Here is a 144,179-nt window from a genome sequence, read left to right on the forward strand (position 1 = left end):
AGCTAGAAAATGTAATGATAGTTTGAGAATCTGTTAGGCTATATACAGTAATATAGAGAGCAACTTATACCTGTTTGTGGCATGCGTAGCTAATGAGAGATATACAGTATTGAGTCAACAGTGTGTTCGTTCATGTCGCTTGATGTGACGCAGTTGCAAAAAAAAAGAACCGAAATGGAGCAACATTTCTATTTGCCTCATTATACATGACATGACATCCTAACATTACATGGTGTCCGAAGTCAACGTGACAACATGGCAAAGTTTTTTCTCCAACTGAAAGCTTTGACTTCAGTCATCCCGAGCTCTGGCCTGAATGGAAGCAGCGTTTCCACAGATTCCGAATAGCCACGAAGCTGGACAAAGAGTCTGGAGAAGTTCAAGTTTGTACGCTTTTATATTCTCTCGGGAAGGAGGCAGAACACATCGTCAGTACATTTGTGTATGCAGCGGATGGCATCGAGAATAGGTACGACATAATTTTAGAAAAGTTGAACAATTACTTTGTGCCTAAAGTCAACGTGATACATGAACGGGCAAGATTTCATCAGCATGTCCAAAAGCAAGGTGAAAGCGTGGAAGAATTTATTCATAGCTTACATGAACTGGCTGAAACATGCGCATTTTGGGAAGCTAAAGATTACAAATGATGTCTGACTTGTCGCTTGAGAGAGCATGTAGGCACGCATGGAAATCGGAACAGATAAAAAGTCATGTTTCCAACTATTTACTAGCTCTTCATTGAATGAAGTCGTACAGAGAAAGCACAGTGCATCATTTCGACCAAAAGGATCGTTCAAGCCAGAGAGCAGAGAGAGAAAATGGACACAGAGAACAAATAGCCAGGAAAACACACAATTAAATTACCCAATTGAGGGAAAATGCATGCGTTGTGGCAAACAACATCCAAAGAGCGTCAACTGCCCAGCGTGTCGAAAGTGCGGTAAGAGAGGCAGTAAAGGACTCAAGTGACGCATGGTCCATAACCTTGAGGATTCAAGATACGGACGTGGAGTATAAGATAGACACTGGTGCAGACATTAGTGTTATGTCGGAACAAACCTATAAAGCTCTCAACACAAGGCCTAACTTAATGTTCGTGAATGCAGCGCTGGATTGTCCAGGAAGGACATTAATAAGTTCAGGAAGATTTGAGACAAGCACGCACCACAAGGGAAAGAAGTACTGCTTTACTGTTTTTGTCATAACAGGTCAGTCTGTTAATAATTTGCTGAGTAAAGAAGTTTCTGCTACCCTGGGGTTAGTTCAAAGGATTGACGACGTGAGTTCATCCGGTGAGTCGGTTGGACTTTTGGGAACCGCTCCTGTGAAAATCAAGCTGAAAGCAGATGCAGTCCCATATGCCATTACGACAGCCAGGAGAGTGTCGGTTCCCTTACTTTCTAAGATGAAAGCTGAACTAGACAGAATGGTGAAGTGTGGCGTGATTGAAGAAATTAAAGAGCCTACTGAATGGTGTTCACCGATGGTGCCTGTGCCTAGGAAGAATGGGCAGGTGAGAATATGTGTAGGTCTAAATCGTTTAAATCAAGCAGTCGAACATGAAAGTTATATTCTACCAACCCTTGATGATATACTTCCCAAGTTGTCAGGTTCAACAATGTTTTCACTACTAGATGCAGCGAGCGGATTTTGGCAAATTCCTCTGGAGAAGGAGAGTGCTAAATTCACGACATTAATAACACCGTTTGGGGAGGTATTTCTTTCATAGACTTCCTTTTGGAATCTCCAGCGCACCATATATATTTCAAAGAGAGATGAACAACCTCTTAAAATACCATGACGGTACAGCAGCATACATCGATGACATAATCATCTATGGGGAAACACTAGAGATTCACGATTGTCATTTAAAGAGGGTCTTGAAGACACTTTCTGATGCGAGGTTGATGACAAATGTCTGTTGAGGTGAAAGCAGATACAATTTCTGGGTCATATCATTGATGCTCGTGGAGTCAGACCAGATGAGAAAAAGGTGGTGGCCATACTGAATATTCAACCTCCACAGAATGTGACAGAAGTAAAGAGGATTTTGGGAATGGTTCATTATCTAGGTCGATACCTACCTGGCTTGGCTGAAATAACCCGCCCACTTAATGATCTCCTTAAAGCCAGTACAGTTTGGACATGGAGTAATGACCAAACCAACCATTTTTAGTGCAGACGCTAGCAATTATGGACTAGGAGGAGTCCTTTTCCAGCAGCATGATGGATGTTTGAGACCTGTAGCTTACTGTTCGCGTACCTTAACCAACACCGAAACCAAATACGCACAGATTGAAAAATAATGTCTCAGCGTGGTGTGGGCTTGTGAGAGATTTTTCAAGTACTTGTACGGTCTGGACAGTTTTATAATTCACACGGATCATAAACAGTAGATTCCGCTCATCAACAGCAAGGAAATGGACATGGTTCCTTTGAGATTCCAGCGACTCTTGATTCAACTGATGAGGTTCAATGCTAAAGCTGAATATGTGCCAGGGAAATCACTGGTTGTAGCTGATGCTCTTTCTAGACATTCATCTTCAACACCACATCTGGATTCAGTGGAGCTTATGAATGACATTACGGCCTTGGAGGAGTCCACTAGAGCTGCATGGCCAATGTCATGTTCACGATTGAATGAGGCTGAGTTGAAAGCAAAGACTGATCCTGAGTTGCAAGTGGTGATAAAGTACATTAGACAGGGATGGCCAAAGTATCATTCACAAGTTCCAGAGCACATCAAGCCTTAGTTCGCTGTGAAGGACATGTTGTCTGTGTGTGATGATCTTCTGATTTACAGTGACAGGATCGTTGTTCCAAGTTTTATGAGAGCTGAGGTCACATGGGGTCACATGGGGATCATCAAGTGTAGAGAGCGTGCAAAACAAAGTGTTTGGTGGCCTGGGATTAGCAAGGAGATCCAGGTATCTATAGAGAACTGTGCTTTCTGCACAGCAAAATCTCCAGTGCTAATTTAACACTCTGAGTGTGAACACATATAAACACTGAAGCAGTGTTAAAAGTAACACTGAAGCAGAGTTGAAGTTAATGAGATAATTAAGAAATTAATTGTGTCATGATTGACCATTATTGAAGACACCTGATGTTAACAAGCAGAATCACCAAACGAGAAAATCACAATTTGTGTGTCACCATTATAGTGATCAGTGTTTGCTTTAGTTTTATCTTAACTAGCACACAAGCGTATATATATCCAGTCTTCCTACCTCCTGTTCCATGACAGTTTTTGACATCCCTCCTCCACCCCAACTCCTCACTTCTAATCTATTTATCCCAAATTAGGGATAGGGGGAGTTATTTGGGTTCGGGCTATGCTCTGGTCCTGGACCCCTCCTCCAGGACAGCACGCCAAAATATGCCTACTATTCGCTTTCAGATTAGATGTAAGGGTGAACTCGTGAATTAAAGAGATTGATCATCAAACATGCACAGTTGTGAGGGGTTGAAATTAACAGAGCTAAAATATTTAATTACTTTCATTTCCAAAGCTGCTGCAGTAATTCAATTAAGGCTTCAGTATTTTTAGGAAACTTTTTTTTCCCCAGCAGCATCAGAAAATAAGGTAAAACATTTTTATAAAGCATATTCTTTTTCAAGCTGTTCCCTGTAGGTAATAATGATCAAGGCTGATCGACATCTGTTCTCTGTCTGTTTCATGCAATTGCACAAACAACTTCAAACAGCAAGCTTCAATCAGACCAACTGAACAATCATGAATGATCTTACTGGTTTTTGAGATTTTGATGAATCAGTTCTGTCTTCCTCCAGTGTCTTAAATGCAGTAACTGTAACAAAGAAATGTTGAAACAACAGAGCTTGAAATATTGTATAGAAATCTGAATATCTGATCCAAATGCTTTAGTTAATACTTTTAAGTTTATAGTTGTAATCTTTACCAGTTTTTCGACTTTTCTTGCAGATGCAGCACATCACGACTGCAGCTACAATCAACAGAGATCCAGCAGCAGAAATCAACACTGTCAGAGAAACTGAGGCTGGAGGATGAGAAGGAGACAGTCATTACAGTTACTGAATGTGTACATAAATACATATATCAATGCTGATATACCTGGGTGTGTGTGACAGAGTTCAGTAATGTCCAGATGTGTGGTCTGGTTTCTGATGGGATTGTTGATCACACAGCTGTAGCTGTTTTTCTCCTGATATTCCACCTCCAGAGGAAGAGAGAGACTGATGCTGAGATCAGACACACTGATGCTGGACAATAAACTGTTTCCTTTGTACCAGGAGAGAGTCACATGACTCACATTCACCACTGAACACAACAATGAACAATTCTGCTGTGATGAAGATGATGATGATGAAAGATTTTGTGAATAATCTCTGGTAATGTTTGGAGTGGGTAGAGGACCTGTTTAGACAAAATAATTAGTTAAGTGTTAGTTTATTAATAAATAAATAAATAAATAAATAAACCACTGTTATTTTTAACAGAAAAGCATATGGGCTGCTGCATGCATGGTTTGGCAAAGCAGAATACGAGCAAAGAGTGCTTACTTTCTAAACACTAAAAAGCTGACATCTCAGTTCATCGCAATCTCACAAAGCTGTTATAACACAATGAATATACATGCACAATTAATCTTTTATTATGTCAACACTTTCTGTATTAAACTGAGAAGATTCGTGAGCATGCACATTTTAGCACTAGCCAAAAACTTCCTTTTGAAAAAGTGGATTCTAACTTAAACACCTCTGAGTGCCCATTGCTTTCCAGAAATCAACAGATGTGTCTGTGATTGGCTACATAGCTCAATGCTGCAAACACGTTATTAACAGAAACTCGGCCAATGCTTGTGCCTGTAAATCTTTTTTATTTTATATTAGTTACTCCTGTTGCTTTTGTGCAATTGATGAATAGCAATTGTTTATTTGTGTGTAGATATTTCTATTTTGCAAATCATTTTGCAGGTCTCTACTTTCATTATAAGCTCTTAACCATAATCTTAATTTCTTGGGGGAAAAGGAATCATATTTTTACTTGTAAGCAACTTATTGCACAAGTGCTGTTGATTCATTTAAATTTATAATAAAATGTGTTATGAACTGAGAAATCAAAATTCCCTTGATCATCAGACATAGAAGTCAGTATACTATGAAAATTTCCTGTAAGTGTCATCTCAAAACTTTCTCATTAGTTTAAAAACAACTTATATTAAAGGGGTCACATGACGTTGCTAAAAAGAACAGTATATTGTGTTTTTGGTTTAATGCATGTGTTTATGCGGTTTAAGAAAAAAGAAAAAAACATTATTTTCCAAAGCTCATTGTTCTGAAAAGCGAGGTGTGCTCTGATTGGCCAGCTATCCAGCGCGTTGTGATTGGCCGAATTCCTCAAGTGTGTGACGGAAATGTTACGCCCCTTATAAAGTTAGAAAGTTGGAACTGCCTCATTTTACAGAAACAGCTTTTGTGCACAGCCTTCCCAGGATCTAGAAACAGTCCTACATAAAATATGCAGCACACATCTGAATACCTGAGTTGAACTGTTCTGGAACAGTGTTGTAAATACAACTTAACCACTGATTTCTAGTTGTGACGTCTTTTGGAAGATCAAACAAAGTAGTTTTGCTTTCACAATGAATCACACACACCGTCTCAACAACATGATGGTGTCGGCAACAGCGAGAATAAAAGTTATGCCTTCTTTCTTTGCATGAACATCTGGGCGGCGTAACGCAAATCTTCCGACATAGGAATGTAGAGATGTGGGGGCGAGTTTGAACGAGACGTTTTAGGAGGGTGGCTGACTCTTAACTTTTATAAAGAATATCTCGTTGGATTTGAGACTTTAGTCTTTGCAACTTTATAGAGATTCCTTTTGCACCAAGAGCTTGTAACACTCCCAAGAGAAAGAAACAATTTGAAACCGTATAATATGACCCCTTTAATGACTATCTCCTCAGGTTTTATGACACAATAGTATGCCTAAACACTCGGGAGAAGAAGATTAGTGCCTGTCTTAATTTTTTTTTCAAATGTAGAAGGTAAATGATGAGAGAGGCAAACTCAGGTCTATGCAGAAACCAAATGATCAAGATTTCTCAGAATACAGGATGCTGTGCAGTGCCTAGTTGTGGAAAAACATATTTTTTTATCGCCTTCCTTCTGATCCCAGCGATAGCAGTGGGTGATGAGGGGGTCAAAACAGAACTGAAAATATCATATTACTTTAAAATTTTGATGTTTTTGATATAAACATCTTGATAACATTATGGACCTCTGAGAACAGTCCAAAATAATATACTATTAATGAATTAATTATTAAGAAAACAAGAATATGTGAATTTCATTTCTACTCACCATAGACAGAAACATTGAATGTTTTTGATGACCATTTTGCACCAATTATCTGTAGTTGATAATCTCCAGCGTGTTCAGTTGTGATGTTTGTGATGGTCAGAGATCCAGTTTGTTGATCCACCTTCAGTCTGTTTCTGAATCTCCCGTCAGGACCATCAAATGTGGAAAAGGTTTTCTTATGTTTGTTGATTTTAGCTATGAGAATACGTCCAGCTCCAAATTTCCAGAGTATATTGTCGTCTTCTTGTATTTCAGTAACATCCATGGGTAAAAGGACAGAATTTCCCTCTATCACTGACACTGACTGTATTTCATCTGTCAGAGCAACAAAAACACCTTCAGGACAAACAAAACAGGTTTTAGACAGGTCAAGGCTCCGGACGGTCTGCAAAGCATGAAATCGACTGCAGTTTGAATCAATTTTGACCAATGAATTTGTGTTATTCATGATAATTTTAAGAGTTAGCTGGGCTTGATTTCCATGTGTCTGGTTTGGCTTGAATGGGTTGAGATATGAAAGTGGCTCAATGCAGAAGTCACTTTCCTGTGTTTTTGTTTTTGTTTGTTTTGTTTTTTTTTTCATTATAGACATTACTTTTAACAATGTAATACTTTTCATGACTTTTCCAGGCATTATTACAATTTAAATTACAATTTAAAAAAATAATAATAAAATAAAAGATCTCACAATATCTTAGTTGTCTGATTTGATCTGAAATAAAAGCAAAGTGAAAACAGTCTAATCTGACAGGTAGCAGTACTGCAACATGTTAAAAAAGCATGAATAACTTACTGATCAGACTCCACCAGCACAACCAGAACAAAACAAACATGTGAAACATTTCTTCAGTTGTTCAGTGTCTGATCTAATAAGACCATCTGCTGAAAACAGTCCTCCCACAACTGGTTTTGAACCCCCTACTTCACTTGCACTTTCTCTGTGTGTATGTTACACAGTTACATATAAATGGTCTTCTGTCCTGTAGACTACTTCTAGACCTGAACTCTTCCTGTCAGTGAGAAACAGTCTTGATCTTTATCATTTAACTTTGATAATGTCTGAAAGGTATAGTTGTCTGATTATATTAATTATTACTCATATTAATAGAAGAGTGGTATATTATGTCAGTTTCCTTGAGTTACATGGTGACATGGATCTTACTGACTTTAAAATTGTGTTATAATTAAAAACACTTACCTATATATCAGTTATTGTGTATATGGAACAATAAAACAAGAAACTTTGCTTTTTTTTTTTTTTACTGAGGTGTTATTCTAGCAGCTGATACTGACTCATACTGAAACCCCCTGTGCTTGTTTTTCTTCTCGTACGTGGCCGTTGGTTAGATTTGTGCTTAGTTTGCAGGTGAAAAGTTTTTTTTTCTTTTTTTTTCAGTTCTGCTGCTATTAACTTTAGAGTTTGATTTCCTCTTTAGATAAAACTGCTTTAGAATAAAATAAAGTAATAAATCAGTCAATCAAAAAGGATGTATGAAAGTCAAACAAGATTCATTTACATTACATTTATTCATTTGTCAGGAAAACATAACACGAAAAGTTCCCTTATACAAGTCTTCACTTTATTTTTATTTATTTTTATTATTGTTTTTTTTAGATGTTCATGGATAAGAGTTTTCAGTTGTTTCTCAAAACTTGAGAGATGAAAAACATTCTGACAAGGGCTGCCTTGACACGTCAAGACATGCTGCTGCTTTCTGAATTACTTGCAGAGGTAAAAAGAGGACCACTGAAGAAAGAAGAGAAAGAGAAAGATTTGAGTTTTCTAAATGAAATTGGCAGAGGGGTCAGTGATGTGATGGAAGGTAGATGTAGATTAAAAGAGATAATGAAACTATCGAGACATGCAAGGGTTTTAACAAGATGTTATCTGTGATAAAATTGCATGTAAAGATGAGGTCAAGCTGTACCTGATTTATGAATAAGTGTGGTGTTGAGCCGCTGAAGGTCAAAGAGGCTTGAAGAGAGTGGAAATGATCAGGATGTGACCTCACAAGGTGGATGTTGAAGCTGCCAAACAATGTAGATGACTATAGGATAGCCATCCTCAGGGATTAAAGATAGCAACATATAGTAGAAAGTTACCCAGTTGACCTGGGGGCAAATGCAATTTAGAGTTTTAGAGTGTGTGGCTGTAGCAGCAAAACTGGCATTAAGCAAAACACCTATGCGCTCTTGCCGAGCCCACTGACAAATCACTTTTGCCTGAGTTTGGAGAGTGGTCAGGAAGTTTTAAATAGTCTTACAGCCACTGTCCATGCCTTTCTAATAAGCACAGCAAAGCTAATAGCATGCAAAAGATCTGAAATCGAAACTAATGTGGTACACTTAAATGCAGATTAACAGGTTGCAAGAAGTATTTTTGTGGATTATAATTACAGCTAATGGCCAACAGTATCATGTAATTTCAATGCAGTTACCATTTTTTAAATGTAAATTTGTAAACAATTAATTATTACATTTAATGTAATAAATATCTACAAGTAACGCCCTTTATTAGGTTTTGTCAACTCAAAACTAATTCTGTAACCCTTGGTTCAGCCATCACCATGGTACAAGCCCCCCGTGATAATAACAAAGGAGAACTGCAGACATCATCTGTGGAATCAGAGAAAAGAAATAGCTGGGAATATATTGTAATTAATTCAAGTCAAATGATCGCACATCTACAAAACCAATGCCAACAACTTTAGTTAATAATCATCATCTTATACTTTATTACTGTAAACAGTAATTTATATTATGTGGGTGGACATTACAATAATAATTCACTACAGGTGTCTAGGGAGAATATATTGTGACACGTGTCCTGAGCTCTCATCAGCGTCACCCTGGAAACTGAGCAGACACACCTCCACCTGTGGCACCTGTGGCACCTGTGGCACATGGCCTCCCAGTAAGGGGAACCGAACGTGAGCTGGCCGCGCTCCGTCTCGCCACTGCCCCACGAACTCACTACCTGACCCCCACATACAGGCAACGCAACTATTACCCAGGATGACAGTGCACGATGACGTAACGATGTATTTACAGATGTTCGAGACCGTGGCAACGCGGGAGGCCCCCGGAACAAAGCACCTCCTACGAGGACTTACGGAAGGAGATCCTGGGCCGGATGGGGCTATCTCCAATCAGCGCTGCCCAACTTTTGAACGTAAACGGCTGCCCGTTCCTTGCCCTTCTGGACTCCGGCAGTGCTGTCAGCCTGGTCAAAACATCGGTCCTAACCCCGTGGGCCGAAGCCAAAACAAAGCTGTCCATCACCTGTGTGCACGGCGACGCCCGAGAAGTGCCTGCGTAGCGGGTTACCATTGCTGTGCCAACCACGGGAGATCCAGTGATGAGACCACATCCTGGTGCTGGTTCCCACAGCTGCCTGCAAACACTTAGCCACTTGGCAGGGGCCCTACACCAGTCAGTTTCTGGATGTGTTCTTCCCCCCAGTCTGGGCAGACCCACGTCTTGGAGCATGAAGTCCGCACACCACCGGGGACCATCGTCCAACAGCGGCCCTACCGTGTCACGGAGGCTCGACGACATGCCATCGAGGAAGAGGTACAGGAGATGCTGAGGTTAGGGGTAATTGAACCATAACGCAGCCCATGGTCCAGCCCCATCGTCATAGTTCCAAAGCCCGATGGCACCCTCCGCTTCTGTAACAACTTCTGCCACCTGAAAGAAGTCTCTGAATTTTACTTCTACCCAATGCCCCATGTCGATGTGTTGTTGGACCGTTTGGGAAGGGCCTGGTTCATCTCAACCCTCAACCTCACCAAGGGCTACTGGCAGGTCCCCTTAACGGAACAGGCCAAACCGAAGACGGCCTTCTCTACCCCAAGTGGCACCGGCCACGTTCCAATGGTTGATAGACGTCCTCCTCCAGCCGCATCAAGCGTATGTGGCGGCCTACCTCGACGACGTTGTCATTCTTTTGGAGACTTGGGAGGACCATCTGGACTGGCTGCGGAGGGTGCTGACGGAACTACGCCGGGCTGGCCTGACCGCCAACCCCCTGGAAGTGTCATCTGGTCCTCACCGAAGCGAAGTACCTGGGGTACCAGGTGGGTCACGTCCTCATTAAACCACAAGAGAAGAAGGTGGCAGCTATCCTATCCCACCTCCAAGATGCAGGTACGGGCCTTTTTTGGGTTCCGGGGTTCCACGGGATAAAGGCAGCCCTCACGATGGAGCCGGTCCTCCAAGCCCCCGATTTCAACCGCCCCTTCCTGCTTCAGATGGACGCATCCGACACCGGGTGATATTCATAAGCTGAAAGCTGACCCCTGCGGAACAACGATACGCCACGGTGGACAGGGAAGCGTTGGCTGTCAAGTGGGCAGTCCTGGAGCTCAGGTATTACCTCCTCTGCCGCCACTTCACCCTCATAACTGACCACGCTCCCCTAGAGTGGATAGCCCGGGCCAAGGAGACGCCGCCACCTGGGGGGAACTGTGGGCAGACGCTGCTGCTGCCACTGCCTCGGGGGAACTGTGGGCGCACGGCGTCGCTGCCTCTGGAGCTCTCTGAGAGGCCACCGCCACCTTGGGGAATCGTGAACAGCCACCGCCACCTCGGGGGACTCATGAGTGGCCACTGCTGTCGCTTTGTGGAAGCTGAAAGCAAACCCCTCCGCCTCAGAGGGAACATCCTGGGTAGGCTTCCCAATACTGATAGCCGAGTCACTCACCTGCAAAACCAGGTTGATATAGTGCTCCGGAGTCTCCTTCGGGGTGCCAGAATGGCAAAAGGGACCTCAAGGCCTCGGCTAGGCCTCCTCAGAAGCACACCATAAGGCAGGTCCTCTCCGTAGCCGACAACTGAGCCACCCCCACAAAGTCCCTGGCGTAAACCTTGATGGCCCGATCTCCCTGGTGGACATCGAGAAACCTCCCTGCTGGACTGATGTTTGCTGGCTGTATTCTGTCACGGCGCGGTAGGACGCGCAGAGGAAGAAACAGGGTCTGGGTCCAAATGCAGGGAAATTATCTTTTAATTATAAACAGGAACAAAAAGGCCAACACGGCAAAAACAAAACAGAAACAAAACACCGGGAACAAGAGTGGATGCAGCCGACACGAAGACACAAAATCAGCAACCACAGCATACACAAACAATGAATAATACAGCCAGACAGAGTGGTGTGTGAGACGAGAATATATAGTCCATGACAATTAGCAACAGCTGTGTGTGTGTGTGTGATTGAGCAAGAGAGAAACACAGGTGTAGCAACTTGCATCAAAGGGGAAGCATGAAAATGGTGTGTGTGATGAATGTGATGTTTTTAAAACAGTTGAGCATGTGCTTTTTACATGTATAGTGAATATTAAAGATCAGTGTAAGAGTCTTTTCAGCAATACTGTATAAAGAACAGGCCAGTGAGCGTTGTGGACCTTCTGGGGAAGGGTTTGAGTGAAAGTCAAATATATAAGGTGGTTTGAACATTTTTAGAGCTTACATATTCATCACCTATGTGCGCAAGATAAACAGTAGATGGCGCCCAGCAAACAGGGGGCAAACGTCCACTTAGGTCCGCAGTACGTCCGCTTTATAATGGTCATGGACGGACATCGAGGACGTCCGTATTTGGTCTTCTTTTTGACATTCGCTGGAGGACGTTCGGAGGACATTCGTCCGAGACTGTGAACGTCCCTGTTTCCTCCCTCATCTGCCATTTCCATTCCAACACTTGAAAAATCCAGTCCTTTATCTTCAGACCTGACCAGTGTTGGGCAGTATAGTTACATGTAACTAAATTGAGTAATTTAATTGCAAAATAAATGTAGCTGTAATCTGTTACAGTTGCTGAAAAAAAGTGTAATTAAATTACAGTTACTTATGAAAATATTAATGATTACAAAGGGAGTTACATTTTAATATTTTCTCACATATACATATTTAAAATATGAGACACCAATGTTTCAGGAGTTGACACAGAATATGACACATGCTTATTCAATGACTGTTTTATTTCCTATTTTGGTTTATGTATATAATTATTTTTTTTTTTTAGATTAACTGCCTTTTTTTCCAAGGCATTGTTAGATGCCAGTGTTTCCTGTCATAGCTATGCAAAGATGGCAGACCCTGCCTGCTTTAAATGATTCAAAATAATCGAATTTTGAAAACAATATAAATATTACATTTTAAATAAGGTAATTTGTAATCTGTAATTTATTACATTTCCAAAGTAACCTTCCCAACACTGGACCTGAAACCTTGCAACTCAGACAAAGAGAGTTGACAAACTAAAATATAATCCCATATTGGATTTTAAAGGGTTTCATTCCCTAAAGCAAAATCTAAAAAAAAAAAAAAAAAAAAAAAAAAAAATGCAAAATGAAGAAAGAAAGAAAAAAGGAAAGAAGGAAAGAAAGAAAGATATATATATATATATATATATATATATATATATATATATATATATATATATATATATATACATTTTTTATTTATTTATTTATTTATTTTTTTTGATTTGCAGATTGATATTATTACTTTTTTTTACTGTATAGATATGAATACTTTGTCAAATAAAGTTAATGTTAAATTAATAATTTTCATTTCTGGAAAAAGAAAATAGTAACTTCTGTAATGAAAAATGTCATTAAATCAGGAGTCTGTTTTCAGCATTTAAACATCAAAATCATGATACCTTTCAATAATATAATTGAACATATGATACAATCAGGTTTATGCATTAATGAAGAAAATAAGGTTACATCCCAGGAGTTTTACAAGAATGAGTGATGGATGCATGAAGGAAAACATGAAGAAAAAAAGTGGAAAATAACACAGGTAAGAGAAATAAATGATTTATTTTCATTTACGTATTAAACTATTGGTTAGCCAACAAGAAAAATTATTTAGGAAATATATTATTTTAGTTATTGTATTTAAGACTGCTAACTCAGTGTAGAACGTTTCTGTACATAAATGTAGGCACTGTGGCAGTAGTAATGCAATATTTAGAAAATGTACTCTTGATACTCAAGTACTTTTAAAAACAAATACTTCAGTACTTTTACGTAGACATGACTGTAGTACTTTTACTTTTACTTGAGTAAAATTTAGCAAGGGGTATCTGTACTTTTACTCAAGTAATGGGGCTGTATACTCTGTCCGCCTCTGATAAAATCATAACACTACTGAATGTGTTCATTTTGTTGTTTAAGGTTAGAAGACAATGGGAAGAATTGCCATCGACTAACCACAGCTGACACCCAGAGACAAGCGGACACACCATCCACCAAAACACATACACACACAGACACACACACACACACACACACACATGAAAAGAGTACTGCAATTTTACGATTGTTCAGTTAAAATAAACGTATTCTACTTCATACATTATTCTACTTTGATTAGCCTAAAAGTACAAAAATGACATTCAGAGGATATAAAGCATAAGTCCCCTAAACGTCCCGAATGTCTGCTGCACGTCCTGTGAACGTCCCCGTGAATGTCCGGGGGACTTCTTCGCGAACGTCCGTTCGACGTAAAGCGGACCCTACACGTTGACGTCCGGGGGACGTTCGCAGAGGCCATTTAGGGGACGTCCTGGGGACCTTTTTTGCTGGGCGTAATGTGAACGGCCATTGAACAGAAAAAAAGAAAAAGAAGCAGCATTTTCTCCATTTATTTTATAAAATCAACATACTTTTTATTATTATTATTTTAGTTTTGAAAATGAAAAATCTATTAATTTGCCTGTCGATTTTGTCCTACTATGGTAAGACATTTAAATGTTAAATCCTTTCCCACCTATAATTACTTTATATTCAATTTTTTATGTTTTTTGTATTTTGTATTCGCTGCATGTTTTGATTAAATTTGTAGATATTTATTTGCTATAATGGTATAGGCCAATGATGCGTGTCGCACTTACAAATGTTAGTTTCAGTTTCATTCTCGTCACACGGAAACTAGTAAAAATATCGAAAATGGGGTCCCGGTTGGTGCTCAGGTCAAGTGAATTTTGTAATATTATTGCATTTTTAACTGCGTCACGTTTTATAATGCCAAAAGGAGAAAACTTCCGTTGTCTTTAGTCTTGAGAAGCTTGCTCTTAGGACTGGTTGCATGTAGCACACCACTGTAACAGCTAAACACTTCACAAAACCTGGATACAAATGCCAAAGAATGCTAAAACACTGGGTCAGGGCAGATTATAGTTTTTTAGAGAACCGTATTTCGTTAGACCGGATCTCCACGTCAGATAATATTACGATCCAGCCCGGGATGCCAGATCCCGTCAGAAAATATCAGTTTGTTGAGTAACATATCAACTAGCCAGCAGTGCTGTTAATATGCAATCCCTGTAAACAGAAAGTCTTGTCTGGTATCCAGAAATGCCCAAAACAAGTGTTTAACAATCTTCTGTCAGTCACAGAGAAAAGCCAGAGAAGAGCAGAAGCAGGAGACGAAGTGATGATGGTTAAAAGTGATTAAATAGTGATAAATGAAGAAGTAAATAACAATTAATAACAAATCATATGACTATCTAATTATTATAAAATTAGCATGTGAATAAATTATTATAAATTACAAAAAAAGAAAAAGAAAATAAAAACACAATACACACAATTTGCACTTGTGGATCTAATTTATAAATTGCGTTGTTGGCAGAGGTAGCGGTGATACAGTCCAAATAAATCCCTCAAGAATTTTTAATTTGATTGATTTTATGAAACATTTAGCTATTCTACTAACTTATCATAATACAAATATTTAGACTACATTATAAGTCATCTAGAGTTAATTTGGTACCCATATCCTACTTTATAATGATGGTCATCACAGGCAAATCCATATTCTCATATATGTGGATAATGATGATGATGATGATAATGGTAATAATAAACATATTTTTTTCAGAGGAAGTTAAACTATTTTCACGTAGGCTATTGTACATGCACTTTTTTGTACATGTACATTTGTAAAGAAGAGAAACATTGTTTGGAAATTATCAATGACCCTAGTAATGAGGGTCTTATGGTTCTTTGTTTCTAAGCTTTACAGCAAATTTTGAGGAAGTGATGAGCAAGGTTTCTGCGGCCTTCACCAAATTTACATTTACATTAAGTAATTTAGCAGACACTTTTATCCAAAGCGACTTACAAATGAGGACAATGGAAGCAATCAAAAACAACGAAAAGAGCAATGATATATAAGTGCTATAACAAGTCTCAGTTAGGTTAACACAGTACACGTAGCATGGGCTTTTAAATAATATAATAAATAAAAAGAAAACATAGAATAGAAATAGAATAGAGCAAGCTAGTGTTAGAGTTTTTGTAAATATAATTGTATAATAAATGAAAGGAAAATAGATAGAATACAAAAATTTATTTATTTATTTATTTATTTTGTCCTATTATGCCAATACCACATATTTCCCTTTTAGAAAAGTTATAAATTAAAGGCAAAACAGAAGAATGTAAAAGGCTGTTGGCTCATAACAATACCTCAATAAATCAATAGCTGAAACCATTAAAAAGCACAACACAATTGATACAATTCTGTGCTTAGATGAACAGTTACAATCTAAGCATAACTTTGTGCAGACTGATGTTATTAAAACAGTGTTGATCTTTTATAAACAATTTGATTATAAGCACATTAATTATGTTAGAATATGCCCTGATGGTGTGATCTCTGTATGCAGTCATGCCCACAAATATTGGCACCCTTGGCAAATATGATCAAAAAAGGCTGTGAAAATTCATCTGCATTGTTAATCCTTTTGATGTTTTATTTGAAAAATTCACAAGAATGTATCCTTTAATTGGATAATAAGAATTTAAAACGGAGGGGAAATATCATTATGAAATTAATGTTTTTCTCAAATACTCATTGGACACAATTATTGGCACCCCTAGAAATTCTTATGAGTAAAATATCTCTGAAGTATATTCCCATTCATATTCACAATTTTGAGCACTCCAGCATGATTATAAACATGAAATTATCCAGCCATTGCTTCCTGTTTCACATAAATATAAAGTGGAGGGAAAACAAAGCCCAAATGCCCTTAATCATCCATCACAATCAGAAAAACCAAAGAATATATTTCTGATGTGCAGCAAAAGATGATTGAGTGGCTTTAAGAAAAGAGCTAGAGCAGTGACAATTCCCATTTCCACCATCAGGACAATAATTAAGAATTTCCAATCAACAGAAAATGTTAGAAAACTGCCTGGAAGAGGTTGTGTGTCTATATCGTCCTAATGCATGGTGAGGAGGTCAGTTTGAGTGGCTAAAGACTCTCCAAGGATCACAGCTGGAGAATTGCAGAAAATAGTTGAGTTTCTGGTTCAGAAAACCTTTAAAAAAACTGTCAAACAGAACCTACATCAACACATGTTGTTCGGGAGGGTTTCAAGAAAAATTCTCCTAGCTCATCCAAAAACAAACTAAAGCATATTCAGTTATCAGACACGACTGGAACTTCAAATGGGACTGGCTTCTATGACCAGATGAAACTAAAAATGAGCTTTTTAGCAGTAAACACTCAAGATGGGTTTGGTGAAAACAGGGATAAAAAGTACCCCATGTGTACAATGAAATATACAGCTGTATTTTTGATGTTGTGGGCCTATATTTCTGCTGGAGGTCCTGGACATCTTGTTTAGATACATGGCATCATGGATTCTATCAAATACCAACAGATAAAAAATCAAAAAGTGACTGACTCTGTTAGAAATCTTATAATGGACCATGTTTGGATCATTCAACCGTACAATAATCCAAACACAAACCTCAAAAACAACACCGAAATGGATCACTGAGCTCAAAACCAAGCTTCTGCTATAGCCATTCCAGTCCTCTGACCTGAACCCTACAGAAAATGAGAGGAGTAAACTGAAGAGGAGAAAGCTGGGAATCTGAAGGGTCTGGAGTGATTCTGGATGAATGAATGGTCTCTGATCTCTTGTCAGGTGTTCTCTAACCTCATCAGGCATTATAGGAGACAGTTTTGAGCTGTTTAAACTGGCAAATGGAGGTTTAAAAAATAATTCAATAAAAGGGTGTCCTTAATTGTGGCCAATGTGTATTAGAGAAAAACATTTATTTCATAATGATATTTCCCCCCATTTTAAATTCTTATTATCCAATGAAAGGATACATTTTTGTGAAATTTTCAAATAAAACATCAAAAGGATTAACAATGCAGATTAATTTTCACAGCCTTATTTGATCATATTTGCCAAGGATGCCAATATTTGTGGGCATGACTGTAGGTGATTGTTGTTGTATTTCTAATAAAACAAACAACAAACAAACACAAATCTTCATTAAACTAAAACTGAATGAAGTGTGAATTGTGCAGTCCACCTTTATCACACGATTGTAGCCTGTGGCTGATGGCCTACAAGTGAGATCTGTCCATCTTGACTGCTCTTAATTCACTCCTCTGCAGATGACTGCTCTCAGCTTTTCAAATCAGACTTTTGATTGACTGGCTGATATTTATCATTCTGTCCTTTCTTAAGTCCCGCCCCTTTGAAACTTCTGTTTTGAAGTGTGTGAAGTGTGTGTATAACACACACCAGTAGCACTGGAGAGTGGCCTGCAAAGGAACATCTCATTGGTTTTACTGAACGAGTGTGTAATTAGTGTAATATTCATCATGAAGACAAGAAAATAGTTGGTTGCATGAATTCAAAAATGTATGTATAGAGAAAGAGGATCAAATATGAATCAGTGTGTTGAATGATGTGTGTTATAGAAATATATATTAAAATATTTATTTATGTAGAAAAAATATTTCACTGCATTTTTATTTTGTGTTTTTGTTTGGCTTATGATTGTCTGTTAATTTCTTCTTCAGGTTCATCTGGAGTTGTTGCAGATGATAGGTCAACATTTCTGACGGAAGGAGATTCAGTCACTCTAAACACTGGTGTTAAAATAAACCAACAAGATGTCGTCTTATGGTATTTTAATAACTCTCGCATTGCTGTAATCGCTGGAGATCTGAGTTTTATCTGTACTGATGTTCAGTGTAAGAATGGCACCGAGAGATTCAGAAACAGACTGAAGCTGGATCATCAGACTGGATCTCTGACCATCATGAACATCACAAACACAGACTCTGGACTTTATATGCTACAGTTCAGCAGCGGCAGCCGCAATACAACATTCTATAGATTTGCTGATATTGGTGAGTCATTTAATAAATGTTAATAGGGAGATAATACATGTTTTAAGTACATCATTTATATGTTTTTCCACTTACCTGTATATTCACATAAATAATTAAGTTTTAACAGTTAGTTTTGCAGTTGTGCTCTGAAACAATGACAGTGTCTCATCGTATAATATCTGCTGTCAGCTTCTCTTAGATGAGTATTTAATGTAAAATCAGTATGTAAAATGTGTTTTGTAAGTGTAAAACTTGGATAAATGTTGTTTGTCAGATTCAAAGTCAAGAAAGATTTGTACATTTGCATTCATGTTTAAAGTTCTCTCAGGTTATGCAGGTTTTTTTCATCAGCAGAGATCCTCCAGCAGATTTTGGTTTGTGTTTCAGATGTTCCTGCTGCTCGACGAGATGAAATGAAGACCAAGTCTGTAGTGGAGGGAGAACCTGTCACTTTACATCCTGGTGTAACAAAAACCCCAAATGTTGTGATGACGTGGTATTGTAATGAGACTCTCATCGCCGAAATCACGGGAGATCAGAGTAAGATCTGTTCAGATGTTCAGTGTAAAGAGAGATTCAGAGACAGACTGAAGCTGGATCATCAGACTGGATCTCTGACCATCACAAACACCAGAAACACAGACTCTGGAGAATATAAACTACAGATCAGGAGCAGTAGATTCACCAACATCCCTATCACCAGTTTGAAGAGCTTCATCATTTCTATCACTGGTATAATTCACAGTATACACAGTACAATTCTATGCATTTCAATGCTTTTTAAAACACATTTCCATGTTTTATATCAATCCTAGAGAGCTTTGACCCAATAGCAGCTTTTCCATTGATGGGCCAGTGCTAGCCAGTGCTTAAAACGGCCCGGGCGGGGCTAATAGCCCCAATGCAGGACTTTTACTTGTATCAGAGTATTTTTACAGTGTGGTATTAGTGCTTTATACATTATTAGGTAAAGGATTTTAATACTTCGTCCACAACAATATTTAATGAGGTTATGAGCTTATAATATAGCAGTGTTTATTTGGGTAATCCAGAATCATAAATCCAGCCATGCAAAGGTCAAAATCCAGGTAATCAGTCCAAAACAAGAAACATAAACCAGGGAACACGAAAAGCAGGGTGACATTAAACAAGGACTCCATGACAATGACAGAAACAAACCGGGTATATATAGACAGGTGCAAACAATAAAAGAGGGAACAGCTGAGTGCAATTAACAGGTGTGCAATTGACAGTGATGAGTCCAGACAAAGGCTTGTGTGAAATGCAGTTCCTGTAGTGGGGTGACTATATGGGGAAGTGAGACCTCTAGCGGACACCCAGGGATACATAAACCAGACACTGTGACAGAAATAGTGATATATGAAGAAAAAAATAACAATTAATATAACAATTTCACTGCATTTTTTTGTTATGTTTTTGTTTGGTTTATGATTGTCTGTTAATTTCTTCTTCAGGTTCATCTGGAGTTGTTGCAGATGATAGGTCAACATTTCTGACGGAAGGAGATTCAGTCACTCTAAACACTGGTGTTAAAATAAACCAACAAGATGTCGTCTTATGGTATTTTAATAACTCTCGCATTGCTGTAATCGCTGGAGATCTGAGTTTTATCTGTACTGATGTTCAGTGTAAGAATGGCACCGAGAGATTCAGAAACAGACTGAAGCTGGATCATCAGACTGGATCTCTGACCATCATGAACATCACAAACACAGACTCTGGACTTTATATGCTACAGTTCAGCAGCGGCAGCCGCAATACAACATTCTATAGATTTGCTGATATTGGTGAGTCATTTAATAAATGTTAATAGGGAGATAATACATGTTTTAAGTACATCATTTATATGTTTTTCCACTTACCTGTATATTCTCATAAATAATTAAGATTTAACAGTTAGTTTTGCAGTTGTGCTCTGAAACAATGACAGTGTCTCATCATATAATATCTGCTGTCAGCTTCTCTTAGATGAGTATTTAATTTAAAATCAGTATGTAAAATGTGTTTTGTAAGTGTAAAACTTGGATAAATGTTGTTTGTCAGATTCAAAGTCAAGAAAGTTTTGTACAATTGCATTCATGTTTAAAGTCTCTCAGGTTATGCAGGTTTTTTCATCAGCAGAGATCCTCCAGCAGATTTTGGTTTGTGTTTCAGATGTTCCTGCTGCTCGACGAGATGAAATGAAGACCAAGTCTGTAGTGGAGGGGGAATCTTTCACTTTACATCCTGGTGTAACAAAAACCCCAAATGTCGTGATGACGTGGTATTGTAATGAGACTCTCATCGCCGAAATCACTGGAGATCAGAGTAAGATCTGTTCAGATGTTGAGTGTAAAGAGAGATTCAGAGACAGACTGAAGCTGGATCAGACTGGATCTCTGACCATCACAAACACCAGAACCACAGACTCTGGTGAATATAAACTACAGATCAGGAGCAGCAGATTCTCCACCATCCCTATCACCAGTTTGAAGAGCTTCAGAATTTATATCACTGGTACACATAATTCTATGCATTTCAGAGCTTTTTCAAATACATTTCCATGTTTTATATCAATCCAAGAGAGCTTTGACCTAATAGCAGCTTTTCCATTATTGGGCCAGTGCTAGCCAGTGCTTAAAACGGCCCAGGCGGGGCTAATAGCCTCGGACCTGTAGCACCGAGGCCAAAACAGCGTTGCGTTTCCTCCATCGGGCCAGGCTGCACATCACTAAAACCCACCCTTTATACACCTCTCAGGAACAACGTCATACAACTCCATTACACCAACAAAGATAAGTTATCAGAAAACTAATAAGAAATAAGTCACTGGAACTAACATGATCACAAATCGAACATGATAAAATATGCCATTTGTTTGCATGCTTTGTTAAATATTTAAATCCAAAAGCATCAATGTTTTACTATAATAAGTCATACATTGATCATGATCAATTAATTTATCATAATTGAAAATGTCATACATAAATATAGTGGTATGAACATAGCCTGCTTATTCAGTCGATTCTGTTTCTGTCTATTTGTAGTCTCAGTAGCCTATGTACATCACATTTAGAAATAATTATAATTTCTATATATTTATGCAAGCTCCCGAACAAAAATAAATTATTATTTTATTTTCATGACATAGGCTACGCCAAGCTAAGCTCTCCAGACGAGACTATGACAGATAAAATATGTTTTATAGGTGTTATAATAGGTTTATATAGGTGTTATAGCAGTTATCTTTCTGAAATGATCTACGGTGCTGACGCTCTTCAGACGCGGAGAAACTCTACCTTTAGTTCATAAACACTCCTCTAGCCCCAGCCCTCGAAGTCCTCGACCCCGAGGACAAAGTCTCTTAATCTGACTGGGGTCTCCTCTGCCTCCTTGGACACCCCCTGGGGAGTGTGTTTGCTTGGCTTTCCGGTAATGATTCCTCTGAGCCCTGTAAACAATCACCCTAAGGGGCGTTGGACAGCGATGTCACCTGCTGGCCGCTACTAGCCATATCAGCTGAGCCGATAACCCTCTCTGACCCCCTTGGATTCCCAGCGTTTTGTGACAGAAGTACTGTGCTGCCCTGCTGTGTTGCACCGCCCTGGTAAGTAGCCAGCCTATCTCGATGCAGTACCCCTTTGCGCCCCCTAGGAGGCAACTGTACACGATACACAACCTCCCCCAGTTTTTCCAATACTGAGCATGGTCCCACCCAGTGGTTGTCCAGTTTCGGGCACCTCCCTTTTTTCCTCACTGGGTTGTAAACCCAAACTAGCTGCCCCACCCCAAAAACGCGACCCCCGGGCATGCAAGTCATAAGCCTTTTTTTGCCGCATACTTTTACTCATATATAAGTCACTAAATGACCTAGGACCGAAATATATTGCAGATATGATCACTGAATATAAGCCTAACTGACCACTCAGATCACCAGGATTGAGTCAGTTAGAAATACCACAAAACAAGGGGAGTCCGCCTTTAGTTACTATGCCGCCCGCAGTTGGAATCAGCTTCAAGAAGTGATCAGATGTGCTAAAACACTAGTCTTTTAAATCTAGACTTAACACCCATCTGTTTAGCTGTGACTTTATTGAATGAGCTTTATTGAATGAGCATTGTGCAATGTCCGAACTTGATTGCACTATATTTTCACTTTTTTTTCTTTTTTTTATGTAAAATCATTTTCTAACTGTTTTAAATTTATTTTAAATAAGTAAATTTTTAAATAATTGTACAAGTTTTAAAATTGCTTGCTTTATTCTCGTTATTATTTTTCTTCATTATTATTTTACTTTATTTTATGTAAAGCACTTTAAATTACCATTGTGTACGAAATGTGCCTTGATCACTATGGATACTCTGGGGAGCCCCAAACCTACTAAACATGCCCTCTACCAAGGCGTTGGCAACAGTCTCAGACTCCTGGTCAAGCGGCACAAAGGCCTCAGGACATTTTGTAAAGTAATCCATAGCAGTCAAAACAAAGCAATTCCCCATCTTGGTGATAGGAAATGGCCCCATGATGTACACCCCATCCCGCTGCATCGGCTCCTCCAGTGGAAACTGCTGTAGCTAGGCCCTAAACTGACCCTGAGGCCCTTTCTGTGCAGTACAAAGATCACAGCGCCTTGCAGAAGTTCTCCACATCCCCCCTCAGCCATCCTCAGTAGAAGGCCTGACGTAGACGTCGAAGTGTCTTTGTCACCCCAAAATGGCCTGATCCAGCAGAGCCATGCATGACCTTTAACACTGCTTCTTGCATGTCCCGAGGCACCACGACCTGCCATCTCTTTTGCATTACCATGCCGATGCCCATCACGATGTGTTACAGTGAACTCATAACTCTGCAGTTCCTCCAGCCAACAAGCCACCTGGCCTCTCTGGTTCCTTAAACGTCATCAGCCACTGCAAGGAGGCATGGTCAGAGCGTATGGTGAAATGCAGATCACACAGGTAGTACTAAAAATGGCAGCCAACAGCTCTTGCCGTGTGACACAATATCTCCTTTTAGATTTGCTGAGCATCTTGCTGAAATGGGACACTACTCTCTCTCCATCTGGCCATGCCTGGGATAAGACTGCTCCTATTCCGACCCCACTTGCGTCCGTGTCCAAAACGAAGGGCAGTTGGGGGTCAGGAGGTGCCAGGATGGGTGCACGCACCAGGGCTTGTTTCAGAGTACTGAAAGCATTTTGACAGCTCTCCGTCTAGACAAAGCACTGATCCTTCTTCATGAACTTATATAAAGGAGCAGCGATACAGGAAAAACCCAGCACAAATTTCCTGTAATAGGATGCCAAACCCAGGAAGCTTTTTAACTCCCTTTGGCTCACTGGAACAGGCCACTCCTGTAAGGCACTCACTTTGTCCTCCACAGTGCCGATCCCTTCACTGCCTATCCGTTGCCCCAAGAAGGTCACCTCTCTGCCCAACAGTCTGCATTTATCGGGATGTAACTTCAGACCTGCCCATCTGATCTTCTCCATCACTGCCCTCAATGCTGTGATAGGGGAAGTCGTGGCCTAATGGTTAGAGGGTTGGACTCCTAATCGAAGGGTTGTGAGTTCTAGTCTCGGGCCAGACGGAATTGTGGGTGGGGGTAGTGCATGAACAGCTCTCTCTCCACCTTCAATACCATGACTTAGGTGCCCTTGAGCAAGGCATCGAACCCCCAACTGCTCCCCGGGCGCCGCAGCATAAATGGCTGCCCACTGCTCCGGGTGTGTGCTCACAGTGTATGTGTGTGTGTTCACTGCTCTGTGTGTGTGCATTTCGGATGGGTTAAATGCAGAGCACAAATTCTGAGTATGGGTCACCATACTTGGCTGAATGTCACTTCACTTTCACTTTCACTTTCACTTTAGCTGATTGGAATGAGCTTCCATGTGCCAGGATATCATCCAAAATTACTAGACACTGGTGCCGTGGAATGCCCTCCAGTACCCTCTCTATTAAGCATTCAAATGTGGCTGGTGCATTGCAAAGACTGAAATAGAGGACTTTAAAATGCAACAGACCTCTACCCATGCAGAAAGCCATCTTTGGTTGAGCTTCTGGCATTAGCGGCACCTGCCAGTACCCACACCTGTACCAGTACCCAAGTCTAATGATGAAATCCAACTAGAGCCACGCGGGGAAGAGGGTATGAGTCTCTCCGTGTCACTGCGTTGAGGATCCGGTAATCAACCAACAAACCCCCCCCCCCCCCCCCTTTTTTCCAGGACCATGACTACTGGTGATGCCCAGGGGCTCTCAGAAGCTTCTATTATGCCAGCGCGCTGCATCTTCACCAACACCTGCTCTGCTGCCTCCTGCCATCCTAAGAGCATGCGTCTCGGTCACTGACGTATGGGTGCCGCGCCCCCTGTGTTGATATTGTGTTGTACCAGGGAAGTTTGACCCAGATCCCCTTCATCACAGACAAAACAGTCATGGAACTCCAGTAACAGCTCCCACAACTGTTCTTGTTGTTGCATGTCCAACTCGCTGGCGCTTCTCTCCATTATTTCTCGCAGCACTCCCATTGTTTCACCGTCTCTCCCAGAAGCAGACCCAGGCCATGTGTGTAGTAACAGGGGCTCCTGCAGGGATGCACTGGGTGGCACTGTGCAGCACGGGTCATCCTTGTCATCTAGGTGACATGCCCAAAACCCAACCGCAAGTCCATCAGTGTGACAAACTCCTGGTGGCCTCATTTTTACCACATGTCGATTGCCAAAACTCAACATGGCCTTGGACAGGTCTAACTGACAGCCATGATCCCTCAAAAAATCCAATCCCAGGATAAAGCTGTCCTGCACATTAGCCACCCACACTGGATGCTGCATGTTCATGCCCCCGCAGTCAGTGTTAACAGACCCTTCCCTCTCATTGGTGCCAGCTCACCGGTTACTTTGTGTAGCTGAACTGCTCTGTCTTCCAGCTGTGTTCCATCTGGCACCACATCAGGACGAACCACAGTAACTGTAGACCCTGTGTCAACTAGGGCGTTGCATTCAATGCCATCAATGCAAATAGGGATATGGCAAAAATCTGATATGGCTGCTCTGCCCACCACAACCACCCCATGTTCTTTAGTTCCATTATTCATTGTGGGACAGTCTGTCTGTTCTGGTGACGAGCGGGACATGGGCCTGGGGGTCTGCAGCGTCCCGCCTACTGCGCCTCCTTCCTGTTTCCTGAATTCTTAGTCAGTGTAGGGCATTCCTTAACCAGATGTCCCGGCTGACCACAATCCCAGCAAAGACGGGTCTGTGTCTGCTGCCTGGGTGGAGGCGACGCCAACCCCCAAATCATCTCTGTAATCTCATTCAGCCACTCAGGTTTTGGAGATCCTATATCACCCCCTCCAGCTGCCCTGATGGTGGGGGAGAGGCCAATTGCTGACCCTTGCATTGCTGCTTCAACTGCCGTTTCTCTCTCCAGTGCCAACTCCAAGGCCTCTGCCAAATCACGTGGGCATGCAACCTGTGTATGTTTGCGCAGCTCTGCTGGAGAAAGAGCTCTAATGAACTGATCGAGGGCCAGTTTGCTCTGCACTGGTGGAATATGTGCATAATGCAGTTCCTGTAGTGGGGTGACTATATGGGGAAGTGAGACCTCTAGCGGACACCCAGGGATACATAAACCAGACACTGTGACAGAAATAGTGATATATGAAGAAAAAAATAACAATTAATATAACAATTTCACTGCATTTTTCTGTTATTTTTTTGTTTGGTTTATGATTGTCTGTTAATTTCTTCTTCAGGTTCATCTGGAGTTGTTGCAGATGATAGGTCAACATTTCTGACGGAAGGAGATTCAGTCACTCTAAACACTGGTGTTAAAATAAACCAACAAGATGTCGTCTTATGGTATTTTAATAACTCTCGCATTGCTGTAATCGCTGGAGATCTGAGTTTTATCTGTACTGATGTTCAGTGTAAGAATGGCACCGAGAGATTCAGAAACAGACTGAAGCTGGATCATCAGACTGGATCTCTGACCATCATGAACATCACAAACACAGACTCTGGACTTTATATGCTACAGTTCAGCAGCGGCAGCAGCAATACAACATTCTATACATTTGCTGATATTGGTGAGTCATTTAATAAATGTTAATAGGGAGATTATATATGTTTTAAGTACATCATTTATATGTTTTTCCACTTACCTGTATATTCTCATAAATAATTAAGATTTAACAGTTAGTTTTGCAGTTGTGCTCTGAAACAATGACAGTGTCTCATCATATAATAAACTTGGATAAATGTTGTTTGTCAGATTCAAAGTCAAGAAAGATTTGTACAATTGCATTCATGTTTAAAGTTCTCTCAGGTTATGCAGGTTTTTTTCATCAGCAGAGATCCTCCAGCAGATGTTGGTTTGTGTTTCAGATGTTCCTGCTGCTCGACGAGATGAAAAGAAGACCAAGTCTGTAGTGGAGGGGGAATCTGTCACTTTACATCCTGGTGTAACAACAACCCCAAATGTCGTGATGACGTGGTATTGTAATGAGACTCTCATCGCCGAAATCACGGGAGATCAGAGTAAGATCTGTTCAGATGTTCAGTGTAAAGAGAGATTCAGAGACAGACTGAAGCTGGATCATCAGACTGGATCTCTGACCATCACAAACACCAGAAACACAGACTCTGGAGAATATAAACTACAGATCAGGAGCAGTAGATTCACCAACATCCCTATCACCAGTTTGAAGAGCTTCATCATTTCTATCACTGGTATAATTCACAGTATACACAGTACAATTCTATGCATTTCAATGCTTTTTAAAACACATTTCCATGTTTTATATCAATCCTAGAGAGCTTTGACCCAATAGCAGCTTTTCCATTGATGGGCCAGTGCTAGCCAGTGCTTAAAACGGCCCGGGCGGGGCTAATAGCCCCAATGCAGGACTTTTACTTGTATCAGAGTATTTTTACAGTGTGGTATTAGTGCTTTATACATTATTAGGTAAAGGATTTTAATACTTCGTCCACAACAATATTTAATGAGGTTATGAGCTTATAATATAGCAGTGTTTATTTGGGTAATCCAGAATCATAAATCCAGCCATGCAAAGGTCAAAATCCAGGTAATCAGTCCAAAACAAGAAACATAAACCAGGGAACACGAAAAGCAGGGTGACATTAAACAAGGACTCCATGACAATGACAGAAACAAACCGGGTATATATAGACAGGTGCAAACAATAAAAGAGGGAACAGCTGAGTGCAATTAACAGGTGTGCAATTGACAGTGATGAGTCCAGACAAAGGCTTGTGTGAAATGCAGTTCCTCTAGTGGGGTGACTATATGGGGAAGTGAGACCTCTAGCGGACACCCAGGGATACATAAACCAGACACTGTGACAGAAATAGTGATATATGAAGGAAAAAATAACAATTAATATAACAATTTCACTGCATTTTTTTGTTATGTTTTTGTTTGGTTTATGATTGTCTGTTAATTTCTTCTTCAGGTTCATCTGGAGTTGTTGCAGATGATAGGTCAACATTTCTGACGGAAGGAGATTCAGTCACTCTAAACACTGGTGTTAAAATAAACCAACAAGATGTCGTCTTATGGTATTTTAATAACTCTCGCATTGCTGTAATCGCTGGAGATCTGAGTTTTATCTGTACTGATGTTCAGTGTAAGAATGGCACCGAGAGATTCAGAAACAGACTGAAGCTGGATCATCAGACTGGATCTCTGACCATCATGAACATCACAAACACAGACTCTGGACTTTATATGCTACAGTTCAGCAGCGGCAGCAGCAATACAACATTCTATAGATTTGCTGATATTGGTGAGTCATTTAATAAATGTTAATAGGGAGATAATACATGTTTTAAGTACATCATTTATATGTTTTTCCACTTACCTGTATATTCACATAAATAATTAAGATTTAACAGTTAGTTTTGCAGTTGTGCTCTGAAACAATGACAGTGTCTCATCATATAATATCTGCTGTCAGCTTCTCTTAGATGAGTATTTAATTTAAAATCAGTATGTAAAATGTGTTTTGTAAGTGTAAAACTTGGATAAATGTTGTTTGTCAGATTCAAAGTCAAGAAAGTTTTGTACAATTGCATTCATGTTTAAAGTTCTCTCAGGTTATGCAGGTTTTTTCATCAGCAGAGATCCTCCAGCAGATTTTGGTTTGTGTTTCAGATGTTCCTGCTGCTCGACGAGATGAAATGAAGACCAAGTCTGTAGTGGAGGGGGAATCTTTCACTTTACATCCTGGTGTAACAAAAACCCCAAATGTCGTGATGACGTGGTATTGTAATGAGACTCTCATCGCCGAAATCACGGGAGATCAGAGTAAGATCTGTTCAGATGTTCAGTGTAAAGAGAGATTCAGAGACAGACTGAAGCTGGATCAGACTGGATCTCTGACCATCACAAACACCAGAACCACAGACTCTGGTGAATATAAACTACAGATCAGGAGCAGTAGATTCACCAACATCCCTATCACCAGTTTGAAGAGCTTCAGAATTTATATCACTGGTACACATAATTCTATGCATTTCAGAGCTTTTTCAAATACATTTCCATGTTTTATATCAATCCAAGAGAGCTTTGACCTAATAGCAGCTTTTCCATTATTGGGCCAGTGCTAGCCAGTGCTTAAAACGGGCCAGGCGGGGCTAATAGCCTCGGACCTGTAGCACCGAGGCCAAAACAGCGTTGCGTTTCCTCCATCGGGCCAGGCTGCACATCACTAAAACCCACCCTTTATACACCTCTCAGGAACAACGTCATACAACTCCATTACACCAACAAAGATAAGTTATCAGAAAACTAATAAGAAATAAGTCACTGGAACTAACATGATCACAAAACGAACATGATAAAATATGCCATTTGTTTGCATGCTTTGTTAAATATTTAAATCCAAAAGCATCAATGTTTTACTATAATAAGTCATACATTGATCATGATCAATTAATTTATCATAATTGAAAATGTCATACATAAATATAGTGGTATGAACATAGCCTGCTTATTCAGTCGATTCTGTTTCTGTCTATTTGTAGTCTCAGTAGCCTATGTACATCACATTTAGAAATAATTATAATTTCTATATATTTATACAAGCTCCCGAAACAAAAATAAATTATTATTTTATTTTCATGACATAGGCTACGCCGAGCTAAGCTCTCCAGACGAGACTATGACAGATAAAATATGTTTTATAGGTGTTATAATAGGTTTATATAGGTGTTATAGCAGTTATCTTTCTGAAATGATCTACGGTGCTGACGCTCTTCAGACGCGGAGAAACTCTACCTTTAGTTCATAAACACTCCTCTAGCCCCAGCCCTCGAAGTCCTCGACCCCGAGGACAAAGTCTCTTAATCTGACTGGGGTCTCCTCTGCCTCCTTGGACACCCCCTGGGGAGTGTGTTTGCTTGGCTTTCCGGTAATGATTCCTCTGAGCCCTGTAAACAATCACCCTAAGGGGCGTTGGACAGCGATGTCACCTGCTGGCCGCTACTAGCCATATCAGCTGAGCCGATAACCCTCTCTGACCCCCTTGGATTCCCAGCGTTTTGTGACAGAAGTACTGTGCTGCCCTGCTGTGTTGCACCGCCCTGGTAAGTAGCCAGCCTATCTCGATGCAGTACCCCTTTGCGCCCCCTAGGAGGCAACTGTACACGATACACAACCTCCCCCAGTTTTTCCAATACTGAGCATGGTCCCACCCAGTGGTTGTCCAGTTTCGGGCACCTCCCTTTTTTCCTCACTGGGTTGTAAACCCAAACTAGCTGCCCCACCCCAAAAATGCAAGTCATAAGCCTTTTTTTGCCGCATACTTTTACTCGTATATAAGTCACTAAATGACCTAGGACCGAAATATATTGCAGATATGATCACTGAATATAAGCCTAACTGACCACTCAGATCACCAGGATTGAGTCAGTTAGAAATACCACAAAACAAGGGGAGTCCGCCTTTAGTTACTATGCCGCCCGCAGTTGGAATCAGCTTCAAGAAGTGATCAGATGTGCTAAAACACTAGTCTTTTAAATCTAGACTTAACACCCATCTGTTTAGCTGTGACTTTATTGAATGAGCTTTATTGAATGAGCATTGTGCAATGTCCGAACTGATTGCACTATATTTTCACTTTTTTTTCTTTTTTTTATGTAAAATCATTTTCTAACTGTTTTAAATTTATTTTAAATAAGTAAATTTTTAAATAATTGTACAAGTTTTAAAATTGCTTGCTTTATTCTCGTTATTATTTTTCTTCATTATTATTTTACTTTATTTTATGTAAAGCACTTTAAATTACCATTGTGTACGAAATGTGCCTTGATCACTATGGATACTCTGGGGAGCCCCAAACCTACTAAACATGCCCTCTACCAAGGCGTTGGCAACAGTCTCAGACTCCTGGTCAAGCGGCACAAAGGCCTCAGGACATTTTGTAAAGTAATCCATAGCAGTCAAAACAAAGCAATTCCCCATCTTGGTGATAGGAAATGGCCCCATGATGTACACCCCATCCCGCTGCATCGGCTCCTCCAGTGGAAACTGCTGTAGCTAGGCCCTAAACTGACCCTGAGGCCCTTTCTGTGCAGTACAAAGATCACAGCGCCTTGCAGAAGTTCTCCACATCCCCCCTCAGCCATCCTCAGTAGAAGGCCTGACGTAGACGTCGAAGTGTCTTTGTCACCCCAAAATGGCCTGATCCAGCAGAGCCATGCATGACCTTTAACACTGCTTCTTGCATGTCCCGAGGCACCACGACCTGCCATCTCTTTTGCATTACCATGCCGATGCCCATCACGATGTGTTACAGTGAACTCATAACTCTGCAGTTCCTCCAGCCAACAAGCCACCTGGCCTCTCTGGTTCCTTAAACGTCATCAGCCACTGCAAGGAGGCATGGTCAGAGCGTATGGTGAAATGCAGATCACACAGGTAGTACTAAAAATGGCAGCCAACAGCTCTTGCCGTGTGACACAATATCTCCTTTTAGATTTGCTGAGCATCTTGCTGAAATGGGACACTACTCTCTCTCCATCTGGCCATGCCTGGGATAAGACTGCTCCTATTCCAACCCCACTTGCGTCCGTGTCCAAAACGAAGGGCAGTTGGGGGTCAGGAGGTGCCAGGATGGGTGCACGCACCAGGGCTTGTTTCAGAGTACTGAAAGCATTTTGACAGCTCTCCGTCTAGACAAAGCACTGATCCTTCTTCATGAACTTATATAAAGGAGCAGCGATACAGGAAAAACCCAGCACAAATTTCCTGTAATAGGATGCCAAACCCAGGAAGCTTTTTAACTCCCTTTGGCTCACTGGAACAGGCCACTCCTGTAAGGCACTCACTTTGTCCTCCACAGTGCCGATCCCTTCACTGCCTATCCGTTGCCCCAAGAAGGTCACCTCTCTGCCCAACAGTCTGCATTTATCGGGATGTAACTTCAGACCTGCCCATCTGATCTTCTCCATCACTGCCCTCAATGCTGTGATAGCTGATTGGAATGAGCTTCCATGTGCCAGGATATCATCCAAAATTACTAGACACTGGTGCCGTGGAATGCCCTCCAGTACCCTCTCTATTAAGCATTCAAATGTGGCTGGTGCATTGCAAAGACTGAAATAGAGGACTTTAAAATGCAACAGACCTCTACCCATGCAGAAAGCCATCTTTGGTTGAGCTTCTGGCATTAGCGGCACCTGCCAGTACCCACACCTGTACCAGTACCCAAGTCTAATGATGAAATCCAACTAGAGCCACGCGGGGAAGAGGGTATGAGTCTCTCCGTGTCACTGCGTTGAGGATCCGGTAATCAACCAACAAACCCCCCCCCCCCCCTTTTTTCCAGGACCATGACTACTGGTGATGCCCAGGGGCTCTCAGAAGCTTCTATTATGCCAGCGCGCTGCATCTACACCAACACCTGCTCTGCTGCCTCCTGCCATCCTAAGAGCATGCGTCTCGGTCACTGACGTATGGGTGCCGCGCCCCCTGTGTTGATATTGTGTTGTACCAGGGAAGTTTGACCCAGATCCCCTTCATCACAGACAAAACAGTCATGGAACTCCAGTAACAGCTCCCACAACTGTTCTTGTTGTTGCATGTCCAACTCGCTGGCGCTTCTCTGCATTATTTCTCGCAGCACTCCCATTGTTTCACCGTCTCTCCCAGAAGCAGACCCAGGCCATGTGTGTAGTAACAGGGGCTCCTGCAGGGATGCACTGGGTGGCACTGTGCAGCACGGGTCATCCTTGTCATCTAGGTGACATGCCCAAAACCCAACCGCAAGTCCATCAGTGTGACAAACTCCTGGTGGCCTCATTTTTACCACATGTCGATTGCCAAAACTCAACATGGCCTTGGACAGGTCTAACTGACAGCCATGATCCCTCAAAAAATCCAATCCCAGGATAAAGCTGTCCTGCACATTAGCCACCCACACTGGATGCTGCATGTTCATGCCCCCGCAGTCAGTGTTAACAGACCCTTCCCTCTCATTGGTGCCAGCTCACCGGTTACTTTGTGTAGCTGAACTGCTCTGTCTTCCAGCTGTGTTCCATCTGGCACCACATCAGGACGAACCACAGTAACTGTAGACCCTGTGTCAACTAGGGCGTTGCATTCAATGCCATCAATGCAAATAGGGATATGGCAAAAATCTGATATGGCTGCTCTGCCCACCACAACCACCCCATGTTCTTTAGTTCCATTATTCATTGTGGGACAGTCTGTCTGTTCTGGTGACGAGCGGGACATGGGCCTGGGGGTCTGCAGCGTCCCGCCTACTGCGCCTCCTTCCTGTTTCCTGAATTCTTAGTCAGTGTAGGGCATTCCTTAACCAGATGTCCCGGCTGACCACAATCCCAGCAAAGACGGGTCTGTGTCTGCTGCCTGGGTGGAGGCGACGCCAACCCCCAAATCATCTCTGTAATCTCATTCAGCCACTCAGGTTTTGGAGATCCTATATCACCCCCTCCAGCTGCCCTGATGGTGGGGGAGAGGCCAATTGCTGACCCTTGCATTGCTGCTTCAACTGCCGTTTCTCTCTCCAGTGCCAACTCCAAGGCCTCTGCCAAATCACGTGGGCGTGCAACCTGTGTATGTTTGCGCAGCTCTGCTGGAGAAAGAGCTCTAATGAACTGATCGAGGGCCAGTTTGCTCTGCACTGGTGGAATATGTGCATAATGCAGTTCCTGTAGTGGGGTGACTATATGGGGAAGTGAGACCTCTAGCGGACACCCAGGGATACATAAACCAGACACTGTGACAGAAATAGTGATATATGAAGAAAAAAATAACAATTAATATAACAATTTCACTGCATTTTTCTGTTATTTTTTTGTTTGGCTTATGATTGTCTGTTAATTTCTTCTTCAGGTTCATCTGGAGTTGTTGCAGATGATAGGTCAACATTTCTGACGGAAGGAGATTCAGTCACTCTAAACACTGGTGTTAAAATAAACCAACAAGATGTCGTCTTATGGTATTTTAATAACTCTCGCATTGCTGTAATCGCTGGAGATCTGAGTTTTATCTGTACTGATGTTCAGTGTAAGAATGGCACCGAGAGATTCAGAAACAGACTGAAGCTGGATCATCAGACTGGATCTCTGACCATCATGAACATCACAAACACAGACTCTGGACTTTATATGCTACAGTTCAGCAGCGGCAGCAGCAATACAACATTCTATAGATTTGCTGATATTGGTGAGTCATTTAATAAATGTTAATAGGGAGATTATATATGTTTTAAGTACATCATTTATATGTTTTTCCACTTACCTGTATATTCACATAAATAATTAAGATTTAACAGTTAGTTTTGCAGTTGTGCTCTGAAACAATGACAGTGTCTCATCATATAATAAACTTGGATAAATGTTGTTTGTCAGATTCAAAGTCAAGAAAGATTTGTACAATTGCATTCATGTTTAAAGTTCTCTCAGGTTATGCAGGTTTTTTTCATCAGCAGAGATCCTCCAGCAGATGTTGGTTTGTGTTTCAGATGTTCCTGCTGCTCGACGAGATGAAATGAAGACCAAGTCTGTAGTGGAGGGGGAATCTGTCACTTTACATCCTGGTGTAACAAAAACCCCAAATGTTGTGATGACGTGGTATTGTAATGAGATTCTCATCGCCGAAATCACTGGAGATCAGAGTAAGATCTGTTCAGATGTTCAGTGTAAAGAGAGATTCAGAGACAGACTGAAGCTGGATCATCAGACTGGATCTCTGACCATCACAAACACCAGAACCAAAGACTCTGGAGAATATAAACTACAGATCAGGAGCAGCAGATTCACCAACATCCCTATCACCAGTTTGAAGAGCTTCAGCATTTCTATCACTGGTATAATTCACAGTATACACAGTACAATTCTATGCATTTCAATGCTTTTTAAAACACATTTCCATGTTTTATATCAATCCAAGGGAGCTTTGACCCAATAGCAGCTTTTCCATTGATGGGCCAGTGCTAGCCAGTGCTTAAAACGGCCCGGGCGGGGCTAATAGCCCCAATGCAGGACTTTTACTTGTATCAGAGTATTTTTACAGTGTGGTATTAGTGCTTTATACATTATTAGGTAAAGGATTTTAATACTTCGTCCACAACACAGCAGCTGGATGTCTGGAGCTCTCACTTGCATTTAAATATTGTCTTGTTAGAAATGATTTGCTTGTGTGGTGTATTTACATCTACCTTCAGAGCAGTGTACCAGCAAGACAGGAATCAGCCTAAACTACAGAAATAATTAGGCTATTGATATAATTCTGATTGTCGATTACACCATCTAGGGACTTGCACCCTAAAAATATATTACAAGCCACCGGCTTTTAGGTACTCAAAGTACACAATTTCGTTGTCAGTGAGTAACTGGACAGAGTCATGGGTTCTAAAAAAGAAAAAAAAAAAAAAAAACACTTTACTCAAGCAACTGCAAATACATTATACAAATCACCCCACAATGGAGCATTATACAAAATAATCAATTGCAACTGGACAAGAATTGGAGAAAAAAAGATAAGGAAAACAATAAAAAAAAAAAACTAAAAGATCAAGAAACAGCAACAGTAAATCACAACAACAACAACAACAACAAAATCAAAATAACACATACATTCCAAACACCTTCACTAACACAACCATACAGGGCTGAAGGACAGATACTTCGGGCACCCCTGGCTTGAAGTGACCTCCAAAGAAAGCAAAACAAACTCATTCAATACTCACACCACACTACATATGGTTTCATTAACAAGATTCAGGAGGAGCACATTAGATACTTAGCCTAATTAGCACAGGTGGAGCCACTTAAGATAATCAACCCTAGGGTATAAATACAGCTGACTTAGCCTACCTGTCTCCATTGACAGTTTATCAGTATCCTGGTTCGCTCTGTCTGTCATCTTATCAAAGACCCAATTTTCTTTCCAACGACTATACCGGGGATTTTTCAGATCTGCTGCTTTTGCTGATACCCATGATCATTCCTACCTCGACAAACACGGCCGTTGAGCACCATTAAGCGTCATCGCGACAGCTGCTCTTCTCGCCAAGTCACACGTTGTGGCCAATAGACTGTGCAAAGCCCCGAGCTCGCCTCGCTCGACAACAAGACTGTCCCACCCAAGACTGGGCTCTCCTCGACCGCTGGATCGCAGAAGCAGCAGGCATTCAACCAGCCTGGGCCACACCCCAGTTCTCACCGCAGTTTGAGGCTGCGTCCACTAGCGGCGCAGACCGCAAGTCGTAAATCAGTACTTTTTTAGGTGAATACGCTAAATGCAGGTTTCGTGGCAAAAGTTTGTTAAATGAGGTTATGACGTAGTTCTGTCGGATGACGATGCCATTTTTAACCACAAATTTTAACCATTTTTTCCAGAGTCATCATCCACACTGAAATCTCCAAAGACATTACGTTTGCCTTACCGTGCATGTTTAAACCTCAATGAGATTATACAGACATAAGTTTCATGCAATTATTCTGGCAGGACCAATTTATTTAGGAACATATTTCACCATTTACTATCTACTTATCAATTTATCTAAAACACAACTACCCTCGTGTTTTGCCATGAGAGCAAGTGTGAGTAAAATTTCTGTTGTCTTTTTAGGACCGTAATCATGGGCGTAGGTTTGGTCTCAGCTTTGGTGGGGACACCCTGAGACCCCCCCCAACCCCCCCCCCCCCCCCCAGAATATCACAATACAGAAGTTAATCTACTTCATCTCATTATATTGTATCCTGACCCCGATATCCCATCCTGTATACTGTCCCTAAAGAGCTAGTATAACTGTATAATCTCAAAAATGCACTCTCAAAAAATAAAAATAAAAACCTGAGACTGTGTAATGCTGAACAACCAAACGTTTTATTAACATAAATTATTATGTACATTAGTATTTACACTAACAAAAAATACTCTGCCACAAGGAAACAAATCTAAATAAATAAATATAATAACCATTTTTCTATTATAAACACTATTTACCCTCCAGTACACTCACGTTTATGTTGACTGCAAGATTCCAAGTTAAGGTACAGGCTTATTGACATTCAGTTACTTGCTAACGTAGCATTCTATCATCCTGGGTAACACATACTATCACCAGTTAATACTATTTTCCACAGTAGAATAAAAACTGAATATAAAAATGTTTTTACTGGCCTTTGTATGTGGCACAGAGACAGCCCTGGTAACTTACCGTCGGCAGTCGTCACACACACACACACACACACACACACACACCACCACCACCCGCTCGCTGCTAGTGCAAGCACAAAAGTAGTCCTGGCCTGCGCGTGTAGCCTGTCAGATATCCCGCCACCAATCAAATTACAGCGTTTCTTGTACTATCGTCGTGGCCGTTAGAATCGATCCAAATAGCAGTGCAAAGATACAAATAGCAGTTCAAAGGAGCTTGCTAAATATTGGTGGGGACAAATTTGTCATCTCAAAATATTGATAGGGACTAGTACCTAGCGTCCCCCCTTAAACCTACGCCCATGACCGTAATATGAAAAGCATGCAAGAAACCGCTTGAAAGTGAATAGCACATAACCGCAATTAACGTTACTGCTATAATCATGTCTATTGGTATAATGTTTTACAAGACTAAACATGCTTCATCGTTTTCAAAAGCCTCTGTTTCCACAGTCCATACTACAACGTGAAAACAGTGTTCAAATGTATCCGCTCTGGAGGCTGTTTAAAAAGGCCAGAAGGCCAAAACAAGAGGAAATATGCTTTTCCAACAGGAACGTACTAATGCAGACAAGCCTTGAGGAATCATCAAATCAGGCAACCAATTGCTAAGCTGGCAACACAGTAGGCTACGCGTTCATTTTTTAGCTTTCCCCATCAAATGTTACTAACCCTTCTACTCTTCCCGCAGCCAACATCTACAGCAGCCGAAGCAAGCTCCGCAGGTGGCCCAAGTAGCTATCTCTCCTCCTCTTCTCATGCTCCCCTTTACTTGTCTGTTTTCCGTATCTCCCCACTGTCGCTGCAGTGTCTGCTCCCGCAGGAGCCTTTTCTGTATCTCCCCGCTGCCGCAGCAGTGTCTGCTCCCGCATGAGCCTTTTCTAAATCTCCCGGCTGCCGCAGCAGTGTCTGCTCCCGCAGGAGCCTTTTCTAAATCTCCCGGCTGCCGCAGCAGTGTCTGCTCCCGCAGGAGCCTTTTCTGTATCTCCCCGCTGCCGCAGCAGTGTCTGCTCCCGCATGAGCCTTTTCTGTATCTCCCGGCTGCCGCAGCAGTGTCTGCTCCCGCAGGAGCCTTTTCTGTATCTCCCGGCTGCCGCAGCAGTGTCTGCTCCCGCAGGAGCCTTTTCTGTATCTCCCCGCTGCCGCAGCAGTGTCTGCTCCCGCATGAGCCTTTTCTAAATCTCCCGGCTGCCGCAGCAGTGTCTGCTCCCGCAGAAGCCTTTTCTGTATCTCTCCGGTGCCGCAGCAGTGTCTGCTCCCGCAGAAGCCTTTTCTGTATCTCCCCACTGCCGCTGCAGTGTCTGCTCCCGCAGAAGCCTTTTCTGTATCTCCCCACTGCCGCTGCAGTGTCTGCTCCCGCAGAAGCCTTTTCTGTATCTCCCCACTGCCGCTGCAGTGTCTGCTCCCGCAGAAGCCTTTTCTGTATCTCTCTGGTGCCGCAGCAGTGTCTGCTCCTGCAGAAGCCTTTTCTGTATCTCCTTGCTGCCGCAGCAGTGTCTGCTCCTGCAGAAGCCTTTTCTGTATCTCCCCGCTGCCGCAGCAGTGTCTGTTCCCGCATGAGCCTTTTCTAAATCTCCCTGCTGCCGCAGCAGTGACTGCTCCCGCTGGAGCCTTTTCTGTATCTTTTCTGTATCTCCCCGCTAATAAAAAATAAAATAAAATAAAAATAAATAAATACATAAATAAAATAATAATAATAATAATAATAATAATAATAATAATAATCAATTTTTCTGATTTTCATTACGTTAAGCCATTTCACTGAAATAAGTTGATCAGTTTTCCCCAATAGGCAACGTGAATTTGAACAAGGGTTCATGATCAGCTTCGATGACCCATATTCTCAGTTTTGCATTAGCCATTGGAGCGGCTACTTGGATAATTCTGGGGTCAGAAATTCCTAATCAATCTTTCAGCTCTGCATAACTCGCCGTTTTGAAACATAATCACCTCAAAGAGAGGAGAGAGGATGAAAAAAAAATTTTTTTTTCATCATTCCATGGGTCTTGGTTTTCTTCTGGCAAAAGTCGACATCACCTCCACTTCAAAGTTATGCCTATTCATCCTAGGTGGTGGTGATAGTATAAAGTATCGACGATAGTCAAGACGATATTAGGCTCATTCTCCTATTAATGTATTCATTATAATTAGTAGGTGCCCTACTATAATTCGGCTATCAAACTGCTCCGTTATTCCATTTCAGCACTGCATTTCACGCTTGCCCCGTGCTCGCAAGGATGATTTGAGCCTGTAGGCGTTGAAGAAGTCTCAATCCACAAACAGGCGTACATCGTCTGCAGATACAAGGTATTTCATTGCACTTTAACAGGTAATCTGATATATGCAATATTTTAAACGAGCTCTCACTAACTGAGTTTAATGCCACAGTTACGTTAGAATGCATCTCATTCTTGTTTCTGTGGTGGTGCGTCGGTCTCATCATGAGTCGCGGTCCAGAGCACGTACGACCAACACTTCAGTTCAACTGAACTTTACTCCAAATATATGAACTTACCTGTTTTGAATACTTTATATTTAACGCGTTCGTTTACATCCATATTAGGGTTAAATTGTGGGACTTTAAATGAAATCTACTATTGTTTTTCACCGTTGACTGATTTTGCAAAACCTTTAGACTGATAACTTCCGTGCGCAGATGCAGCACATTTGTCATAGGACAAACGAGATGACAGTAGTGCCCAACTACATGAACTAGCGGTTTTAAATATAGTAATTTCATATTTAACGTCAGTTTATCAATGAATCAGAAAGTATATATTTTTTTAGACTATCAGTGATTCGATAGGTTCTCTTTCATTCACCTGCATGGTTTAAAATGGCAAATACTCATGCCATGACAAGAACAGAGTCTTTCTCTTACTCCACCCAAGCACGATTACATAGTCAATACGTATCATCGATCAAGATGATGATTTGACAATGACCATATCGCTGATTCATGGCACTTATTTGGGGTACACTGGCACAGGAAATTCGATTTATTTTTCGTACGCTTAATTTTCGAATACAATGACTGCACCAAGGTTTTCTGACTTGTTATCGGAAGCAGCTCATTGGATTTGTTAAACAATTATGCAAGTAATCATCATAGCATTTACCCTCTTAGACAACCAAATTGTTCTTAGTATTTAACTCCCTGTCAGGCACTGCAAGAGTACTACTGGTTGAGCCAACCGTTGCCTTTTCTGTTCTACTACCAGCAAAGTTTACTCATATGACGTCGCGAGTATTAAACTCCTATCAGATGCTGCAAGAGCTTTCCCGGTTAAGCAATCTTGGCCTTTCTGTCTTACATCAGTGAGGCTACCCGTTCGATGCAGTGAGTATTGAGCTCCCATCGGATGTCGGTGAAAGCCTCCTGGCTGACTTTTTCCTTCTCCAATCCAACCATACTAGTCCATCTTCGAATACATCCTCCTTAGAAATTCTCAGATGCAATTCTCCCATGAACCTCTATTTTAAACGAAAAAAAAAAAAAAAAAACTTTCACTGTCTGACCAACTATTGGCCATTCAACTTTACCTTTCCGTCTTACGTTCGGAGAAGCTTTCCCGTTTGATGTCGTGAGTATTTACCTCCCATCAGACATCGTTGAGAGCCTCCCGTCTAGACAACATTACTTTTTCCTTTTTACGGTCAGTGAGGCTTACCCATTCGACTCTGTGAGTATTGAGCTCCCGTCAGATGTCAGTGAGAGTCTCCCGGCTAGACAACTTTTTTCATCCTATGGTCAAAAGGCTTACCCATCCGATGCTGTCAGTATTGAGCTCCCATGGGATGCTGGCGCAAGCCTTAAGGCCACACACCCTTACCTTTTCCTCCTAAGGTCAGCGAGGCTTACCATATCAGTCCCCACCAGATCTCAAAGCTATTGTGGGGGGGTCCTTAGTCTGGCAGCTGTCCATTCCGCTATTGCTGGGTACTCTAGGTTCGGGCCATTCCCAAGCTCGGAGCCCTTCCCGGACAGCACGCCAAATATGCATTATAATACTTCAGCTAATTATATGTAAGTGTGAACTTGTGAAACCGGTGAAATACACCACTCTTAAGTGAACCTCCCTGTCCCACTACCACAGCCCTAGAGCACCCGCGTAAGTGACCCTCAGCTCCTGCATGGAAATACAAAAGTAAACAAACAATACTATAACCAACGTCACTGTCAACATAATACAAAACAAGAATTAATTTAGTCAAGATGGAACAGTCAGCTGGACTTTCCGCACCCAAAACCCAGCATCCCCAGTAATAACAAAATAAGTCAAACTATTCAATAAATTAATAAAAGGAAAAACACCAATAACAAAACGGAAAACCAAAAAAAAAATAAAATAAATAAAGGAACTAGAAAACAATCAAATTCACCATTGTATTAAGCAAACAGACACAAACCAAGTTGACTAGAAACAAAAGGAAAGAAAACACAATCATAAAATCAAGGGCAAGACAACAGCGCTGACCAGGCTGTTTGTTGCTAATGCCAGATATTACGGCATGTGATGCCCAGCCAAGGATGACGATTTCCCTTACGTAGATGATCTGCAGCTGGTGTACAACCGCCACTAGCGGTAACGCCACAGAACGCTGATTAAACAACCGGCCAACCCCAAAATAGCTGCTCATCAAGTAGTTCAACTGATTCGCCTGCTACCAGCCTTTTCTCCTGCAGCACGTCGAGCCGGAATGACAACAAACCAATAGGGCAGATGTTACAACCGATCGCATCAACCAACTGGCACAGCCCATTTAAATACGCACTTCCTAATTTGATATAACCAATGGGTGATCTCTACGTCACCCACACACTACATGTGCAATTAATGCAGACTTAACCATGAGGTTTTGTTTAGTTTCATTTAGCACACCACTGTTATGCTAAACACTTCACACAACCTGGATGCAAATGCCAAAGAATGCTCTTGAGGCTCCATTGTCACCTCAGTTATCTTTCTAAAGTTATCAAAATCTGTCTCAAAACTCTAGGCAGAGCTTCTCTCCCTACACATCTGTCTGATCTTTTCTCTCATTTCCTGTGAGAGAGCACTTCTTAATATACATATTGAGCTGGTGCAGATGATCTGTCAGTGTTTGTGATGGAGGGAGACACAGTCACTCTAAACACTGATGTTAAATCAAACCTAAAATTACCCTTTTTTTTTATTACCCTTGCATCGCTCCAATCAGTGGAGATCTCAGTCATATCAGTATAGATGTTCAGTGTAATAATAAAGGTACTGAGAGATCCAGAGACCGACTGAAAACAAATCATCAGACTGGATCTTTCACCATCATGAACACAGACTCTGGAGTTTATAAAGCCCCTTTCACACTGCACGTCGGACCCGCAATATTTCCGGAACATTGCCGGGTCGCCTTCTGTGTGAAAGCAACCACGCCCGGAATTGATTACCGAATTGAACCCGGGTCGGGGACCTAGTAACATTGCGGGGTTCGACCCGGGACGAGCACTGTGTGAACAAAAGCCAGATCTAATTCCGTGTCGAAGTGATGACGCGTGTTATCGCGCAACTCTTTTACCGGCTGTTTTGAAGGAAGATCAACATTCGCGACGAAAACATATCCCAGACAGCAAGCAGTTACGGCCCAGGCCTGGCCCACATCTGGCCCACATGGATTTCATGCGGGCCAGATGTGGGCCGGATCTGGGCCAACACTATGTTGCTGTCTGGGATGTGCAAACTGTAATGACGCAGAGATCAGTTAGTTCCTCACTTTCCGCGCTGACGCCGAGATCGTTTGCTTGCTTCAGTGAAAGTATAACGTGCCTAGCATTGTCGACTCATACATTACACGTCACACGCTGATGTCACGTGTCGTTACGGGATCTTCAAGGGTTGTGTGTGAAAGCACGCACATATACCGGGTCATCACTGGCAGTGTGAAAGTGCCAAATCTAGCGACCAGGGAACAATTGCAGGAACACTTTACCCCTGTATTTGCCGGAATGGCAGTGTGAAAGGGGCTCATGTGATAATCAAAAGCAGCAGCAGCGATTCAAAAATCTTCAGAGCTGCTGTTCATGGTGAGTCATTTAATAAATGTTAATAGGGAGATTATACAGATGATATAGATATGATATAGATCATTTATTTAAAACACCTTTATTGTTAATTTGGAATTTGTAGATTTATTTGTGGATTAAGTTGTTCGTTTTAACATTTAATTTTAATGCAGAGGAATCTGGAATCATGGAATCTGCATGCATCTTAGGAAATATGGTAACAATTTAGCTTGTCTCAATTTTGTCATCAAATGCAACTCAACACTTCATTGGTGTGAATGGAAAAAAATGTGGCAAAATATACTTAAAAAAAAAGCCAGTGTAAGTGAATTGGTAATGAAGTAGCTTTGGATTAAAGTCTGCCAGATGAATAAAAATGCAAATGAAAACATGTAAATTATGTAGGAGATTCAAACAGTACAACTAAAAATAAAATACTTTTCTTGGAGTATTTGAATGGGTAATATTCATGAGTTGTATGATGTTCATTTAGTTGTTCAAAATCATCTACGAGGCACATGTATGTTTGTGTTTTTGTCTCATATCAGCAGTGATTTATACTTAACATTCTTTTTTTCTTTTTCAGGTTTTTTTAGTGTTGATACAGATAGAGGATCAATGTCAGTGATGGAGGGAGATTCAGTCACTCTACCGACTGGCATTAAAACAAATCAACCAGAAATGATTAAATGGTATTTTAATGGCTTTCAAATAGCTGAAATCACTGGAGATCAGAGTTATACCTGTACAGATGTTCAGTGTAAAGATGGTGATGAGAGATTCAGAAACAGACTGAAGCTGGATCATCAAACTGGATCTCTGACCATCACAAACATCACAAACACAGACTCTGGACTTTATCATTTACAGATCACCAGCAGAAGAGGCAAAATCAGTACAAGGATCTTCAATGTTGCTGTATCTGGTGAGTCATTATGTATAAAAACTAATTTTGTTAATGTTTTCAGTGATGTTTTTTCAGAGGTGTTTTTTCTCTTTATCTGTAATTCACAAAGTATATAATCATGTTTTATGCAAGTGTATTTACTATTAAATTGGAATTTTTCAATTTAAACTAGCCTATACATTTAGTTAAGTTTGATTTCAAAGTTGAGTTTTTATTAATTCATGGTTTTATTTAAAATGTGTGTTGCTTGATGATGATAAAAAACAAAACAAAAAAAAACACAATAAGCAGTGCCTACTGTAGCTCATATCATTACAATCATTAGATTACTGGCACAAGTTTTATAAATGTTAACCATCTTTAATATGTATATGTGGGTTTTTATTTATGTATTTATTCATCCTTCCTCCTGTCAAGTATTCCCTGTTTTGTGTTTTGATCATTTTAAATGTGACAGCCCTGACTGTCATGTATCGGGTTGCACGATGCATAAGATTATTAATTACATGTATGTTGTTTAATTAAGTTTAGCTTATAATTAACATTTTTCTTCTTCTTCAGGTTTTCTTGGTGTTGGTGCAGATGGATTATCAGTGTCTGTGATGGAGGAAGATTCAGTCACTCTACACTCTTATGTTAAAACAAACCAACAGCAGTTTATTAAATGGTTTACTATTTATGGCACTCGCATCGCTATAATCACTGGAGATCAGAGTGAGATCTGTACAGATGATGAGTGTCCTGAGAGATTCAAAGACAGACTGAAGCTGGATCATCAGACTGGATCTCTGACCATCACAGACACCAGAACCACAGACTCTGGACTTTATCAACTAGAGATCAGCGGCAGCACCAGTGAAATTATATTAGGTGTTGTAGTACATAGTGAGTCAATAGATTTTAAAGCAAATCTTGTACAATTAAAACATTTTACATCAATAATGTGTTTAGTGATAGTCTTGTTATGGAGAAGATGCTAGTTTTTCATCGTACAATCTCTGATCACCTTTTCAGAGGATTTGATTCAAACAAACAATGCAAAATGTGTTCATAAGCACAAAATGTCATCAGATGTTGCTTGCCAGAAAGCACATGAAAACCAGTTTCATATTCACAGATTAACATGTGGATCTACAACCAACTGTTGGTTTGTGTTTCAGGTGTTTCTGCTGCTGAACGAGATGAAATAAAGAGAAAGTCAGTGAAGGAGGGAGAATCTGTCACTTTATACACTGGAGAAATAAAAAACCCAAATGATTTAAAGACGTGGTATTTTAATGAGACTCGCATCGCTGAAATCACTGGAGATCAGAGTAAGATCTGTTCAGATGTTCAGTGTAAAGAGAGATTCAGAGACAGACTGAAGCTGGATCATCAGACTGGATCTCTGACCATCATGAACACCAGAACCACAGACTCTGGAGATTATACACTACAGATCAACCGCAGCAGATTCACCATCATGAGGAGCTTCAGTGTTTCAGTCAGCGGTGAGTATCTTTTATCATTGTAGCCTGAGCTGTGTGACTCAATGTTAAAATATAACAGATCATCTCTATCCCCTCAAATACGATACACATCAAGAGACACAAGAAAATATGTGCTGTTAACAAGTCTAATGTTTACAATGAAAAACTGCTTAATATTAGTCATTGTTCTAGACTCTAGAGAACTCTGTTGTTTGCAGTGATGTGATGTTATGTGATGCTGTTTTAACTTCTGTTCCTCAAAAACCCACCAGACAACCAACACCTAAACAACTGATGACCAAAGTAGAATGACATAAATTTCAGTCAGAAATATTGATAAATATTGGATGGATTATCAGTCGCTCACTAGTAGAAATGTCTTTCTTCAGCTGACCGAACAGGAATGTATGCTGCTGTTTCTGCTGTTCTGGTGTTTTTGGTTGCATCTGCTGGTTTAATTTACTCCTGGAAGTGCCATTCAAGAAGGAAATGTGAGTGTTACATACTACTGATCTAACAAGATGAAAATTTGAGATTTGTGTGGAAATAATCTTATATATATATATATATATATATATATATATATATATATATATATATATATATATATATATATATATTATTATTATTATTGTACACTAGTTAACCAGAGTAATGTGTGTTTAATTCGAGTTATTATTTTTCTAACAGACAACAAGGCGCAGCGAAGTCTTCAGGTGAGATACAATGTGAACTGAATCTTTCAAATCAGACTGAGCTGGCAAGCATTCCTCATGAATCATCACTAAACCAGACTGAGTCTGAGGCGGCCGGTGAGACATTAACATAACCCTGTTTTTATTTTGATATTTTCATTGAAAAGAAACAAGGAGAGGAGTTGGGAAACGAGAGGAGTGGATAAAGCTATCATTTCTCAAAGAGAAATAGTTTATTATAGATATATTATTATTATTATATCTTATTATATTACATATTTAGATTTCTAATACCAGTCATTAAACACTAAAGGTAACTATATCAACATGCAATATTGTTGACCGAAAGACAAGACTAAAATTAAGTTTTAATTTATTAAAATCCTGTTTTATTTTTTCCCCAAACATTTGAATGAGAAATATTATAAATCATTAAATTAGATTTTGAGCAAAGTAATCATGATGATCAGTTAAACCATGCAGCATGACTAAATGTCATGTTTTCTTTTACTAAAATTAGAAAACTAAAACTTAACCAAAAATAAAAAATACAAAAATAAGGGTGACTAAATACAATAAAAACTAAATGGACATTTGAGTAAATTAAAAATAGCTGACATTAATACACAGCAAAATCTCCAGTGTTAACTCTGAGTGTGGACACATATAAACACTGAAGCAGTGTTAAAAGTAACACTGAAGCAGAGTTGAAGTTCATGAGATAATTAAGAAGTTAATTGAGTTATGATTGAGCATTATTGAAGACACCTGATGTTAACAAGCAGAATCACCAAACGAGAAAATCACAATTTGTGTGTCACCATTATAGTGATCAGTGTTTGCTTTAGTTGGTATCTTGAACTTTCAGATGTTTACTTTAGTCTTTGTGTTGTTGTGGTAACAGAATTATAACATACAGACCAGAGCAAAGGCAATCATGTGTGTTATTGATTTTGGTTTGAACTAATTGTCATGTAGTGATCTGAATGCGTGAGTTCAGGTTTCATTAATGTATACGTAAATTAAGTGGAAAAAAAGATTGAAATTCAGCATTTTTTGGCATAATGTGACATGTAGTTAGTTCTACATAAAGAAAGAAGTCTTTAGTTTAGACACACAGACATCAAGAATCAGCGTGAGCATCACAACAACGGTGACCATCAAAAAAGCATGTTGTAGCCAATAAAAACTCATCCATGGCTCCCATCATGCATTGTGGCATGAATAAATTATGAGCTGAACTGTCTTTTCAACATTTTATTCTAACTATATTTTATTTTTGCTGTTTTTATGTGAACTTTTAGTATCTAGTTTTGTGATGTTCAGAGTAGATCTGTTTATCTGGATATGCTGTTTGTCACCGTTGTTGATATTCATACGCTGATTCTTGTTATCTGTGTGTGCCTAAAAGAAAGACTCTTTAATAAAAAAATAAAAAAAAAAATCAGAATCACTTGCAAGAGATGGCTACAAATTTCAGACGTTTTCATTGTGGAATCAAAGCTGTTACAATCAATAATGGAAGTTTTCTTTAGAGAAAACACTGTAAATTAGTTCAGTAACTCAGGTCAAACAACGATTACATTAAAACATAATCATCACCACCCGATGACTTTTGCTCTTGGCTTGCCAAACAAATTTTAAAAGTAAAAAGCAACAGTCCACACTCAGAGTGTTAAATTAACACTGGAGATTTTGCTATGTAAAAGCAGCTTTTAAACTGCAAGACATTTTGTCCATTTGTTTCATTAACTGACTGATTTTTTATAGTAATATAAAAATGTGCGATGCAAGTGCAAATACACTAATGAGTGTCAGTCAAACACACTGGTGCTGAATTGTGTCTGTACTACCGTTACTTGTGACCTTACGGTCATTATTAACCATATTAGCATATTGACAACACCAGAGAGAAACATCCCTGATGAAACACAGTGTGCTGTTTCTCCTAACATTCACGTTACACTAAACTGCCGTTTTTAGCAGGAATCTTTTTTTAAATTGAAAAATCACTTTGTATTTGTTTGTTTGTGGGGTCACAGATCTGTGGTTAAAGTAAAGTATCCTGCAAGTGTTGATCCATGAAGTATTACCATAGTGTCTTTAATCAAAACGGTGGAAACTTGATCTCAGGAACTGAACCTGTAGTACTGCAATAACTGAACCAGAACAAAATGCCAAATATATATATTATATAACTTCTATATTTGTATATTTTCACAACAAGTCTATTCACTGTAAGTAATTTTACTGATATAACACAAATATGCACTTTGTTATAATGTTCAGATGTTTGCTACTTCACCCTGAATGTCTTCATTTGTCAAATTATACTTTCTTTGTCAATTGTTTTTCTTTTTCCTTTGTTTAGCTAAAGTTTAGAAGAATAGCTAGATTAAGTAGGCAAAATTTATAATGCTTCTGTTTTTGTAAATGTTTTCAGAAATGTTATTTCAGTGGCACCCCTCACCAAAATTTGTATTGCAACCTCAGCAGAAAACCAAAACATGAAGAATTGAGAACATTTAGATTTTTTTTTCCCTTTTGGTTTTCTCTTGCATCATCCAAAGAAAATGTGCTTTAAAACACTGTATAACTGCTTTGACACAATGTGTATCGTATAAAGCACTACACAAATAAAGGTGACTTGACTTGAGCTCATAAAAGCATTAAAAGAAACTTGTAAGATCTTTGTATGTTCATGTAACAAGTGCCATTAAAACAGATCTGAGTTTCACAGAAGATTTGGTCTGGTTGTATTTTGGCATTTCATAATGTTGTTTAAACATTTAATTCATATATAAAGATTGGGTCTACATTATAACACCTAAATAATATATCTCACAAAAAGATTGTATTAAAAATAAAATGGAACCATTAGCATACTTCACTTTGAGACAAAATTTATATTTAACTAGATTAAAAAACTTGAAATTATGAGATAAAAGTCATTATTATAATGGAAAAACTTAACTTGTCATACATAAGGTAAAAAGGGTGTTGTTTTACATAACTATTTAGAAATTTTGATCAAAGTATGTTATAGACTTTTCATTAAGACCCTAAAAAGTCGTATCAAAGTCAGAAAATAGGCATCTGATGCCCCCTTTAATGGCATTTGGCAAACCCACTCCTATTGCATGACATTGGCAGGACAGCTGCAAGAATCGCCTCAAAAAACAGATCCTGATACTTGACATTGGCTTAGGACATCCCTAGAAGAAACTAAACTGATATTGATCTTTGGTAATGAACATCATTACCAGCAGAAAACATATGAAGCCATTAAAAAAATAATGGACTAGATTATAGATAATAGATTAATAAATTATAAAAGTATGAAAAATTATAACAACATTTAGGTTCTAGATGTGGGAATATATGTTCTTAATATATGTTCGATCACGCCCACCAGAGCAGCGATGACCAATCGGATCACAGCTTCAGCAGAATCACAACAGTGGACAGAGTCTGAGGAATGAAACATGATACTGAGATCAGAACGGCCGTCTATCCGAAGGCCGTCGGCCTGCTGATTCATCATCAAAGAAAAAGTGTCAGATTAAATGACGTTTACAGCAGTTAATCGGTTAATTTATGGTATCATTTTGAATAACTATTTATTCATTCATTCATTTTTAATAAGCCCTTTTTAACTGTCCTCTTATGTTGTTTTGAGAATGTAGAATGTAGGCCACTAATAAAGGGGCTCTGTAAATTTGTTTGTTGCAAATTAAAAGACAATGAAATTGAGATATTTATTTGTTGGGGTGATATTGCAGTCAGCTGACAACAAAGTTTCCCTTCTCAACAAGTTTCATATAAAATCTTTAAAAACAAATACCATTAACTATACTTTAATTTGCTTCAACAAAAAGGAAATTGAGCAAAAGTTGTGTGAGCGTGGATTAGTAATCTGGTCCCTTGGTATAAAGGAGAAAAATGTTTTTACAACAAACTGCGTTAATGCTTCGAAGCTTTTGACACAGTGCTCTCCTCGCCATCTGGTGGTCAATAAAAAATTTGGACACCAGCTGTATCATTCAGATTTTTTGTTCATTGGGATGTCATTGCAAGGTTTAATTGTCTATTTGATATGCATATGTGCCAGCAAAGCGGCATGTGTGTGTGGAGCGACACAGTTTCCCAAATGCATTTAGCCTTTTGCATTTAGCCTATATTTTGCAATAATATATATTTTTTTTCTCGCCAATGTGAGCTTTTGACAACAGAGGACGGCGTTTACAAACAGCACAAATGTTTGTGGTTAAAAAAGGACTTCTGTCTTTTTTTGGGCAGTGGTTGATCCCGCAAAGTGTTTTAATTTGTATTCAGTCACATACTTTCACGTCATTTTTTAATAGTAGTGCTATAATAAACAACGATACGCCACGTAAAGACACATACAGACATGCTGACTGATAAAAATATAACATTGCACTAAATGGATTGCGCTTTGTATTTGAGCCTTTGACATAAATAAATAAATAAATGTGTCTATGTTTGAGCCTAGCGTGACGTGTGATGTGAGGAAGTTTCGTTTTCACAGGTCACGTGACAGTCGAGCACAGAACACTGTTTTTCGAAGCACTAGTTTCAAAAACTCGAAACGTCGCGATGAGGTGATGCAGAAGGACTTTTTTATACAGTTGTTAGCGACTATTTTCTTTCTTTCTTTTTAACAAAATACGACATAAAGCTTCGACGCAGAGCTTGTGTTTTATTCACGCTGCAGATGTTGCTAATCTTGTTACTTTCACTTTGATTTCATCGACATTTCAATAGAATCCTCTTTTAATTTATTATTATTATTATTATTATTATTATTATTATTATTTCACAACGGGAAACAGATGAGGAACACAAGTACTTTTTTGTTGGGATGCATCTGCCTATTTTTCCTGCTTGGTAAGACATTTAGTATTTGTTACGGTCGCTTGTGATCACCGGGGAAAAACGGGATTCATTTCATGAAACTTAAACTCAGCTGTACTCTTCCATTGATTTATTTCTGTTTCATAAGTGCACAAATAGTTGTTTTAAATAGTTAAGGGTTTAGAATGTATTTATATAATTGTATATCGTTCTGACCGGTTCTAGCCTAACGATCCTGCAATCATTAGGCTCTGCAGTCCTGCAGAGAATCCTCTCCAATCCTAAATGATCACGTCTGAGGCTACTTTAAAGTTTTTTATTTATGTATTTATTTTTAATCAAAGCTTGAGCAGAACGCTGCAGGACTGTCGTTGGCCACTATGCCACGGCCAAAATGGCAACCTGGAAATAACAGTGGCCACCATTTTAATACGCTTTAACGACACGTAGACCGGAAGTATGAACGTAAACAATATGGAAAGGCATAGTTTTGTATTGTTCATTTGAGTATTATTTATTTGTTTGTTTGTAAAAAAGGTATTTTTGCACTATCGTTCACACACGTAAAGTTGGTTAATAACCCTCTATATAAAACCCTCTTATAAAAGTGCTGAAGGCCTGGTTTAAACAATTAATTAAAGGGGTCATGTGACGTTGCTAAAAAGAAAATCATTTTGTTTATTTGGTGTAATGCAATGTGTTTATGCGGTTTAAGAGCACCTACTTTTTCTGCTGAAAGGAGGTTTTGACCCGCTCTGAATTCAATGAATGATTGTGATTGTTGACTATCCAGGGGTGCATACACAGCAAAGGGAACTCAGCATTTACTTGATAAAATCAACATTCTTTGTATTATTTTAGTTGTGAAAATGAAGATTTTGTCCTACTAAGACATTTAAATGTTAAATGCTCTTCCATTTCCACCTATAATTACTTTATATTCAAAAAACACCTTTTGTACATGTACATTTGTAAAGAAGAAAATACCTTGTTTAGAAATCATCAATGACCCTAGTAATGAGGGTCTTATTGTTCTTCGTTTCAAAGCTTTACAGCAAATTTTGAGGAAGTGATCAGAAAGGTTTCTGATGCCTTCACCAAAGTAGTGTTTTTTTTTTGTGTTGTTTTGCCTATAATGCCAATATCATATATTTTACCTTTTAGAAAAGTTATCAAGCAACATACTTTTAAAGTCAAAAAAGAAGAATGTAAAAAGGCTGTTGGCTCATAATACCTCAATAAATCAATAGCTGAAATCATTAAATAACGCGACACAATTGATACAATTCTGTGCTTAGATGAACAGTTACAATCTAAGCATAACTTTGTGCAGACTGATGTTATTAAAACAGTGTTGATCTTTTCTAAATGTTTTGATTTTGTATATTTTATGCACATAAATTATGTTAGAATATGCCCTGATGGTGTGATCTCTATATAGTGTACAGTGATTGTTGTTGTATTTCTAATAAAACAAACAAACACACAAATCCTCATTAAACTAAAACTGAATGAAGTGTGAATTGTGCGGTCCACCTTTATCACACGATGCTCACTTGTAGCCTGTGGCTGATGGTCTACAAGTGAGATCTGTCCATCTTGTCTGCTCTTAATTCACTCCTCTGCAGATGACTGCTCTCAGCTTTTCAAATCAGACTTTTGATTGACTGGCTGATATTTCTTATTCTGTCCTTCTTTTAAGTCCCGCCCCTTTGAAAATTCTGTTTTGAAGTGTGTGAAGTCTGTGTATAATACACACCAGTAGCACTTGAGAGCAGACTGCAAAGGAACATCATTAGTTTTACTGAACGAGTGTGTAATTAGTGTAATATTCATCATGAAGACAAGAAAAGAGTTGTGTATAGAGAAAGGGGATAAAATATGAATCAGTGTGTGTTGAGTGTTGTGTGTTACATTATGAATACAGAAATATTTCTCATAATCTTTAGGTAGAAACATATTTCACTGCATTTTTCTGTTGTGTTTTTGTTTGGCTTATGATTGTTTGTTCATTTCTTCTTCAGGTTCATCTGGAGCTGGTGCAGATGAAGTGTCAGTGAATGAGGGAGATTCAGTCACTCTAAACACTGATGTTGAAACAAACCAACAAGAAGAGGTTGCATGGTATTTTAATAACACTCGCATCGCTAAAATCATTGGAGATCTCAGTTATATCTGCACTGATGTTCAGTGCATTGAAGGGACTGAGAGATTCAGAGACAGACTGAAGCTGGATCATCAGACTGGATCTCTGACCATCATGAACATCACAAACACAGACTCTGGAGATTATAGACTAGTGATCATCAGCAGCAGCAGCGGCAGTGAAAAGATCTTCAGAGTTGCTGTTAATGGTGAGTCATTTAATAAATGTTAATAAGGAGATTATACATGTTTTAAGTACATCATTTATATGTTTTCCCATTTACCTGTATATTCACATAAATGATATTGATAATTTCTTTAAAACACATTTAGTGTTAATTTGGAATTTGTAGATTTATTTGTGGCTTGGTGGAGTTGTTAATTTTAGAAAGGTTTGTGCAAGTTCATTCATGTTTAAAGTTCTCTCAGGTTATGCAGGTTTTTTTCATCAGCAGAGATCCTCCAGCAGATTTTGGTTTGTGTTTCAGATGTTCCTGCTGCTCGACGAGATGAAATGAAGACCAAGTCTGTAGTGGAGGGGGAATCTGTCACTTTACATCCTGGTGTAACAAAAAACCCAAATGTTGTGATGACGTGGTATTGTAATGAGACTCTCATCGCCGAAATCACTGGAGATCAGAGTAAGATCTGTTCAGATGTTCAGTGTAAAGAGAGATTCAGAGACAGACTGAAGCTGGATCATCAGACTGGATCTCTGACCATCATGAACACCAGAACCACAGACTCTGGTGAATATAAACTGGAGATCATCAGCAGTAGCAGCAGTGTTGTTGTCACCAGTTTAAAGAGCTTCAGCGTTTCTATCACCGGTGAGCATAATTCTATGCATTTCAGCGCATTTTTAAATACATTAATGTTTTATATCAATCCAAGAGAGATTTGACCCAATAGCAGCTTTTCCACCACTGGTCCAGTGCTAGCCAGGACTAACAATGAGCCACATGCAGCCTGTAGCCTCGGACTTTAGCTGGGAGGTCAAAATCAAGCTGCATTTCCACTGACAGAGCAGTGCTACTCTAAAAACCTGCCCTTAACACAGCTTCCAAAGCAAACATCACACAACCGTATTATTATTTCAACAGCCAAGGGAAATGAATTAAAACTAACTTTAACTTGACAGAAGCAGACGTTTGGTCCTAAGATAAAGACTTCAGGATGAATATTTTATCGCACTATATCAAACTATCACAATCCAAAGTTTCAAAATAAAGGTATTTTGTGTGAACTCGTACACAATCAGTGACCGACAATGAACTGAGGAAACCCACCAAGAACTTAAACGGATAGTTCACCCAAAAATAAAAATTCTGTCATTATTTACTCACCCTTGTGTCGTTCCAAACCTGTATGCGTTGCTTTCTTATGTTGAACATACAAGAAGATGTTTTGAAGATTGCTGGTAATCAAACAGTTAGTGGTTTCCATTGACTTCTATAGTATGTTTTTCTTTTCCTACTATTGAAGTCAATGAATAGTGCTGGTCTCGACTCGACTCGTTCTCACCACACTCGTTGTGGTTTTGACTTGGTCTTGATTTAGGTCTTCTTGACTACAACCCTTCTCTCTAATAATAATGTCTGTCTGTCTCCAGCTGTTCCAGGACTGTCTCCAGGAGCTATAGCAGGAATATGTGTTGCTCTGCTGCTCGTCGTCTGTGTGGTTGCTGGTGGTCTTGCTAAAAGGAAAGGTGAGAATTAAAGCTGATTTAACATGACACAAATATAAATTGAAGTGTGAAGAGAATTGTTAAAGGGGTCATATGATGTTGCTAAGAAGAACATTATTTTGTGTGTTTGGTGTAATGAAATGTCAAAAAACATTATTTTCCACATACTGTACATTATTGTTTCTCCTCTATGCCCCGCCTTCTGAAACGCATCGATTTTTACATTTACATTTTTATTTTACAAAGCTCATCGCTCTGGAAAGTGAGGCGTGCTGTGATTGGCCGAATACCTCAAGCGTGTGATGGAAATGTTAGGCCTCTTAACATATTGTAATGCCTTGTCTGGCTGGAGCGACAAGACATAAAAATAAAACCCATTATAACGTGATATTAACAAGATTTCTAGTTGTGTCTTCTTTTTGGAAGGACAAACAAATTAGTTTCGCTTTCTCAATAAAACGCACAGCGTCTATACGACAAATACGCAAATCGTCACGCAAATCTTCCCACATTGTGACGTAGATATGTGGGGGCTTGTTTAAACGAGCTGTTTGTTTTTTTTAGGGGCGGGGGGGGGGGCGTGGTAGAGTCTTAACTTTAAAGAACATCTCTTTGGATTTGAGACTTTAGTCTTTGCAACTTTACAGATCTTCTTTATTCACCAAGAGCTTGTAACACTCCAAAGAGAAAGGACAAGTTGAAAACGCATCATTCGACCTCTTTAAAATGTGTAAATATGCATATTCTAATGAAACAAAACAATGTACGTTTAATTCAAGCTTGGGTGTTTTTTTTTTTTTTTTCAAACATGATTATGTATGCAGCAAAATAATCAGGTGAAACATCAAAATATTTTTACTATTTACAAAGTAGCATTCTCTGGTCTCTCATGTTTTTGTGTTAGTGTAACTAATGCATTAATCAAGTTTTTTTGTGAATATCTGTCTTCTTTCAGGGGAATTATGTGCTCCAAATCAAGACAGCCAATGACGAAGCTGCCAAAAATTTGGGAGGCCAAGTATCAATATCTTCATCAGTGTTGGGTATAGTTAATTTGGAAAGTAGTTAGTTAGGTTACAACGTTACCATCAATTAAAAGTAATCAGTTATGATACAGCGTTACCTATTCATAAAAGTAACGCGTTAGAGTACTCATGTGTTACCAAAAATTAAAAGCCGTTTGCAGCGGCTCACACATGACAGACACAGCCCCCGGCCCCTTTAAATGCACCTAGAAGTCGTGACTTCCGACAATGAATAACGTCAGTCATCCGACTAAATTAACAATGCAGGATAACAATAACAGGAAAGACAGTCAGCAATAGGCTATTCCACATGGCGTTTTAATTTTTTATTATCACAGAACATATTATTAATCAAAATTTGCACCTACCCAGCCCGGGTAGCCTAGGCTACTGTATATTATGAGCACCACAAGATAACTCCTGATTTTTCTTTAACTTTAAATAATCCAGTTATCAAAGTACAAGTATGCTTACTTGTAAACACAACCTTAAACAGGCTTGCAGATTTAAATCCATTTAGAAATGATGAACAACCAGCCAGCCAACGATCTAACAGAAATTAACAGCTGCCTGTCAAACAAAAATGATAACAAACCAAATTAAATCCTTCACTGCCACACAGGCAAATGACAAATCGCTTAATAGCCGAACTAATTATTATTAAAGTGTCACTCACAGTCACAAGCCTAAATTCGCTTTAACACAGTCCTCTTACATTTACTCTTCAAAGTAGTGATTAAAACGTAGCGTTAAATTTGAGGTAGAATTTTTGGCGGTCGACAGAAGCTTTTCACCAACGCAGAGTGTGCATTTTACCGTTATGTTCTTTTCTTTTTCGTTGACAAATTGAAAATAATGTGCGTACTTCCATAAACCAAACGCTGTCCTCTCTGCCATCTTGCCGGGAGTAAAAAAAAAAAAAAAACCCACACACACAGGGTCAGGCGCAGGGCACAGACGTATCACAGCCATTGACTTTACGATCACAGAGCTTCGGCTCCGCTGATACATCCGCAGGTGGCACAGTAGACCTAGGCCTACTTTCCTTTCCTTAAAATAACGGATTACTTTTTTTTTTTTAAATAACGAAGTTACTGATTACTTACGCACGAAACTAACGCGTTAAGTTACTCATTTCAGGAAAAAAGTAATTAGAGTACTCTTACCCACAACACTGATCTTCATTACCATAAGCTTATCATGATTTACTATAAGCTTTGTATTTACAAATAGGATGTTAGACAGCACATTTATATATCATTGCTTCTGCATTTGTCTCTCTCTGACACACATTAATTAAGCTGCTTGTACAGGAATCTAGTTCTTGCACATTTCTCAACTAGAACCACTCTCTTTACTTGTTCATTTCATGTGTTAGTTCAATACTAAAGTATAGGCCAGCTGCGATGAAGCAATCCTTTCGCTCATGGTTAGCATCTTAAGAAGCTGTCTACATAGTGCCAAGCAAGCTCGCTTCATAATACATTTGACAATACAAGTTGACAAGTAATAACACTATTACATGCAGTTGGTGAGACCAATTATACTCTTCAAACTTGTGTTATTTTGTAGTTTATTAAAGAGCGAAAAAACTAACAAACAACAAAAAAAAAACAGTAAAAATAGGATTTGGTTCAAAAAATTTCAAAACTGAATAGTGTTAGATTTATTTGATTGTATTATAGTATTTGGTTTCCAAAAACCAAACCAAAACTACGCAGTGTACCAACTTCTGACCAATATCACTCCAGTGAAGTGAAACACTGTCTGCCAGACTACAAACTGTGATCTCAACCTTAATACACACTGACTGAACTGCATAATTAGGACGTCCACGTAGTATTTCTTGAATTCAATCAGTTTCATAGCAGCATACTTAATTAAGTTTATATGCAGATATTTTATATACTACAAATCCATTGTCTTCCCTCCCAACAGTATGCAATCTCATTAACTATTTATCTGGATGTTTGGCTTCTTTATTGGTACATTCCAAGATGCTGCCTATCAACGGTTTACTTCACGAAAGTGCCAGAACAAACTCCTTCTCTCCTCCAGTAGTGCAATTATAAAATTTTATTTGAAGAACAAAAGGCTGTGTATAAAACGAACTACGAGTTAGAATGCATACATTTTTACTCCTAATCAAACATAATCCTATGTTTTATAATTAATGAACCAGAGAGTCAAAACTAATTTCACACTATTGGCCGGGTTATAAAAAAGTAGTAAAACACTTTAATCATAATATAAACAGCATATCATATTGCAAAATGTTTAGAATCACAATAAAATTGTTTTGTTGTTTAGGAAATGTGATATGTCGAATAATATGTCTTATACATTTTAAAATAAAACATGAGCCCTGATTAAACACTGCTTCAAACAAACACAAATAAACTGTAGGCTACATCAGTAATAAAATGAGGAACAAACTGACACATTAACTGAGCAATAAGTGCTAAACCTGTTTTATTTCAGCTGTTAAAGTGCAGTCACCAGCACAGAACACTAGAAGATCGATTAATGCACTTCTTGTCTGTTTACTTGAATACATCACCTAAGATGGGCATTTTCAGACAGGGTCATGCTCTGAAACATGAGCTTTCTGTGTGTACAGATATGCAACAACAACAAAAAAAAATAAAAAAAAAATAAGGCAGCTGTGAAACAATATCCAAGTACCACTGATGTTGTTGATGTTACGGTTGTGTCGCCATTTACAGGTTTACCTGAAGGGAATAATTTATATATTTTAATACATGAATTCCTGAATGTTATGTGTGGTTATTTTTTTTCTAATTCTACACTTTTCTGTGAAAAACATAAGCACAGGTGCTGTGATAAATGTTGAAGCACAATTTCCACACTGTTTTTATTTTTTATTATTATATTCTTAAGGTACTACAGGTCAAGTTGTAATGTTGAATGTAATCCATTTTAATGAGCATTATGATATTTATGAGAGGCTAGCTATCCTGCACTTTTTCTCATTTGTCAAGTGTTTTGTCCATTTCATTGCCTTTTTCTGTTCTGTTTATGAAGCTATTTTAGATATGTTGCATTTCCTCAGTGTTTTTTATGTATATATATTATGTAGTTATTGTGTGCTGCTGTGTATATTCTGTGCAATACTGTCACATTTTCTGGGATGTCATTCATGGAAAGCTTTAAGAGGAATTTTTTAATGTAATTAGATTTGCCAGTCAATCAAATCTGATCCCATTCAGAAATAATGATATCTGCCTTCAGAACATATCACTGATCACTCAGCTTCAGAGATCAGTGCAAGATTGATGTTTTAATACATGGGTTAGAAATTTCATGATGCTGATTTTTGTGTCGTAAATGTTACAAAGACATTGTCATGCCAGAGTTGAAGGACTGAAATTGACTGTCAAAAATCACAAATTGTTTTTGCATTACTATTTTATGATGAGCTTGTTAGACCCATGTTCATGTAAAATTAAAACAAGTGAGATTCACTCTCAATGGCTGATTTGTTCACTTGTTTGTCATGATTTTAGAGTTTGTTATCAGAAATAACTGAACTGAACTTCTACTGAATCATTTACAGTGTTGCTGCTAACACATTACAATCAACTGAAGTTACTTAATCAGATGTGTTACAAGTAACACATTACATTTAAATTCACAACACATTATCTGAGTTGCACACAGGTAATCTAAATGTGGCAAAAAGATTATACCAGTGTTGTGAAAATTATGGTGATATTGGAAACTGTACTAAATGAATGCACAGTCACTATTTAAACTGAATAGAGATGACATCACTGAATTCAATGATGAACTTCCTTTAACTGTCATTTTGCATTATTGACACACTGTTTTGCTAATGAATGTCGTTCAGTTGCTTTGACGCAATGCATTTTGTTTAAAACGCTATATAAATAAAGGTGACTTGATTTGACCATATTGGAACCATTCTGAACAACTTCATAAACTGAAAACTCACAAACTAAAGAACGAATAATCACAAACCTGTATATTTCTTACTATTATCATGTCCAAAAGTAACAAAAAAGTAGACCTTACAATTTATACAGTAGATCAGATTTGAGAATATCAGATTTATTGCATACAGTACAACAGTAAAAAAAAAATAAAAAATACCACAAATACCATTTAGTCTCAAATACAATTTCTAACTTCAGGTTAGAGGGAGGGGGGATATGGATCAGGAGGAGAAAATTATTTAAATGTCTTATTGACATAGGGTTAATGAGCAGAATATAAATACACGTAAAATTACATGATGTTACACACTCTTGTACAGTATGGTATGCACCTAAAAATTCCCTCTAATCTGATGGGAGTAACACTTTTTTTTTTTGTTTATTAATACCAAAACACGTATACAACAAACACATAACCACAAAAACCCTTAAAACCAAAGAGGACAACAAAAATAATAATAAACATAAATAATATAAATAAATAAATATAATGAGGCAGAAAGTAAATAAATAAATGAATTAATGGAAACAAACAAATAAACCAGAGGGCGGAAATTATACAGGGTTAAACATTTAATTTTTTTTTACCCATCAAAGATTAAAAAGAAAATGACAGTACTGGCAACTTTTCACACAAAAATGTACACTTGAATAAAAACATTGGCAAGTATAATAAAAAGATTAACAATAGGCCTATACTGAATCCAAAGGTTAGAGTTATAATAAATGAAAATAATATAAAAAAATGTTGATACATAATTTAACATTTGTTTTATCTGAGAGATAGGTACATAACTCTTCAAAAAAAAAAGTACAATGGTCTCTTCTATATCACAGAAAGTTTTAGTCTTCAGTATTTTGCTTATACTTAAGTACTCTGTTACAAGGGTAGCATCTATCTCATATTTTATTAAATGTGACTTCTTTTATTTTGTACAATGCCATCCATTTAAAAGAAGAAGCTGGAATAGATTTTCTGTTGATATGATTTCGAACAAAGCAGTTATTGAATTTGTTCTCAACAATCAAAATCCCTTCTACTGAGACAGAATTGTTAGACGTATAAACAGAAACAAGATTAAAGCTTTGCTCCCAATGCCTCGTGTATTTCTTGAATGTAGTAAGTATGAACGAGAAAGAGGAAAACAATTATAGTAGCTTTTAATGAAATGGGAAAGTGAAAGAAATAGTAAAGTATTCTTTGATTTTATAAGAGAGACGAGGTTGATAAATAGAATTTCAGGAGCAGAAGGTGGCGGTAATGCGACTATTTGCGTTGGTACCAGCCGCCGTTAAAAATCAAGAAGAAGAAAAGGAAAAAGAAGGAAGATTAAAAAGGTTTATGGAGTGTTTTTTTTTTTTTTTTTCGTTCACATTGTGTGTATTCTTCTTGCCTGGTAAAACATTTGATACTTTCACTTTTCTATAAACGACAAAGTAATAAATGGCAAAACTGCGAATTATGCTGCATGGCGACTGCATGCAGTAGTTATTATATAACAATTCAGTTTCTTTGGTCTTTTTATACAGTAGGTGAACGTTAACTCAAACTCGACCAGAGCTCGTCATATTACCATAAATTACAAGGGGTCAACTTGTTAGCCGTTTTAATCGGTTATATCATGCGATAACTTTTTTCAGCTTTAGTCGGAGATTTTATTGCTCATCTTTCTGATGAGTGAATGTGTGAAACAATTATGCTTTTCTTAAGCTTTTTTAATGATTATTTTTTGCTGAATAATTATGTCCCACTACCCCAGGCATGGTTCGTAATTATATTTTGCTCTTTAAGATGTTTTTTAAGTGTTATTACGGCCAGAGTGACAGTGACACAGGGAGATTCTGTCACTCTACACACTAATGTTACTACAACAAAACAAGATGAGATTTTATGGTATTTTAATGACATCCGCATCGCTGTGATCACTGGAGATCTCAGCAGGATCTGTACAGATGTTCAGTGTAATGAAGACACTGAGAGATTCAGAGACAGACTGAATCTAGAGAAGCAAACCGGATCCCTGACGATCACAGACATCAACACTACAGACACTGGACTTTATCAACTGAAGATCTTCAGTAGCAGCAGCTTCAGAGAAAAGACCTTCAGTGTTACTGTTCCTGGTGAGACATTTAATAAAACATTCATCTTTGAAACAAAATGCATTCACTAATGTTGTGTTTCATGCTGAAAGTCAAGATAGAGCATCTGCCAAAAAATATCTTTCAAGCAGCTGTCGGTTTGTGTTTCAGATTCTCCTGATAAAGTGAAGAGAATATCAGTGAAGGATGGAGAATCTGTCACTTTTGATCCTGGTGTCACACAAAACACAAATTATGTGATGACGTGGTATTTTAATAACTCTCTCATCGCTGAAATCACTGGAGATCAGAGTAAGATCTGTACTGATGTTCAGTGTAAAGAGAGATTCAGAGACAGACTGAAGCTGGATCATCAGACTGGATCTCTGATCATCATGAACACCAGAACCACAGACTCTGGAGAATATACACTAAAGATCATCAGCCACATCTTTCAGAACAGCGTCAGCATCACCAGTTTGAAAACATTCATTTTTACTGTCATTGGTGAGTAAAATTTTGTCTTAAAAGGGCTTTTTCCTTCAAGCAATTTTAAAATACATTTTGAAATGTTTAAATAATCCCAGTTACTGAGTAAGCTTTGAATCATTATTATTACACACAACTGAGGTGTCCTTGACCGCATACTTGCTACATTCACACTGTCAGTGTTTGGGACTGACACTAAAGAAAACTAGTTGTCCAGTTCAGTTTTGTTCATACAGCATGACTTTTATGGAGCCTCAATAAAGATAAATGCACTCACTACATTCACATATGCACACATAGGATTCATACATGCACACACATGATTCATAAACACACACACAGGATACACAAATGCGCACACAATTTACAAATGCACACACAAAATTTAAAAAGCTCAGAAGATTCACAAATGCATACAAAATACACAAATTCACACAAAATTCAGAAATACACACACAATTCAGAAATGCAAACAACATTTACAAATGCACAGGACAAGATTCAGAAATGTATTTCTGATGCACACACACACATATCTTGATTTACAAACTGCTTGCGGTCTGTGAACTTCACTGCATTTGCGTGTGAATTTTGAGACTCCCCTGACTTGGCTCGACACACAAATGCCTTTTTTTAAACAGGGAATGATCTGCAACCAATCAGATATCTCCCTTCTTTTAGCCAATCACAAGAATGCACCCCACGTGGGGGATTGTTTACTTATAAGCCAATCACATGAACGTGTTCACACAGCGCGCTATGCCTGTGGTGTGGCATATTATAGCCTACTTCTTTCTGCAATTGTATGAAAATACAGATGTTTAGATTACAATTCAGGTTTATTTTTTAGTATTTTTTACAAAATATAAATTAAAAAAATGTCTCAATACATATAGCCCAGTGACTGCAGAAAAAAAAAATGCAATAGGCAATTATTTCATTTTATTGAAATATTTTAATGAAAGTAAAAAAAAAAAAAAATTACACCTTTTTGAATATTTAAATATATCTAAATATTCTTTTGGATGCAATATATAAGTCACTTTAATTATAATATTCGGTCCCTACATGAAGAGAGAGTCAGTGGTCCGCTGCGAGAGGAAAGTGACTCTCCGGCTGCGCAAAGTGAGTCGCCGGCTGCGTGAGGAAAGTGAGTCGTTCGCTGAGGAAAGTGAGTTTTGATCGCTGCGTGAGGAAAGTGAATCGTTCGCTCAACTTCGCTGTGTGAGGAAAGTGAATCGTTCGCTGCGTGAGGAAAGTGAGTCATTCGCTGCGTGAGGAAAGTGAGTCGTTCGCTGCATGACTCATGAGGGAAGTGAATCGTTCGCTGAGGAAAGTGAGTCGTTCGCTGCGAGAGGAAAGTGACTCTCCGGCTGCGGAAAGTGAGTCTCCTGCTGTGCAAAGTGGGTGTCCGGCTGCGCAAGAGTCACTTTCCAAGGGAAGTCGTGGCCTAATGGTTAGAGAGTCGGACTCGCAATCGAAGGGTTGTGAGTTCGAGTCTTGGGCCGGCAGGAATTGTGGGTGGGGGGAGTGCATGTACAGTTCTCTCTCCACCTTCAATACCACGACTGAGGTACCCTTGAGCAAGGCACCGAACCCCCAACTGCTCCCCGGGCGCCGCAGCATTAATGGCTGCCCACTGCTCCGGGTGTGTGTTCACAGTGTGTGTGTGTGTTCACTGCTCTGTGTGTGTGCACTCTGGATGGGTTAAATGCAGAGCACAAATTCTGAGTATGGGTCACCATACTTGGCTGAATGTCACGTCACTTTCACTTTCTCACTTTCAAAGTGAGTCGCCGGCTGCGTGAGGAAAGTGAGTCGTTCGCTGCCCGAGGAAAGTGAGTCGTTTGCTGAGGAAAAGTGAATCGCCGGCTGCGTGAGGAAAGTGAATCGGTCATTCCCTGTTTAAAAAAAGGCATTTGTGTGTCAAGCCAAGTCAGGGGAGTCTCAAAATTCACACACAAATGCAGTGAAGTTCACAGACCGCAAGCAGTTTGTAAATCAAGATATGTGAATTTTGTGTGCATTTGTGAATCTTCTGTGCTTTTTATATTTTGTGTGTGCATTTGTGAATTTTGTGATTTTGCGATTATGTGTGTGCATGTATGAATCCTATGTGTGCATATGTGAATGTAGTGTGTGCATTTATCTTTATTGAGACTCTTTTGGCTCCATAGGCTTTTACCAAAAATGCAGTTGTGACTCCTGAAACTGTACTGGTATGAGTTTGGTTCTAGAATGTGGTGTTCCCTTTGTGCTCTCACATATATAAAAATAGTTATTAAAGAATAACTTTTGTTTTTGCCCTTGGAAGCATGTGCTTAATGGTGTAGTGACTTGTTAATTTCTTAATGGTAAATATCTTAAATACAGTATTTCAAATATGACCAACATTGATGTAACTACCGATTATCGTTCTCAATGTCCTTTTCTGTTTCAGATTCAGGTCTGTCTTCAGCTGCTGTAGCAGGAATATGTGTTGGTGTTGTTCTGTTGTTCGTGACTGCAGCAGCTGTTGGTGTGATTTACTATCTCAAGCGTCCTCGAGCAGGACAGAATGGTGAGTATTACATTCAGATGATTTAACAAGATGGAAAAAGTGTGAAAGGAATCTTTAAAATATGTAAAAGTATTTCTACTCAAAGTAATGTGTGTTTAATTGAGTTTTGTTATTGTTCAAACAGACACCGCAGCACGAGCCAGTTATCAGGTGAGTTTTTTTTTGTTTTGTTTTTTTTTTTATTTACTTGTTTAACCAGGAAGGTCCCATTGATATACAAGATCTCTTCTACCAGAGGGTCCAGGTCAAGACAGGCAGCAAAAGTCAAAGTTACAAAGAAATACACATCACCACACAATGAACAAACATAAAACACAATTTTCTAAAAACAATACAACTCCTAGTCAGTTATTAAAACGTGTACACTGTTCAATATAAACCGATTTTAAAATATTTATAAACATAGCAAGAGATGGTACAGATTCCATATGTAATGTACCTTGAAGCTCATTCAGAAATCGGCATCTTAAGAAAGAGTTTATCTGTTGATCTGGTATTATAAATATTTGTGCAATATGTCAACAAATTAGATATGTACTGTGGTAATTTACCCAATAAAGCTTTTTAAATAAAATTTAACATGTTTTTTTTTTACTCCTCAAGCGCAATACTATGAGATACTATGTACACTGAAGTCTATTTACACTGAGGAAGAGAACATTTCTGTACATCAAGAAAAAGCATAACTACATTAACCCTCTGTGAATCTGTGTTTTATTACAGATGGAGAATTTACATGGCTAATCCCCTAATCCGTCTGATCCTATGTTGATGAACAATGCTAATGTGACGTCCCCTGATGAGATTGATGGCTGCCAGTGAGATATCACTGTAACATCACTAGTACCAGTACAAGTCAATTTTTACCTCAAACACCACTGTAGAACTGAATTAATTCAACTGAAGCAATAATTGAGGAGACATGTAAACCAGCAAAAGAACAAAGGTCTCTAGAGATTGTATATTTCTGCTAACCAGTTTTGGGGTAGTTACTCAAAACATTTAATTTGTTACTAGTTACTTCTGTAAATTGTAATGAGATGACTTTACAGTTACCGCATTTGAAAAGTAACTTTACTACTTATTACTTTACTTTCCTTTTTTAGGGCCCTATAAAATCTGTTTTATTTTTTCTCAACTCCTTTTGAATGGTTACATTTAATTGTATTCATCAAAAAGCATGTCTAATTAATTTAAATCATAACACTTTTATACATTTTCACCTCAATTTATTACAAGTTTAACAAAAATTACATGTTTAGGGCCCTATGTAATGTTTTATTTTTTCTTCACCATATGTTTTATGTTTTTTTTAGAATGTGTAATTATTTAAATGCATAAAATGTATTAAATATTTCTTAAAATAGCCTTATGAAATGTTTTTCCCCTCAGAAATTCTGTATCTTTATCAAATGAAGGCATAAAACATTCATTAAGATTTTCTTTTAAAGATTAATTGCATTTCTTTTTTCTTCTTCTGAGAAATATATTTTCAATCTGAGTATGAACAATAAACACAAACTATGCAGCATAAAGTAAAAACAATTGCACAGATTGTCTTCAACAATACAGTGCAATAACAGTGCAAATGATTCACAAACTACACACAAAATGAGTGAGAAATATTCAAAGTGGAACAGAAAAAAAATTGTGCAACTATCTTTATGAACTGTATAATGATTTAATTATCATACATACTATACAAAAAATGATCGATCCGTTGGCTTGTAATCTGTGTCACAATCGATTTTACTGGGACATTTTACCCAAGACATAAAGTGCTGTATACGGATCTAAAGATCCTGAAACAGGACACACAGCAGCAGCAATATATGTTCCAACGTTCAGGTATAGAATATCAAAAATAACATCTAATCATCTGTCAGTTTATACCACAGAAATGATTGCCATATTTTTGGCTCTTCAGTAGGTTGAAGACATTAATATACCGGAAGTAGTAATATGTTGAGACTCGTTTTCAGCACTATCAAGTTTAAAGAGTGGAAAATCCTCAACTAGACAAGACATTTTGTCAGACATTTTACAAATTTTATTCAGAATACAATCAAAAACAATTATTTATTTTGTATGGATACCTGCACGTATAGAAGGTAATGAAGTGGTGGATCAGATAGCGAAAAAAAAAAAAAACATTAAAACGTCCAGACATAGAATTTAATAGTCCACTGAGTAAATTAGAAATAAAAGGGCTAATTAAAAAAGCATTAAAATATATGTGGCAAATTAAATGGGATGGTGAGAATAAAGGACGGCATTTATATAATATTCAAAGAACAGTTGGAAATGAAAGGAGAATTTGTGGGAAAAGAAAGGAAGACCGCATAATATCTCACACTGCACTTAACCAATCTTTATTTATAATAGGTAAACATGAGTCTGGACTTTGTGTAAAATGTGATCTTCCTGAAACAGTTGAACATATTTTAATAAAATGTAAAAAATATGATAAGGAAAGATTACAACTTACAGAATCAATTAATATAGAAACAAATCAGATCTCACTTCAGAAAATGTTAAATAAAGATGTTGTGGATATAGAAATGTTTCACAGATTAATTAAGTATCTCAAAGATACAGAAGTAATTAATAGTATTTAAAGAATTACAACGTGGGTTAGTTACCTATTTCTTTACCTTTTCTTTGTTTTTGTTTTATTTTATTTTATTTTATTTTATTTTTTTTGTTTTGTTTTGTTGCGTTCCCTAGTTAAGTTTTCATTACCGTCAATGCTCCACACTCCATCCAGTAGGTGGCGGTAAATGCACCTAAAGCTGGTTTGCCAACTGCCATAAAACGTCAAAGAAGAAGAAGAAGAAGAAGAAGAAGAAGATAAACAAGATGAAAGAGGCTTTAGAAAAATTATGGAATGGCTCTTTTTCTTTTGTTTACATTTTGTGTGTTCTTCGTGCCTGGTAAAACATTTGCTAATTTCGCTTTTCTATAAACGACAAAGTAATAAAGGGCATACTGCGTATTATGCTGCATGGCTAGAACTTATGCAATAGTTATTATATAAATTTATATAAAGTAGGTTAGCTCAAACTTTCCCGCCAGAGCTCGTCAAATTACCATAAATGATAAAAGATCAACTTGTTCGCCGTTTTAATTGTTTATATCATACGGTAACCTTTTTCTGCTTTAGTCGGAGATTTTATTGCTGAGTCAAGCCTACCGCACCTCAGAAAAACACCGTCAAGCAGGGCCAACAGAGAGGGAACGCACTTTCAGAGCGCTTTTCTTCTAAACGCTCAGATTTTATATGTGAAGATTTTTTTTTAATCTCAGATTTTTTGAAAACGAGATATGGGAAATTCATCGATTTAGAGGGGAATTAAGACACTTTTTTTATATAATAAGTAGAATAAATTAAAGCTCAATTCTTAAAGAGGACATCTCATGCTATATCTATACCTCACATAAAACCATTTTTAAAGCAGCGTTTTCGAGATATAGGATAATATTACACTTTAAAAGTCTATTAAGATCCCATTTCTAATAAGTAGAAAAAAAAAAATGTCAAACCATTGTACTTCAGCCTTTTGTAGATATGGTTCTTATTCAGGATGTCCAATACTATATGCTCACATAATATAAAACCCAATTTACTGCAGAGTTAATGAGATATGGACCTATATTGTGCTTTAGAGGGCTATAAAGATAAAGGGTTTATTCACTTCAGAGTAGGCCTCGACGATTAATCGAAAAGTAATCGAAACTGAAATTCCAAACCTCTAACCGATGTAATTTTCCCATGTCGGTTATTTTGTTTTTTTAATCCTGTTAATACTTCCCCCTTAAAAGCATACTAGCGCTTGTGTAGTCACATGACTCTGCCCCGTCCTGTCAGTGGCATAAAAGCAAAACACGGAGGTGAACGCCGGTTCAACACATAGTATAATATATATATATATATATATATATATATATATATATATGTGTGTGTGTATATATATATATATATATATATATATATATATATATATATATATATATATATATATATATATATATATATAAAGGGTGTTCAATAAGTTGTTGAAGATCATCCATGAGACTCAAGCATGTTTGTCTGATGAGTGAATGTGTGGATCAATTATAATTTTAATGATTATTTTTTGCTAAATAATTATGTCCCACTACCCCCGGCATGATTCATAATTATATTTTCCTCTGTATCCAGGTGTTTTTAAGTTTTATTACTGACAGAGTGACAGTACCAGTGATGGAGGGAGATTCAGTTACTCTGTACACTAATGTTACTACAACACAACAAGAAGAGATTTTATGGTATTTCAATGACACCCGCATCGCTCAAATCACCGGAGATCTCAGTAAGATCTGTACAGATGTTCAGTGTAATGAAGGGACTGAGAGATTCAGAGACAGACTGAAACTAGAGAAGCAAACCGGATCTCTGACGATCACAGACATCAACACTACAGACACCGGGGTCTATCAACTGAAGATCTTCAGTAGCAGCAGCTTCAGAGAAAAGACCTTCAGTGTTACTGTTCTTGGTGAGACATTTAATAAAACCTTCATCTTTGAAAGACAATGCATGCACTAATGTTGTGTTTCATGCTGAAAGTCAAGATAGAGCACCTACCAGAAAACATCTTTCAAGCAGCTGTCGGTTTGTGTTTCAGATTCTCCTGATAAAGTGAAGAGAATATCAGTGAAGGATGGAGAATCTGTCACTTTTGATATTCCTGGTATCATAAAAACAATTAATTATGTGATGAGATGGTATTTTAATAACTCTCTCATGGCTGAAATCACTGGAGATCAGAGTAAGATCTGTTCAGATGTTCAGTGTGATGAGAGATTCAGAGACAGACTGAAGCTGGATCATCAGACTGGATCTCTGACCATCATGAACACCACAAACACTGACTCTGGAGAATATAAAGTATTGATCATCAGCCACATCCTTCAGAATAGTGTCAGTGTCACCAGTTTGAAAACATTCATTTTTTCTGTCATTGGTGAGTAAAGTTTAGTCTTTCCATGAAGCAATTTTAAAATACATTTTGAAATGTTTACATAATCCCAGTAAATATTTTTATTGTGGTCAAAAGTGAGCTTTGAGTCTGTCGTGGCAAAATTTAAATCAACTCTCATCAGCATAAGAGACAGACTCATTCTCAGGTATAATTAAAAGAAAGCTTTTATTCTTTGCAAAGAAAGTCAGACAGTCATACAGCAACACTGAGTTCCTGCAGGGTGAAACCGACCCAGGAAGAGGGCAGTCCTCCACCTTATATCCCTTGCTGCGTCAAGGTTACAAAGTCTTAGCGCTGTAACTTTCCACACATAACAAGAAACACTCTCTATGGGCGGTTTCTCACACATTTAGGACTTAGGTGACCCCCTCAGGTCATCCTCAGGCATTGCTCCCCCCCACTATATGACCCAATGACCCTCTCAGGTATATTTAGGCATACAGAAGCAGTGTTAAATGATTTTTTCCACCACAATTTCCCCCTTTTTATCAATCATTGATCACTAAAACATAAAAAAATAATTTTTGTGCCTTCTGTTAATGTCACAAGCTCAGCTGCTTGTGCTGAATAATTTGATGGCAATGAGCCAGAGGCCACAACATCAAATGCAGTTGTTATGGCATAACCAACTTTATTCAGGCCTGTTTGTGGATCTTTAAAAGCTGAGCCATCCACAAAGAGGACATTTTCAAGTGGCACGTCAGACAGGTCTGGACGTGGCATACACACTTGTTCAAGTGCTGTTAAACAACAATAATGCTCTGCCCCATCCTCTTCTGTTGGAAGGAGAGAAGCAGCATTCAAGGTTGTGCATCGCTTAACAGTGATATTAGGCACATCAAGCAAAATACTACGATATCTTAACCATCGAGCTGTTGATAAGTGTGATGTTTTCTGTTCCTGCAAAATCATGGACACTGCGTGAGACACCATCAATGTCAGATCAGAGTAACCTACGAATTCTCTAGAAGCCATCACGGCCTTCTCAGCAGCTGCCAACGCCCTCAGACAGTGTGGCAGACCTGCTGCAACTGGGTCTAATTTGCTGGAAAAAAGGTCTCAACTTGTCTCCATGATGTTGCAACAATACAGAAGCCATGAATCCATTTTTCTCATCAACCATCTGAAGAAAGGGTTTATTTGGGGTCGGAAAGCCCAGAGTTGGCGCAACAGACAGCTGAACTTTCATGTTCAGAAATGCCTCTTCCGCTTTCTCTGTCCACTCAATCCTGTCATATAAATTCAACCCCTTCCCTCTCAGGGCTCTCAGGGGCAGCTCAAAAATTGCATAATTTGGAATAGATGTTCTACAATAGGAACACATCCCCAAAAATGTAAGCATTTGTTTCTTTGTCAGTGGTTTTGGGACCTCTTTTATAGCTTTAACCCCTTTTTCAGACAGTGATTTGCTATTCGGTGTTATTACATGCCCCAGGAATGTAATCTGTTGTTTTACGAACTGCAGCTTTGTCAGGCTGACTTTATGGCCCTCCTGAGCCAGATGCTTCAGGACGGTCACAGTGTCAGTTTACACATTTAAGCTCATCAAGAGCACACAAGCAAAGATCATCCACATACTGTAATAAAGCTGTATCTGCTGTCAGGGTCAAAGGTTCCAAACTCCTTCTTAGGGCTTCGTTGTAACCTTTGCCCTCAAATTCAAATGCAAATCAGAATTGGCTGTCTTTATCAAATGGCACGCTAAAAAAATCTAAAAAACAAAAAAATCCAAATCTACCACTGAGAAGAATTTTGCATCTTGTGGTATTTGTGACAAAATTGTGTATGGATTTGGCACTGATGGAGCTCTTTGCCTGACAGCAGCACATACAGCCTGTAAATCCTGTACAAATCACCAATCTGTGGGCTGACCCTCATCCCTTATCTTTTTCACAGGAAGAATTGGAGGGCGAACTGGAGAATCATTGCATGGCACCATTATTCCCTCTCTTAATAGTGACTCAAACACTGGTTTTATACCACGAATTGCCTCTAGTTTTAGAGGGAATTGACGTTGACATGGTCTGTAATCAGATTTTGGGGTGACCACAACTGGTTCACATCCTTTAATTAAACCCACATCATATTTGTGTTTTGCCCATAACTCTGATGGCACTTCTGCTAATGCTGGATGAATATCTGAGGCACAAACAGGGGCGGATCTACCGGGGTGGCATGGGGTGGAAAATGCCATCCTAAAAGAAAGCCTTGCCACCCCTGCTGCCACCCCAGTTGGCAGCAACGAATTAAAAGTAATGGCCAATTTGAACATTTACGAGCGCGAATCTCCAATGTCCGACTGCAGTGAATGCAGCAGCACGAGAGCACGCCAGAGCTGCAAGAGACTGATTTGTTTGGAAAATTTTCTCAGTGAGCGCGAAGCGAGGGAACCATGAGACACAGGAGGAAAAAGGTACAAATGGATTATCTAATCTATCTATCAAGAAAAATGAAGGTTTAATGAAAGCACAGACTTTGAGATGATAAACAACTAACGTTACAGTGGTGTAGTCTACTACGTGATACGTTACCCACTTTTAAAAAACGTGAGAATAAGTAACAACTTCATTTTGTGTCATAACTTTCACACTTTCATTCATAAATTCACCCCGTCTAAAGCGGATTGAATCGCGGAATTCAGTCACAAATGGAACTTGCTGTATAAAGCAGAACGTCACGGAATTCGGCCATTTTTTAATGAATAAATCAAAAGTAGAGCTGTACATTTAATCACATCTCGATATGGACTAGTGTCTGTGAACATTAAAGGTGTTCAGTTTCCTCGCTCCCTACACGCAGAGTACGCAGTCTGCATAGGGCACCAACTTTTAGAGGGGGCACCTTCCCAGTAGCTCAAAAAAATAAAAATAAAACAGGCATAAAGTTGGCTTGACGTTGGACGTTCGAGGGTCTCAAATTTAGGGACCGTCTCTAAAGTTGCACGCTGTATTGTATTGTTATACACTTTTCTAACGTCAGTAGCATTTGAGGAGAATGACTTAGTCACAAAAAGAACTGTAATTGTTCATCTAGGTGTCAGCTATAATGCACAATTGAATTGAATGTTTGATATTTATTAAAATAAACTGTAAATCATATGTAAATTGTGCTACTTTGTCACATGGATTCAAACGCAAATTTGAAGCACAATATCATTTGAGGAGAAAGACTTGCAGTCATAAAACAATTGTAATGTGTTCATTTAGGTGTCAGCTACAATATACACCTTATACATTTTTAATATATATTAAAATAAATTATAAATCATTTAGGTAAAAACAGGGTCCATTTATCACTTTCAGGCACATTCCTGTTAAAATATGTAGGCAAATACAAAATAATCAATTTATGTATGCTATTACAAATGCCTGCAAAGGGAGCCAAATGCCTTGTAATTGCTGCTGTTACACCTATAGGACAATCAAATCCTTGTTTAGGCTACTGACAAAACATTTCATTCAAATATTCACTTAATCTTTAATTTTTGGCCACCTTGTTGCTATAGATGACACAGGCTTTATAATTTCTTCAACAAAAAACGTGCATTTCACAACCCTTAGAAAAATAAACCATGTTTTTATCATAGTAAAACTGCTTAGTTTCCTTTTGCATGATTTCTGAATGCTTGAGACTATAAAATAAATTAGAGTCGTAATAACGTTATAGCCACAGGTAAATGTCGAGAGCTACAATTGTGATTTGTAAATAATACAATTTGTTCATTTAGTTTTTTATTTGATTAAAGTTCTATTTTCACCCCTATAGTAGGCATTATTTTAAAGGAATATCACACAAGTTTTCATAGATAGTTTTAATTTAAACTTGGCAAAACAACATCAGAGCGGTTAGTAGGTCTATGTGAGGCATTTACATTTTCTTCAAATTGTTCAACCTTTCTTTTCCTCCTTTCTACTTGCTAATTCTTTCTGCATCATTCTCCTTTCTCTCCTATCTGCTTCCGCTATCCAACAATGCTCTGAGACTTTCCCATATCTGCTGGTTTCCTTCTCTGTGGATACCTTTTCCTTTCGGCGCGCCTATAATCTGGCAGACGTCTCCCAACAGATCAGACTTCCCCTGCCCAAGTAGGGGAGGCAATACTCGCACAGTCTCACTTTCCCTCTTAGAAATATGTTAACCGCTTGCGCTTGATCTCAGCTTATCGCTTCCAAATATCTGGATCGCTTTGATCTCAATTTCTAACTCAATTTACGATCACGCCAGTTGCAGCAGTTTCAATTCCCCCTTAGAAATGTATTAACTGTGCTGCAGTATTCTCACAATCACCCCGATTGTGTTTCCCACAGAGAAGGACCCACTGCTATGGTTCGTCCCTTTTCTAATTTAAATTCCAATCCTTAAAAAACCCAAAATTTAGAATACCATGAACTGTCTCTTACCCGAGAGTTCTGTTGCCACTCAGGTCCTTTTCTGATTCCAGTGGTGTCTCCTCTGGGCCTCGGCGGACGGTCCCTTTCTCCCTCAAATCTAACCGGGGTTAGGGCTGAACTTCTATTGTTCAGGATGATCAGTCACCGTCCGCTCACAGGTCCAGAAGACACATCCAAGGAATACCACGTTCTGACACCAAATTGTCCCAATGACCCTCTCAGGTCATCCTCAGACATCTATAGGCATACAGAAGCAGTGTTAAATGAATTTTTCCACCACAAGTCATTATTAAAATATAATTACGTTAAATTAAGTTAAATGAGGGCAGAACTTGTAACCAAAAGGTTGTGGGATCAGAGTTTCAGTAAAGCCAGGAATTGTAGGGTGGGAGTGTAAATGCACAGAGATCTTCTCCACCTTCAGTTCACACGAATGAGGTGTCCTTGACCGCTTACTGGCTACATTCACACTGTCAGTGTTTGGGACTGACACTAAAGAAAACTAGTTGTAGATGTAACTACCGATTATCATTCTTGATGTAGTAATGATGTCTGTCCTTAGCTGCTTCAGATTCAGGTCTGTCTTCAGCTGCTGTAGCAGGGATATGTGTTGGTGTTGGTGTTGTTCTGTTGTTCGTGACCGCAGCTGTTGGTGTGATTTACTATCACAAGCGTCTTCAAGCAGAACAAAATGGTGAGTATTACACACAGATGATTTAACAAGATGGAAAAAGTGTGAAAGGAATCTTTAAAAGATGTAAAATTGTTTTTTTACTCAAAGTAATGTGTGTTTAATTGAGTTTTGTTATTGTTCAAACAGACACCGCAGCACAACCCAGTGATCAGGTGAGATATATATGAACACTAAATAAAAGTCTATTTACACTGAGGAAGAGAAAATGTTGGTGCATCAAGAAAAAGCATAATGTGCAACTACATAATCTTCATTTACCTTCTGTGAATCTGTGTTTTATTACAGATGGGTAATTTAAATGACTCATCCCCTAATCCGTCTGATCCTATGCTGATGGACAATGCTAATGTGACGTCCCCTGATGAGATTGAGACTGAGGCTGCCAGTGAGATATCACTGTAACATCACTAGTACCAGTCAATTTTTACCTCAAACACCACTGTAGAACTGAATGAAATTGATATATTCATATAGCAACAATTGAAAATAATTGTAACATTAACTGAAAAAAAAAAACCTACTACTGGGCTGTTGAATGCTTGAATCTGATTGGCTGATGAACGTTCAGAGGTATGCAATTATTTTCTGGGAAATGCACGGCTAACATAGTTCCAGGAAGCTCTCTTGACCGCATTACAGTTCCATATCACTTCGCATAGTTAACAGTAATAACGTTCACACAGTTTGCACAAAAGGTGTTTATCAGCGCTGCACTGATGATTTTATCAGTTAGCATATATAGTGTAACAACTATTACTAACAACTAGTACTAGTAACTATAGTAACAACTTAAAGGCTACACATGACATTTCTCACTAGCGAGGAGACAGCACTGTTTAGAGACGCAAAGAGGTAAGGTAAAAACCAAAAAAACAAAACAAAAACTAGATTAAACCGCTAATTTAAGCAGGTAAAAAAAATCTAGACCAAGTGACCACTTACTGCTTTTTATTAAACGAACACATGAAGGCCTATATGTACTGTAACTAAAGTAGTGCAAAACAAGTACAGAAAGTGTATTCGGTCAACTTTTTAGTGCGTGCATTTCACAATTTAAACTATGCAACTGGGATAAGTATTTTATTTTAATTTTAATTTTATTTTTTACAAGTTTTTTAGCTAAGAACACAAGTCTGTCATCTGTCATTGGGTTTTAAGAGAAGCTCTGTGGCATGAAACTATGTTCCTACTGACATTTAAAACCCTCTTGATGGGGAGCTTGTTGCTCACATATTAACATTTACATTTACTCATTTAGCAGACGCTTTTACTTAAACGACTTACAAATGAGGACTGTGGAAGCAATCAAAAACAACAAAAGAGCAATGATATATAGGTGCTATAACAAGTCTCCATGAGGAGTCAGCACGTGCGCATGGTTGCCAGATTGCTTAAAATAAGCAAACACCAGGCAGAAAATGTATTCTTGTAATAGTGTAGCTCTGATTTGGGGATTCATGAACGATCTCGTAGTAGAGGCGCGGAGAGCAGTCCGCAGTTACGTGTTACTTTTTTGTTCGGTGCGTTCTTTTTGGAAAGTATGCTTTAATTTGAAATATTCAGTATTCCCGATATTTTCTAATTTTTCATCGTAGTAAAAATTATTCCGATATTATCGCTAATATTCGATATATCGCCCAGCACTAGTCTCCAGAGATTTTTGATATATGGAGGGATTAAGCTGCTGAAGGGACCCAGATTGGTGAACAATGGTCATTTATCTGTTTCTTATCATTATCACGAATTAATGCACTAACCTATATTGCTGCTAACAAATGAATGCACTTGATAATATAATGCACAATGAAATGCAATTTGAATTTATTCAAGTCCCCTTTATTTATATAGCGCTTTAAACAAAAAAAGATTGTGTCAAAGCAACTGAGCAACATATGTATCTCCTCCTAGATTTTTACAGCTACAAGCACCAAACTCAGGTCAGTTTTATTACGTAAGATCATCTACCTACAGCTGACTTACGGTTTTCCTCAAACCTCTTGTTCACTTTATTGATTTGTCTTTTCTTTGTGTTTTTTTTTGTTGTTGTTGTTGTTATAATTATTTAGCAAGCTGTTTAAATATTGCTAATGATCATGGAAGGGTATGCACTAAAACAAAATGAAGCTATAAACTGAGGCTTTTGCACAATAGTCCCATACGACATACATGACTAAACCTAGTGTGTCTAGTTGAGGACTTATTTATTTGCATTTATTTCCTTTACATACAAGGCTTGTTTGAGATTCGCCACGCCTCGCCTGAAATGTAGACGACAACAGGAGGCTGCAGTGTAGTGATGGCCGCTTTTGAAACACTGCTTAATGAAGCTTCAAAACATTTACAAATCTTTCGTTTTGAATCAGTTGTTCAGAGTGCATGTCAAATTGGGCAAGTCACGTGGTTTCAGCAAACAAGGCTTCGTTATGTCAGGATTGTTTAAGAATATTGTGATTTTGCCAATTACTTCATTCATAAATTTAGATTATTTAATAACCTCCCACTTTATTACTTTTTCCAGAAAGATTTATTGGTCTTCTTCAAATACCTAAAGCTTATGTATCACAAAAAACTCTTAAACTGTGTAGTCTTTTGAATGTTTGTTGTTGTTGTTTGATGATTAAACCCCTTGTAGTGGTTTTTTTTTTTTCTGTATTTTTTATTTATTTATTTTCCTGTTGTGATTATTTTGTGTATCCATGTATTTTTTGTTATACTGCTGTTTGGACTTCTCTGAATTAAGAATTGTTTCTTCTGTTGTTTATTTGGTATTTTGTATGTTTATCAAGCAATAAATAAATAATACAAATTAAAAGCGTGACGTCAAGGTTGTTTCTAAGCATTTAGAAATTTCAATTGTTGGCGTTGAGGGCGATCTCTGTAAACCCAAATTCATTGAAATCGTCTGATCTCAGATCAGTTTCATCAGACATTTTTAACTAGACATTTTTGTAATTAAAAGAATGAGAAGTAGGTCTTTTAATGGCATCTATATAGAAGCTGTATGTATATGTATATATATATATATATATATATATATATATATATATATATATATATATATAAACTAAGCAAAAATATTTTAAAACCACATATCATACGCACAACCGCTGCAACGTCAAAGAATATTTATATGAATAGAGTAACACTCACTTTTAGGGGAAAACAAACCGCCATACGGTAGTGGATGGAAGAAGTGGACTGACCTTACAACATGCCAAAGAGTTGTTTTGTGGTTGGGTGATCCAATAATGTTTGTAAAACCCCAAATTTGAAATTCATGGCTACCTGCCATCATCATCATCCATATCTGGCTGTTATGGAAATACCATGAATTACGTATGATGCTAATCGAAAGCTAAGCCAGGCTAGTTGTATGGCTAGACAGAAAAGTGCACTTTCAAATAAGGAGTAAAATAATTCACTGGCTTACCTGGTGACTCGATGAGGTACGAGTAAATGTCCGGGTAAGACACCTCTATTCCTGTAGAAATATGACGGTAGTACCGCAGGAATATCATATTTATTACATACAGTACATCAAAAATGCTGTGTTAAAGTATCCCAAAAAACACCACAGTGCCACATAATTAGCTCACTTGATTTGTGTGGTACTTTAAATGTTTTACCACATGAAATAACACAGGTCATTTGTGTGAGGATCATCTACTGTAACTGTACTGTAACTGACATGCACCGATATGCTTTTACAGTCATAAATGCATTCAGGATTAATTTGAAACATATTTCCAAAAGAAAACCAATTAAAGCTTTATCAAAAAGTTGTAACATCTCTAGAACAGACATAAGTCAAAATTATCACTATAGTAAAGACATAACAAAATGTATAGACTTATGGCAAAAAAAAAAGAATCAAATTAAAGCTGCAAGCAGCGATGAACGGGCTCACTCGGGCTCACCACCACCCGGTGCCCATAGGAGGAACAGTGAACGTTGGGCCATATGCTTATAAAATAGTTAATATCTGTGCCACATTTCCTGCTGCCAACAGGTGGCGCTATGATTATAACTGAATATCGACATGTAAATGTTTTCAGGACAGGACTCTTATCAAACATGAAAAGTTTCAGGCAGATCAGACATCTCATGTTTAAGTTAGTATAAAATAAGTCATTTCCTGTTGCCAGCAGGCGGCACTATACTTATAATTGAATATTGGCCTTTAGTTGTGTTCAGGCCAGTACTCTTATAAAACATGTGATGTTTGGGTCAGATTGGGAATTGTATGCATGAGTTACAACAACTTCCTTTTTTATAGTATTAACTGTAACACCACCTTCATTATATATCATTTATCTTGCCCATGTCAGAATGTATTTTATGTAGGCAGAACCAAGAGACGTTTGCGTGATCGATTAGCTGAACATTAGTATGCTATTCGTACCAATAATCCAGACTACCATATGGCCACACATTTTTTACTTAAACATAACAAAAATGATTCTCTACTAAAAATTGAGGTTTTATAACATGTTAGACCTTTAAATACAGGTGGTGATAGGATTCGCAAACTGAGCCAACGTGAGTCATTTTGGATCCATCGTTTGGATGCACTTGGAACCAGGGTTGAATGAGGATATAGAGTTCAAATGTTTTTTATGATATAGTCTGGGGTATACATTCAATTTGTATTTACTACATTTATCATTGCTTTGTTTTGTGTTACTTTAATATTATTATATGTATGTATTTGTATTTTTTTTTCTTTTTGCATTGTCCTTTTTTGTCTTTTACTTTATAGTTTCCTGATCTCATACACCTGATTACCTGTATGTTGATTTTGAACTTAATTAGTCCACTAATTGCTTATTGATGATTGGAGTGATTTGTAGTATTTATATGTGTGAGCATACTAAATGTGATTATCACTTTGCCCTGAGGAAGACCAATGTGGTCGAAACATGTCGGCATTTTAATTTTGATATTGGCCATACCACAATAAAGGCTTCTTAACGTTTACCTTCTCCACCTGAATTATTTTTGAGTGCCTGGGACCTGTGTTTTTTTCATTCTGTTTTGCTTCCCCATTCCCAGAGCACCTACTACGAGTTCTTACCTCACCGGAGCGCCGGGTTGAATCGTTTTCTACATACATCACATAATATCAACCACAAAAAAAAAAAGAAACAAACAAACCAAAAAAAAGGCTTGGGCAAATTCTAACAGTCCTTTCTTATTAGTAGATACTGAGATTACATTCAGATAGTTTTCCATTTCTTTTAGAAAAACAGAATACAGGTTTACAGTTGGATAATTTGCATTTGTGAATGTGAAATTTGCTTAGGAAAAGATTTAAATTAATAACAAAAGAGTCAAAATGGGGTCAGAGTCATAATACCCAAATATAATGTTTTACATATGTACTGAGAAGCCTGGCAAAATCGTACACTTGACAAACACACCAATATCATCCCAAAGTTTCTGAGTGTAGTGACATGACGAAAATAAATGTACAGTTTCTTCAGAACTCGAACAAAAAGAGCATGTAAGATCAATGTCAGATTTAAATTATTGTATAAACTTCTTTACAGGGTAGAACCTGTGTATGAGCTTAAAAAAACTTCTTTACAGGGTAGCACCTGTACTTCCTGGGGGTCGATCGTACTGCGCAGACTCGAACTGAGCTTGATGACATAGATGTCACGTGAGCAACCTGTAAGTCTTCTAACCGCTGTGCCAAGAGAAATCTGAATCACACGCCGAATCTTCCAGAGAAGGCGAGCTTGAACAGGAGCAAATTTTGGTAAGTATTCTGATTAATTATCTCCCTTGACTTCATGCCTCCACGTCCCCCCGATAGCCTCATAGACAGTAAAAGATTGACTGCGAGCTTCTCCTCCTGTCCATACGGTCATTTCTCTACTGTGCGACAGAGAGTCGCTGGTTATGACGCAATCGTTAGCCTATTTTTATAAAAACTGCTTCTACGGGACCATAACGTAAGATACAAGGTAATGGAGCATTTTATACATTTTCGTGTTTCTTTAGAAATAATTAATGGACAAATGGAGTCTTTAAACGCCTCAGATGTAAAGTTATTCGCTGTCAAAGTGATGCCAAAATGAATGGGAGTCAATGGAATGCTAACAGCAGGTGGGGGTCCGCTAGCCCAGTGGTTCCTAAACTTTTTTTGTCTGAGACCCCCTTTTTCCCAAGAAAATATTTTAGGGCTCCCCTTCACATTTAATGATATTATAGCTCTTGTAAGCTTGCAGCATGTTGTTTACAAACAAACGGTATGTTTATTAGTATAAAACCAGATATGTTAATGCATAAATAATAGCCTATATATAATATTGAAAATACAATAGCAAAAACATCAGTAGGCCATTTGTAATTTAAAAATGTAAGCCTAGGAGTAGCCTATAAATTAGCCTTATTTGAAGTGCAATAACAAAAATATCAGTTTTCACACTGAGAAAAAACTAAGAAATGTTACAAAATGACTGCTGTCTGGCACCTCGATACTTGCATGTTATTTGTGAGGCTTTATCAGTCAGTGTGAGGATTGCTGCTGGCAGTGAGTAATAATTTGGTCAATGCATGGGGAGATCTTTGACAGGGCAAGACGCATATCATCCTCAAGGGTCAGTCTGGCCCTGTATTTGGTTTTAAGGGCTGTCATGGTTGAAAACCCAGTTTCCCAGAGGTAGGTGGTGCTTAAAGGGAATCAGCACCTTCATTGCAGCTGTGTGACAGATTGGGTGCTCTTCTGCAATTTCAGACCAGAATGAAACCTCACTGAAATGGGCTTTCAGGCTGGCATCAGAGGATATTTCTATAAGCTCTTCCAGAAGTCTTGATGGCAGAGTATCTGGAAGCTTGGCTTCAATGTTCTCAGTAAAGTGGTTTCTGATCCACAGAAAATCAGCTGCCTGCTCCTCAGTTAGAGCTGGGAAATAACGATCAAATTTCTCCAGGACCTTTGATAGATGCACTGTAATTTGACGTTGAATGATTTTAAAATTCAAGTGTCTGTCGGCAATAAATGCATGGGTGTGCTCAAACATGTCACTGATTCCGGAGGAGACACAGGTTTTCCACATGTGTAGTTTTCTTTTGAAAGCCTCTACTCATTCATGCTGCACCACAGTGTTTATGTTTGCTCCTTGCATTTCTCTGTTAAGCTGGTTAATTTCACAGAATATGTCTGAAAGGTAGCTGAGTTGAGCGAGTCATTTGTCATCGTCCAAAAACTCTGCAAGGTCTGGTCTCTTGTCTGCAAGAAAGTCACAGAACTCCTCTCTCAGGCTGAACAGGTGCATCAGCACCCACCCTCTGGACAGCCACCTCACGTCAGTGTGCATCAGCAGGGTATGGTAATCAGCGCCTACCCCTTCGCAGAGAGCGAAGAGGTAGAACAATTCCCATGGATTGTTCTAACAATGTTTTTAGCGGGTAGTTTTATTTTTGTTCCCAGAACGTTCTCTCAAAAGATAGGATAACGTTCTCTAAAAACATTCTAAAAATGTTTATTAATAACATTATTAGAACATTGTCCCCTGACATTCTAATTAAGATTTAAGCATATGTTTAGATGTTGGATGTTGATGTCTGTTTAAAAGTAATAGTTTGGTTTGATGTCACCATAATGGTGGTAAGTGTTGGCTTTAGGTGTGCAATTTGACACTTACTTGTCAGTGATGTTCTTTAGCTGCTGTAATCTTTATTATAGCAAAAACAGCAAGAGAACATGTTAGACGACTCCGGTTGCTTGCTATTGATTAATACAACACATATGCGGTCTGGTTGCATGTTTTCTCCCAATATAATGTATAGTGCATATTATTTATTAAAACAGCCTAGCGCCTGAGACCCTGCTGAATTTAAAGAAGATTATTTCAAGCATTTAAAAAAAATAATAATAATTGTCACACAAAGATCAGCATGAACAATGGTGACATGCTTCATGCTGCAATGTATTCTGGGTACATCATGCAAAACTCATCCGTGGCATCCAGAATGCATTGCGGCATGAAGCTTGTCACCATTGTTGAGATTCATACACTAATTATTGAGGTCTCTGTGTGTCTAGGCAGTCTCTAGTTCATTAAAAATGTAAATTAAAAATAACAGACAAAATATGATATGAATTTGTAGAATCGTATGTACTGCATCTGCTATAGTCTCTAATATTAAATTAATATCATAGATAAAACCAGTTGATCAGATTACTAGGTGAAAAAAGTTGTATTATCAGCAAGTAACCAACATCACCTGACGACGGTTTTCTCACACTGTTTTTGCTATAACAAATATAGTTATAGCCGTTAAATGAACAGATACACTGAAAAAGAGTCATACTGCCTAAGTACTGATCACCATAATGGTGACGTCAAACTAAACTATTATTTTCAATAAACCATCAACAACTCTGTTAATCTCAATAAGAACTTTTTTACACTTATGACAGAAATAAATCTTGTTTATAATAAGTGCAGTTGGTAATACTGTTTTTGGAGTTATTTACACTAGAGTTTGACACCAAACAGAGGTTGGGTTTTCACTTTCAACCAACATTTTGACTTCTGAGCAATGTAAGTTCACATCTAGTGTGATGGAAAGCTTTATTAGAATTTTAGAGAATAATGTTGTAACAATGCTATCAATAGACATTTTAGAATGTTTTTCGAGAAAGTTATCCTAACTTTTAGCAGAACATTCTGGGAACTAAAATGAAACTAGCCACTGAAAATGTTCCTAGAACATTAAAAATTTCTAGGTGGGTCTCTGTGCAGAAAGCAGTGTGTTGAAACTGCAAGGGGAGCAACCGTTTTGATGCGCTGAACTACCCCGGACTGCCTGCCATTCATTGCAGCAGCTCCATCAGTACAGACCCCAATACAGTCGCTCCAGTTAACCTCATTTGATCGTATGAAATTATTCAAAAGTTTCAAAAATGTTGTTTGCCGTCTTTGTGGTACGAAGCTCTTTACAAAACAAAAAATCTTCTCTTATCTCGTTTTCCCATTCATAATGAACGTATGCAATGAGTTGTGCCATTTTTGACACGTCGGTAGACTCGTCTATTTGAAGTGCAAAGTTATTACCACGAAGTTGCGCAGAAAGCTGACCCCTCACGTCTTCTGACATTGTTGCGATGCGACGTTTGACCGTATTATGTGATAATGGTATCTTAGCCAACTGTTTTGACTATTCCTCTCCAAATAATTCCTTGACAATCTCTGTTGCGCATGGCAAAATCAAAGTTTCTGCAATTGTGTGCCCTTTCTTTTTTTTGTTTCTTGTCAGTAGCTGTGACTTCCCTCATCTAATTTTGGGAGTGTGTCAATTCTTTTGCCTTGAGTTTAAAAAATGCCCTGGGCTCGTTGCGGTATTGGGGATGAGTTGTCTGCAAATGTCTTATTAGTTTAGATGGCCTCATGCATTCGTTAGCAAGGACTTTGGCACAGATAATGCACTGTGGCTGGGGCAGGGACTTTTTGCTACTAGAAAATAAAATAAAACCATGGTTCAGGTAACTATCTTGGTATTTTCTGCATTTCGAGTTTCCAGTATTGCTAGCACTGCTAGTACTGTGACCCACATTGGTGGGAGCTTCCTCACCTGGGTCCAGTATGCCTGGGTTATTACCATCAGCTGCTGTAAGCGAATCAGTGGGACTCTGCCATTTTTGTGGAGGACAAATTACAAATTTGTCCATTTTTGGACAGCCACGGGATCATGGATACAATTAGCTAATGTAATGTGATCGTTCTCCTTAATGCTCACTGCTCAACAGTTTAAAAAAATATGACACGACCCCCCAAAGAACTCGCTGAGGCCCCCTTGTGGGCCGGGACCCCCCTGTTGGGAACCGATGCGCTAGCCAATGGCGGATCCCAGGGGTGATTCAAAAAAATATCAAACCCTGCCCCACTGCCAGGACCCCGCCGTGAGGACCCCGCCGCCAGGACCGGAAGTGAGGGGTGGAGTTATAATTGTCAGAGACCTATGATAAAGACACAAGCACAGAACGGGAAGTGAGGGTCGGAGTTTACTGTCGAGTAGTGCCACTTAAGGTTTTGGAGCTTTTTTTACACACGAAACGTCATACTTTGTTATAATGATGCATTAAGGTACGGTTACAGTACACTGTAAAAAAAAAAAAAGTTCCGTCAACTTAAAAAAATAAGACAACTTATCACAAGCGCTTTTTTGAGTAAACTTAACAAAGGGGGAATAAAGTCCACCAAACTTAAAATAATAACTTAATATCACAAGTTGTCACAACTTAAGAACGCAACTTTTTTTTTACAGTGTACAATAACCATTTTAAAACATGAATCTTGTGTAATATAATTGTATAGTTATCTGTTTCATTGTATTATGAGAGTTCCTTCATGATCATGCTGTTGAAAAAAGTAATGCTTGAAACTTATGTTGGGTTTTTATATAAAACATCCTTTATTTTTTTCAAGAACATATGTGCAGCATGCATTTTTTATTTCAAAAATATTAAAAAAACGAAATTGAAAAAAAGAAGCCAACAGTTCTTTTAAACGTATTAAAATAAAGATAAATGTAAATAAACTTCAAAATACGTCAAATGCAGAATTTACTCTGAGACCCATTTTGTCATGGCATTCTTGCAAAAAAAAAACCTGCATGTCATCCCTGAGCTCAAACTGAAACACAAAGGGCTCTTTTGAATCTTCCGTCTCTTCCCGGAGATTGTTGAGGGCTTTCTCCTTCTGAGCTTCATCCATTCAGATGAAAAGAGGCTCCTCCACTGGACCCTTGAACAGATGGCTGTTGGAATGGAGCCATTCCAGAGCTTTATTCATATGCAGATTATTGGGTGCTCCTTTATTACAGAAAGTTAAAGGAAAATGTGACTTAATTTTTTTTTTTTATTATTACTTTTTTTTGGTCAATGTGTTTGTTTTTAATTATACAAGATTGGTAACAGGAAAACACAATTATTTCCCTCCCCAACAATAGAACACATCACTCATTCTTCCCATATAGAAATACATAAAAGTTTCAGACAAGAAGCAATCTCCTGTAATAAATGACCAATATTATTGTTGTTAATGTAGTAATGAAATGGCTTCCATATTTCTTCATATACATCCATTTTGTTCTTAATAAAATATGTTATTTTTTCCATGGCCATACACTGCATCATGGCATTAATCCACGCTCCAATAACTGGCGCATCAGGCCATTTCCAGTTTAGAGTTCCAGTTTCTTTTAGCTTGTAATATAGCATAATCTATAAATTTACTCACTTAAATATTTCTTATAAATGTATGTTAAGATATATTATAATTATAAAATATAATATAAATATAAAAATTATATAAATATATATACACACTGCTTCACTGCTGCTAAGCGTAGCTTGTTCTCTTCTTTCGAGTCTTGTAGGGATTTCTGCACTGGAATATACATATCTTGATTCATTTAAAATTAATCATAAGAGGGTAAAAATGTAACAGTGGGGTGGAGTAAATGTCCAGTATCTACCTTTCAGAGAAACCCCCAAAGTTTTCTAGAAGAATTAGACCTCCACCTCCAAATGTTTGGAAAGTCGCACTGGAAGACAAAAATAGTAAAAAAATAGTCAAATCTTGATAATTCAACTGCTACAACATCATTACTTGAACTGGTAATTACTTACAGATGTAAAATCAAAGGGTGCTCCCATGACAAGATGTAGAGCATACTGGAAAACAGCAAAAGTTAAGAAACATTATTGACAAATTAAAAAAAAAAAAATCAAACCAGAATATCTCACCATGAGCCACACTATATAAATTGTTTGCACCACACAATTATCTCAACATTGACAAATAGGGTTTAATAAATAAAAACTCAACTATAAAGGTAACAATACCTCACAAACAATACATATAACAGAGGAACATGGAACAAACAATTTAACAAGATAAACTTCTTTAACCCCTGTGTAGTGTTCATATTTTTGATATTCAGCCAGTGTTCATGAGTCTGGTGGACACGCTGCATTTTTAGATTAATTTTATTTTGGCTTATGAGGACACACATGTCCTTATAAACCATGTTTACTTTCTAATACCTATGTCATTATACACATGAAACACACACACACACACAATAATTAATCGTGTTTTTTTTTTTGTTTTTTTTTATAAACCTACAGACCCGAACACCATACATACCAGAGTAGATCAATGTTAAGCCCGTCCCCACGAGAGGTTTGTGTCAAAACTCCAAACGAAAAACTGCGAAGCAAAAGCATCAAAAACATGCATCAAAACCATCCACACTGCAGACACTGGGGTCTATCTGTAGCAAGGTAAGCAGGAGAAGGGGAGGGGTGATTGGGGAGCAACTACCAATCCCATTGCAGATTGCTGATAGGGTGACCAAATTTAAAGAACAGGCAATATGGAAAGGCAGCCAGGGTCCTTGTAGTGATGGGAAGTTCAGCTCTTTTGGCTCAGCTCCCAAAGAAGAGCCGGCTCTTTCAGGCTCTCTTAATTTGGGTTCCCTTTCATAGGTTCACTTCGATGCTGCGATGACAACATCGCCTTGGGAACACCTATGGTTTGACGAATGTCTGAAGCCCTTATACCATCACGCCAATTTATTGGCCAATAGCGCTTAGCACCGCTCATACGTACGTATGCTATATATGCATGCTGAGCGCCATTTCATCAGATTTTAATTCCTTAAGGAAGCGACTCATCTGTTGCCCATCGGAAAGAGATTCTTGTGTTCTAAGCCATCTATTTATATAGAGCAGTTTACTCCTCTAAGGCGGACACAATGAGTTTTCCGGTATGTATGGATCACGTTACACGGACTCTCGAGGAAACAGGTTGGAAGACCGCTTTGCGGCCTTTATCTATTGTTGTATCTGTGATATCTGTGTTTGAAAATAAGTAAGTTGCACTCTTTCTGAGGAAGGAGAGATGTTCGTTCAACCCCGCTGTTCTAGTTCTATGGTTGCCGAGGCGCCGCATGAGCTCGACGCTTGGGGTGACGGCGATGAGCCCGAGTGTTCTGTGAGTGAGAGAACGGAATTAATCCCCCTTTTCTCTCGCTTTATTCCTCGGACCGCGCACGCTCAGCAGAAGAGCGCCTCGTAAGTCAGGTGGTTAGTCATATCTGTTTCCCGCTCCGGAAGCTCGTAATCGATTCTTTCAGCTGCGGATTGGATGACGCATACTCTACAGCAGCCCCTGGCTCATGAGCTCGCAGGCGACACAAGCTGTAGATATAAGCTATGGGTTAAGGGGCGAGCTTACTATATAATATCCACCGTTACTCTACTTCCTCCCTGGATAAAATGTTTTCTCAAATTTATAAAAACTATATATATATGAGAGGCACTAATTTGAGGATGTTAAGTCGTGCACTACGGTCTTGGCGCTTAGAGCTACCAAGCATTAGTTTGCCCCACTAATTACTATTTATTTCAGCTCCGCTGCTGCATTGAGCTGAAACAAATAAGTGGAAAAGCTCATGTGTTTCAGAGTATTTCTTATAGCAAGCTATAACAGGTGAGTAGGCGTTTTTCCCCTTTCTCTCTATTATCTGCTTAGCTGAACTAATGCAGACACGTTCATTTGATTTGGCGCTTACGCTTCCAACTCTTGTTCGTGTACTGTTTTTAAATGCAGACTCTAAGGAGTCCTACAGCAGGTGTTTGTGCATTAGGATTTTGGCGCTTCAAGCTACCAAACATTAATTTACCCGACTACTTACTATTTATTTCAGCTCTGATGCTGCCTTGAGCTGAAAAAAATAAGTAAAAAAAAAAAATTCACATGCTTTAGAATATTCTCTATCATGGTGAGTAGGCAGGTGGTTAAAAATTCCCCTTTCTCCCTAATGTTAACTGCTGCACTGTACTAATGCAGACACGTTCAATTGGTTTGGCGCTTACGCCAAGGGGATCTTAACAATTGTATTATGGACAAACTTCTAAAAGGCTTATCAATATGTTACCTGCGCTACTCGTGGTGATAAAGTCTTGGAGAGATGTTACGGTCCCATCCGGGGAGCGTATCAGTCTCTGTCTTTACCTCCTCTTGGTTCAGCTGATCACAATATGATTTTACTGACTTCTATATACATTCCCATTCTGAAGCAAGTGAAGAAAGAAATAAGACATGTGAAAGAATGGACACCTTCTAATATTGAAGTTTTGAAGGGGTGTTTAGATTGTACCGATTGGAAAATGTTTTTGAATACATCTTCTGATTTGAACGATCAGGTGGTTACCATTTCTAAATATATCACTTTCTGTGTTGATTCTGTTATACATACGAAAAAGATCACTCTGTATCCTAATAATAAACCTTGGATCATGAAAGAGTTAAAATGCATATTGAACGAGAAGAAGAGAATATTTCTTGTGGGGACCAATGAGGAGAAAGAACAGATAAATAGGGAAGTAAAAAGAGCAATTAAAATCGCTAAAAATAATTATAAAAATAAGATTGAGGATGTGTTCATGCAAGGGAATCGTAAACCTGCCTGGAAAGGAATTAAGAGTATGGCTGCAGTGAGTACATTAGTACCAAAGATCCACATTCCAATTGGAAACATTGACAATGATTTAATTCTATCTAATGAGTTTAATGACTTTTTTTCTCCACTTTTAAAAAGACCTTGAGTATTTCTAATAATTTTAAAATGTATTTATCTAATATATCAAGACAGCTGAAGGCCACACCGCTTAACAAGGCCCCAAGTCCAGATGGTATATGTAGTAGAACACTGAAATACTGTGCTGACCAGCTCAGTGAAGTTCTCCAGTTACATTTTTAATCGTTATTAGATCAAGGGTTGGTACCTGATTTGTGGAAAAGTTCAATTATTGTACCGATAACTCTGGACCACTTTTAGATCCGCTGCAGTTTGCAAATCGCGCTGGAAAAGGCGTAAATGATGCAAAACTCTTCCTGATAAATACTCGTAGTCATCATCTGGAAAACAGCGGAGCTTTTGCGCGGCTTTTGTTTGTAGAGTTTTCATCTGCAATTAATCTTTTGCAACCTGTAATGTTGGGGCAAAAACTTATCAGTCAGTTTAATTTTAATCATGGATTAGTTCTATGGATTATGAAATTTTATCAGACAGACAACAAAGGGTTAGGATTAATGAGGTGTTATCAGATGTTGTAAATATCTCCACAGGTACCCCACAAGGGTGTGTATTCTCTCCTATTTTGTTTATTTTATATACAAATGACTGTCAGAGTTTGCAAGATAATAGTTACTTGGTAAAATATGCAGATGATACTGTGTTGCTCTCCTTGCTTTCACATTCAGATCAGGAATATGGTTATGTTTTGTACAATTTCATCTCTTGGTACAGTAATATGAAACTAGATCTGAATGTCTCAAAAACTAAAGAGATGATTATTAATTTTAGCAGGAGGACATTAGCACTTCAACCGATAGTCATTAATGGCACACATGTAGATGAAGTAAAACAATATAAGTACCTGGGTACGGTTTTTGACAAGTTAAAGTTTGATCAGAATTCTGAGGTAATCATCAAAAAGTCACATCAAAGATTGTTTGTGCTGAGAAAACTCAATTCTTTTAATGTACAGAGAGTTGTTCTTAAGTCTTTTTATAATTCATTTGTTGAAAGTATTTTGTCCTTTTCTTTTATTTGTTGGTTTTCTTCATTGTCTATAAAAAACAAAAATCGGTTGCAAGGTATTGTTAGCACGTGCTCTAAAATCATGGTTGTCCCCTTAAGAAGCCTTACTTCCTATTATGAACAGCAGGTGATGAGGATGGCACACAAAATATTAGGAGATAGTACTCACCCGCTGCACTTGGACTTTGAGTGGATGCCCCTGGGGCAACGTTTAAGAGCAATTAAATGCTCTACTAATCGTTATAAATTTACTTTTGTGCCTGAAGCAATACGGTTATGTAACACATATAGGTGACTTTATTTTAGTTTTTTTTTCCTCTCTCTTCTTCTTTTGTTTTATGTGTTTTAATTGTATATGTCAAGTGTTTTATGTGAGGCACCATGTAAGCTTAAATTAATTACCCCACGGGTAGGGCTGGGCGATATAGCTAACGATATGATCATGCGCATCTAATCGGTAAAGCTGCTTCCGTGATCACCGCTAAAATCTCCATCACCTGCTTATAATTGGAGTGGCATTTAATAGACAGCAGAGGTGGGACTTTCAAGTCACAAGCAAGTCTTCAAGTCATATTCAAGTCCTCAAAGGGTTAAAGCTAAAGAGATAATTAAGTGACTAATTAAATGATGATTGTGCATTAGTGATGAACATCTGCTGTTAACAATCAACATCACTGAAGTAAAGAGAAACACAAGAACTACAACTCAATTTAGCCACAGCCTTCAACTGAAAAAAAGTAAAAGAAAAGAAAACACTATGTCACCATAATTGTGGTCAAGGTTTGCTTTAAGTAGTCTTGACCCTTTTACTAATTCAAACCAATTTGATTCAAAACAATTGCAATATTGTTTTCGCAACAAACATGTATGCATTGTTGAGTCAAACCTTGCAGTAACAGATGATCTTATGCTTTTTCTGCTTATAACTCATGATGACTGAACATAATGAAATTGTGTTTATCTTTGGATAGTAGACTGACACTCAGCTATTACTGAACTGAAGTAAACATAATCACAATGCTTCAATGTTGAAAAACACAAAAGGGGACAATCAGTTCAGGTTTTTAGACAAACACACTTATCACACGATCCTCAACAGTGGTGACAATTTTTCATACTGCAGTGCATGATGGGAGTTTTTACCCAGCATGCAACATTTTGTTGATTGTCACCACTGTTGAGAGTCATATGCTGGTTCTTGATGTCTGTGTGTGTCTACAGAATATAGTTTTTCAAATTTTGTAAGCACTTAGTAGATTTAAAATTCACTTACTTTAATTTTTTTTCCATAGTGTAGTTTTACTGGGTTGATTATGCTAAACTTAAATAGAGCTAATGTCAATTTGATTGTAATCTGACCACCTATCACATACAGATGAATTTCTCTCTGCTTTACAGCACCTCATGCAATGCTACATAAAGAGATCTAACATGACAGTCAAGGGTCAAGAGCCCCACTAAAGCAAACGCTGATCTCCATTATGGTTGCATCACTTTAACCAATAAAACATCAACATCTGATCCTCTGTAATTCTCAAGAACAGCAGAAGTTCATCATTAATGCACAATCATCATTTAATTAGTCACTTAATTATCTCATTAACGTTAACCCTTTGAGGACTTGGATATGACTTGAAGACTTTATTTGTGACTTGAAAGTCCCACCTCTGCTGTCTATTAAATGCCACTCCAATTATAAGCAGGTGATGGCGACTTTAGCGGTGATCACGGAAGCAGCTTTACTGATTAGATGCGCATGATCATATCGTTAGATATATCGCCCAGCCCTACCCACGGGGATCAATAAAGCTCTAAACTAAAGCTTCCAAATCTTGTTCGTGTACTGTTTTAAGATGCAGACTCCGAGGTGTGTGTTATGCACTATTATTTTGGTGCTTAGTGCTACCAATAATAGTTGAATGACTACTTCATTCAGCTCTGCTGCTGCGTCGAGCTGAAACAAATGGAAGAGCTCACGTGATTATAGCAAGCTATAACAGTGAGATGGTGGGGTTTGCTCTATCTCTGTTATCGTCTGCGGTATTTTGCACCATGGTCTTGGAGCTTCATGCTACCGAGCGTTGGTCTGCCGGAGTATATAAATTTGTTCAGCTCTGCTGCAGTATTGAGCTGAAATATTAAGTGGCAAGCTGTTGTAACATTAATGTTATAATGGCTCAGGTTGTAAAGTTGAGCAGACGGGTTTTTCCTATCGCTCTCTCTCTCTCTCTCTCTACTTCTGCGCTGCACTGATGCAGGCATGTGCATTGAATTGGTGCTACACTTCCAGCACTTATTTCGTAAACTGCTTCTAGGCGCAGACTCTAAGAATTCTGCAGCCAATGTTTGTCTTGCATTATGGTCTTGGTGCCTCGTGCTACCAAGCATATCCTGCCATATCTGCTGAGCATTACCCATAGAGGTGTTTCAGAAGGAGGTCACCCTCTGGTTTTCTATTATGCAGGGACGAGACGGCTTATGCCTTTCCACCCAGCACAGATTCATTTTGGGACTTATTTCGATTGGAAGGCCTGGCAGGCCATCCATTTGAGCCGTTTAGGTTTGTCAGATAACTTTGAAGTCATCTATTCTCAATTAGAGGAATAGGATCTGCAGGCTCTGTCAGCTCCTCTTGTATGGACTTTTCCCCAAGGTCGGTTAAGTCTTACTGCTTCCTAGGCCTAGTATATCCTAAGGCTGCTTCAACACTGTTCGTTTCAGCAAGTGGTTGGAGGCTTTATCCCTTGCTATGTGGGGTCAGATAGTGCTATATCTTTAGCCTATGAGTCGCATGGTGTGACTTCACCTTCTAAGGTGCATGCTCGTTTTACAAGTGCAATGGCTTCTTTTCAGGCTCTCTTTTAAGAGCTTTGTATGAGATGTCTGTGCTGTGGCAGGTTAGTCCTCTTCTAGCACTTTCATCAAGTTCTACTCATCTGGATGTGAGGATGGCTCTTGGCTCCCGGGTCTCTTCCGCTTCAGCAGATTCTTTCCTTGGTCCTCCAGCTATCTTAGGTACATCAGGCGTTATGGTATATCGTTCCCAAGGCGATGACGTCTTTGCAGCATCGAAGTGAACCTATGAAAGGGAACATCTCGGTTACGCATGTAACCTTGGTTTCCTGAGTAGGGAACGAGATGCTGCGATGCTTGGCCGTTCCGTACCTTCAATAGCGCTTCCTTCGTCATAGTGTAAATCTGATGAAATGGCGCTCAGCACGCATATATAGCATACGGTGCTAAGCGCTATTGGCCAATAAATTGGCATGATGGTATAAGGGCTTCAGACATTCGTCACACCATAGGTGTTCCCAAGGCGATGACATCATCGCAGCATCTCATTCCCTACTCAGGGAACCAAGGTTACATACGTAACAGAGATTATTTTTTGTAGGGCTTTGTTTTACCATTACTTTGCAAAAAATAATGGTTTGCGTGTTGAAAACCCTTTCATGTGCAGTGTTTTATTAGAATCCTTATAATTGCCCAATTTTGTGCATTTTGTTACAAAACCATTCTTTTGTTTAATATTTTAATCAAATATTTTATTGCACAAATTAACAACAAAACCGCAAATAAATCCACAGAACTAGAACCAAACTCAAGCAAACAGTATTAATGTCCTCAGTGAAGATTGGCATTCAAAAAAATTAGATGCCTCAGCTTTGATGGACTGATCATATTTCTTTTTTCTGTGATTATCTGCCCTGTTTTTGAGAAGATTCTCTCTGAAGGAACCAATGTTGCCACAATACACAGTCTCCCCTCCATTAACGCTGTTACAACTCAGTAGTGGAGTGCCGCTTCACTTCATCCCCCTCTCTGTTTTTATATAACGTTACGATCCCAAATACTCACATCTGATTGGCCATGATGCGATTGCTGACCAATCCAAAAAAAAAAGTTCTGCCTTGAGGTTAGCATCCAAAGGAAAAATAAAACTGGGAGCCGGCTCTCACTCGAAGCGAGCCGGCTCTTCTGATTCAATACAAAGCATCTCAAAGCCGCATCTTTTGCGCATGACCCATCATTAGGTCCTTGTAACACCAGTTAGCCGTACGGCTAGTAGCCATGTGGGGCTGGGTTTCCTGTGATGCAGCTCTTTCTCTCAATCGAAGGTAAGCCCGTAGTTTTGTGGTGTACTACTACAAGGGATGTTTTTATTGTACTGATGCGGTCACCAGCACCAGTATAGATTTAATTATTGTTTTTAATTGAGGGTATACGTTTGTAATGATGGTAATATGGTTATTGTATTACATTTTAGAACTGTTTGACCAATGGAATAAATTCAGGACCTTTATGTATTTGTTTGGCTGTGCGCCTTAAAGGTATGGCTAGTAATTTTGAGTTTATTGTTTTTTGTTATTTGGATGGACTGACACTCATGAACAATATTCTATTTTTGTATAGGGTGTTGGATGTTGATTGCTAGTTGCTGTTCTCGTATATAGTTTTTTTGTGTGTGTGTTTTATGTGATATTTGTGAACGTGACTGCTCCCTGACTTATTTGTGGTAATTAATTTCCTAACCAGCCTTATGTGTGGTTGTTTGTTTGACGTATTGGGTAATTGGTGGCTGGCTAGTGATTTTTTTTTTTTTTTTTTTTTTGTCTTTTCTTTTCTTTAAATTATGCATTTAATCTAAGCTGTTCTTCACCCTTGATGAAGTAGCAGGGGGTATTTTCCCATTGTGATCAGTGGAGAACTAGGAGTACAATTTAATAGAGCCATTATAGGTCTTGTGGGTTGATTTTGGTATTTACTAATTGTGAACGTGTATCACATACTCCGGTTTGTAGTGAAGGGCGTCTGGGGGTTTGCTGTGGTTTTCCCAGAATGCAGTGAAGTGTCTCCTGTATAGGTAGCTCAGGTTTCTTTTGTATTCCTAGTTGGACACTAGTAAGAAACTGTTCCCCCTGTTAGCTGAATCAGCTCATGTCCTGAATAATTTTATGGTATTGTTTAATGAAGAATTGTATTTTTTTCTACAACTTATTGTCTTTATCTGTTTTCATTGTTTTCTTTGGCCCTTGAGGTTGTTACATATCGACAAAAGATCTTCAGTAACAGCAGCTTTAGTGAAAAGACCTTCAGTGTTACGGTTCTTGGTGAGACATTTAATAAAACCTTCATCTTTGAAACAGAATGCATGCACTAATCTTGTGTTTCATGCTGAAAATCAAGATAGAGCATCTGAGTTTCTCAAGGTAGTGTGCTCAGTCCTATTATATTCAATATTATGATTAATGATATTTATAGCGATGTAGGGTCAGGGATTCAATCAGCCCTTTATGCTGATGATGCACTGTAAAAAAACTGATAATACTGGCAGAAAATTACCGGGACATTTTCCGTAACCTTTACGGACACTTCCTTCAACAATAAAACAGAAAATTCTGTAGATTAACATTTTCTTCCGTACCATAAACAAAAAAAATCCGTTATGCAGAGATTTAAAAAAAATATAGCTGCAAGCAGCGATGGCGGGCTCAAGCCACCAATGCCATCGCCACCCCCGGTGGCATCAGGTAAACTGTGCCCAGCGGGCACATGCATTCACAATATCCCTCTGGCAGTGAGGTTTTAAAGGATATGGCAGTTAAAGGGTTAATCCGAATAATCTAGACTTTAAAATCACATTCACAGAACAATATATATATGTATATATATATATATATATAACTTTAGTATTCCATTTATAAACATTATGTTAACATGAACAATATTTATATAGCATACATTCATGTCAGTTAATATTCCAAACTTAAACATTAAAACATTGTTTTATTGTGATTTTTTTCCAAGCACATTTTACCAATTCCAAACCATATCAATCTTAATAACTACCATTATTTTTTATTTAATCATTTATGAGTGCTATACAATAGTCCAGGAAAGCTGGAAGAGAAAAACAGGTCAAGAAGAACTGACAAAAAGAACTGCAAAATAATTAGGAATTAATGTGAAGATTAATTTTTTGTCAATTCTGCAAGACAGACTTTCAGGACAGGAGGTGGAATAAAAATGAGCTCCTAAATCTTAATCCCGGATTCTGGAAGATATATTCCTCAAACCATCAAACAAGAGGAGGTGGTGCTGGTCACCCTGATAGTTTCACACCTAATTCACTTAACACACACACAAACACACAAACACACACACACAGACACATTACCAACAGTGACAGTGGGACTGAGTGACATATATGATAGTTTTTAAATTTTCTATCATCCATATAGTGTTGTATAGTCATGAAACTATTGTCATGAGACCAGTCATTCTGAGGAAATATGCCTCAGAATGAATTGTCTTCTATGTGTACATTTTTTTTTTGAAGTGTTTAGAAGCTGCACTTTAAAAAAATAAAAAGACATTTACTGGTTCCTTTTTTACTATTATTTCAAAAAATCACCACGACAAAACCATTCAAGCTATCCAAAATTAATTCACACCTGTTCTGTAAGATTAATTCTTTAAACAGTGGTAAAAGAAGATGTGGTGCTGAACCTTCAAGAGTCACTCAAAACGTATCTGTCCATAAAGCCTATAAAGAATTATTCTTAATATACAGTTCACAATACTTCAGCTTGTTATTCTAATTAAGTGAGGGTCATTTTTATCAGTAAAATTCCTAAAATACATATTATTTTATTTGAAAGATTTCTATAAATGATTTAAATCATACTCGTTTCTACAATAATTATTTAAAAGTAATCCTATAGCTCCCTCTGGTGGACATTTATAGGTACTAAGAATTGCAAGCTTGATTTATAAGTTATGATAGTTTTAATTTTATGCTGGCTCTTGAAAATGATAAAGCTATGAAACTTACTGTGCTTCCTTCAAATGATGACTTCTACTTATATAAAAAAATTATGAAGAGTTAGAATGAAAAATATTAAAGATATAGTAAAATAACTATTGTATTTTTTTATGTTACTTTAATAAATCTCTATGGCAACACCGTTTAAGCTATCCTAAACCCATTCACAATTTAACATCTCAGTATATTGGCATCATGTTGAAAAGGGAGTATGGAGTAGTATGAGGAGGAGTATGAATTCATTTACAGGCTGATTTTATCATAAATCCACAATACAATTTCTGAGTTCTGTATCAATCTGTGTTGTTGTTTGTTTATTTTTTTGTTATTTTTTTTTTATAGGAAGATAACTGACCCTTTACTCTCCTTTTTAATAAATGTGCTTATAAACCAAGGACAAGCTATTTATAGCTGTATTTATAAACTGCTTACTACTGACTATTAATATTGGGACAAGGCTTTATAAAGCATGAACTGACTATTTACTAATGAGTGCAGTTATTATAAAGTGTTATCAATACATTTGCAAATGTTAACAAATTAGACATTATTTTACAGTGTTATCAAATCCCTTAAATGATTTGTAAGTGTTTTGTAATGATTTTATTGACCTACAAGCATTTGTGAAAGTTCTGCTTGCATTACAGCTTAGTCTTGATCTGTGAGCTGAACAGATTTACTGTTACATCCATGAGATGATGTAAATTCAAATAAATATCATGTCACAGGATGTCAGAGGTCAGTATCAAATTAGTTTAAAATTATTATTTGCAGCACAAATACGTTCTTTTAGGATTTTTAAAAATCCCTAAAACTGTCAGAAAAGGATAAGGCTAAATTTATTTGTTTTTATAACTATAATGCATAAACTATGAAATTATACAAAATGTATAAAAAAGTACAACAGTTATTGTTTTCCAATGTTTTTTATTTATTTTAAAAAAACATTTACATTTTAAAAAATTAGCCTACTGCAGTCATTCTAAACAGCTTGAACAAAACCTGTTAATATTTATTATAGACCACTGTAACCGTGTATAATCTAACAAACAAGTTTATTATGAAAATAAAAGTGTACACCAGATAAATTGGACGATAAAGAAATTGCTAACAATAGTATAATAGAGCATGTTTTAGTTTTTTAGGCGTTTAGATGCAGAAATGGACAAATCAAATGTAAAATAAAATGTAATTGATTTAATTAAATATAGATTCATTCTTGTTAGAGCAAAATAATAAATAAATACGTACACACATTAAAAAAGCAGCCAAGATTAATGAGTTTCATTTTTTACATATATTAAAATTGAAGACAGAAGCAGCTGGTATATGTGGTCACTTAATATTCAAATCCAGTAGTTTTCGTTTATATTCGCCAAGCTATTATGTGTTTTGAAATAATCTTGTCCGTGATGTGTTCGTTCGTACGACGAAAGCCAGAATCCTGCAGCTCGAGAGAAATGTTATTCTGCCAGTCGCGCTTTCAAATAGTCTTGCACGCTTAAACGGGTCACAAACACCTGCATTTAGCTCTTGTAGTGTTAAAATGGGTGTATTGTGTGCATTTATGGCAATAATTCATTTTAAGAAGCTCTTAAACGAATAAATTCGTTTGTTTTGAACTTGTGACACTGTGCGCGCTGATCGGAGCGGTGATTTCAGATAGGCAGCCGCAAATATTTCATTTTCACACAAACAGTTCAAAAACATCTTAATTTAGCCCTTGGTGTGTTCTAATTGGTGAATTGTGTGATATCGCTGCCATATTTTATTTGTAGAAGCTATAAAACAAGAATAAACTCGTTTTTTCTGAGCTCGTCATTCCACACGCTCATGCTCAGAGCGGTGATTCATCTCTCGTGTTTCTCACGTATCAATGACCACACATCCATTATTATTGAGCCCTGACCCGGTAATAATGTTGCTTTAGCTTGTCAGTGTGAATTAAATGCAAAGTATTTATTTGTATTTTAACCGATTTAAAAGTGAAACCAAAAGAGAGTCTCCTCCCTTTTTTAGTCCGGGACTTGCACATAGGGGCGCTATTTCTCTCAGACAATGGAAGTCTGAAGCACATATACTCAAACAGAGGGACAGAGTGAGATGAGATGTCTGACAGTTTTTTAATTTTCTGTTATCCATACAGTGTTGTAAAGTCGTGAAACTATGCATATTTCCTCAGAATGACTTTTTCATCTGTATGAAAAAATTCTTTGACGTGTTTGGAAGCTGCAATTTAAAAATACAATAATGATTCCCTTTGTAAGGTCATTTAAAAAAATCACCACGGCAAAACCATTCAAGCTATCCAAAATCCATTCACAATTTAAGTTCCTATCAGAAATACTGATGTGTGTTCAGAGTTTTGTGAAATTCTAAGTATGTTATTTGCCTCAAAATCACCTGAGAAGTATTCCAGTTTGACATGTTGCCACGTCAACAATTTTTTAGATATCAATATCCCCCTTGCAGATTTATATCGGCTGTGTTTTAACATTATTCTGATGAAGTTTGAAGCAAATCGAGTAATAATAAGATGCTGAATTCAAAGCATTTTGAAAATGACACACTTCCTTCTGCCAGTTGGTGGCGCTATAACTTTGACTCCTAATAGTCACATATATGCGATCGACATCATACAACGAATAATCTGATGAAGTTTGATTAAAATCAGGAAATGTATGTGGACGGTATTAGACACTTCCTATTTCTCATTTCTCGCCATAATTTCAACGCCTCGCCACGAGCAAACCGTTCGAGATATCAAAAATCCCCTGGCAATTTTTCATCCCCAGTGTCTTGAGATCATGTTGACCGAGTTTGGCGGCAATCGAGAAAAAAACCTATGACAAGTATTTCAAATTCCAGAGCATGCACTTTTTACATAACTCTAAATAGCTGACTTCCTGTTGGGCGGAGCCTATGACATGCAATACGAAAGTTGTTCGGCACGATGAGATCTATATGTGTACTGAGTTTCATATGAATATGTGCAAGTATGTGTGAGCTATACATCAACATTTCTGACTGTGTTCCAGGGGGCGCCGTAGAGCCCCTGTGCCACGCCCAGGTCCCAGCCTCTGCAGGCTCCTAAAGGCCACAGATTCCAAAGTGTGCGCAAATTTTCAAGAGTTTTTGAGTATGTTAAGGACCCCAAAAGCCCCCACAACTTTGACGAAAAATATGAATACTAAACCCTAAATAGCCAACTTCCTGTTGGGCGGAGCCTATGATATGCAATACAAAAGTTGTTTGGATTGATGAGGTTTATATGTGTACCGAGTTTCATACGTCTACGAGCAAGAATGTATGATATATGGCCCTCCATATTCCAGGGGGCGCTGTAGAGCCCCTGTGCCACGCCCGTGTATCAGTCTCTGCCCGGCCCTAATGGCCGCAGGTTCCAATCTGTGTGCCAATTTTCAAGACTTTTTAAGCACGTTAAGGGCCCCAAAAGCCCCAGAGACGTTGGAAAAAAATAATAATAATAATAATAATAATAATAAATATAGCTGCAAGCAGCGATGGCGGGCTCAAGCCACCAGTGCCATCGCCACCCCGGTGGCATCAGGTAAACTGTGCCCAGCGGGCACATGCATTCACAATATCCCTCTGGCAGTGAGGTTTTAAAGGATATGGCAGTTAAAGGGTTAATCCGAATCATCTAGACTTTAAAATCACATTCACAGAACAATATATATGTATAACTTTAGTAACACTTTACAATAAGATTCCATTCATAAACATTATGTTAACATGAACAATATTTATATAGCATTCATTCACGTCAGTTAATATTCCAAACTTAAACATTAAAACATTGTTTTATTGTGATTTTTTTCCAAGCACATTTTACCAATTCCTAACCATATCAATCTTAATAACTACCATTATTTTTTATTTAATCATTTATGAGTGCTATACAATAGTCCAGGAAAGCTGGAAGAGAAAAACAGGTCAAGAAGAACTGACAAAAAGAATTGCAAAATAATTAGGAAATAATGTGAAGATTAATTTTTAGTCAATTCTGCAAGACAGACTTTCAGGAAAGGAGGTGGAATAAAAATGAGCTCCTAAATCTTAATCCTGGATTCTGGAAGATATATTTCTCAAACCATCGAACAAGAGGAGGTGGTGCTGGTCCTTCACGAGTCACTCTAATCTGTTCATAAAGCCTATATATAAAGCCTTAATATATAGTATTTCACAATACTTCATGGTATTCTAATTAAATCATTATTTGGAATCTTAAGTCTCTCAGAGCCTGGCACCGAGTAATTCTGGAGACTCCAGGAAAGTGGCAGTTCTGTAAAATGTTGGCGCTGGAGACTAAATGCTCCCTGATAGTTTCACACCTAATTCACTTAACACACACACACACACACATTACCCACAGTGACAGTGGGACTGAGTGACATCAGATGTATGATAGTTTTTTAATTTTCTATCATCCATATAGTGTTGTATAGTCATGAAACTATTGTCATGAGACCAGTCATTCTGAGGAAATATGCCTCAGAATGACTGGTCTTCTATGTGTACATTTTTTTTAAGTGTTTAGAAGCTGCACTTTAAAAAAATAAAAAGACATTTACTGGTTCCTTTTTTACTATTATTTAAAAAAATCACCACGACAAAACCATTCAAGCTATCCAAAATTCATTCACACCTGTTCTGTAAGATTAATTCTTTAAACAGTGGTAAAAGAGGATGTGGGGCTGAACCTTCAAGAGTCACTCAAAACGTATCTGTCCATAAAGCCTATAAAGAATTATTCTTAATATACAGTTCACAATACTTCAGCTTGTTATTCTAATTAAGTGAGGGTCATTTTATCAGTAAAATTCCTAAAATACATATTATTTTATTTGAAAGATTTCTATAAATTATTTAAATCATACTCGTTTCTACAATAATTATTTAAAAGTAATCCTATAGCTCCCTCTGGTGGCCATTATAGGTACTAAGAATTGCAAGCTTGATTTATAAGTTATGATAGTTTAAATTTTATGCTGGCTCTTGAAAATGATAAAGCTATGAAACTTACTGTGCTTCCTTCAAATGAGGACTTATTATACTACTTATATAAAAAATTATGAAGAGTTAGAATGAAAAATTGTAAAGATATAGTAAAATAACTATTGTATTTTTTTATGTTACTTTAATAAATCTCTATGGCAACACCGTTTAAGCTATCCTAAACCCATTCACAATTTAACATCTCAGTATATTGGAATCATGTTGAAAAGGGAGTATGGAGTAGTATGAGGAGGAGTATGAATTCATTTACAGGCTGATTTTATCATAAATCCACAATACAATTTCTGAGTTCTGTATCAATCTGTGTTGTTGTTTGTTTATTTTTTTGTTATTTTTTTTTTATAGGAAGATAACTGACCCTTTACTCTCCTTTTTAATAAATGTGCTTATAAACCAAGGACAAGCTATTCATAGCTGTATTTATAAACTGCTTACTACTGACTATTAATATTGGGACAAGGCTTTATAAAGCATGAACTGACTATTTACTAATGAGTGCAGTTATTATAAAGTGTTATCAATACATTTGCAAATGTTAACAAATTAGACATTATTTTACAGTGTTATCAAATCCCTTAAATGATTTGTAAGTGTTTTGTAATGATTTTATTGACCTACAAGCATTTGTTAAAGTTCTGCTTGCATTACAGCTTAGTCTTGATCTGTGAGCTGAACAGATTTACTGTTAAATCCATGAGATTATGTAAATTCAAATAAATATCATGTCACAGGATGTCAGAGGTCAGTATCAAATTAGTTTAAAATTATTATTTGCAGCACAAATACGTTCTTTTAGGATTTTTAAAAATCCCTAAAACTGTCAGAAAAGGATAAGGCTAAATTTATTTGTTTTTATAACTATAATGCATAAACTATGAAATTATACAAAATGTATAAAAAAGTACAACAGTTATTGTTTTCCAATGTTTTTTATTTATTTTAAAAAAACATTTACATTTTAAAAAATTAGCCTACTGCAGTCATTCTAAACAGCTTGAACAAAACCTGTTAATATTTATTATAGACCACTGTAACTGTGTATAATCTAACAAACAAGTTTATTATGAAAATAAAAGTGTACACCAGATAAATTGGACGATAAAGAAATTCCTAACAATAGTATAATAGAGCATGTTTTAGTTTAGGCGTTTAGATGCAGAAATGGACAAATCAAATGTAAAATAAAATGTAATTGATTTAATTAAATATAGATTCATTCTTGTTAGAGCAAAATAATAAATAAATACGTACACACATTAAAAAAGCAGCCAAGATTAATGAGTTTCATTTTTTACATATATTAAAATGGAAGACAGAAGCAGCTGGTATATGTGGTCACTTAATATTAAAATCCAGTAGTTTTCGTTTATATTAGCCAAGCTATTATGTATTTTAAAATAATCTTGTCCGTGATGTGTTCGTTCGTACGACGAAAGCCAGAATCCTGCAGCTCGAGAGATATATTCTGCCAGTCGCGCTTTCAAATAGTCTTGCACGCTTAAACGGGTCACAAACACCTGCATTAAGCTCTTGTAGTGTTAAAATGGGTGTATTGTGTGCATTTATGGCAATAATTCATTTTAAGAAGCTCTTAAACGAATAAATTCGTTTGTTTTGAACTTGTGACACTGTGCGCGCTGATCGGAGCGGTGATTTCAGATAGGCAGCCGCAAATATTTCATTTTCACACAAACAGTTCAAAAACATCTTAATTTAGCCCTTGGTGTGTTCTAATTGGTGAATTGTGTGATATCGCTGCCATATTTTATTTGTAGAAGCTATAAAACAAGAATAAACTCGTTTTTTCTGAGCTCGTCATTCCACACGCTCATGCTCAGAGCGGTGATTCATCTCTCGTGTTTCTCACGTATCAATGACCACACATCAATTATTATTGAGCCCTGACCCGGTAATAATGTTGCTTTAGCTTGTCAGTGTGAATTAAATGCAAAGTATTTATTTGTATTTTAACCGATTTAAAAGTGAAACCAAAAGCGAGTCTCCTCCCTTTTTTAGTCCGGGACTTGCACATAGGGGCGCTATTTCTCTCAGACAATGGAAGTCTGAAGCACATATACTCAAACAGAGGGACAGAGTGAGATGAGATGTCTGACAGTTTTTTAATTTTCTGTTATCCATACAGTGTTGTAAAGTCGTGAAACTATGCATATTTCCTCAGAATGACTTTTTCATCTGTATGAAAAAATTCTTTGACGTGTTTGGAAGCTGCAATTTAAAAATACAATAATGATTCCCTTTGTAAGGTCATTTAAAAAAATCACCACGGCAAAACCATTCAAGCTATCCAAAATCCATTCACAATTTAAGTTCCTATCAGAAATACTGATGTGTGTTCAGAGTTTTGTGAAATTCTAAGTATGTTATTTGCCTCAAAATCACCTGAGAAGTATTCCAGTTTGACGTGTTGCCACGTCAACAATTTTTTAGATATCAATATCCCCCTTGCAGATTTATATCGGCTGTGTTTTAACATTATTCTGATGAAGTTTGAAGCAAATCGAGTAATAATAAGATGCTGAATTCAAAGCATTTTGAAAATGACACACTTCCTTCTGCCAGTTGGTGGCGCTATAACTTTGACTCCTAATAGTCACATATATGCGATCGACATCATACAACGAATAATCTGATGAAGTTTGATTAAAATCAGGAAATGTATGTGGACGGTATTAGACACTTCCTATTTCTCATTTCTCGCCATAATTTCAACGCCTCGCCACGAGCAAACCGTTCGAGATATCAAAAATCCCCTGGCAATTTTTCATCCCCAGTGTCTTGAGATCATGTTGACCGAGTTTGGCGGCAATCGAGAAAAAAACCTATGACAAGTATTTCAAATTCCAGAGCATGCGCTTTTTACATAACTCTAAATAGCTGACTTCCTGTTGGGCGGAGCCTATGACATGCAATACGAAAGTTGTTCGGCACGATGAGATCTATATGTGTACTGAGTTTCATATGAATATGTGCAAGTATGTGTGAGCTATACATCAACATTTCTGACTGTGTTCCAGGGGGCGCCGTAGAGCCCCTGTGCCACGCCCGGGTCCCAGCCTCTGCAGGCTCCTAAAGGCCACAGATTCCAAAGTGTGCGCAAATTTTCAAGAGTTTTTGAGTATGTTAAGGACCCCAAAAGCCCCCACAACTTTGACGAAAAATATGAATACTAAACCCTAAATAGCCAACTTCCTGTTGGGCGGAGCCTATGATATGCAATACAAAAGTTGTTTGGATTGATGAGGTTCATATGTGTACCGAGTTTCATACGTCTACGAGCAAGAATGTATGATATATGGCCCTCCATATTCCAGGGGGCGCTGTAGAGCCCCTGTGCCACGCCCGTGTATCAGTCTCTGCCCGGCCCTAATGGCCGCAGGTTCCAATCTGTGTGCCAATTTTCAAGACTTTTTAAGCACGTTAAGGGCCCCAAAAGCCCCCGAGACGTTGGAAAAAAATAATAATAATAATAATAATAATAATAATAATAATAATAATAAAAAATAATCCTAAGGAAAACAATAGGCCTCTCGCCCTTTGGGCTTGAGCCCTAATAATAATAATAAAAAATAATCCTAAGGAAAACAATAGGCCTCTCGCCCTTTGGGCTTGAGCCCTAATTAAAGCTGCAAGCAGCGATGAACGGGCCCTCGCACCCGGGCTCACCGACAGCGAGTGGCTTTAGTAAATAGGTGAACGGTGAGAAAAATGCGTTTAAACTCATAAATATAAGTAGAATATATCAATGTTTATTCCATATATGTTCCAGTCTTCCTGTTGCCAGCAGGTGGCGCTATCATTATAATGAAATATTGGCCTTCAGATTAGGGCTGTGCGATTAATCGAAATAAAATCACGATTTGAGTGCGCGCGATTTCTAAATCGCTTTATAGCACGATTTTCCATGGTCCTGACCTCCCGCAGTATGTTATCTGAACCAATCGGGATGCAGCGCACCTAAGTGTAATGCGAGAACAGAGCAGACTGGGCATATGCCTAACTCCAGGTTCACACACTCTGTCTGTGATGCGTAGCCTTTTTTTCGAGCTCATGTTAACCAAATAGAACGTTCACACTGCACGCAGTAAAAAGATGAGAACAGAAAAGTTTATAAATAGAAAGGTGCAAAAAGATTTAATATCTTGCGCGTGAGCACAGAGAGAGTTGTGAGTACACAGGGAGAGGAGAGGAGGCAGCATATATCTAAGCCTTATACAGTCTATGATCTGAGCACACGCATCTGGTTTTGTTAACAGAGCAAAGGAAATCTGTGTGCGAGTCCTTTGAAATAAAAATGCCAATTAAACCTTTGTCATTTATATAGTGCTAGACACATTTTTTAAATACAAAGCCTACACTTCATTGGCTGAATAACTGGCATGAAGATGACGCACGAGCTCAGTCTGCACGTAGAGATGGAGGCGGCAAAGAAGACTGCATGGGGAGCAACGTCGCTGTTTTTGGTAAAACATGATTTTGACGACTTCATAAGTTTTGTTTTATAGAAAACTCTTTTTAAAAGATTTTCGTTTTGTATAAAATGTATCTTAATTTTGATCCATGTTTTATCAATCAGTTGCCCGTATTTAATAAATAAGAAGCAAATATATAGCCTAGCAGACAATGTAATAAGGCGCTGGCACGATCACTTGCATTGCATGTGAACTAAACTCAGCGTGTGCCTCACAGATTTGAGAAATATAGGATATATATTACAGAAAGCTTGAAATGTCTTCTTTTAAATGAAAATATTCAAACCAAAATAAATGGGCTAATCTCTGATGATGTAATGTAATCCATATGAAATGTGCATTTCTCTGGCTTTCATGGCGAGTCTGCATTGTAAACTTAATCTTTGCAGCAACACAGAAAACACCAGTTTATTACTAAACAATAAAATGACTCCTTGCATATTTTCGAACCAGCAGGCCATTCTGGGTTGAGCGAGACCCCACGGAACAAGCGAGCGGATCGGGATATTCAGAAATGCGAGCTCTGATCGGAACAAACCCGAGCATCAATGTCTGCTGACCTTGCAGAAACATAAAAATAGACATAGCCAGACTAGACTATTTTAGTACAAATCATGAGCTTACTGACAATTTTTTATAATTCTTGGCAAAATTATAATATATATTTTTTTTTTGCCTAGTTAGTTTTGCCTACGTTCCTATGGCCCAATGACGCTACAGTGAGCATTTACTGCTTTTTAAAAATGCGGGTCAGGAAGCAGGTCGGGTACAATATTTTTACTCTTTTTTTTTTTTTTTTTTTTTTTTTTTTTTTTTTTTTGCAGTCCGAGTTGAGGGCGGGTTAGTTGAAAACGCTGGTGTGGGGCAGTCGGGTTATTAATACATTGACCTGCGCATCACTGGTGCGAGTGGATAGATTCACACTCGCACATTATTTATTCGCGTTACAATAATGCGCTCTCGTTGCTGACCCTTGGGCAATGAATATATTGGGCAAAACATATAACACCTGAGGCAATTTATACTGAATGCATTTATGAATGTAAAGCATGTCTGTGTGTGTCAAAATCGTGATTAAAATCGAAGTCGCAAAATGTATAAAAAAATCTTGATAGGTTTTTTTTTGTCCATATCGCACAGCCCTACTTCAGAAGACAAAAAATATTATGACATAAATTAATTTAACAATGTGAAAAGCACCATTGAAAATGCTTGTATTATAGAACACTTTAGTTTTAAACAGCAACATGCAGAAAAAAGAAAATATGTGCAGGTACCTGTACAACATTGGTGTTGCACCAAATAATGGTCACAAAGATAAAGATTTTCAAATACATGGGGTAAAAATTAATACAAAGACAGGGCTGTCATTATTAACAATTGCTACAGACTTATAGTCAAGGGTATAGGTGGGGCTGTCGAACCATTTTGCCACAGTGAAATATACAGTGAAAATTCTCCGGGACACGGGGTCATCTGAGTCGTTTATTTTGGAGTCGGTATTGCCCTTCTCAACTGAGCCGCACACTGGTAGCTAGCTTTTGATTCGTGGCATTGGGCTTAATACATTATCCGTACCCCGCATAAAGTTGATTTGACCTGTGAATTAATGCATGGAGTGGTGGATCTTGGTATACGCCCTATTCTACCTGTTGATGGCGTTTCACTGGTCCTCGGAAATAACTTGGCCGGCGGACACGTTTGGGTTAATGAATCGCCCTCTCTGGTTGTGACTGATGCACCATCCTGTACTGATGGTCTGGATGACAGTGCGCGACAGTATCCGAAAGTGTTCGTCGCGTGTGCAGTGACTTGTTCTGGTGCTCAACCTAGGGCTGAAGAGAAAATCAGTGACGCTAAATCGTGTTTCGTTTTGAGGGATTATCCCATAGTGGTTTCTCGGGAAGAGTTGTCTACTGAACAGCAGAATGATGAAACATTAAAACCACAATTTGAACAGGTTGTTGACAGCACTGAAATACGTGACAGAGCGCAAGGCTATTTTATCGAACAGAATGTGTTACTGAGAAAGTGGTCCCCGCATGCTGTGGATGGTATGGGAGATTCTGTCATTCAGGTCATGATACCAGTAAAGTTTCGTTCGTTAGTGTTGAAAATGGCTCATGATCAGCTCGCCGGTCATGCCGGTGCTCAGAATACGTATGACAGAATTCTTTGTTACTTTTACTGGCCTCGTATTAAAAAAGACGTTGCAAGTTTTATTAAGACCTGTCATACGTGCCAGCTTACCAGCAAACCGAACCAGTCATTAAAGCCAGCTCCTCTGCGTCCAATTCCAGCTGTATGTCAACTGTTTGAACATCTCATTATTGATTGCGTCGGTCCTCTTCCTCGGTCGAAGGCTGGAAGTGAGTACCTGTTGACAGTGATGTGTCAAGTTACGCGTTATCCAGCTGCGTACCCATTGCGCTCGATTAATACAAAATCTATTGTGAAAGCGCTTACTCGGTTTGTGTCTATTTTTGGGTTACCGAAAATCATCCAATCGGACCAAGGAAGTAATTTTTTTTTTATTGTTTGCGGAGGTGCTTTTCGAGCTGGGTATTAAACATAATTTGTCAACAGCGTATCATGCCCAGAGTCAAGGGGCACTCGAGCGTTTTCATTCTACGTTAAAATCACTATTAAGAGCTTACTGTCTGGAAATGCAGCGGGACTGGGAAGAGGGTCTTCCGTGGGTGATGTTAGCAGCCAGGGAGGTTACGCATCAGAGCATTGGGTTTAGCCCAAACGAGCTGGTCTTTGCACACAAAGTCCGGGGGTTGTTAGCTGTCTTACGTGATCAATGGGTTGATCCAGAACCATCCAAAAAAAAAATTCAGAGTACATGCTGGGTTTTCGTCGTTGGCTTTCATTACCTGGGGAGTTAGCTGGAAAATGTTTGAATAAAACTCAGGGGAAAATGAAAAAGTTGTTTGACCGTTACACTGAACATCAGAAGTTTAGTGTTGGAGATCAGGTCATCGCGCTTCTGCCTGTAGTAGACTCCCCGTTTCAAGCCAAATATACTGGGCTGTATGAGATAATACATTGCGGGGCCATAGATAATTACATGATTCTGACGCCAGACCGAAGAAAGAGATTCCAAGTCTGTCATGTAAATCTCCTTAAGCCGTATTATCAGCGAAACCGACCGGTCTCAGTGCCAGTGGTGCTAGTGGACAGCTCCCCTCAGTCAGGTATTTCACAGGACATGAGTATGTCTGTAGATGAATTAGAATCTCCTGATGACTGTGTATTACTGGGGCGTTTGAAGAATTCTGAAATGTTGAAAAGTTTGTCTTCTAATCTTAAACATTTAGACGTGGCGCAAAGTCAAGAATTTATTAGTTTGCTTTCTGAGTTCCCGGAGCTGTTTTCGGATGTTCCAACCCAAACGACACAGGTAGAGCATGATATTGAGGTGGGCGAGGCTGCTCCTTTCCATCAGCGTTTTTACAGGGTTCCACTGAATAAAAGAGAGTTTTTAGAAAAGGAAGTCCAGTATTTGCTGGATAACGGATTAGCCGAGCCTTCATTTTCCAGCTGGTCCTCGCCGTGTTTGTTGGTAAAAAAATCGGATGGTACGTTCCGTTTTTGCACAGATTATAGGAAACATAATTCTGTTACAAGGCCAGACTCTTTTCCTCTGCCGAGAATGGAGGACTGTGTCGATCAGGTCGGTACCCGCAAAATTTGTGACAAAATTAGATTTACTGAAAGGCTATTGGCAGATTCCGCTGACAGAGCGCGCGCATGAGGTTTCATCATTTATAACACCTAACGGATTATTTTCTTACTGGGTTATGAGCTTCGGTCTTCGAAACGCACTGGTGACGTTTCAAAGAATGATGAATAGAGTTATTGCGGGACTAAAGGGCGTGACGGTTTATCTGGATGATACGATCGTGGTAAGTGATACATGGCCAGAACATCTTAAATGTTTACGTTTACTTTTAGTCCGTCTCTCTCAAGCAAATCTTACATTGAATCTTGCTAAGTGCGTGTTTGCAGGAGCTACAGTCACGTATCTTGGAAAGGTAGTGGGGCAAGGACAGGTGCGTCCAGTGAGGGAAAAGGTGAGAGCAATAGATGAATATCCTGTTCCGATCACTAAAAAGGAGTTAATGAGTTTTCTCGGCCTGGTGGGTTTCTACCGTTGTTTCTGTAGGAACTTTTTAAAAGCTGGTGTTCAGGTTTAACACGTTTCAAATACCATTTTCATTTAATACCCAGCGATGAATTTAGTTTAAGTCAGTGTGCAGAGCGTTTGGTTGACTGAATATTGACAATTGTGCATCCTGTTGCCTAACCCCACCTTGATGTAGCCTAATGATTGACAAGTCAGGGGCGTGATGCATTTCCAAATGCATTTCAAATCCACAGTGACTTTATATTCATTGCGAGGTATTAAGTGAAAATGCGACTGAAACATTTTGTAAGTGTCAATCCACTTCTTCAATGCACTAAGAATAATAGAAATTTAATGTAGGGAAAAATGTACATTAAAATACAGAAACACATTGCCGTTTTACATATTGCATTGCCATTTTGCATATAACATTTCTAAATGAATTTTGCTACACATATGCTTTCATAAATAAAAACGTAATAAATAAAACAATACAAACCCATGATAAGAATGCAGGGGGTGCTTGGGATGCAAAGTACAGCAGCAATCATGACCTGCCATTAGAAAAGAAAACAAAGAAACAGAAACACCATCAATGTCATGACTCAAATCGACAGACATCTGACACATCCCTACTCTTTACTTCAGTCAAGACTTATTAACTTATTTAAGACTCTCACTCGCCAAAAATGTTCATTTTGACAATTGTGCGTGCTTTTGTCTGTGTAAGAGTGAGAGAACTTGTATGAAGTGGCATTCTCTGCCTGTGTCACAGACATTGTGCCAATAAAGTTACAGAATTAACTTATCGTGTGTGTGTGTGTGTGAACATAAACAAGCCAATGAAATGTCTAAACCTACCTCGTTTGGCAGAAAAGGTGTGTTATCCTTGAAGAACTCCGTGACGTCAGATCTTCACCTAGTCGTATAATCTCTTTAAAATAAAAAGTCGTAATGTTAATGTTGTCTTCTTCAGCTCCTGTTGAAGGCACAAAGCGCTCTAAACATAGTTGTACCGCACTTCAGATTTAACGTGATCACAGCTGCTCAATATCACCTCAGAGACATTAATATGCCTGATGCTTTACGACACGCTCATTAACAAACACGTTACACCGCATCAACAACAATAAAAAGTTAATAAACCTTTATTTATAAAACTAAAAGTGAGCACTGTAACACGTACCTCCACGTCTAGTAACGTTAAGATGTGACGGTATGCTGAAAATGTTGAATGCGACGGCTCCGCAATCATTTGCCAAACAAGCCAGGCAGCAACTAAGTTAACGATACAGTTTGTTACATTTAACAAAAAATAATTTACAAAGGAAGTGTAGGAACCATTCTCAAAATCCTAAATCTGACTTTAAAATGAGATTTTGACCGAGACTGTCACAGTGAATAATGGCGCCTGCGAAAGCACTGGTTTCGTGCCGATTGCCGACTGAGCTTCTTGTAAGCACAATGCAAAGCACAATTAAAAAATACAGACAATTCCTTTAAATTATTACGGTATATTGTACTGTATTTCTACGGACTTTTTTTACAGTGTGGTGCAGTTTGGAAAGGAGGTAAAAATGTTACGTTAATAATAAAATTCATGAAGAAATTAAACATTTTGAAAATTGGTCTTATAAATGGGTTTTTAAAATTTCACAATCTAAATCAAACTAAAAAATTTGACCGAGCATTAGGAATTTGTATAAGAGCAATAAAAACTACTCCAATAGGGCTTGGGCGCCGAGTTGTATTCTGGGGCGTGGCGGCCCTGTTGCTAGCCTCGTGAATGTAAACATACAGCAAGTTGAACGAGAAGAGATGAGTAGAGAGAAAGAAAAAAGGTGTTAAAATCGCGAAAATGTTGTGGGATTTATAGGGATACGCTAAATATGGATGCCAGGGACCGGTATGTGGACAAAATCGGCACTATTAACGGTTTGGATCCATATGAAATTCCCAACAAATAGTGGAGTACCGACGGAGACTTGCTGCAGCACTTTTGCATTACAGATATCTTCGGCTACCTTGTTTGTTTTGTGAGCGCCTACACTTCAGAATAGTTCCGAAGCTACAAGTCATTGAAGTCTCATGTACAGTTCACAAATGGATGGGTATTTTCCTGTAAAATATCCCGTTAGATTTTCAATCGGACCTGTCAAGTCTCTGTTTTTGTTGTCCTGTTGCTACTCCTTGCCCTTCCAGCGAAACAGCTGTTTTCAAAGCATCGTTTTGCTTACTTGAAAGCAACCTTAGCGTGATGGTGGGCTTTTTAAGATAGCGTGGTGGTTGTGAGCACGATTTCATGCCAATCTGTAACTAAAGTCACGTTAGACCTAGCTTCACAAACCGCTTAACGTTAGTTAATGCGGCAGTTTTGTAGTTCGAATTTTTTATGTCCGCAGAGGGATAGCAACAAAAAGATGAATGTTGAAATTTCCCGTATTTTGGATGAGTAACCCAAGAAATTTCCCTTATTTTCAATGTTGACTTGCATTATTGGTGGAATTTTACCAAACAAAAACAAAAAAATATTCTGGATATTTAGAAATTTACAGATTATCAGTGAAGTTGTTGAAGTTTTAATGAAGTTTATGCATGAAACTGGAGTAGTTTCATGGAAGAATTTAAGAAGTTATAACTAAAGCATGATTTAACACACTCCAATATAGTAGGTGGCGCTATGAACCTGTAATGCTGTTTTGTAACCGCCATAAAACTAGAAGAAGAAAAGTGGAAGGATGACAATTATTTTACGCATCAAAATAGGACATACTAGATTAAATCATTCATTGTTTTAAAATAGGGAAACATGAATCAGGTAAATGTATTTATTGTAATCAGCCCGAAACTGTAGAACATGTATTAATGAAATGTAAGAAATATGGAAAAGAGAGGTTAAAACTCATCAATGAAGTTAAAAACATGGGTGTTGAATCATTCAATATAAGTCTTTTGAACGAAAACGCAGAACAAAGAAGAATATATGGTGCTATTATAAAATACATTAAAGAAATGGGAATAATTAATAGATTTTTTTTTTTTTTTGTCATCTGCATTCAGTCGGCAATCTCGGCATCTAGTCATAGCTAGTCATAGCGCTCATTCCCAGAGACGCGTAGAACAATCGTAGTCTCTTTTAACTTTAATATTCATATAAACTAGTCCATATCGATATTTGATTCATTTTACAGCCCTATTGTAGATGTATTCATTAAAAAATAGCCATATTCCGTGACGTTCTGCTTTAGCCAGGTCCATTTGTGACTGGATTCCGCGATTCAATCGCTTCGTAAACACGCAGACGGGGTGAATTTATGAATGAAAGTGTAAAAGTTCAGACACAAAACCTAGTTGTTACGTATCCTCACGCTTTTTGAAAGTGGGTATACGGAAATCATGTAGTCTAACGTTACACCTCTTAGCAGACGCGTTTTCATGCGAGTTTAGGTTCGAAACTAAGCTAAGGTTACATAGTTTTGCTTCAGGTAGAATGATAAGGATAATTATATATGCATGATAACGTTGAAAATGAACACAATGTTAACGTAGCCTGCCTGTGATGAATGCCGACTGCACACATACACATGCTTAGTCTTGGGATTCCACAACTTCCCTTGATCATCCTCACAATTTATTTCTTGTAGCCATTTTGTCATCCTTTGCTGTTCTGTATGTTTATTAGGAAGGATGTAGAACTTCAATTCATAATTTGTTAGTTTATTGGAGGTACAGAAAACGACACAACAACTCTACGGCATGATTGTCCCGTGTATTTCAATTGGCGCCAGGGCAATGTTTTCCCCCACGGGCTAAATTCACATCACGTGACGGGGCGTTTCCAGACAACCGTCTGTATCGCTTCACACTCCAGTCCAGTCGGTGGCAGTAGTTGGTTCGCCATCCGCCATAAAAAAGATCGTAGAAGAAGTGGAAGGATGAAGGAAGTAAAAAAAAAAAAAAAAAAACATGAAATGGGTTATTTTCTTTTGCTCAAGTTGTTTGTATTCTTCGTGCCTGGTAAAACATTTGTTACTTTCACTTTTCTATAAACGACAAAACGATAAAGGGCAAAACTGCGTATGACGTGCATGATAAAAATGTAACGTTATGCAGTAAGTTACTCTAGAGTTTATAGGTTAATTCAAACTCTCCATATAACGTTAGCTAACATTACTCAAATGAATCGCGAGAGCTCGTAACACGGCATTCAAGTCATATTACCATAAATTATAAGGCATCAACTTGTTCGCTGTTTTAATTGGTTATATCATACGGTAACTTTTGGGTTAGTCGGAGATTTTATTGCCGAGCTTAGAATGTGTGTTTTTCTCTCAACAGCCGCGTAAAAATTCCTTCATTTCGAGAGATAAAATGCAAGACCGAAACCATTTCATAGACAGTAGCAGACAATGCTTATGGTCACGTGAGCAGCGCGTTCGTAGGATCCCAAAACAACAACAAACAAAAAAAGTCTAGCACAACATGCTATTATTTGTCGGGGTCAAATAGTATAAAAATGTGCAATGATCACAACCAGGGGTGCATTTCCCGAAAGCGTGTTTAACAAACTATGATCCCAGGTTGTGACTGCCAGTGTGTAATATATGGAAGTGGGGTTTAGGGTGTTCACTAAGTAGTTGTTGATGATCCATGAGACTCATGCACGTTTGTTTGATGAGTGAAGGTGTGAATCAATTATGCTTTTCTTAAGCTTTTTAATGATTACCTTTTTTGCTGAATAATTATGTCCCACTACATCAGACATGATTTGTAAATATATATATATATATATATATATATATATATATATATATATATATATATATATATATATATATTTTTTTTTTTTTTTTTTTCCTCCAGATTTCTTAAGTGTTATTACAGAAAGAGTGACAGTATCAGTGACGGAGGGAGATTCAGTTAGTCTACACACTAATGTTACAACAACACAACAAGAAGAGATTTTATGGTATTTTAATGACACCCGCATCGCTCAAATCACCGGAGATCTCAGTAAGATCTGTACAGATGTTCAGTGTAATGAAGGGACTGAGAGATTCAGAGACAGACTGAATCTAGAGAAACAAACCGGATCCCTGACCATCGCAGACATCAACACTGCAGACACCGGGGTCTATCAACTGAAGATCTTCAGTAGCAGCAGCTTCAGTGAAAAGACCTTCAGTGTTACTGTTCTTGGTGAGACATTTAATAAAACCTTCATCTTTGAAACAAAATGCATTCACTAATCTTGTGTTTCATGCTGAAAGTCAAGATGGAGCATCTGCCAGAAAACATCTTTCAAGCAGCTGTTGGTTTGTGTTTCAGATTCTCCTGATAAAGTGAAGAGAATATCAGTGAAGGAGGGAGAATCTGTCACTTTTGATCCTGGTGTCACACAAAACACAAATTATGTGATGAGATGGTATTTTAATAACTCTCTCATCGCTGAAATCACTGGAGATCAGAGTAAGATCTGTACAGATGTTCAGTGTAAAGAGAGATTCAGAGACAGACTGAAGCTGGATCATCAGACTGAATCTCTGATCATCACAAACACCAGAACCACAGACTCTGGAGAATATAAACTATTGATCATCAACCATATCCTTCAGAACAGCGTCAGTGTCACCAGTTTGAAAACATTCATTTTTTCTGTCATTGGTGAGTAAAGTTCAGTCTTTCAAAGGCTTTTCCATGAAGCAATTTTAAAATACATTTTGAAATGTTTAAATAATCCCAGTAAATATTTTTGTGGTCAAAAATTTAGCTTTGAGTCATTATTAAAATACAATTATGATCTATCACCTTTGTATACGCTTCAAAACGTCACAACAAATTTGTCCAGTTCACAAGTCTAATACTCTAACATGTAAAATGAATAACATTAAAGTTAAATTAAGCAAATTAAGATAAATGAGGGCAGTTGTGGCCTAATGGTTAGAGAGTCGAACTTGTGAACAAATGGTTTTAAGTTCAGAGTGAAGGAGTGGATGCCGAGATGCCATATCCTTCATTTTGATATTAATTATATTATTACATTATTTCTTGTTTGACTATAGATCAAGTTATGGCAAGAGTGAAATGTGTAACCTTAAGTGCTCTTATGAGATAATAAAGAATACTGCTTTATGCTGTACTTTCTAAGATGATGACTTCATAGTGTGTGTGTGTGTGTGTGTAACATACCATACTGATATAATTCTAGCTAGGGCCAGGTGGCCTTGAAGTTCTTGGTAAGTTCTCTGCGTATGTGTGTTAGTATCTGTCTGTACAGGGAGAAGCTCAGACATTTGCGTCTGACCTCTGATTACTTGTCACCAAAATAGTTGTCAGAAGATATGATTGAATCGTTTACTTCCATATGTGGAAACTGTATAAGTTTAGTTTTTGGAACCAATCAGAATTTTGTTGACTTATGTATTGAAGCAATTAGTATCTTCTGTCAGGGTATAATGGTTGGTGATTTTGAGTTGTACGCAGAATGGCCTACGAACTCCGTCAAGTTTACTTTTCTTAGTAAACATTATTATTTGATTGAATCTCTGACTCCTGGTCTTCATTACAACACCTGGTCCTTGGGTTTTAACCGTACCATCCACTACAAGAGTATCAGAACTGTAAGAGCATGACTGGAGTAAAACCAAAGATGTGATGTAAATAAGTGTAAAGTGTTGCCACAATTGAAATGGCTGAAGTTGAGGTGCAAGTTCATCCATTGTCTGAAGATCTATAATAGATCTCACATTCTCTTATTTTAAAAACACCAAACTCTATGTTTGGAGATTAGATCATCCCTTAGATTACAAGCAAATTATATCTCTCGCACTTAAAGACATTACAGGAAACAAAGCTGACCTGCAAAGTTGTCCAGTTCAGTTTTGTTCACACAGCATGGCTTCACCGAAAATGCTGTTGCTAGTCCTGAAACTGTACTGGTATGAGTTTGGTTCTAGATTGTGGTGTTCGCTTCTGTGCACTCCCAAATATAAAAATAGTTATAAAAAAATAGCTCATGAAAGCATGTAGTTAATGGTGTAGTGACTTAAATATCTTAATGGTAAATATCTTAAATACAATATTTCAAATATGACCGACATTGATGTAACTTACCGATTATCGTTCTTGATGTAGTAATGATGTCTGTCCTTATCTGTTTCAGATTCAGGTCTGTCTTCAGCTGCTGTAGCAGGAATATGTGTTGCTGTTGTTCTGTTGTTCGTGACCGCAGCTGTTGGTGTGATTTACTATCACAAGCGTCTTCAAGCAGGATAGAATAGTGAGTATTACATTCAGATGATTTAACAAGATGGAAAAAGTGTGAAAGGAATCTTTAAAATATGTAAAAGTATTTTCTACTCAAAGTAATGTGTGTTTAATTGAGTTTTGTTATTGTTCAAACAGACACCGCAGCACAACCCAGTGATCAGGTGAGATATATATGAACACTTAAGTCTATTTACACTGAGGAAGAGAAAATGTTGGTGCATTAAGAAACATCATATACACATTAACCCTCTGTGAATCTGTGTTTTATTACAGTCGGGGGTTATTTAAAAGAATTGTTCCCTAATCTGTCTGACCCTATGTTGATGGACAACGGTAAGGTGACGTCCCCTGATGAGATTGAGACTGAGGCTACCAGTGAGACAACTTTTACCTCAAACACCAGAGCAGAAGTGACTGAAATATATATATTCATACAGCAATAATTGGGGAAACATGCCGGGGAGTCCAAAACAGTTAATATACAAGTTCACTTCAGGAATTAACAGTTGCATTGATGAGTTTGAAGTACAGTAACAAATTGAAAGGCAAAGTGAATCTGTGTCTATTATTAGCTCACTATATAAAAAAGCATATGGACAGAAAAAAGTTGTGTGGAAAGAAACACAATTGTATATTTCTAATGTACGGCTTTTTATAAAAATAAAAAAAAACTAATCAAAAAGGACTAGACGGAATATTAACACCAGCTACAACGTCATTAAACTAACAGTATTAACTAGCTTGGAAATTCATTCATTTTGATGAAACAGTATTTTTCAGTGTATTTTAATTTTTTAATTTTTATATAGTCTTTTCTAATAGTTGATAATATATATTGTAACAGACAGCTTACTTAATAAAAACATTTGTAATATTTGTGAAGTGATGATTCATTTATTTCACTGCCAATTTCTTTCTTTTAATTTGTTGCCATTACACATGATGTGATGAAGACCTTTGGGACATCCAAGGTAAACATTAATTCTTTACTTCATCTGTCCATTGTGTCTTGATATGTTTGTAATGTGAGAATATAATGAAAATGATCACCTTCAGGTAAGTACTCTGCATGTTCAGTGTTGTCTTTTCCTCTATTTACTTTTTACAAGGATGCAGACATTATTATGTTGGCTTGAAAAACTGAATTCCGATTTAAACTTCTTCGTCTTAAAAAAAGAAGAGGTGCCTCGCTGTCACCTGAGTTTTTTGGCAAACTTCATCATGACATGAGAGCAGGTCGTACATAACTCGGACACTTTTCTTTCCAGCATGCAAAAAAAAAGCATATGCTGTGGAAACAAGGACCCCTTTTAAGTTAAATAAATTGGGTATAGGGAGTAGTATGTATAATTAGGTATTAGACTTTTATTTGATAGGACAATTGAAGTAAAGTTTGGTAATGATTAGTTGGGTATGCACTCACAAAATAGGAATATCATTATATGCAGATGACAGGGCCCTTTGAATAAGGGGAAGAAATGTGGAATATATGCAAAAGAAAATGAAGACAGTGATTATTTTGCAGTTGTAAAGTGGTCACATAAGTGGGGTTTTCAAATATCAGTAACAAAATCAAAGGTAATTTGTTTTTCTAAGGAACATAAGACAATTTTATTACATTTAAATGACCAAGAACTTGAACAAGTTAAGGTTATTAGATTTCTTGGGTTTCTTTTAGAAAAAATGATCAAATTAAATCAAAATGTAAAAATAATGTCTTGCGTTGTTTATCTGGACTTGGGGAGCCACTAGGTCTTCATTGAGAAATACTGATAAATACTGGGCTCTTCTTATAAGGTCAGCATTTGACTATGGGTGTAAAGCTTATGTCAGCATCAGAAACAAACTTAAAGGAATTAAACAGAGTAGGCTCTGGTGCTAATATGTAGTGGAGCATTTAAATCATCTCAAGTGAAGGCTTTACAAGCAGAAATTAGACTTAAACTTATGCTTGCATATATGGTTAACATACAAGGGCGTAGTGTGTTAGACCCAAAGGCAATAGTACAAGAGTGTTGGAAACATTAATCAAATTGTGGGAGTTTTGGATGGATAGGAAGTTCAAAAGCAAGGAAGGCATGATTACATACTATACAATATTGTCCAACAGTATACTCTGAAGTCCCTCCTTGGAAGTTTATAATGCCAGTTATTGACTTGCAATTACAGGAATAAATGGTGTATAGTTAAAAACTACAGTACAGACCAAAAATTTGGACACACCTTCTCATTCAAATAGTTTTCTTTATTTTATTCACACTGAAGGCATCAAAACTATGAATTAACATATATGTAATTATATACATAACAAAAAAGTGTGAAACAACTGAAAATATGTCATATTGTAGGTTCTTCAAAGTAGCCACCTTTTGCTTTGATTACTGCTTTGCACACTCTTGGCATTCTCTTGATGAGCTTCAAGAGGTAGTCACATGAAATGGTCTTCAACAGTCTTGAAGGAGTTCCCCGAGAGATGCTTAGCACTTGTTGGCCCTTTTGCCTTCTGTCTGCGGTCCAGCTCACCCTTAAACCATCTGGATTGGGTTCAGGTCCGGTGACTGTGGAGGCCAGGTCATCTGGAGCAGCACCCCATCACTCTCCTTCTTGGTCAAATAGCCCTTGATGCTCAGTGTGACTCTACAATTTTCATAGTCATGAAAATAAAGAAAACTCTTTGAATGAGAAGGTGTGTCCAAACTTTTGGTCTGTACTGTATATCGAGTTGCATTTCATCAGTAAAATTATTTTATTTACAGACGGTTCAAAGGACTCTGAAAATGGTCGCAGAGGTACTGCAGTATCCATCACACAATCCAAGGAAAGTCTTAAATAGAGAAAACGGATCAGTGTATACAAGCAGAATGGGTAGCAATAATATTAGGTTTACAGTGATAGAACGAAGCCATAAAAAACAATGTAGTAGCATCTGATAGTTTATCTGATCTCATGAGTATTGGATCTGGGAAATCATGTAGACATGACATTTTAAATGAGATATAAAAAAATAATCCTTCGATTATATAATAATGGTGTGAATGGATTATTTGTATGTGTGAAAGGAAACAAAGAGGTAGATCCTTTAGCAAAACAAAATCTTAAATCCCAACAGATCTACAGGTTCAATTAAAGTTAAGTTGAACCCTAGACCAGTGGTTCCCAACCACGTTCCTGGAGGCCCCCCAACACTGCATGTTTTCCATGTCTCCTTAATCAAACACACCTGATTCAGTTCGTCAGCTCATTAGTACAGACTCCAAGACCGGAAATGGTTGTGTTAGACAAAGGAGAGATGCAAAATGTGCAGTGTTGGGGGGCCTCCAGGAATGTGGTTGGGAACCACTGCCCTAGACATTAATAAAGGTACAAACACAAAATCTATGGCAGGAACACTGGGATATTAATCATACAGGAAGACATTTTTATGATATTCAAAGCAAACTCAGTGTAGGAAGAGAAATGGGTAAAAGTCAGAGGGAGGAAACAGTCATTACTCGTCTCAGAATAGGACACAAGGCTTAATAAGACTGCATTTAATAGGTAAAAAAACACAAATGGTTTAAGTACACACAACCATCCGAATCAGTAAAACATACAATTATACAATGTCACGCATATGAACATAAAATAATTATATTAAAATAAGTAGTTGAAGAATATTGTAGCGTTCTCAGACAAGGACGAGGCGTTTTAATGGACAAGGGGTGTTTATTTGGGCTGTTGTCGGCCACAACCCACGCCGTACACACCCGGACTTACAAGAGAACCGCACTTGAACCAGCGAGGCACTCTTCTCCCCCTCCTTTTCCTTCGTTTTCCCCTTACACACACACACAGGGGCGGAGCCTCTTTTCAGATCCAACTCGAACATCCAATAACAACACAAAAATGAATAAAGTGCAACATTAACATAAAGCACATTGTTATCTACAACACAACATTTTGAACATGCTACAATATAAACTTAAATTTACTTTGCAAAATATACTTGAAACAGCACTAAGGAAAACAAATGTTCAGTTAATTTCATATGAAAGAGAGGTTCACTAGAACGAATATGAAGATCAAAGAAGAGTAGTTATTTTTTTCCTCTGTCTTCCTGCGGTTTCCTTTCTCAGTCAGACGTTTGTCCCACACTCCAGTCCAGTAGGTGGCGGTAAAGCAGCAAGCTTGTCAACCGGTAAAAACGTCGAAGAAGAAGAACCGGCATACAAGCTTCGGAGCTTACGTGTTTAACTTAACATGGCTTTATATCATGCCTTTAATCGTTTGTTGAGTAATTTATACAGAACTAGTCTGTTTTGTTGAAGTGCGGTATCGCGACTGTTGATATTTTATAACTTGATCATCTTTATGGTTTGTTAACTTGGCACTGTATTTTATTTCCGTGGTTAAATTTTCTGATGCTGGCCGATGTTTTATGTAAAATTTTTATTTATTTATTTATTTATTTTTTGATACAGGCAGATTACGATTCATAGATGCTCATCTTTGTTTATAGAGGTATACACATTGTGAGTTATTTGTTAGTACACAGTAGCATGAAATGGTATTTAATAGTAGTCTTTTTTTATTGTAGTTTGCCTGCATAATTTGGTAAAACCTAACAGTGATATGTATGAACAAATATGGATATTATGTTTGCAGTTTAAGGTTTGCTTTTCATTGATGTTCATTTGCATGATATTCTGCATGTTTCTTTTACATAATAAATTTAAAAGTTGTTTTTGCAGTGTCATTGGTATTTTTTGCTTCAGAACAATGAGACTTGACTATCTTATGCAATTTGTATGGTTATAAATAATAATAATAAAATCTGTTTGATTTTGTTGCAGTAAATTGACAAGCAGAATGATACCAGTTACTAATGGAAGCCAATTGAAAACAAGGTTAGTTTTGTAAGGCTTTCACATTCTACTTATACAGATGGTGTTTTGTTATAGCTTTCATGTCTTTTTTCCAGAAATAACTTAATGATATGCCTTTTGTTGTAGAATGTCCACAACAGCTGGCTGGTTCTAATGATTGTGGGATCTTCATATTGATGGTAAGATAATGAAAAAACCTTAAAATGTATCAACTTCTCTTTTAAAGGGGTCCTATTATGCTCGTTTACAATGTCTTGAATGTCTTGAATTTGTTTTGGGGGTGTACTAGAACAAGTTCCCTCTGCTCTGGTATACTAAAAGATGTCAATATTGCTATATCAATTTAAGCCGGATTCAGACCCTGAGAAAATTAAACAATAGCATCGCGCAGAACCTTGCATGCATGGATATTGCAAGACATATTAGAGTGTTAATATTATTATTATTATTTATTTTATTTATTTTTTTGGTGGGGGGGAAGAGTTTCTGCACATAACCAAAGTAGCCAACAGCATCCTTAGCTGTCTATGCTGATTCTGACGCTCAGGGCCTCCGCGCACACTCTCTGACGTTCATCATGCCTACCATAATAGACCCTAGCAGACATGAAAAGTAGGACCTGTAGCACCGAGGCCAAATTAGGGCTGTGTTTCCACCGTCGGGCCAGAAGCTCGTCTGTGCTTCACTAAAACCTGCCCTTTACACACCTTTCAGGAACAGCGTCACGCGACCCCATCCCTTCACCAACAAAGAGAAGTTATCAGAAAACTAAATGAGAAATAAGTCACTGGAACATGCGCGATCACAAAACAAACACGATTAAAGCGCCCGTTTCTTTGCATGCTTTGTTAAATATTTAAATCCAAATAATTCAGTGTTTTACTATTATAAGTGATACATTGATCATAATGAAATAATTTATCAGGATAGAAAATTAGTTAATAAAGCGTTATGAACATAGCCTGCTTATTCAATCTAGTCTCGTAGTAACAGCTATATACATCTCATTTAGAAAGAATGATCATTTCTATATTTTTAAAAAAGCTCCCGAACAAGAAACATTATTGTATTTTTATGACACATATGCAGAGATAAACTCTCGAAACACGACTTACGACAGATAAAATATATGTTACTAAATAAAATCACGATTGTGATAGAGCAGAGGTTCTCAACCACATTCCTGGAGGACCCACATCACTGAACATTTTGCATGTCTCAAGTCAATTATTCCGCTTATACTACGGTTACCACATATCAAGACATCGATCCGATGATTTATTAAAAGTGATTTGTCTGTTTTTTGTACTTAAATCGCTATTGTGAGTAGGACTATTTCTTCCGCATCTCATCCAATGCCTCTTTTGCTAGTACCAAAATGTCGTTTTAAAGCTGGCATGGAGACTTGAGGCCTTGATATCATTCCAACAGTGGAAACGTGGTTACTCAGACTGTGCAAGCCTCATCTGACACAACATAAACTCAAATTTCGATTCCAAAAAAGTTGGCACACTGTACAAATTGTGAGTAAAAAAGAAATTGAATAATTTACAAATCTAATAAAATTATATTTTATTCACAATAGAATATAGATAACACATCAAATGTTGAAAGTGAGACATTTTGAAATGTCATGCCAAATATTGGCTCATTTTGGATTTCATAAGAGCCACACATTGCAAAAAAGTTGGGACAGGTAGCAATAAGAGGCCGGAAAAGTTGAATGCATATATAATGAAGAGCTGGAGGACCAATTTGCAATTTATTTGTTCAATTGGCAAAATGATTGGGTATAAAAAGAGCCACTCAGAGTGGCAGTGTCTCTCAGAAGTTAAGATGGGCAGAGGATCTCCAATTCCCCCAATGCTGCAGTGAAATATAGTGGAGCAATATCAGAAAGGAGTTTCTCAGAGAAAAATTGCAAAAAGTTTGTAGTTATCATCATATACAGTGCATAACATCATCCAAAGATTTAGAGAATCTGGAACAATCTCTGTGCATAAGGGTCAAGGCCGGAAAACCATACTAGATGCCTGTGATCTTGGCTTGACTTGTCTTGATTTACTTCTCGTTCGGGTTTGTTTACTACATAGACTGAAGGCTATGACGCTTGCATTAATTTCAGCATCTGAGCTTCAGAGTTCTCTCTCCATCAAGCGATCTGTACTTTTCGATTCATGTCAATGTACGCACAGCACACCTGTATTTGATGCTCTGTAAACTCTGTGTGAAGGGGCACGACTCACTGTCGCTTTCTCACACATGCAAAGAGAGAGAGAGTGAGAGTCTTACCACGCTGAATCGACACGCTACATGTAAACTATATTCTTTATTGTGTTTTCCTGTCAAAATATTGGAGTTCATTTAGAATTATTCATATTTTTCGAACAAGAAGATGATATGCCGGTTTTTCCAGTAGTGGGCGGAGCTAATGCGCAAATGCCAATTTCATTGACTGGCGTTCATCTATTACCGTCTCTGTTTTGATTTCAGTAAATCAGTTTGACCGAACGCATACAACGTGATTAATATTCATGAACCCAGCAGCTCATAAATCCATAGTGCATTGTATATTGTTAGTATGGTAGTAGAATTAGTAGCAGTATTATCTTTTAATAACAATTCATATGATCTATTACTTTTTTTTTTTTTTTTTACAGAAACCCTCAATGACCAAAAATATCTTAAGCATCACCAACAGTCTTAAGTTCAGTTAAAATGACAAATATGCATTCATTAAAAGTTCATTTTTACATAAAGGCATTGTGCTACTAAATATTAATATTATTTAGTAAAATGTATGTGATACTGCTACTACTGTTGAAACAATTTATAAAACTTTATTTTTTAAAGAAATAAATCACTAAATATTTCTTCTGTGTTTTAATTTTAATAACAAATCCCCTTTATTTACCAAAAATAAAATGTGTTTAAATTTCATAAATTAAAAGACAAATTAAATTTGGGTGAAACTTGATTACTGTTTTTCATAATTATACAACGTGTAGAAAAACTTTAAACACAATTGTAAATAAGTATAAAGAATGGCATTGGTTTTGTTTTTAGTGATAATTTTTTTTTTAATTTTAATAAAAAAAAAATTATTAGCATATTTTTGTGTTTTGCTTTTGGTACGAAATTGGTACCGAGAACCGTGGATTTTCTGAAATTTTGGTACCGTGACAACACTAGATTTCATATCGCAATATATATCGCAGAAAAATAAAATATTGCAATGTCATTTTTTTTCCCAATATTGTGCAGCCCTAGTTCTCGCGAGAGATCCATTGAGATTCAAAACTAAAAGGTTAAAGGTTTTGCTAAAGGTTAAGAGATTGAAGAATATAACAAATTTAAACATCATGTGAAAAATGAAGGAGGACAAATAAAATAAATAATCTTGCTCCTATCAGTGCAGTGAAAAGTGAAACTTGTTAACTTAGTTATACATTTGGAAATATATAGTGATAGAGACTGAACATGTAAGGTCAGATTTTATTTATTTTTTTAAATAGTGCAGTTATTTGATACTAAAGCTTATTTATATTACATGATCTATATACATTAATATTTATTTAAAATAAACAATTTATAATAACTGTTAAACTAAAATTGCTTGTGTGTAAAAGATAAAAATAATAATAATAATATGAATCACAATAATTATATAAATCATAAAATGAATCCGTAAATCATTAAAGGCAGACTTTTTTTTCTTTTCTTTTTTTGATTTTGTGTCAGACATGTGTCAATTCTCTCACATCTGATTGGTCCAACTTCAGTTTGAGATCTCTAACCCAGAACATAAGCTGCCCCGGAGCAGGTTAGCCGTGGAGTGTAAGTTACTATAGCAATAAATGCAGCTAAAAGCCAAGCCACTTACATGGTACCTAAAACCCAGGATTGGTGCAAATTTACCTGAAATTTACCTGGCTAGCCAGCTAATCTGGTACAAGCCCCTGGGCATGACAATTAAGTCTCACTTCAAAACACAAATATTCCCAGCATTGGGCTTCACATGTTACAGCCCTTGGCCATCCATGGCCTCACTCCCCTTTCTTTACACACAGAGCTATCACTTGTATGGGATCTTCCCGCCAAACACTACCGGATCATACCAACTGTAGGGGTAAATTAACACTCATTACAAAGATTACACATTTAGTTGGTCCATCCGTTTGTCCAGAAGCTCTACCTTGTACAGCCTTTCCCAGGCTTTTAATGGGTTGCTTGTAGAGGAGAGGGATTTTCTGTCCTCCCACAATGAAAATGTGCTGTTGTTTCTGACTCCTCTTCTGAGAGACAGGCTCTGTGATTTTGATGGTTTGATCTTCATTTGTGCCCACAACATCAGCTCGTCCATCCTTTTCAGCAGTCTTGATGTGCATGCTCCTGTCTGAAGGAGGCTGGTGAAGTCCTCTATGTACAACCTCAATGGGGGTAATCTCTGCCCAGATGGTAGCTTAATCCCTACAACCATCTGTCTTGCTCCGATGAGGATTATCAAGGTGATACGTACAGGATGGGAGAGATGGCACAACCTGTTGCAATTCCTACTTCTAACTGTTTAAATCTTGGAGGGCCAAGCACATCTGCAGATCATTGAAGTAGGATGCCACCATGTTCTTTATGCAGGGGGGCATATGGAAGAACTCCATGGCATAGTTCATCAGCTTCAGTGTGGGGCTGAACCATATGCATTAGCAAGGTTGAGCCAGACGACATGCAGGTCTGTCTTTTCCCGCTTGGCCTTGTGTATCTGGTCCCTGATCATTGTAGTGTTCTCTACGCACCTTGAGAGGCCTGGGACTCCCTCCTTCTGGCAGTTGGTGTCGATGTAGCCATTCTCAAGGAGGTAGGTGGTCATCTACGTTCAGCAGAGCAATGTTTCTGTTCTCATAAGGTACCATAGCAGCTGTAGTACCTTGGTCAATCTCCTTTTCCCTCCTTCCCTTCTTTTTTTTGTGCGGTCCTGTGGTTGGAGGTCACTTTGCCAAACCTGTTCTTGCAGGCCTGGTATATAGGATGTCCACAATCTGGTTGAGTTTGGATTCCGCCCCCCCCTCGCAAAGATCCCTCCAGTGTCTTAGTCAGGTCTTTATCCAGTGTTCGCCATGCCTCTGTGTTGCTTGCTTTTGGCCATTTGAGCGTTCCTCTTCTAGTTTTTTTTTTTTTTTTTTTTTTTTTTTGTCTCTGCCTTTGGCTCTGTCCTGTGTGATTTGGTGGTGATCTGGGTCTTGGTACTCATGTTGGGACTCTCCCTCCACCAGTGGGCCTTCTTCCTCTGAGACATCTTTGACTTATGCAATATTGGGTCCATCAGCTCTGTGGTTTTCAACCTGGCTTTCGGTCCCACTTGTCTCACCTATTAAGGCAGTGCAAGATTGCTGTTAGCCCTTCTGCCCACACTTTCGCTTCCCCTGGTGGATTCACTACCCACAGAACATGGTAACTTTTTCCCATCTGCATCCACACTCCCGGGGGACTTTCCTGGAGTTCTTGTGTTCATCTCGTTGTCCATTTCCATTGCCATCGTTACTGTGTAGTCCATCCAAACTGTTTTATTCCTTGTGTTCAGTACTAAGTTAAGGCATGAAACAAGATAATACATTTTTTTACTTAAAAAAATACTTAGAGATACAGGTGGTGTATACAGTGCTGCTTGAAAGTCTGTGAACCCTTTATAATTTTCTATATTTCTGCATAAATATGACCAAAAACATCATCAGAATTTTACATTAAGTCCGTAAAGTAGACATAGAACCCAATCAAACAAACCAGACAAAATTATTTTCTTTGTCATTTATTCAAGAAAAATTTGTCATTACATTTCTGTGTGGTGCAAAAATTTGTGAATCTGTATGATTAGCTGTTAATTTGAGGGTGAAATTAGAGTCAGAGGTGTTTTCAAACAGTGGAATGATTGTCAGGTTTCATTGCCTACCCTGTTTTATTTAGAGAACAGGGATCTATGAAAGTCTGATCATGTTTACAGAAGTGAATCATGGCACGAACAAAGGAGATCTCTGAGGACCTCATAAAAAGAGTTGCTTTGCTCATCGGGCTGGAAAAGGATTACAAAACCAAAAGAGTTTAGACTCCACAAATTCCCAGTCATACAGATTGTGTAGAAATGGAGGAAACTGTCAACCAACAAAGATCACTCCAAAAGCATTATATAGTCTTGTTATAATCTGTTAGGCTGCAAAGGATCCCAGGGTAACTTCTAAGCAACTAAAGGCCTTTTTCACATTGGCTAAGGTTAAGGCCTATAAAGTGAGCACACGCTTTTGACTTTCTGTTTTGAGAACACCAAGTAAAGAGCACATTCTTTTCAGTTTACCCTCAACCCAAAGGACACATTAAGAATGTGTGTTTTTATGACTAATAAGTTTTGTTTTGCTGTTAAATTGCACGATTTGACAGTGTACAATCAGACAGCCGACCGGGTTTATATGAATATTCCCATAATATTGTGGTATGTGGAGATGCTTGAAGTGCACGAGTGAGTCGACTCCCTCCCACCATCAGAATCGAGGGGTCGATGAAACTTCCTTCCCTCTCTTGAAGAAGTGTGAAACATACTTTAAAATGGCGGCAGGGGTTTACCCAAGTTTTCTAGTGTGTTGGTGGAATGCAGCCACTAAGTTCAAAAGACCTTTGGTGGGGTTTTTTGACCAGCAAACAACCAACCACCAAAAGTACTCTACTAACCACAAAGCACTAAAAGACACCATACCAACCGCATATTTAAATAATTATATTAATTTATCAAAAACATTTTAGTGAATTAAAAATGCTTGTTTGTATTTAATGTAGGCCTACAGAAGTATACACGCATACAGTATGTAAAAAAATATATATATATTTTGGATGCAATTAATCGTTTGACAGCACTAATTATTTTTAGGATTAACATACACCTTCAGACTTGATCACCCATGTTTTGTTTTTTTCCTGATAATGGTTCATTTTCCTCAGGTGGCAGTTCACGAGATGGAGCAGATACAGGTCTTCTCTGTCCCTCGTAAGTTTGTGTCTGGACTTTGACACCAAGGTCAAGGTGAGATTTTCTGTCTATTTCTCTGACTCAATGATTAGCATTTTGTGGTTTAGCTGTGTCCCTTTTTTTGAGAGCTAAATCTGTTTAGCTGCTGACCAAACAAGAATGGTTGATTATTGAATGAATAGTATTGTTCAATTGCTGATTGGGCAGTTCATATCTTATATTTTGGATGTGCTTTTATTAATTTTGCTGGTATTTCTGACTTAGCTATTCCAATGCTACCCTGCTTGTTGATAAGCAAGACTTAGGTCTGTTGCCTAAGTTAGGCTGGCTGTATTGAGGTGTTTCAATAATGTTTTAATTTCATCACAGTAACAAAGTTTAGGGCAAACAGTACCATTACCTGGCTGTCACAGAAGACAGGTCAGGAATATGCAGATGCAGCTCTACAGGGGGTGTGATTTGTGTGTGTACATTTTATTTATTTATTATATATATATATATATATAATTTTTTTTTTTTTTTTTTTTTTTTTTTTTACATTTTCCATGTCTGTTTTAAATCCAGTGAAACTTGTAATGTAAGTTGCAGTGGTCTCCAAATTAATTTTTGGAGCTGTACAGTGAGATGTATACGCCCTTGAATAGCTTGAATATTTCACACACAAAGTATATTTAATTGTCATGTTTCAGGTTTACACTGAAAGTTCTTACACTCTTACATTAATCCTGTGCACTGTCAGATTCAGTATTTCATAGTAAAGTGTATTGTGTTTTGTGTTTTGTATTGTGTATTGTGTATTGTGTGGCAGGAGTCAAACTGTGAGCATCATATGGGTGGGGATGAAAAAAAAAAACACCTTTAACCACACATTATGCACAAAGACCCACTTCTGACACCTCAGACACACTTTCACAAGAGACGTACATCAGTAGAGCAGTTGCAGTAGACACATCTTCTACTCACCCTAACATTGCCCCAACCCCATTTATTCTTTTGTTTATCTTCAGGACACAAATAAAGGTATTTTTAATATTCTCTAGTCATATTTGTATATCCATTTATAGTCCACACAAATCTAATCTAATCAAATACAGTTCATCAAATTTAGGAAACTCAAACCTGAATGTTTGATACACATGAACGGGTGAGGATTGTTCTTGAACATCAAGTCTTAAATGATGAAAGAATTATGGGTGAACTAACTCTTTAAGAGTCTTAAAGGGATAGTTCAATTTCAAAATAAATTTTGGTATGTTTTAGCTTACCTTAAGGACATCCAAGATGTACAGTAGGTGTCTTTGTTTCCGCAGTAGTTCCCATTTTGATATTTTTAGGTCAAACCGTTCTTGTCTGTGACTCATTTAAGTGAGGTCTATGGTCACCACCTCAAAGAGCATGCACAGAGTCCAAATTAATCAGTTCCTCATCCTAAGTACACATTGATGACCTAAGACACGAAACAAGCGGTTTGTGTAAGAAAACGAACAGTATTTATATAGTTTTTACCTCTTGTACACAACCACGTCCAACTGATCTGTGGGTGCGCGTGTGCTTCCTGATGTGACGTGTGCGCGCGCTCTGGCTTAGTCTGAGCAAGCGCGGAATTATATGAGTCACAGACACGAACAGTTTGACCTAAAAATATCAAAATGGGAACTACTGCGGAAACAAAGACACCTACATCTTGGATGTCCTTGAGGTAAGCTAAAACATATCAAAATTTAATTTGAAAGTGAACCATCCCTTTAAGTTGCTATATAATGTTGTCTGTCTAAATGCTACATTTGGTAATTCCCACCAATCCCAAAACTTCAAACTCTGGGGTAGGAGTTTCCAAGTGAAAGTGATCACACAGCTGGATTTGGTATTTAGTAAAAGTTCTCTTTTTGGCTGACATTTGATCATCTCATGGTGACGGGTGCATACACCACGTGATCCTCCTCTTTAACTTTCTGTAAAAAACAAAGCAACATCAAAAAACACATTACACAGGATATAATAATAACAAGTTATTGTATTAAGAATGTGTCATCCTCAAAATCTTTACATTTCTCTTACTGCTAAGCTGACATTCTTTAAGGGAAGTCGTGGCATAGTAGTTGAGAGCTTCATTCCTAACCGTAAGGTTTTGGGTTTGAGTCTCGGGCTGGCAATACCACGACTGGGGTGCCCTTGAGCAAGGCAACGAACCCCCAACTGCTCCCTGGGCACCGCAGCATAAATGGCTGCCGACTGCTCCGGGTGTGTGTTAGCTGGCTGTACGTCACATCACTTTTACATGTGGCAGATTTAATTCCCAGTGTTTTCAATTCAAGCACTAAATTATACATTGGACTTCAAGTGGTGTAAAAATATATGGTCTTTATGAATACAGCTGCTTGTCACTAGTACAGTCCCTCAAATGGACACCTTAGTACCTTCTGTACATCTCCTTTAGAGCATTAAAATACCCTTAAAGTAGTAATACATATTCCTAAAGTACTACTGCGGTTGCACCATGAACTGCACAAGCATACCAATATTCAAAAATATGAACATGATGCACGCTAAAATTGTTCACCTGGTACAGCCAAAGAGTCTAGAATACCCAAGACATGTCACTCCTATAGATATGAATGGGGTAAATGCGATGCTCAATATGGCCACTCAAATGTAGGAAGCCCCGCCTTCTGAATGGAGCCAATTGCTAATCAGTAAAGTCAGCGCGCCACTGCCGTTAGAAGTGTTTCGGTTGCTACAGAAACAGTCAGCGTTCTTAGACGTGCACTCAGAACTGCGCATTGGGCACTGGCCGATCTAGCTTGAATAATATGCTTTTTATAACACTAGTTGAGCAAAATAAACAACATTTACAATACAGTTGTTATCCGATTTCTTTGGTGATAACAAATATTAAATTTAAGCACAAGCCTAGTGCTTGCCTACAAGACGACCACTGGCATGGCACCAATATACCTAAAGTCACCAGTTCAGACTTATGCGCCCTCCAGAAACTTGCATTGTGGTGCTTGTGGTGCCATGCCAAAGAAGTTCAAAACCACTCTCACAGTCCTTTTCTTGGACTGTGCCCAGATGGTGGAATGACCTCCCAATCTCAATTCCAACAGCCAAGTCTTTACACATTTAAAAAAAACATCTAAAGACATCCAACATCTATTTTTCACCAGCACTTGACCAACTGATACTAGCAATTACCTTTTCTTTACTATCCTATTCTTGAGAGAAAAAATAAAAAAATACCTAGCTACGTGTACTGTGCTAGACTAACTGAGACTTGTCATGGTACTTGTGTACTGTTGTTGTTCTCTCGTTGGTCCTCATTGCCTCGATTGTCCTCATTTGTAAGTCGCTTTGGATATATCCAAAATCCATGTGTAGAAATGTTTTCTTATTACAGTTTTTGCAATTGACAGCAAATTTTAGCCATCTTCCACTTGTTTTTGAGTGTTATTGACATTGAATTTTGATCTTGTGACTTTCATAAAAATCTGATGAGAGACTGTTTTAAAGACAACAGAACGACAGAAGTGCACACATCTAAATCTGACTCACTGCTGATTGACACAGAGATTAAAGGGTCTTACCGATTGGGGTTTTCGCTTGTGGAATGTTGGATCAACGTAAGTGATCTCTTCTTCAAAACTCCGAACTGTTTAAACAACAATAACAGATCAATTAAAGCAACTCCATCTTAACTAGATATGTTTCCTTACAACATCAAGGCTCAAATATAAGCATTAATGCATGCTTTTTAACAATTATTTAATGCTGCATTTTTTAAAAAAATCAGTAAATTTATTCAGCTTGGTATTAGGACTGTTAACACACACACACACACACACAAGTTCTTAGCAGAGTAAGCAATGAGAAATTCTTCACACGTAATTTTAATTGAAGCTCAACATGCGAGACCCACAAATGAAACATTTTCATTCATAGAGATGTTCATTTTAACGCCACCTGAGGGATTCAATTATAATCATGTTCTGTGGATGTTTGTTTTATTATTTCTGTTTCATTTTGTCTCTGTTTCTTCTTGGTGTGTTTACTGTCCCCTTAATTGTCCTAGTGAATGACTGCTTTAATAGCAGTAGCAAACACTTGCCTTCTTGATCAGATATTCTACATTTCCTGCAGATGCAGAAGATCACGACAGCAGCAACAATCAACAGAGATCCAGCAACAGAAGAGACCAGCACTATGTACAGCATGGGTAGGCTCTGATCTGTAATGAACAAAATGATTTATTGGTGTTAGTGAATGTGTCTGATCTATAACAAAATCAGAGATCAGCTCAGTAAATAAACACTCATATATCAGTTCTACTGTACCTGAACATGTGTGACAGAGTTTGCTGATGTTCAGATGTGTGGTCTGGTTTCTGATGGGATTGTTGATCACACAGCTGTAGCTGTTTTTCTCCTGATATTCCACCTCCAGAGGTAGAGAGAGACTGATGCTGAGATCAGACACACTGATGCTGGACAATAAACTGTTTCCTTTGTACCAGGAGAGAGTCACATGACCCACATTCACCACTGAACACAACAATGAACAATTCTGCTCTGATGAAGATGATGATGATGATGATGATGATGATGAAGAACAGTCTGAATAGTTATTGCAGATGACAGGAACAGGAAGACGAGCTGAAAACATGACAATAAAGATTAACTTTTATCATGCTCAGTAAATGTTTAGCGTAAATAATTAATAAAACAAGAATATACAGAGCACACAACATCTCTACTCACCATAGACAGAAACATTGAATATTTTTGTTAACTGTTTCGCTCCACTTATGTCTACTTCATAGAGTCCAGTGTGTTGAGTTGTGATGTTTGTGATGGTCAGAGATCCAGTCTGTCTGTCCAGCTTCAGTCTGTCTCTGAATCTCTCATCAGAAACATCAGATGTAGAGTTTTGTTTGTTCCTTTTGATCATTGCTATGAGAGACTTTTCAGCTCCAAATTTCAACACTATCCTGTCGTCATTAAATTCAGTAAGATCAGTGTTTAGCGTGACAGAATCTCCCTCCATCACTGACACTGAAAGCATTTCATTTGCTTCAGCACCAAACACACCTGAAGAACATGGATATATTAAAGCTCCCTTCAGTTGAAAAAGCCTTAAATCAGCTGTAGATTGTAATAAATATAAAGAAAATAATATCCAGAACAGCAGCAGATACATAGTATATTTCAAACATGCTGTACTGCTGTAAATGCAGTGTGGGAAGTTACATAATTTACATTTAAAATACAAAATAAATTTTTATTCAGTGTGTTACTTTCAGTTGCTTTGTATTTTTTGCAGAATTAACTAGAAATTTCTGAGCAAGCGAAATATACAATCACAATAGAAGGCCAGGAAATTCAAAATTCTGAGCAAAAACACACGTCAGTGGATAAAAATAATATAACTTGAGCTAGAAGCAGTAGCTTTATTACCTTAAATGGAAAGAAATTAAACCATACAAAAAATAACTTACCAATCAGATGGCACGAGCACAAACAGAACAAAACAAACACATCAAACATGTTCTTTAATGGTTTAGTGAAAAGTCTGATCTAATAAGACTGTACTCGACTTGTTAATCTGGTTTGTGAATCCTCCCCCGGAAGAGTTTGTCCCTCCTAACGCAGATGTACTTGCTCTGAACGCGTTTAAAAATGGATATATAATATTCATAAAGTGTTTCTAGAAACTTCATAATTACATGAATATATTTTTATAATGTAACATTTTTTTTTAAAGTATTTATTTTTAGTTTTTTTTTTTTTTATAACTAACTAAATTTCATTGTGAAGTGGATCCACTAGTGTTTATTAAAATGGTTTTTATATATTTATTCAGTTCCCAGTTTAAGTATTAAGTATATGGAAAAACCAAAATGCAAAGTTTTTGTATTTTTGTACCACCTCACAGTACCAGAACTAGTTTTACTGACGTTCCTCTTCTGATTCAAACTGAAACCGGCTGCGGCTGGTTTTGTTTACATCAAGCATCATATGCACGAGAATGGCCATTCAGAGCAGGTTGTTTGTAGGTGAAGGGCTTCTTCCTGTTCTGCCGCTGGCTTTTATGATTCTTTACTCTACAGAAACAATAAACCATGATGAGAAACAGTGTTTGGCACAAAGGGAGAGAAATAAAAGAAATAAAATGATCTTATTTTTCAAACAATTAATAAATTAAGCTGCCCATGTCAGTCAAGCGGCATGCAGTGATGCTTAGCTGATCCATGTCTACCTGTCTGCACATCACATCACATCACTGTTTAAGTTACTGTTTCCTTTAGCTGCTTTCATTGTGCTTCTTAGGTCCTCCTCCATCCCCAGACTGTCTGATGGACATCTTGACTTGGATGAAACAACATCACCTGCAGCTCAACCTGGCAAAGACAGACCTTCTCATCTTCCCAGTCACTCCAACTGTTCGGTACAATCTCACTATCCAGCTGGGATCAACAACAATACTCCTATCAACAACAATCACCATGCCATGAAAGAGGACATGGCAAAAGACACTTGATCCTGCAGGTAATACAATCCAGTTTTTTTGTTGCTAAACTCTTAACCAAAGGCTGATGGTCCAAAAAATATTGGCAGTACAAATAGTCTCTAATCATTTGCACTCCAAAAATAATGCCCAATGCTTCTTTTTCAATTTGGGAATTCTTAAATTCTGACTTGCTAAGAGTGTGTGAAGCATACACTATGGGTTTTTCCAAACCATCAGACATTTGATGAGAAATCACTGCCCCTGCTCCATATTCTGTGCCCCTGATAGGTTACATGAGGTTGACATAAAACACATTTGGTCCTATTTTCTCTAATACCTCTTGTAACCTTTGAAACATCCGTTTAACATTTTTCCAATGTTCACATCCGTTATACCAGTGATCAGAATATCGTCCAAATGACAGACTACATTTAACAGGCCTTAAAACGTCTAATCCATGATACGTTGAAAGACTGCTGGTGCACTAGACACTCCATAGGGCAACTGATTCATGTGATATAATCCTTTTTGAGTGTTAATTGTCAGATATGGCTTAGAGTACGGGTCTAACTCTACCTACTGGTACGCCTGAGTTAAGTCTAGCTTGGTAAAGTCGTGGCCTAGTGGTTAGAGAGTTTGACTCCTAACCCCAAGATTGTAGGTTCGAGTCTTGTGCCGGCAATAACACGACTGAGGTGCCCTTGAGCAAGGCACTGAACCCCCAACTGCTCCCCGGGTGCAGCCGCATAAATGGCTGCCCACTGCTCTGTGTGTGTGTTCATGTTGTGAGGCTTTGGCAGGGGATATTTGTCTATTGATGACCTTGTAATCAACACAAATGCACACTTCTCCATTTGTTTTTGGTATACATACTATTGGTGCTGCCCATTTGCTGTACTCAATAGGTGTAATTACACCCTGCTTTAATGGTTTTAAGGTTTGGCTTTGACTCGGCCATTACAAACCATTAACTTTTATTACTCTTTAACCATTATGTGGTAAAACGACTTGTGTGCTTGGGTTGTTGTCTTGCCACGTGACCCATTATCTCTTGAGACTCGGTTTTCGGACTGATGTCCTGACATTTTCCTTGAGAAATTGATGGTATAATTCAGAATTAATTATTCCATCAATAATTTCATGCAGTCCTGGCCCAGATGCAGCAAAAGAGGCCCAAATCGCCACACTAGCACCACCATGTTTCGTAGATGGGATAGATTCTAATGCTGGAATGTAGTGTTTTGCTTTTTACAAACATAACATTCCTAATTTAAACCAAAAAAATAAATTTGGGTCTCATCCATCAACAAAACATTTCTAAAATAGTCCACATGATCTTTAGCAAACTGAAGACAGACAGCAGTGCTCTTTTTGAAGAGCAGTGGTATCCTCCTTTCACACCATAGTTGTTCAGTGTTCTACTGATGATGGACTCATGAACATTCCTGGATTCCTGTACATTGTCCGGTTCCAGCAGAGCCCCTGCAGCAGGGCAACTGGGTGACAGTGAGGCAGCGTAGTTGTGGGTCAAAACACCGCTCTTCTGTTCCAATCAAAACATTAAACCGGTTCTCCCCACTCAGTGATGCACCCACTGAGAAACCTGATGAAAGTGCTCTAGTTATTGGTGATTCTATTGTACGGAATGTGAATATAGAGACACCAGCCACCATAGTACACTGTTTACCGGGAGCCAGAGCGCCTGACATCTTGGCAAATTTAAAAGTGCTGGCTAATGCTAAACATAAATACAATGCAAATACAATTGACAGTAATCTGGCTAATACCTGATGATTACATTATTTTATAAATGAGTCAACTCCCCAAGATTACGGTTATAAACATGAGCCGCGTCCAAAAGATAAAGGGGGAGCACTAATAAAGCCCCATTCTTACAGATCATTAACAAAAAAAGTTGGTTTAGGGTTTAGTTACCTTTTAAGTTCAAGGCGTATACTTCAAATTTGGAAATTAAATTTGTTGCTGAAGCTTTAATCAAACCTCACCCATGTTGGAGGGAACAAGGATCCTCTAGTGCTTACTATGGGTGGGAGATTAGCCTCAAGGACAAGATGGCCAACTATAGGACAAAACTAAGAATTTTGGGGTGCCCAGAGATGAGCATTAATTCCCTCAAGAACAAACCTGCAGATAAGTGTCAGCCGGCCTAAAACGTTAAAAAACCCAGAAAAGATGAATTACATTTCTGCCCACTGTCCTGCTGGAGAGAGCCAGAGAGTGTCACTGTTGTCCGAGGTAAAAAAAAAAAAAAAAAAAAAAAGACACAACAATGCAGTTATCAAGGAAAAGCTGGCCAAGACCTTTGCATATAGGAGACAGAAGGTAGTCAGAGACAAACCCATGATTGCATAATTCAAGACCATATGGCCAGGACTGTGCCTGAGGTATAAACTGCTTCTTAAAACATCCATAATCAATGTTATATAATGCATCAACCTACAGTGTGAAAGAATTATAGAATACAGTAACCTATGGTCTTTTTACAAAAAAAATTAGTATACACCAATAACAGTTTGTTTTTTATTATTAAATATTTTGGATTAACACTGTTCCCCTCATCACAACTTTTTTTAGACAACTTGACCACTACGCTGATCGACTCATCGGAGTGCTGAAGACGACGGGTGGATCTGAGAGAGAGAAAATTAACCTAACTTTTGCCCCAACTGCAAAGGTATAGGTTACCTCTTTGTAGAACACGTTTAGGAATAAGTCAATTTTTTCTAGTCTGTGTTGCCATTTGTCAGAAACCAATAACATCTGCAAATGCACCCCATATGAATATCAAATTCCTTTGATTGTATTTCACAAAGCTTCTGAGATTCTTTTACCATTTAAACAAATTGCTTTTGTATTTAAAGTTTCGTATTTACACTACACACTATGGATAAATTACCATAATTTTGAGGAAACTGATGAACTGACACTCTTAGAAGAAGTACTCTTATTGCATAGGAACTCCAACACACTGATCACTCTCTCTGCAGTTTCCAAAAAAAGCTTCCTTTTCACTCTTTTTCTCTACTTGAGAGTAGGCCTCTTGCTATGGTCAATATATCGACTTATCGCACGATATATGTAAATGAGTGCAATCATTTTTGGTTAAAGAAGTGTAATGGGTCTCTTCAAAGAGTAGGTAATACTAACAAATAAAGGATTCAGATGGCCGTGCTGCCCAGAGGAACTTTGTACAAATTGTCTTTGTCTTCTACAGCATTAACCCTGAGGGAGGTGATGCCACCACCACTTCAGTTGATGTTGGAATGGTGATTGAGGGTGTTGAAGTGCTTGACGATTTGGGAGACATCGCTTCTGCAAATGCACTCTAATGGGTGTCATATATGCAATGAACCTCAGTTATCCTCAGGAACTATTTGAGGTGCTTCAGAAAATCCTCCTCCAGCTGGATGCTACCAGACTCTCAACCAAGGTACGCAACCCTCTACATTGTGAGTAAATCACTCACATATGTGACTAAATCTTCACTATGGGCAACTAAATGATGTCTAATATTAGCCAATGGCTAATTAATTATCAGATGTTACTCGTCTGTGTGTGAGTTTGAGGCTAAGTATAAGTTTAGTGTAACAACTATTGACAGGCACTGATGATTTACTAATATCTATAGGCCAATAGGTTCGGCTCGGATTGCATACATTAAACAGCCTAACCTTGTGAGGAAATAAATCTGTATTGAAAATAAATTGATTCTTTGTAAAGAAAAAAAAAAGTAGTAAAAGAAAAATGATTTAACAATATTCACAGTGTCAATTGAATGATAGGTCATAATGACAAAGAACTCAAATCAAATTGCAATACATGAATTATGCATGGACTAATCTGGGTGCACCCAGTAACTATAGAGTTAAGTTAGACTGCAGTTGTATAACAAGTTTGCAATTATAACTTTTCTCCATTTGTGTGAACTAGCAGGTAATCAGAATTTTCCTATCTGGTCCCTGGGTTAGATTTAAGAACTGACAGTAGGAGTCAGACTTTTCTCACATTTCAATCTTTTTCTGTGTCCATATCTCTTTTTGTACTTTTATTGTTGGCATGGTCTGTGTTAAATCTGCTTTTATGTGCAGATCTACTTCCCTAATTAAGTTTGTGTATGGATTTTGATATGAGCAATGAATTACATGTAATACGCTGAGTTTTCCGCCAACTGGCAACCTCTGTGTCAAAATATTATTGGATTAGTTTGCAGTTGGAAAAAAAATAAAATTAATAATAAAAAATATATATCCTGCCCTATATTTGTTATTGTTCTAGCAGCGGTTTCATCAAAATAAGGAAGAAGATATATGGCAACTTTTGTTTCATGCCTTGTCATTAAACTTTGGTGATCAGTGACTCGCATTGAATACATTTTTAAAATGAAGGACAATGACCATCATAATCAGGATATGATCTCTATATAAAAAGGGATATGCCTGGATTGCATAATTTATTTGAAAATGTCGGGGACCTCAAGACACCTAGCATGAACGCAGCTTACGGTGTGTTTCCATTGCAGGGTAAAATCTGCACTCAGAGCTGCTGGCAACTCTACACTGCTGCTGCTTTTTTGTTTCTTTTTTACGCAAGTGTGAGCGTAATAATTAGCCATTGGCTGTAGCCTGTCCTGTGTTATAGTACTTTATGTCCCGACAGGTGATGTTGTGAGACAATTCCAAAGCTGGCTTTCACTGACTACAATAGGAGCGCAGTTGATATAATGCACTAGCAACACAGAAAATTAAAAATATGATGATAAACAAAACAATCTGTGATTGGTTTCTTCACATGTCAGTCAGAGGACATCTTGGGCAACGCTTGGCCAATGAAGGCTGCTTCAAAACCTTTGCGAAAGGTTTGAACCAGTAGTTTAATGTGCATATCAAACATGATTTCAGTAATCAGGACATTGTTACATAATTTGCTGAACCATGACCTGTTTTTTTTTTCTGATCGCTGATAGATTTTACACATTTGTAGTCATTTAATGACATATTTGCATAATTAAATGGAAGAGGTTATTTTCTTAGTATGATTAACCAAGCTCTCCATAAAACAAACTGGAGTAAATGTATAAATTAATGATGTATTTGTGCTGTTCGTTTGCATGCGTTACATTATGAATTCAGACATCATTTTCCACTCATAATCATCATGATCTGTAAAAAAGAGAGAAAGCAAGCACAGCACCTTCATGTTGTATTTTGTCCCACTATTCCAGGCATAATTAATAATTTATAAACTATTCATTTCTTCTCCAGGTGTTTTAGGTGTGGATACAGACAAAGTGACCATGATGAATGGAGATTCAGTGACTCTACAGACCGGTGTTAAAATCCTTTTAGAAGATGGAAAATGGTATTACAATTACATTCGTATAGCTCAAATCAATGGAGATCAGAGTTATAACTGCACATAACTGCGTCGAGCACATAAGAACCGGTGAACCATTTTCTTCAACCGGTTTATTGAATCGAACTGTCCAATATAACTACCGGTGATCCGAAAACCAATGCAACCGGTTCTTGGCTCGGCTCGTTGTTCATCTTGAATTCTCTCTTCACAGGAGTTCAGTCAATGTACTGTTTGAGTAATGAATTACTCCGGGATATTGGTTTGTTTGAACTCAGAGGGAGCGTCAGCCACATTACAAAAGTGAACAGCTTAAGTCATTTGTGGATTAATGCGTATTGGAGATGAGAACAGTTTAAAACGATTCAGTTCGATTTGGTGAACTGGTTCAAAAAGATCAGGTACCATTGAATGATTCGTTCTCGAACCGGATATGACAAACTGCTTTGTTTTGAACTCTCTCTCACAACAGACACGGAAGAGAAGACAATGCTCAATAAAGTCGTAGTTTTTACTATTTTTGGACCAAAATGTATTTTCAATGCTTCAACAAATTCTAACTGACCCTCTGATGTCACATGGACTACTTTGATGATGTTTTTCTTACCTTTCTGGACATGGACAGTATACCGTACACACAGCTTCAATGGAGGGACTAAGAGCTCTCGGACTAAATCTAAAATATCTTAAACTCTGTTCCGAAGATAAACGGAGGTCTTAAGGGTGTGGAACGACATGAGGGTGAGTTAAAATGAGGGTGAGTTATATAGTTACATAATTTTGATTACTGGGTAAACTAACCCTTTAAATTATGCCCTGCTCATCACACTACTATTATATTCTGCCAGAGTGGACTGCAACTGCAATGCATTGTCATTTGGACTACTGTGGTACTGCTCTTTGTTACATCTGTAATAAATAATTATGATTAAGTCAAATGTGTCTGTTACGTTTCCTTTACAGTCTTTATACTTTATACACTCACTCTTTATTGGTTGATTTGTTCTTTATAAAATAAATAGTTACATGATGTGTGTGTTTTAAGTCTGATTTTCTATTCAGTTTAATGTAGTTTATTGGCATACATTAAAGCATGTCACAAAATGAATAATTGCAATCATTGTAATGTACAAGGTAATAATATGAAATATTAAAATTCCCAGACAGCAATCTAGTGTTGGGCCAGATCCGGCCCACATCTGGCCCATGTGAAATCTGTTCGGGCTGGATCTGGGCCAACACTGCTTGGTGTCTGGGTTGGGTCTGTGCTATATAAGGCTCAGGTGTGGCTCAGATTCGGGGATTCTGGTTTACTTAAGGCTGAGAATTGCCACCAATATATATAAAAAAAAAAAAAAACCTGTTTTGGCCCAGATCAGGGCCAGCTAAGGCTGAATAACTGGCTGAGATTCGGGCCAGTTATGGCCCATGTGTGGCCCGAGTCTTTAATCCAGTTCTGGGCCACTTCCGGGCCGTCATTCTTTGTGGTACTTGAGCCGAGGGAAAAGTCATTATGTGGCCCAGATCTGGGCCAGAAGACATTTGCTATGTGGGTGTATATTAACAAGTTATTTTCTGTAAAGTAGAGGTCAAACTGTGAGTAGCATGAGCAAGAATGAAAAAAAAAACACCTTCAACAACACGTATTTCACACAGATATACTCTTGATACCTCAGATGCACTCACAAACTGACATCAAACACCTAGCAGCAGACATACTCATGTAAACATATCTGTACAGAATGAAGCAGGG

At 38.0% G+C, this 144,179-nt stretch overlaps 7 protein-coding genes and 1 long non-coding RNA gene across 11 annotated transcripts in view; 7 read left to right on the forward strand and 1 right to left on the reverse strand.

The window, feature by feature from the left end:
- Positions 1-10,951: 10,951 nt before the first annotated feature.
- Positions 10,952-24,049, forward strand: LOC113040794 (uncharacterized). The gene is made up of 5 exons (XM_026199045.1): positions 10,952-11,021; positions 18,206-18,505; positions 18,875-19,252; positions 20,696-20,848; positions 23,901-24,049. Exons 1-5 carry the CDS (start codon positions 10,952-10,954, stop codon positions 24,047-24,049), a joined length of 1,050 nt encoding a protein of 349 aa, XP_026054830.1.
- Positions 24,050-33,991: 9,942 nt separating this feature from the next.
- Positions 33,992-48,724, forward strand: LOC113040795 (uncharacterized). Its single transcript, XM_026199046.1, has 5 exons — positions 33,992-34,004; positions 34,530-34,682; positions 43,858-44,196; positions 45,339-45,668; positions 48,714-48,724. Exons 1-5 carry the CDS (start codon positions 33,992-33,994, stop codon positions 48,722-48,724), a joined length of 846 nt encoding a protein of 281 aa, XP_026054831.1.
- Positions 48,725-53,054: 4,330 nt separating this feature from the next.
- On the forward strand, positions 53,055-55,081 carry LOC113040796 (uncharacterized). Its single transcript, XM_026199047.1, has 4 exons — positions 53,055-53,076; positions 53,242-53,571; positions 53,851-54,192; positions 54,975-55,081. Exons 1-4 carry the CDS (start codon positions 53,055-53,057, stop codon positions 55,079-55,081), a joined length of 801 nt encoding a protein of 266 aa, XP_026054832.1.
- Positions 55,082-61,650: 6,569 nt separating this feature from the next.
- On the forward strand, positions 61,651-66,129 carry LOC113039543 (uncharacterized). The gene is made up of 5 exons (XM_026197447.1): positions 61,651-62,175; positions 62,305-62,640; positions 65,063-65,182; positions 65,307-65,332; positions 65,906-66,129. The coding sequence occupies exons 1-5, from the start codon at positions 61,734-61,736 to the stop codon at positions 65,924-65,926; spliced, it is 945 nt and encodes a 314-aa protein (XP_026053232.1). The 5' UTR covers positions 61,651-61,733; the 3' UTR covers positions 65,927-66,129.
- Positions 66,130-68,014: 1,885 nt separating this feature from the next.
- On the forward strand, positions 68,015-78,093 carry LOC113039544 (uncharacterized). Of its 3 annotated transcripts, XR_003275038.1 has the most exons (7): positions 68,015-68,115; positions 69,384-69,720; positions 69,850-70,188; positions 72,103-72,619; positions 75,160-75,291; positions 75,418-75,443; positions 75,577-78,093. XR_003275038.1 is itself a non-coding variant. In XM_026197448.1 (4 exons), the coding sequence occupies exons 1-4, from the start codon at positions 68,065-68,067 to the stop codon at positions 72,216-72,218; spliced, it is 843 nt and encodes a 280-aa protein (XP_026053233.1). In that variant the 5' UTR covers positions 68,021-68,064; the 3' UTR covers positions 72,219-73,139. The 3 variants fall into 3 exon arrangements, 1 of the variants encoding a protein (XP_026053233.1); XM_026197448.1 differs by lacking the exons at positions 75,160-75,291; positions 75,418-75,443; positions 75,577-78,093 and having other exon boundaries at positions 68,021-68,115; positions 72,103-73,139; XR_003275039.1 differs by lacking the exons at positions 68,015-68,115; positions 69,384-69,720; positions 69,850-70,188; positions 72,103-72,619 and adding an exon at positions 70,208-70,631 and having other exon boundaries at positions 74,820-75,291.
- Positions 78,094-115,358: 37,265 nt separating this feature from the next.
- LOC113039545 (uncharacterized) lies at positions 115,359-119,724 on the forward strand. Its single transcript, XM_026197449.1, has 6 exons — positions 115,359-115,423; positions 116,270-116,605; positions 116,735-117,070; positions 118,569-118,685; positions 118,811-118,836; positions 118,949-119,724. Exons 1-4 carry the CDS (start codon positions 115,378-115,380, stop codon positions 118,679-118,681), a joined length of 831 nt encoding a protein of 276 aa, XP_026053234.1. The 5' UTR covers positions 115,359-115,377; the 3' UTR covers positions 118,682-118,685; positions 118,811-118,836; positions 118,949-119,724.
- A 3,184-nt stretch (positions 119,725-122,908) lies between these two features.
- Positions 122,909-130,737, forward strand: LOC113039546 (uncharacterized). Of its 2 annotated transcripts, none has more exons than XR_003275041.1 (5): positions 122,909-123,028; positions 123,136-123,175; positions 123,508-123,561; positions 123,667-123,719; positions 130,522-130,737. It is a non-coding gene; the product is annotated as an uncharacterized LOC113039546 (long non-coding RNA). The 2 variants fall into 2 exon arrangements; XR_003275040.1 differs by lacking the exon at positions 130,522-130,737 and adding an exon at positions 128,176-128,683.
- A 1,713-nt stretch (positions 130,738-132,450) lies between these two features.
- Positions 132,451-144,179, reverse strand: part of LOC113040797 (SLAM family member 9-like) — a gene marked incomplete at its 5' end in the record, with an annotated part of 16,001 nt that continues 4,272 nt past the window's right edge. The window contains 3 exons of the mRNA XM_026199048.1: positions 132,451-132,501; positions 134,134-134,198; positions 134,749-135,198. Of these exons, the coding sequence (XP_026054833.1) occupies positions 132,451-132,501; positions 134,134-134,198; positions 134,749-135,198 (566 nt within the window). The remainder of the gene's footprint in view (positions 132,502-134,133; positions 134,199-134,748; positions 135,199-144,179) is intronic.

This window comes from Carassius auratus, chromosome 22 (assembly GCF_003368295.1).
Source record: "Carassius auratus strain Wakin chromosome 22, ASM336829v1, whole genome shotgun sequence".
Classification (NCBI taxonomy): Eukaryota; Metazoa; Chordata; class Actinopteri; order Cypriniformes; family Cyprinidae; genus Carassius; species Carassius auratus.

Excerpts from the sequence above, each read along its gene's own strand:
- LOC113040795 (XM_026199046.1), top strand. Across the intron at positions 34,683-43,857 it reads CGAAATCACTGGAGATCAGA|GTTTTTTTAGTGTTGATACA; the intron begins GTAAGATCTGTT and ends TTTCTTTTTCAG. Across the intron at positions 44,197-45,338 it reads CTTCAATGTTGCTGTATCTG|GTGTTTCTGCTGCTGAACGA; the intron begins GTGAGTCATTAT and ends TTTGTGTTTCAG.
- LOC113040794 (XM_026199045.1), top strand. The coding sequence starts at position 10,952 with ATGAGTGGCCACTGCTGTCGCTTTGTGGAAGCTGAAAGCAAACCCCTC. Across the intron at positions 18,506-18,874 it reads ACAGTTCAGCAGCGGCAGCC|AGATCCTCCAGCAGATTTTG; the intron begins GCAATACAACAT and ends TTTCATCAGCAG. Across the intron at positions 20,849-23,900 it reads CGAAATCACTGGAGATCAGA|TGCCGATCCCTTCACTGCCT; the intron begins GTAAGATCTGTT and ends TGTCCTCCACAG.
- LOC113039545 (XM_026197449.1), top strand. The coding sequence starts at position 115,378 with ATGGGTTATTTTCTTTTGCTCAAGTTGTTTGTATTCTTCGTGCCTG. Across the intron at positions 115,424-116,269 it reads GTTTGTATTCTTCGTGCCTG|ATTTCTTAAGTGTTATTACA; the intron begins GTAAAACATTTG and ends TTTTTCCTCCAG. Across the intron at positions 116,606-116,734 it reads CTTCAGTGTTACTGTTCTTG|ATTCTCCTGATAAAGTGAAG; the intron begins GTGAGACATTTA and ends TTTGTGTTTCAG.
- LOC113039543 (XM_026197447.1), top strand. The coding sequence starts at position 61,734 with ATGTGTGAAACAATTATGCTTTTCTTAAGCTTTTTTAATGATTATTTT. Across the intron at positions 62,176-62,304 it reads CTTCAGTGTTACTGTTCCTG|ATTCTCCTGATAAAGTGAAG; the intron begins GTGAGACATTTA and ends TTTGTGTTTCAG. Across the intron at positions 62,641-65,062 it reads ATTCATTTTTACTGTCATTG|ATTCAGGTCTGTCTTCAGCT; the intron begins GTGAGTAAAATT and ends TTTCTGTTTCAG.
- LOC113039544 (XM_026197448.1), top strand. The coding sequence starts at position 68,065 with ATGGAATGGCTCTTTTTCTTTTGTTTACATTTTGTGTGTTCTTCGTGC. Across the intron at positions 69,721-69,849 it reads CTTCAGTGTTACTGTTCTTG|ATTCTCCTGATAAAGTGAAG; the intron begins GTGAGACATTTA and ends TTTGTGTTTCAG. Across the intron at positions 70,189-72,102 it reads ATTCATTTTTTCTGTCATTG|GAAGAATTGGAGGGCGAACT; the intron begins GTGAGTAAAGTT and ends TCTTTTTCACAG.
- LOC113040796 (XM_026199047.1), top strand. The coding sequence starts at position 53,055 with ATGAAGACAAGAAAAGAGTTGT. Across the intron at positions 53,077-53,241 it reads GAAGACAAGAAAAGAGTTGT|GTTCATCTGGAGCTGGTGCA; the intron begins GTATAGAGAAAG and ends TTTCTTCTTCAG. Across the intron at positions 53,572-53,850 it reads CTTCAGAGTTGCTGTTAATG|ATGTTCCTGCTGCTCGACGA; the intron begins GTGAGTCATTTA and ends TTTGTGTTTCAG.